Here is a 138,411-nt window from a genome sequence, read left to right as displayed (position 1 = left end):
TCACCCAAGCGCGCTCGTGACGCCGAGGAATTTGCCATTTTTGGATCTTTGCCAATAACTAACTCTTCGCCGCTCTCGTTCCCGAGAATATAATCGAGCTTATACGTATAACTATTAAATCGCAAAGCCCCTCGAATTCTCGCCCGATTCTTCCTCGCGCCTGGCTCTCTAATACGACGATCTTGATCAATATACATATTTGTATCGATACGCAGCACACCCGAAGTCCGAAAGATCCAAAACGCAAATGAAAATGTCGCAGCTTTTCTCGAGAAACATCATCGATCATTCAGTTACCAAAATAAACGTTTTTATTCAATGAAAAAATGAAAATTGTATTCACGATCGTAAACGAAATATGAAGATCTTCGTTTGAACTTGTTTATTAATTGATTTTCAAAAAAACGACAAAATGGGGCGGCCATTTTTCCAAAAACTACTAAAAAAAACACGTTTTTTTCATCGTTTTTTGCAAAAAAAAAATAGTTCCGCTCAAAATTTCAAAATTCGTATGACATTCGCTGTAGCTAGAATCGTAAAGAACATGTGGTCAAATTTTTGCTAAGGATCGGTTCAATACTTTTGGAGATTATATCAACGAGCCGTCGAAAAACGTAATTTTGAGAAAAACGCGTCAGACAGCCGAGTAAACGTCGCTCAAAAGTCCACTTGGACTGCTCGGATCTTTATAAAAATTAATAGTACGATACTTTTGAAATATGTATACTTTCGAAAAGTGCAATTGAAAAAAAATCGATTTTTTGAAAATTCTAATTAGGGTAGACTCCTTATTAATATATTTTTCTCATCTCAAGAGGTTTGGAAGCTTTTGGCGAAAGCGGAGATGTTTGAGTACACGCATCGTTGTCGTTGTAGCAGCTGAAAAGGTGTGCCAAAGCTCGTACGATAATTTTTCAGCCGCACGTTCGAGGAATTTCATGATTTTTGTTTTCTCTCCCGCCCTCTCTCTCTCTCTCTCTGTTTGTTGAAACGTGGAGTACAAGCTTTTTATTTTCGCATTCTTTAGCGTGCTGGCTCGAATATTGCGGATCCACTATTAGCGTGTGGCACTAATAGGTCGTCGAACCTTGGCCAAGACGCTTGAAAAGCGATCTCTCTTACGTGGCCCGTTTTGCCCCAGTTCTCGCTCTCGAGGAGAAGCCATTGAAAAAAAACCTCCGTACGTTGTTTCCTAATGCGTTTCGCAACGAGACCCGCGCGGTTAATAATTCCGAAGGTTTCATCGAAATTTCGTGCAGCTCAAGAGCTTCGTCGGGTAGACGAATCATTAACGTTTTCTTCTTCAATTTCAACTCTTTTTTCTCATTCCACAGAGTTTTTCGACTCCCAATTTTATGGTTTTTCGTCTCAACCCCTCCTCCTTACACACGCATAAATATTCTTCCTCCATTTGCATAATTTACGAGATAAGCGTGCGTATTTATGACTCTCTTTATCCGAATATACGCGTCCCGTGCGAAAAGAAGAGAAATTCTCGTTCGTCTCGTTTCTTTTTTATCGAATCGACATCGCGTATAGAGAAAGTATGTATTTCCGGATACATTTTTCCCGAGGCGTTCTATAGAGGGCGAAAAGCGCTGTGGAGGATCTATATCTCGATCGGGCAACGAAAATAAGCAGTTTCTCAAACTCGAGACTACGACGAAATTTCAAAGAAAATCTTTCGACCCCAAGTCCCGAGGGAAGAAATCGTTTTCTCGTTGTTCGACTAAATCGGAAGGGAAAATTCCTTAAAAAAGGGATGGGGGGGGGGGGGGGAAAGCAAGCAGGTTTTCGTTGTAGAATATTAAAAAATTATGAAAACAAACGACGAACGATCGTTGCAGAGTTTGATGACGGATTTATTTTCGTGGAGATCGAAGTTGGGTCATGGAAAATTGGCGAGACGAAAGAAACCTCATTTCTGATGCAGAAGGTCACTCGCCCGAGTGATTTTCATCCCTCGTTTTTTATCCCCGAATCATTAAAGTTGTTTTTTTGTTTTTAAAGATGGTCTCTTGTCTGATCTTTTACGAGTTTAAGGCGCGGATCAGCCGAGGAGATTGGCTCTCTTGTCCCGTCTCCGTCTTTCTGCCGGTAGCGTTGCCAAACCGCGCGATCATCATCGCCCCTGTATATATAAGAGACTCGGGCGCATATACGCGCGGTGTTTCGTCCGAGGCCGCCGCTTCTTCGCGTTATACATCCCACCTATTTATAAGTTCGAGGGTCGCGGGTTAACCTTGCCCGACGCGGACCGCAGCGGATTTCTGGGCGCCTCACCTCATCTTCACTCGTCACTCTTTCCTGTTTCTCCCACATTTTTTCTTCTCTTTCTCTCTCGCTCTCGCTCCTTTTCCACGTGTCTCTCCTGCTGCGAGCATTTCCTCGATCCAACGACGATTATTCCGAGTGTTTCTTTACCCGGGAATCGAGGAAACGAAAGATGACAATTTTTTGGCTTTTTTCCGCCTCGAAACTCGATTTTAACTAAAAATTCATTGGGTTTTACGTTTTTTCACGAGCTTCCAGAGACTCGAGCTCGAATCGGGTGAATATTTGCTTCTCGTATCGGGTTCAAAGATGTTTTTCGTTGAAAGAGAACGCAAGTTTTCTTCGAGCGATTTAAAATCGAGTACAAATTCACTCGCTCGGTGGAAAAGACCCGCGAGCCGCGCTCGCGGAGAGGATTGAAGGGTGGAAAAAGCCAAGGGGCGAGATGCGAATAAACATAAAAATAAAAAATAAATGAGAGGGTGGCAGATCGAGTCCTCGAAATTGTAAAGGTGAATGGGGCACGAAAAAAAATAATAAAAAGAGGAAGTAGGAGCTCGCGGAGGAAGAGTGAAAAGAGTCCCTGACCGCAGTCAAGAGTCGATGCGGCGCATCTTTTCATTCGCATATTACGAGTACAGCTTTTTGTTACAGTCTACACCGGCATGAGGCTTTCGAGTTGTTTTTTTACCCCTCAGCTTTCGTAAATATGAATTTTATAGGAAAGCTTTATCGGGGTTTGAACGCATGCGAGGCTTTTCAGGTGGAATTCTTCCTCCGAAACTCTCGTTTTTAAGGAACGAGGCGACTTTCCTCGTAGAATTTTTCAACCGAGGGAAAGTCGCTCCGGTTATGGCACTCTTTCAAACTTTATCTCTCTTCGAAGACAAGCAAAGTTCTTGAATTCCCCTCGAAATGGAGGAGATTCGGAAAACGACCTCGAAACATTTAGCGATTGATTTCCACCCTATTAAGAAGCTCGTTAACGTCGCAAAATCGAGGGAAAATCCGGCGTGGAACGCCTCATAGAAATTCATTTGCGGAGGCGAGTCTCTTCATCCTCCAGCATTGCGGGGAGATTCGAAATGTCTTTTGTATCCCCTTAACATAGCCTGAAAAAGCTGCCTCGTCATTCCTAGATGCGACGAAGATTCGAGAATGATGTACCGGGCCGGTGTGTCTCCGCAAGGGTAAAGCCGAACACGCGTGGAGCCGAAAGTGTGCTCTTTTATTTTCGTTCACAGATGGGTATTCCGGAGGGGTCTGAAAAAATGGGAGTAAATTTGGGCGAGGTCGTGAAAAATCGATGTTTTTATGAGGCTTGAAAAAACGCAATTTCGAGATAGAAAAAACGGATTTTTCGAACGAACCCGCATATTACTTTTGGACACAAAATCTGTGTGGCTCTGGAGCTCGAGTCGGAGACCTTCGAAATTCGGGGCTCGGAAGCCACAAGCCGAGAATTTAGTGCGAGGATTTAGTTGACGCGCTTTCTTTTAAAAGCACCGGTGGGAAAATAATTGACTGCTCGAATCGCGAAAAAAACGAGGCGCACCGCGTTCGATTTACGAGTCCGTGGGAGATTCGGAGTTTGGCTATATTAGAGGAGCGGCATGAATGAAACGCGGCCCATTGCTTGATAAACTGCGAATCGGCAATTTGTCGGTGGCAGTATTGCGTCGCGCAGTGGCTTAAAAAAAAAACGATAACAAAAGGAGCAGGGAAAAGCTGGAGAAAAGGGGGAAAGGTAAGAATCTGAGGAGAGTCTTAGTGCGGGCCGGGGAGCAACAAAGAAATGGCGAGAGGAAAAAGATTCGGGAAAAAGTGAGCGAGTGAATTAAGGGGTAGGAAAGGCTCGGATAAGGGGAGTGAGACGGAGGGCGGATTGACAAGGAAATGGAAAGGGATGGAAAGGAACTCGAGAGAAGCGAGTAAAAAATGAGAGTTAAAAGAGAGAAATGAGAGGCAAAGAAGGAGCGTTGGAGAATATGTTAAACGAGAGGGAAAGGAGTCCGAAAAGGAGGAAAGAAAAAAATGCAAAGGGATCGAGAGGAAAGGTGGAAAAGGGAGGAAACGAGAGGAACGAAGGACGGAGCAGGGAGAAATTGATGCGACGATTGATCGCTGATGATATGCCTCAAAGAGAGCGCAATACTAGAGGCTGAAATCGAATGACGTCAAATCTAATAAAAATAATGTTCGGCGAATCGAGACGGAGAAAGTGAGAAAGCGAGACAGCGATTGGAGTGATAGCGCCGTCCAAATGAGTAGCGACTCAAAAATACGTAGCGGTTTCGCGCGGTGCTGCGATATAGCGAAGGTAAAAGGTAGACACAGAGGACGGCGTATCCGTGGCGGATTGTAGAAGAGCGTTTGGGTAGAAGCGAGAGCGAGAGCGAGAGCTCAGGAGCCACGCCCTCGCGAGGAAAAGCTCCCCCCTCCAGAAGCGAGCGCATGCACCCCGGCGGGTGGCGGCGACGTTGAATATCGCTGGCTGGCGAAGCCACCCAGTGGCTGCCCACCCATACAGCGAGCATCCTCAACGGCAAACCGCGCGGACGCCGTCGCTGTCGCCGTTGCCGCCACCGCCGACGACGACACTCCGAGTAGGAAAACGAGAAGCGGAGAAAGAGAGACGGAGAGCGTAGAGAAGAGCACCGGATCGAGCGGCCTCAGTCGTCTCGACGAGCTCGGCGGTATTTGTACGTGCTGTCCAACGCGATACGCGAAATAACACGCGCCGTTCCCAGCCGCCGCTGGTACTTCAATTATCCTTCTGTTTCAAGAGAGAAACGAGACAGTCCGAATACAAATTTCATAAGATCGATTGAATAAAAAACAACAACAACAACAACAATAACAATAACAAAAGACAAAGAAAACAAGACGAAAATATATGAAAATGAAAATTTTTCATTAGATTGCCACTCTAATTCCAATCTCAACAATCGTTTTTCTATTTTTTTTCTTGCCTCTCTTTTACATTTTATTCGTTTCGCAGCATCCCTCGGCTATACCGTGAGAATTCAGCCTCGTGAGTCTCGATCTTCGGCGCGCGTGCTCTCTCCTTTCTCTCTCTGCCTCCGTCTCGCTCTCGGCCCAACCCCTTCTTCATCATTTTAGTAATTTTCATCCCCCATTGTCATGCCACATCCTCTCATTTCTTCTTATCGTCCCGTCCCCTCCCCTGCACGAGGCCTCACTTTCTGTTTCTTTCGGCGCCAGCCCCATCCTCGCGTGTAAGTGCAACGCTCAGCAAAGGATTTACGTCGTTCGTGAATTTGAAGCCTGATTAGGGAGTGAAATTAGCGGAGCCACCGACCTCCTGGTGCTCGTTTTTCCTTCTTCCTTCGCTCACTCTCACCCCCCCCCCCCCCCCCCCCATTCATATAACTCGTTTCCTCCATCCGCGAAGAAATCTCGATATTCAATCTCCAAAGAATCCTTCCGCACCCTCACACACTTTAATCAATTTATAGTCCTCCACCTTCGAGGAGTTTTACAGTGAAAAAGTGCCAATTTGTACGTACGCGTAGACACAGGTTAATAGACAAACAAATAATGCATCTTTATACACACGATAATAATCGTAGCTGATCGCGGCGGAGTGAAATAATATAAAGGCACGATCGAATTATTCGTGATTCAGTGACAGCGAATATTACACTTTTTTAAATCTTTTTTCACCCGATAAAACGACGAAAAATAGGATACTTTTGTCCGTGGAGGAAGTGCGAAATCCTCGAAGCTCGATGTTATTGCTTCTCGTTTGACTGATCGATTTCGCGCTCGTTGGATATCAATCCTCAACTTATGATCGTCCAGCCAGTGAATTATCTTTTTTTACTATTCAACGTTGATGCTGAGTGACCACGGTGGACCGCCGGGCCACTACAGCCCCCATTCACACTGGTAAGCCTATTTTTAAGCACTCTCCTTCTCCCTCTCGCTCTCTCGATTCATCGTTCGATTCGAATTGAGCTTCGATGTTGCGAACCTCCGAGGAATTCGCGACGAAAACACTCGCGATTCGCGTACCAAGTTCGTGGAAATCCGGCTCGGAGGGGGAACGAATCTTGGGATTACCGTGGCGTCGAAACCGAGTTATTCGAACGCTTTTCACATTTTCTGTGACACCTTTGCCAATGGTTCGCCAATGGACAGTTACGATTGTGGTTAAAATCGACGAAAATACTGAAGCCAACATTTCAACTTTCCGTAACTCTTTTACCAGGGAATTCCATCCGAACACGAATTTTCGCGACTCTTTGGTTCGGCTTCGCCGAAGATTGCGCCAAAGTTTAACCCCTTCGCAAATTTCTCACTGACCCGGTCATAAATAACGACGATCGGCCAGTAGAAGCCGAAATACTCCGTAAACGAGTTGCCCCCGAAGCTCGCCAAGCCGGAGAAGCCACCGCGAGGCAACGAATTCCCAAATTTTCCTGTGTCCAACCACAGCCTGAGAAAAGTGAGAAGAATCGAACGGCGAGTTGAAAAACAAAAATTCTTTTTCCACCAAAATGTGAGAAGCTTCCACCCGCGGATGTCTTCGAAGCTGGTTGAAACGGATCGCCGTAACGTGTCCTCGAATATCGTGTCAGTGACACGTGCTAAGCTGCGCCGTTTTACGGGGCCGTTGTCAAGAAAAGCACTGTCGATTTATATGAAGCGATTGTACGACTGTTTTGTCCAGCGTCGTTTTTGTTCAGCGAATATTCGGACCCGGTTAGATCCACGTTTATGTACATTTCCATGGCAGGTGGATGGATGGAAATAGAATTTTATGAAAAGTGAATATCCGTGGCGCGGAGAGAGAGAGAGAGAGAGCAGAGCGTTGGGTCCATTGTAAAACGAGAATATATTTAGTCGCGTTCTTGGGAAAGCGATTGGAAGCGCGTTCCTGCTATTTTTAATTTGTCTGAGCAGCCTCATTCACGAGCACCCTTTCAAGGTCGCTTTCATTGAATTGCCGATAGCTCATAGTCGATCATCGATCATTCGCGATCGAGGGCTGAATAATTCATGCCGAATTTCGACAGCTTTTCCGAACGAAGAAATTGAATTACGCTGAAGTTTCCAACGTTGGAGTCCAACGAAATGGTCTAAAAAAACTCTCAAATAATTCCAGTAAATCTCCAATTTTGTTCCCTGTCGAATTTCCAATTCGTCATATTTCAAGCCACATCAATAATTCGTGAAATGAAAAAATAATGAATTATAAATATTTTTTTCGTTCATTTCGTTGAACTCCAACGTTGCAAACTTCAGCGTCGTGAAATTGAAGGTTCGGTGGACCTGCGAGCGGGATGAAACGACGATTAGGATTCATCAGTTTCGTCAATTAATCCGTTATTTTGCTATTGAGAATCGAGCTGCGACGACTGAGGGATTCTCCGTCGAGTTATTCGTCGCTTTTCCACGAATTCACGAAGAATCGGGACTCCAATCGATAGCGCGCAGTTGGTCGAGCCGAGTAACGACCCGGACGCGGTTAATAACTTCCCACGAATTTCAATCGCGATAATCTCCCGCGTTGCACCGCGCTTTTAATCGCCGCACGCAAAGGAAACGGACTCGGAGGCGCGTGGGAGGAAGCCCGAGATACGGACTTCTGGCTCCGAATTCCGGAGAACTCCGCGAACGCGCTCGCGCCCGGTACGCTTCTATATTTATTTATACGCTATATCGACGTACATGCGTTTATATATCGCACTGGATTTACCCTAGATCTCTCTCTATACGGTACTTTCGATCAGTCCTCGCTCACACTCCAACACTTTTCTGTTTACTTGTATACCCGCACACTGTGCAAAGCTCTTGGAAACGAATACGCGGAGCCGAAAAGCTCTGGAAGCTCGCTCGGGATCTGAATTAATCGCAACTCGAATGAGAAACTGTTTTCATTTTCTCAATTCCGTTCACGTTTTCGGGTAACTGCATCAGAAATGGCATCCAATCGAGACAAAATCCGGTTACAAATTATTTTTTCGATCCAAATGATCGTCTCAATAATTTATGAATCACGAAACAGTGAGTCGTTTTTTTCTGTGCAATAAATTCAATGTTCGTTGGATTTTCGAAGCGATCGCTTACCCGTTCGTCAATCAACGCTGAAATTATTGATGAGGGTTGAATGTCTCTGTGACAGATTCTCGACAGAGTAGAAACGGGAGCAAAGCTTTTGATTGCGCTCGGGAATACAATGCTAGAGGAAGGATCGTAAGCACAGAAGGCCTCCGAGAAAGTTTAGAGTTCTGCGAAACGGAAGGGCGAATGCAACGACATCACCGCGAAGTTAAGTGTTACGTTCTGTACTCACTGACCAGCCAGCTGAATTTTAATTGAATTCTCATGCAACAGTCTAACTACTCGCTGCTGGGATACCTGTACGCGCATAACAATCGTGTTTGGTCTTCGTTATCCGGCTTATTTGTCAGATTAAGTCGGTAAATATTGACGGAAGAAAGATGCGGCTCAGTTGTCAGATGATACGATCAATTACGTTCCTCGACAGGAGCAGCTTCGACAGTTAACGTCAAAGTGACGTTAAGAGGGAAAAGAATGAATGAAAAAACTGGGGATTAAAAAATCAATGACGAAAAGTTGGTAATGAAAAAGACTGAAAAGTCCCGATTACGAAGGCTTTTAAATGTTTCTGGAGCGGGTAAAACTCGACCGATTAATCAGGCGTTGAATAACAATGAGAAACGTGCAATAAATTTGCCTCGAATTTCCCATAAACGTAATTTTTTTAGCCACGTTGTCCGCCGTCGGTGGGGTTTCTCCTCGAAATTCTCGGATGAGGGAACCACATTGGAAACGAGAATTCAGACGTTTTGAATAATCGTCCGGGGTCGCCGAACCCTCGGAACAAATCGCCGACAATGAGCTCCTCTGGGAAACACCCTGAGCCGAGAGGGTCTTCGGGCCAAGAATACGCAGTTTCGGACTTGACCCTCATAAATACTTGAGACTCGAGCGATTAATTATCCTTTTAAATATCGAATTAATCCTCGCTCCAGAGCTGAGCTTTTGATTACTTTTAATCTCACGGTATGAAATCAAAAATATTGTATGGAAAATTCACTAATTTCATGACCTCACAAAACGTGTGAAAAAACTAATTAAATTTGAAACTCCCAGCATCGCGACCAACTTCCCAATTGAATAATAATGAGCGTATAAAAACTCACTCCACCGGTGAGTGAGTGTTCGCGAAGCATACGCAAATCGATGGAGCTTGAGCGATCACTTTTCAAAAGCAGGCAGCCTCGTCGGTGATCGACTGAACGATTTGTTTTCGTGTACGAAACCAGAATCGCGGAGTGCTTTGTTTCGATAATCCCACCGTCGTAAATTCGTTCCAAGATCATTTCCCACCGCGGATCTTTCTCGAGGCGAGAAACAATTTAAGTCTGAAGAGGCTTGGGCGAAACAAGATAAATCGTATTTGTCTCATTGTCATTTTTCTCCTCCCGAAACCTCTCCATTGAATCTCTTCGTCGCGCGAATCCCTCGCCGCCGCGGAGTTTCCGGGCTTTCCTTAATTCGTTTCACTCCATTTTCGCCTCGTTGCACTCCCACTATTCAATTTATTTGCGATTCCGCCCTCCGCTTTCCCGGACGCCGAGCCGACGACTCTCTTCCGTCAAAAAACACAACTTCCGAGACGAGCAACCAATCGAAAAATCATTCCCGGTCGATTTCTAGCGTCCCCCTTAATTAATTCAGCCATTTTTTCGTTGTCGTCGTCGTCGTCGTTGTTGTTGTTGTTGTTGTTGTTGTTGTTGTTGTTGTTGTTGTTGTTGTTGTTGTTGTCGTTGCTGTAGGACACTCGAGAAAGAAAGAGGAGCTCGCGTTATTTGGGTCGAAACAAGAGGTTTTTCCCCTCGTGTGCCACTCCATGACGACATGATTCAACGACACAGGCCAACATACGTGAAAGATCCATATGTCGTTGACCGTAATGCACCTGTGCAATGCACTCTATACTCGCCCATTCCGAAGAATAATCACAATAATAAATCATTTCGATCGATCTCCGGCTTACGTACGCGGGATGATGTAAAAATAAAAATGATGGAAATTTCAGAATTCTTCAAACTCTGCTGTTTCAGGCACCAATTTCTGAATCTCAAATAAAAAAAAAACCTAAAAAATTGGAAGGTAAAAACGATTATTTATCGAGTCGACTAGAATCGAGACTCGCAAAAATTGGAAGTTCGATTGTAATTTTTGCGTAGTCAGTAAATAGTAAATGAAATGAAATTCGTTTTGGTTTGTACAGTAACGCAGAGCATTTGGTTGGATCGTTGTTTGGATAAGATGATTCGGAGCTGATGAATCGTCTTTGAGGAGAGTTTAATAGTTGCTCATTGTTTTGACGAAGCTGAATAGTCGAGTTTGAAATTGGATTTATTGTGCGTTACACGAGTCGGGTAAAGAGTTGGCTTAGCGGACGATGGAAACAAAACAAAAGTTTCCACTGGCGTGTATGAGGTATGAGGGAACAATAAAAAGAGGGGGAGGAGTTGAGGGCGGCGAGGGGGAGGGGGAAGAAGCATGACAAAGCTCGCCAAGTTGTCGATCGGCTTATTTCCATCGGTGTCTTATTGATCGCGAACGTGTTTGTCGTTTCGGGGAGAATAAAACGAGCAGCTTTTTCGTACAAGCGTCTCCGGGCGCTCAGACTGAAATCCTGAAAATTCAATTTTATGGGAACCACCATGAGCCCGTTTCATCGTCCCCTCGCAGCCCGCTTTCCGCAGGTTTTTCGTCACAGTCTTTCTCGAACACGAATATATCGAGCAGGGCCAATTCCACACGCGCTTTTTCAACGTCGCGGAGGGCGAGAAGAAACTTTGAGGCAAAACATCGCGCGAGAGTCTCGCGCGAATCGAAGCGCGTTGCCTGAATCTATTCACGAGCTCGAAAGCAGTCCCATCAGAGTTAAATCGGCCGAGGGGAGATGAAGTTATGCTCTCGTGAAAATTTAATGACTCCGGCCCGTGAATTATGGAGCGCGAGCTCGGCCAAAGTTGAGCGAATTTTAGCCACTTTTTCCTCCACAAATGACCATGACAAACGCGGCGTTATTTCTCGCAGACTTTTCATCGCTGAAACTCACTGATCGCTTGTTTATTAATTGCAGATAAAGAGCCGGAGGCAGAGGCCTGCAAAGAGGCGGAATGTCGTCTCTGCGGACGCAGTCGAGCGGGGCCGGCGGAGTCGTCGGCTTGAGCAGCGTCGGCTCGGACCGGACCGGCGGCGCTTCTACCGTCGCTGGTTCCCACACCCATTCACATCCTCACAGAAAACACCATCATCACAGAAGCAGAAGCGCGCCGAGGACGCCCGAAAAACCACCGAGAAAACGCCACTTGAATCCTGGACACAGCCTCGCCTCGATTCCCAGTCAGATCAAACTTTCCATGCTTAATAGCGGCCTCATATCTTTTGGTAAGTCACGCACATCCGTGTGTTTTTGAGCTCGTTTTACTGTTAAAAAATCGAACAATCGACGGCGTTCGATTTCCTCGAGTCTCCTCGGCTGCTCGAAAAACTTGAAAGCCCGCTAAATTTCTATGGAAAAACGCTTTTTACGTAGGGGCATGAAAAAAATCTTGATGCTGGTCTCAGCTTCTTGAAAATCCGTGGGACGTAAAAGCTGCCCACGTTTCAGGGCTCGGTGCTAATAGTTTTCGAAAACCCGGACTATATTTTCTCGTCGAGCACGAGCGCGAATAGTCGGCCACATAAAAAGTGCTCCCACACACAGAGGCACGTACGCGCAGCCTCGTTTTTATATCGATGTAGGACACGTTCTGGTACTTCTTCTCTCTGCGCGCCCTTCTCGCAAATCTCATTACGATAAGACCTTGTCTCCCGTATAGGTCGTTATGCCTCGAAACAAGCACATACGATGAAGGATAAACTGTGCGCTCGCGGTAGCGAGGAATAAAATAAAAATTTGAATGGCAAATTTGTCGTGTTCGCTGAGGCGTTCAAGTTCTAGGAGGAGGGAAACGAGGCTGGTGAATCGTCCGTTCTCGCAACTCTTGTGAATCTTCGTTTCCACTTGAAAAACAATCTCCATATTATTTACGAAAAAAACATTACTTAAACGGTGAGAATTCGAACTTTGATTAAACGTTGAAGCTCGGTGTTTCGAGTGAGAGTTCAGGTTTCAATGAAATCGATAAATAAGCACAAAACTAATCGGAATCGTGATCAAAATCGCGTATCTTTTTTTTCAACCACGAACAATTTTACTAGGCAAAAAAAGCGTGTTTGAGTATCAGCTCATCGAACATTGTTTACTAAACAGTTTTCAGTCTCATTCAATTCAGGGAGACTCTTCTCGAGTCCTCGACCGAGAGTTGGTTCGATACGTTGGTAGTTTGCCCGAGTGGGCGGAGGGAGTTGGTCTCGGAGGTTCACCCCTTCGCCGGGCTTATTTATCATCCGAAAATGATATTCACTTCCGTGGTTATTCCATTTGCAAAGTTGCTAATGCTTTTATGTACGCATACATGGAAAAATGTGGTTAAACGTGAGGAGCGTCGCGAGTCTCTGGCTGCGAGGCGTTTCGTTCATTGGCTCGATCGATTTCGGTACTTCTATTTCGACAGTTGGACGAGACCCAGAGTTATGGGGGAATAAAAGAATGGGCACACCAATCTTGTTTTCCCTGGCGATTTCTCCGGATCGAGGCCTCTCGCTTCCTCGGCTCATCGCGGAGAACTTCATCCCCTTATTCGCTTTTTTCTCCCCCCTCCAAAAGTATACCGATATTTATAGCGTTCTCACCCTTCCCGACACTTATCTTATTCCTCCCAACCATTCCCTATACCGAACTCCATTCCATTAACCCTTCAGCCCTTAAGAGGGGTGTTTTCGATCCGAGCAATATTCTTGGGGTTTGGATCCAACGACGGATTCTGGGAAGCTATTTTTCCTCAATTTTAAAACATTCGTCTCGACTTTCCTCAGTAGCGTCGAAAAGAAACGAGCCAATTTTTCCTCCGCAGGAGCCTCCGGGAACCTTGACATTGAATTTTGGGAGGCGCTGTACCCCCACCCCGGCGTTTGCCACTGATCGACGAAACGTCCAAGACGAAATTTCCATTACGGCGATTGAATTCTGGCATGATGTAGTTAGGCTCTCCACCCCGGGGGTAATAAACCCTCGGAAAGCCTCGAAAGAGATCTTTCGAACGAAAGCGGAGTTATTCATCCTGAGCCACATGCCCTCTTCCCACCCCCATCTCTACATCTCGACATCGATGTCCGTGTTCTATGTGCGTGTATGAATTTTTATCTACTTTATAGATATAGAGAGCCGGATATTTGGGTCAAGTCCTCTCCGTGGACGGTCCTCGACATTAGTGCTTTTCGCACGTGCCAACCTCCGCCGCCTTGCTGCGATATCATCGATAAAATAAAATCGACGATTCGAAGCTTTGACGAAAAGAAAACTGCGAGAGTCGTAGAACCGGGGCTTGTTGTCGGGTACGAGGAGTCGGGGTGCCTTCGAACAGTTTCGACGACGAGCTTCGTGCGTTCATCGAACAGTGTCGGAAAAGCCCGTGAGAAAATACTGAATAATTGAGTGAAAATGGCGATACACGAAGCGAGGGAGTTTACGAAACGGCCGAGTCATTATCAAAAATTGCGATCTTTCTCCAGGTTTCTTAAAATACATGCCCCGGTCGATATTACTAATAAAACCGTCTGCTCGCGGTGACCAGCTGAAGGACGTAAAGAAGATAGGAATCCAATGACCCGCCAAACACGTCATCTGCGGGGGTCCTTCGGTTTGGGACTTCCGCAAACGCCCTCCGGCGGACCAGTACATTTTTTTGTTCCATCGAACTTTCCGCGGCGACGTTTGCAGACTGAAAATTCCGGAGTTTCGAAACAACTTTTAGCTCCGTTCGTTCAAACTCCGATCACTCGTTTCCTCAATTTAAGGTTGTTCAACAGCAAAACTCGATTTATTACGAAAATTTTGAAAAAAATGTGTGTCGCGCGATGAAATTCTAACGAATCGATGAAAAACAAAAGTTTTTCCAGATATTTCAGACAATCGTCAAACATGAAATGTGTATCGAAATAACTCGAGAACGGTGTTTACGATTTTGATTTTAAAAAACCCACCGTTGGAGTAACTTCTGAGGAAGAAATTTTAAAAAAAGCCTGATCTACCGTCTAGTTTTTGAGAAAAAAATTGTTGTAATGAAAATCGTATGAGAATTTGAGTGGGAGAATTTCAAGGTTCGTGACGTGGCAACGCTGTCGCGCGAGACAACTCACGATTATCACTATAGTTTAGGACGATGCGCTCATCGTCTCATCAGGCAGCTGGCTGTGTACAGTGTTGTCACGATTCACGGGCTTCTGAGCGTTCATTCGTATGCTCGTGTGCATACGGCATGGAGATGTATTCTAGCAGGCGCGTACGCAAAAGAAAAATGTAAAAATTGCAAAATCCCACGAGCAATTATGAAATTTAAGTAAAACATCGTAAACATATATTTTTTACTGATCATTAAGGATAATTTGAATGACTTTTGGTACATATTTCACAACGAATAATGTTGTCACAAAAAGGGGGCTGCGCCCTATTTTCTATACGGCACTTGGCCATCGAACTACCTTAAAACAAACGAAAATAATTCGAATTTGAACGAAGCTGCAGTTATATCAGGGTTCGAGGATTTTCGGGGATTGAGCGACAGAAGGAGCCTCATTATCATGACAACTGTTTCGTGTTGAAGGGGCGCAACTTTCCCCCGGCAAATTGCAATTACTTTCTTATTGCTTTGCTGTTCGCTTCATTATTTCAAGCTCCTCGGAGTCCCCGAAAGAGGCGGGAAGCATTTCAAGAGAACTTGGGGTGTTTGTATTTGGTTTTTTTTCGCTCTCGCACGCAACTCGATAACAACGAACATCGCGAGAGCATGGACGAAAAGGCTTGAATCGAACGGCACGAGAATAAGAAAAATAAAACTTTTGCTTCGCAACTGGAAAGGTTCGCAAGCCGAGGATGGGAGGGAAGGCAGTGAAGTCATCAGCGAGTATTGTCGATCGTGATTCGGTGCTTTCTCATTATCGATAAAGTTCAACGAGGTCTCATATATGTCGTACGCACGTAGCAACTCTCTCTCTCTCATCTCGTCGCAGTGTTCCCATACAGCTGGAATCTTCGTGGCAACGTTCTAAAGTGCTCGCTCTATCGGCGAGTATCGATTACGTCAAGATGCCGCTCGCTCGCCCTCTCTCACTCTCCTCTTGCTCTCTCGTTGCCACCCCTCTAGGGTGCGAAAACCGAGGATGATACCGAGCACACACCGGTAGAACCAAAAGTCGATAACTCAAGCTATACACACGCTCTATTAAGCAGGTACAATGGATTGTTTGATATGATGGGCTCGATGTTTTCATGCGTCATTCACTCGAATGACGAAGAAATAAGTTCGAGGGATGCTCTCCTCCTAATGAGGTTGGCATTAATCGCGATTTCCCTTGTTTTCGTCCAAACAAAGCCGGATATCTGCGTCTCATTGTGCTTGGGAATAATGGAATTGATGAAAAATCAAAGTTCGAGGTTCGAAGGGTGCGAGGGGGTGGAAGGATTGTTTATGCAGATTGCCAAGCTCCCTTCGGTGTAACGAGTGGGTGAAAAGCGTTCGAATTTGCGGCTCCGTCATTCGCGAATCCGTAAAGCTCAAGAGTTTATCTCGAATCGGTTATGCGCGGTTGATCCGTGTGTGCGCACCGTTCGGATGATCGCTGATGCACTCACACGTGGGTTTCGCTCGGTTGGAAAGTGCCCAAGTAGTACAAGTGTGTCAAGGTGCGCCTTAAACGCTCCTCTTTCGAGGGTTCTTCCCTAACCCTCGGTTCAAAGTCACCGCGCTGCTGTTGCTGGTGCTCCTCCGCATGTGTGCGTGCATTATTTTCGTGTAGACGCTCTCTCTCGCGCGCGCGCGCGCGGACACCTGTGCATCGTGGCTCTTGGTTAAACGACCTGGCTCTGTCGTTTCGGCTTAGCGAGGGCTCCGGGGCCGGGATTTCTCGTCAGTCGAGCTCCGGCTCGGGAAAGAGTTACGAAATTCGTGCTGCTCTCGAGGGAAAAGCCTCCAGGAGTTTGGGTCCCGGGTGCAGCGCTCGGGGAATTTGAATTGAACGGTGCGACAGCGAATCCTGGGCTGGGAAGCGCCGAAGGGGGCGTGTCCCGCGGTAGTTCGCGGCGGCGCCGAGGCGACGCGCGCCTCCACCGTGCCGATTGAACGCTCGTTCCTCAACCGATATCTCCGGAGGAGTGCACCGAACAAAAAAAACACGGAAGACTGTTCCCTCAAGAATTTGACGATCCACGGACTCTCCGAAGTCTCGAAAACTAACTACGAGCGCACGCTGTACAAACCCATTACGTAATATCGGTTATTTTATTGGGACGCGCCAGGAGCGAAGATATAGGCGATGCGATGGCCGGCGCGAGATTAGTTATGTGGCCTCAGTTTATCGGATCAATGTCACACGTCGGCGCCCGGCTCTCCTGATTATATGGATTTTCACCTATCATCCATTTAGATATTATAACTACCGTCGGACATCAAGCGTTCCGGTTTCCTCGCCCAGGACAAATCCACCTCCCGCTCCCCCCGGCGTCGCCCCTCCCGTTCTATCTTCGGTCCTCCTTCTCCTCCCTGTCGCCCCGCAAGGAGAAGGCCATCCATGTATTCACCAAAAGATACAACAAACGCATATAAATTCATGGTTATATACGTACAACTGTCGCCCGGTGCATATCCCTGAGGAGGCACGTCCAATGCCAAGTAGGTCAGGGTGTCAACCAAACACTCGGGCTTTCTGCCTCCTCCGATCTCTCTCTCTCTCTCTCTCTCTCTCTCTGTTTCTCTTTCTCCCTCGTCTTCGCTCCTACTTAGCATCTATACAACGGACACGGGATCAGCGTGGCTGGGGGATTTCGATCGAATACTGCTCCAACACTGTAAACAACGACGCGTCAATGTTGTCATGGCTCTTACATCGTCGGCGAATATTTCGGCATCCGATTCGACCGCATCGTTTTCCAGCTAGCGTGCAGCATCCGGTTTCGACCTGGCGAATCTCGGAGCTGGATGAACCCGTTGGGGAAAACGGCCAAGACTCCTCCGCGTGCGGCGACGGAGAGCAATTCGCTTTTTCGCTGATTCAATGGAGCTAAGATTCCATCGATTCTTCTCTCAATCCCTCGACATTCCGATCTCTTACAGACGCGAATAAACGCCTATACGAGAGGAAATTTTGCGGCGGAGATGCTCAGCCTCGTATCTCCGAGCGTCCAACGCTATGATTAACCACCCGCACGGGGAGATCTCCAAGCTCCGAAATAAACACGACTCTAGTTCACATCCAAACGGCTAATAATCCCATCGCTCCCCAATTTCTCATCACTCTTTATCTCCCTTCTATATAAACGCTCGAATATTTCTAGATTCGTTTCTCTCGATGCTCGCTCCAAACGAGGATTTGTCTCACAAGTGAATCGAGCGTTTTTCACTCGTTTTCAAGATTATTCGAAGCTCGAGGAACCGCTTAATTCTATTGATTTTTAAATGTCGTTATTTTATTGAAATAAGAGAAAACGGGTGAATGATGAGAAAATAATTAATTATTCTTTATTAACTTGAAAATATAAAAGAATCGGAACACTTTTCTTTTTATAAAAACAACTCGTTCCTCGCACTCGACTAGAAACGTTCTACGGTTCACAGTGAAAATCAATTCAATTCAATGATATTTTCGACAGCGTGTGTCATCGCGTACTAAAAACGTGGAGGGTTAAAATTCGCTGTGGATGAAGTATGTGATAAAAAGTTCATGAGAAAACGAAACGAAAGGGAATCCAAGGAGAAAATAAAAAATCTTTCGCAAAACCATGAAAAATTAATATTCGTGTTTCGATTTTCAGCGTCCGAAGAGCTCGGAGGGATTGGGACGACGTTGCCATCAGCACCAACGGAGCTCGCCCAGTACCCGAAGCTCTGTGACCTCCGCAGGAAATTTCCGGTTCTCTACAGAGTGGAATTCCAGGTGAGAACTTGATTGATGATTGAGAGCAGCCTAAAAAGCAGCGCTTCCTAATATCCATCGTTAAACGTCGATAGAGAATCGAATTATCGGTTGTTCGAATAACGAAAATGGGAAAATATATTGCCGCGGATGCAGACGCACGCGGGGATAGATTTAGCGTTAGCGCACCAGCCAAGGCAGACAGAACTGAATAGGAAGTGAGAAATTCTCGTATCGTCTCGTGCCTCTTGGCACGTTGCTCTATTATTCCGAAGCGAGGTGGGGAGGTGGCGAGGGAAGTAAAACCCGTGGCGACTCGGTGACTGCAGGACAACCAAGTTTTCGGCGCCGTCGGCTGAGAATAACGTCTCGTCGTCGTTGCCGTTCTCTCTCTCTCCAACGTTTTTTTCACCTTTTTCCTTGTTAACGAGGGATGAGAAAGTCTCCCTTTTCCCCGGCTCAATATCCAATCAATCAGGCCTTCATGACTAAACCTTTTTTCTAGCTTCATCATTCGTCTGCCTTAGCGTATGATTTTTTTCCTCGCCCACTCCACGTGCCCTCTTCTTCTGCAGAATATCTTCTGCTCTCTGATTTATTTGTATCGCCGAGTGATTTTTCTCTTGTACGATAAACTCCATGGCACGATCGACACGTTTGCGCAATCACCGCGCGAGCACGTTTACAGTCTTTGACCACAAAACTCGGAAGAAGCTGAAGTGATCATCAACGAACGAGCCCAATTCACTGAGAGAAACCGAGTTGCAAGGATTGCACTCTCACGCCCCCTCCCTCATCCCCCTCGCATCCTATCGCAAGTTCGACACTCGAGTGACCCGCTCCTCCTCGAAAACTTGGATAAACCAGAGCAACACGCTCGATCGCTCTTGCGTGGCTAGTTGAAAATGAAATTCTATCGGCTGCTGGTACGCTGCCTCAACGTTTCCAGGCCTCTGCACGCGGCCTGCTCCCCTCCCATCTTCCGTCCCTTTGCACGACAATCTTTTTGCACAATATATTCACACTCGGCTTTTCAATTCTGTCACTTGATTTTTTATTCATCACACTCGATTGCGCTCGATTAACAGCGCTGGGCTTTCATCCTCTCGGACGACTCGCCGAGCCTCGGTTTTGTAAAAATGTGAAAACTCATTGCAATTTCAAAAGCGAAGAATAGTCGAAAATGCTTCTGCACCGATTCGAACGGTCTCCGCAACGATTCCAACGTCGCTTCCTACCTGGGACGAGGTAAATTCGTTTCATGCAATTCGTCGAGATATTTTTGTTTTTTTCTTTCGAGGAATTTTATATTCGCAGTGTGCTGAGACCTCGGGACTCTTTCAAAATATCGATGCTTTGACGATGTTGCATTTTGTCCGCTTCATTAATTTATCGACTGGAAAGCAGTTGGATCTTTGCTCCTTCAGCCGGTCCGCTGCGATCGATTGTAGTTTACTATTATGTTTGTGACAGCAAGAATGCTTGGCGGGAGGAGGCGAAGCGATGGCAAGAACTCTCGGCACTCGAAACTCTTTATTTTTTCGTCATCGCTGTCCTCGTATTTGTTTTTATTTTCCTCTCTCATATAGCTTCAAACGCGCCTTTGTATCGGCGCCGTGCGGAGCTCTCGTTCGGGCAAAGGAACCGCGAGGAGAGTCATTCAGAAGGTATGAACCGGAGGGAAGCTTGAAAAGGGACAGAGACAAAAGCGAGAGGGAAAGAGAGGAAAACGCTCTTTTTGATCACGTTGCATAATAATATCGGTTGCCACCGCGAGAGGGCAATTCTCGCACGAAAAGCCCTCGGTTAATGCTGACCGAGTATCCGCGACGACCCCGAAACTGCCTGGAATTCAGTTCCCTCCTTTTGTCCTCATTTTTTTCACAAAATTTATTTTTTTACAACCGTTTCAGCGTCCTTGCGAGCAGCACTTTTTCTGACCCCTTTTTAGCTCCCGCGCGTTTATATTCCTGATGCTTGATTTTTCTGGCTCGAAGAGTCGGGAGACGAGGGAGATTTACGATCTGCATTTACTTGCATGTACACCGAGATCGCGATAACACTTTTTTACGATCCGCAAAACGCTGCTTTCCGTTTAATTGAACGACTGGAAATAATCGTGCCTCGGAATGCGCGTTATTTTCATTGAAGATAAAACCCCCTCGTCATTGCTGTTGACACTTTTTTTTTATCGTGGACATGATCCTTTTACGATGAAATGAAACATTCAACCGCCGAAAAGCTTACGTTGATCGATGGAAATTGACAGCGAATGGAAATAAAGAGACTCAATTTTCACGTGTTACTTACAGACTGCGTGCAAAGTCGAAACGCACTCGTGCAGGCACGCACTGAAGTCCGCCAACAAAGAAAAGAATCAGAATCAACGTTGCATACCATGTGAGTTAATTTTTCGTTCTAATGCATGAAGCGTAAAAAAGCACAAAATTCAAATCACTCCGAAATACGAGGTTTCTTTTAGAAGCAAAAATTACTTCGCAAAAGTTAGACGAAAAAATATTCCGAATATTTTCGACCCTAAAATTATCATTCGGAAGGAAAAATGATGCGGGGATGAAAAGCAGAACGGTTCCTATTTCCGGAGTGGAATTAATGAGACATTGAAAATAGCAAGATGACGTGTAAAAGGACGTAACTGGGTCGTCCCGAGTTTTAAACTTTGTGCGGAAAATGTTAAATTATGGGAATGAGAGAGCCCGAAGAGACGCGGGGATTCCTCCCAAGTATATTATGTATTCAGGCTTTTCATTGATACATATAACTTGCTCGAGTTTAGTGCATCACTCCGAAAATTCCCACGTGGCGAAGTTCGCGCGACCATTTCCGTATATAAAGTCATTTATACGTGTAGCATATACAACTATGTACATAATACGAGGGAGACCGGGACCGAAGAGGGTACACCTAAGGAAATATTGCACTTTTCGGAAACTTGAGAAACTTGGTCGTTACTTGCTTCCCAACGCCAAGGAATAAACTGTCATTTTTTACAATTAAAACCAAAGAAACAAAAAAACAGTTTTTTGGGTCGAATCTTCTTGAAAATTTGCAAAGTTTACTGAAATTGCAATCCGACGCAGTTTGAATGCTTCTTTTAAGAAACAGTCAATTGCATTGTAAAACTATAAAAAGAAGCGATTGAAAAAAAGAAATTTTGAAAAAAAAAGCGTTAATTGAAAAAACTTAAAAAAAATTTGTCAACTTTTTATTATCTCTTTTGGTAAACTAAATTGAATATGGATAGAAATGAATTCGGCGATTTCAGAAGTAGCCCATTTTGCTTCGGTCTACCGTATGTACGCCACAGCGATTTCGGGGTTCTTGGGAGAAGGAAGCAAGATTGTTGGTAGAGATAGGAAGCGAGGCGGGAGGAAACAGCGATATACTCCGAACGAATAGACGAAATTGCGTCGTGTGACAGATTCGGGTCGAGCATTCCTTCTCTCCTTCTAATATTACGATATTACAAATCTCACCGGGAATAACAAATTGAATCTGGAGGAAAGTCGTGGATAAAAAAGTTGCTCACTCCATTACGCAGGGTCGCCAAATACTTTCCTGCGGCTCTTCCGTCCTCCTTTATCTCATAGACAAAAATATTCGATCAAATTTTATCACTGACACTTGACCGATTTCTGTGACAGCATCGGAAGGGGGCGAAGAAACGTAGTTTGCAAATTTTTTATATGAAAATTTGGACTGAGTAAAAACCGATGGATATACGTAATAATGAACTTGACCGAGAACTCCGAGATTCGAATAAAACGAAAAAATTGTTCACTTTTCTCGGTTCTAGATGACTATAACAGGGTCGTGCTGGACACGATAGAGGGACAACCGGACTCGGATTATATAAATGCATCTTACGTAGACGTGAGGAATTTTTCATACGAAGAATAAACGTCTGAGGCTTCGGAAGAACCTACAGATTTCAATGGGCTTTTCTGTCTTTTCACAGAGTATATTAAAACCCAACGCTTATATCGTAACTCAGGGACCCATCGAAACAACGGTTACGGAATTCTGGCGCATGGTTTGGCAGGAGAGAGCTTCGTGTATAGTCATGTTAACGAAAACCTTCGACTTTATTAAGGTCAGTGTCCGCGGTAATATCGTGAGAAACGACGATTCGTAGCTACAAAAATGGTTCGATCGTTGTTAAACACACAATTTCGATGATTGCTGTGACAAAAAGCAGGTTTATAAAAATGGATCGAATTTTTGAAAATTAGAAGAAAACGCAAAATCGAAATAATTGTAGCTTGAGTCTCGTTTCGGCCTGCGAGCACGATAAATATTTCATAACATTGGTCAACCGGAGGCTCAATTGAAAAGGAATTATTGAGCAAAGGCGCGGTGGTACAATTGCGATCTTTTCAAGCGAGAAGACATTGTGAAGCCTCTCTCGTTATTCCGTAACAGGTTATGTGTGTTCAATATTGGCCAGCGAACAAAGAAAAAGACGAGGAATATGGGGGCATCGGTGTGTCGGTGCTGAAAGAGGAGGAGCTTGCCAATTTTCATATACGTACGATAAGGCTGTACAAAAAGGACGACAAAGGGGTGAGGATTCGTTGGTATTGTAATTGAAAACAATAACTGCGTTGCACACCACTTTTTAGTGAAATATAACGAAGAACAAAGTCTCTCGGTACTAACAAGAATAATGATGATAAAGAAAGACAATTGGAAGGGTGTCATATCGATTTGCTGTCACCCCAGGAGGTCACCGAGGAACGAACTCTCATCCAGTTTCACTACACCGAGTGGCATTCCCACACGTGCCCCTTTGGAAATGCTGTCCTCGAATTTCGTAGGCGGGTCAGAGCAGTCGTTGGCTCGACCATCAAAAACGAGTCCGGTCCGATGGTCGTACACTGCAAGTGAGTGCGTTTCTTTACAGCTGTCCATGCTCCGCTTTCGTGTTATGCTTTGGGGAAGATTTCTCGCCCGTGGGTAAACACAAGGGAGGCCGAAACGGCTGGAACGAAGCCGTTCGGAGCTCCCCATTTCGCAATTATGCTGATTGTTGTTAATCGTTGTTGCCACACTGTTTTTTTTCTTGCTGAACTAATTGCTCGTTGTGTCAGCGATGGGGGTGGACGCTCGGGAGTGTACTTAGCGATCGACGCGAACATGGAACTGGCCGAGGAAGAGGATGCCTTTGACGTGTTCGGGTATCTGAAAAAACTGCGACAGAGTCGTCGCGGCCTTATAGAATCTTTGGTAACGAAAAATAGATTGAAATGCGAGAAGATGAATAATGAAAATATGGCCGATGAACTTCCGCTCTTTCGTCTCTCCAGGATCAGTACAAATTCGTGTACGACACCCTCGAGGAGTTCGTCATATGCGGTGCCTCGTGGTTTTCGGTCTCGGAACTTTCGCAGCGGCTCAAACAGAAGAGCGTGAAAAATCCGTTAACGAAGATGAACGAGTATCAACGGGAGTACCAACAGATTTGTAAACAAACGCCCCGCTTCACCATCGGCGATTGCGCCGGAGGGCACAGGGCCGATAACAGGGAAAAAAATCGTGACGTTCTGGTCGTTCCACGTGAGTCTACACTTGTTTCTTTTTTTTTTTTTTTCTAAAACCTCGTGAAAGCCCTTTTCCACGAATCCGACTCTGGTTTTTATGAATCGTAAACGGAATCTGTATTCGATTTTCCGGATGATCGTCCAGCCGACAACTTCCGGCCGTACCTGACGAGCTTTCAGGGCAACAGTTTCACCGATTACATAAACGCAGTTTTCGTAGACGTGAGTATCGCCAACAGCAGCCCGAATCACCGTCGCACCGGCGACCGGGAGACCGTTAAATAATAAACTCGGAATTATTGCTCATCAGGGCTACACCAAGCCGAGGGAATACATCGTAACCGAGTGGCCGTTGAAACACACCTGCGGTGAATTTTGGTCGCTGGTTTACGATTACGAGTGCGCTGCCGTCGTCGTCCTCTGCGTACCTCCCCCGATGTCGACCAACTTTCCGAGCTTCTGGCCCGAGGGTAGACACTCCAAAAAATACGGTCCAGTCTTCACGATAGATCACATCAGCCACAATCATTATACGAACATCAAGACGTGGGTGAGTCATGTTGCAGTTTCCCAGGTAAAAAGTTTCACTTGGTTCGAGCTACGACGCTAATCCCGTCTCTGTTTTTCTGCTTATCCGCTTAATCAGGTATTCAGGATAAACAAGAAAATCGTTTCACTGACGGAACTGATGGCCGGAGTGAAAGCCCCGCCGAAGACGGTCCAACTGTTCCAACTGACCTGCTGGCCGATGGGACACAAAGTGCCAACCTCGACCAACAGTCTCGTCGAATTGATGAACATGGTGGAAAGATGGCGTCAGAGAACCGACTACGGACCAGTTGCGGTCGTATCGCCGGACGGTAGAAGCAGGTGTGGAGTCTATTGCGCCGCAAATGCCTGCATTGAGCAGGTCATACAGCACGGTGAAGTGGATATTTTCCAGGCTGTTAAAACTGTCCGGAGGCACAGACCACAACTCGTCGAGAACATGGCAAGTGATATTGAACACTGAAAGAAAATCGAAGTCATACGTGGAAACACTAAGATTTGATAATCAATGTTTCGTAAAAGATATCGATGATAAAACACAATATGAAATCGCTATGATTTTGCTTCTTAGGTAAGTTGGGACTTTAAGCTCTCTCGTGCCGCAAATGAGCCTTTGATGGCTGCTTCGTGAAGATTTTATCATACTTGACAGCAATAATAATCCAGTTTAAAGCTTCTTCCGCACCCCTGCATGCGACTTTAAATCCTCGCGAATAGCTTAAAAATAGGGTTGTAGTTGGATTCGTCGGAGCGGTTCTCGCAGGTCGAGAGAGAAGCAAAGTTATGGCAATCAGCACACTCCTGTGGAAGGAACAGAAAAATGTTTGATTGAAATTTGTGAGGCTGTTGAATAGATTAAAGTTTTTGAGTCCTAGACGAGTTTGAAGTTTTGACGAAGCTTGCTGATCGGTCGGACGGTGGCACGATTTAACGCGATTGCTTCTGGGCTTTGATTTACAGACGGAGTACAAGTACTGCTACGACTTGGTATTGCACTACGTGCTACACTATTTGAACAAGGACATGAACGAGAAAAAGTGAGAAAGCGAGTTGAGGGACGAGCTGTGGTTCATTGAATTCGGACGTGGAGCGGCTCTGCCCCTGACGCCGGAGGAGGCGCCGGCGGACGGTGAGCCAGTCGTTCCGTGTGCCCAGGGTAGGATAATCGTCGAGTCAGCGAGAGAAGCGCCGCCGCATTTCGCCCAGTGTTCGGCGTACAAGCGGACGGGCTTGGACGAGCCGGATCAAGTGGCGGTCGGCGGGATGATCGGTGGGCTGCCCAACCGCGAGGTCAATCGAATGATCAAGTTCCCGCGGCTGGTATACAGTCGGCAATATTCGACGAGAGAGCAGCCGGGCAGTCCTGCCACGAGGCCGGAAGAGCTCGGCGTCAGGCCTTGGTACAACGAGCAATTCGCCACCACCGAGTCACCTTCGTCCTCGATCGGCGGTGGAATTTGTGATCGAAGCTCGTATCCCTCATCATCCTCGTCCAGCTATCCGTATCCCCAGAGAGACCCGAGATCTCTGATGGTTGGCAGGCCGAACTTGTCGCTGTACTCGGTCGCGGGGAGTCGGGAGAGAGAAAGCAGTTTGGATAGCAACGATACGGCGGCGCCGAGTCATCGATACGCCGCCCCCAGGAAGGCCTACATGGATCTAACGGACGCGATCGCTCTGCTCGACGAGACGTGCCCGAACCAAGAGGCGAGTCCCTCGTTAACGCCGAGAACCCCGAGGACGCCGCTCACGCCTTTTCCACGCAGCAAACGTGCGCGATCCAAGAGCAGCGACAACTCCTCGAACTACAGTAACGAAGTCACGGCCGCGACCGCCGCTGAACGTACCCTCGAAACGTCCAAGAGTCAGGAGAAATCATCACAGGAAACCAAACACCGCAGACCGTTCCTCCGGAAAATCGGCTCCTCGAAAACCGAGGACCGACCGTTCCTCGCTAAAATCGCACCGAAAGTAATTGGCAAACCATATCTGGAGAAAATCGGACCGAGCCGTGCGATCGAGAAGCCTTTCCTCGAGAAAATCGGCTCTTCCAAGACTCTCGACAGATTCACCTTCGACGTGTTACGAGAATTCCCCAAAGTCGTGGTCAAGAAGTGCCAGCCTGCCGAGCCCTCGCCCCTCGCCATCGAACCTTCCTCGCACCCGGAAAGAGAACAAGTACAAGAGCTCGAGGACGACGATGTCGACCACGATGATGTCTTGTGCATCATCGAAGACGAGAGAGCCGACGAGGACGACGAGAACGACGATCCCACCGACGATAAAACCGAGGATCAATCAAGTCTGAGTAGGTCAGCGGGCAGTGGGCGCCGATCGAATGGAAAAGGATATTTATTAAAAATGTACTCCTTCGAATCTGACTGCCTGAACGAGGCTGGCGATCCAGCAGTTTCCATGAAGGCTCACAGGGACCCGCTGCGAGGGGCTTCGCTCGACGACGTCCTGGACTCCGGTCCGAGCTCCTTCCCACCTTCGGAGGATTCCCACGAGCATCCGAGTTCCCGATCGGACGACAGATCGACGAGTGTCGCCGAGCTCGTCAAATGTCGGGTGACTACGAGCGAGGAGATTTTCTCAACGATGATGTCGCATCAGAGTTCACCGAGAGAAGCAGCAAGTTGGGGTAATTCGCCGAACAGATGGTCCAAGAGAAGATCGAGGAGGGTCGCGTCAGCGCCGAGGACGCGGGCGGACCGTGACCAGAGCGCGTCTCTGGTGTTTCCAAGCGACGACAGTACCCCGAACTCCCCGACGAAGCGTCGGATGTCGCCCGATCGCGATCAGATGGCGCGCGACCGACTCGTCATTTCGAGAACGAAAAATTCTTCTCTGCTGCGGGATTCTACGGGTTCTCCGTTGAAAACGAGGCGGCAGGCTTCCAACGAGGAAGCAGGATCATCCGACTCGAGACGCGACCTCGACACCTCCAAGTCGAGTCAGCCCTCGTCCGAGGAGAACGTCCAGAAGGAAGAGCAGATCAGCTTCGCCAGGTGCAAATCGAGACGGCAAACGTTCAAGGAGGCGATGGAGAAGTTCAGCGGTTCGGAGAATTCCTCCGGGAAAACCCGACGCCAGGTGTCCGAAGACATACTGGACAAGAATCGTAAGAACGGTGAACTACTGCGTTTCGAAGATCCGCCCGGTCGTTTGGAGCGACGAGGCATTTCGTCGGACAATCTGAAACTCTCTAGGGAAACGGTGGTAGCCTCAGTGCCCTCCACGTCTTCGTTGGGCTATCAGAGCGGTGACTCTTCTCTGGTGAGCCAGCGTTCGTCCTACCATAGCCAGGACTTCATCCGGGGCACTCTGAAGATCCTGCACGACAAGTTCGAGCTGCAAGAAGTTCCTTCAGAGAGTTACGCAGCCTTCAAGAGGCGTACGAGGGCGAACCATCAGTACAATCAGCAGAGGGACAAGCAGAGGACCAACGGGAATGATTCTCGAGGAAACGAGGAGACGACCACGAACAACAACCATAAAAATAACAATAACAATAACAACAGCAGCAACGACAACAACAACGGGGCCCCCAACACTGGAATGAATCCGCCTAAGGGGAGCAGCGAGTCGCGGCGAGACGCGAAGGACGCTTCTACGAGATCGGCCAGCGAGGACCTCAGCACCGAGTCCAAATCCTCGGTGACGATCAAGTCCGTCCTCCGAAAACAGGAAGGTGTCGATCACCAGAGCGATCAAGAAACGGAGAACGGAACATCGCTTCGCCGTCCAAAACGACGAATGGTCAACGAACCCTCCCAGGAGACGATGGACCTGTTGACCGAACTGCGCCGGGTCAAGAGCATGCTGAAAACGCCGTCGATCGAAACCGACCCGGCTAATGATTTCTCCAAGCCACCGACACGCTTCCCCAAGAAGATTCTTCTCACCGACAAAGAATTCTGTCTGTCGGTCGAACGCGAGAACAGCGTGCGGCGGAGACCGTCGATGATCGTCGGCGAAGAATCAATCGGGATCTCCGAGACCAGCAGAATCGAAAGAAACGAACAAGACGATAGCGAGAAAAAGAAGTCGTCTCCGGAAAAGATTCAGACCAGAAGCAGCCGCAGAGAGCGGGCCCTCCGCGGACCCGCGCTCTTCGAAAAACGCTGCTTGTCGCTGGACTACGCCGACGATGAAAAGCCACCGAAACCGGAAGCCAGAGCCATCTCTCTCGTAGCTCCCTCCAGGACTCCCCGCTCCGGAACAGCCGATTACGACAATTTGGACTCCTCCGATCCAGGCGGCCTGGCTTACGATGCCCGGAGCTACTCCTCGGACGTTTTTACTAGCCCGTCCGACGAGAACGACGAAACTCGTGTCAGCGAAACTGGAGCTCGAAATTCTGCGGAATCTCCGAACAACGAAACGACCACGGAGACCATGAACAATCACTGCGCCGAGGTCGACATCGCTATTCCCGTCGATCACGTCGGCTCAATCAGCCCCAAAAGGCGAATTCACGCACAGGGAAGAACCAGCGATTTTTATGAAATTATTTCACCAAGATCGACACCCTTCAGGGTGAAGAAAAGACTTGGGAGGATTTCCGTTGAGGAAGGCGTCAAACCCGAAAACTTTACACTCAACAAAGTCGATTGCAGATCCGTCGTTAACCAGAAAAGAACAAAGTGCTTTCCCTTGTAACCCTCGGCATTCGACCCGCGACTATTCGCCTTTTTCACATCTTCATTCACACTGTACACGTACATTCGTTCACAACTATCGGATGTTGTTCCTTTTATTAAGTGAATAGTACGCTATGTCATTAGCTATTCGAACAGAAATCCTCGCCAGTCGCTGGCGGAATCGTTTCTCGGACCATTTTTCTATTTTCCCAAACCCTTGAATTCTTTGTCTTTCGAATACAATTTTCAACACTTTATCTTCGCATAAGTTTGTAACGTTTTAATAATGCGTTTCCTCCGTGTATGCGTGTCACAATGTACTCTTCACTTATCGCGTGCAGCCTCACAGCTTTCTTCCGCATATGTTCATTGTCGCGACAAGATATGAAACATAAAACGATTCTAAACTAGATATTTTCGATGATCCAGAGCTCGCCCATACTTGGCCCGCCGATTCCTCAAACCGCGTACTCTCCTTAGGATAGGGTCACATTTTTCGACTTATTCGCCATGTAAGTTACTCTTACAGCGAGTAAATATATATGTATATATTTAAAAATATGTGAACGCGTCGGGAGATCGTTCTCCGGACGTTTCGCGAACGTTAATAGCTGATCGTCGATATCGATATCGTGTTCGTCGGTGTTTAAATTATAATGATGAAATATATCACTAAAATTTTCATGACTCTGAACCAAAGTCAAGGAACATTCGATCGTGAGCGTTCAGCAAACTTCGCAGCCTTTTTTTTCAACGTGAATTTTTACTTGAGTTGCTGAATTGTATTTTTAGGGGTAGTGAAAAGAAACGACCATGCAAGGGGGTGACCAATCGTCAATGAAATCAGTGAAGGTTCATTGAGAAAATATATATATATATATATATTTTTTTTTTTTTTAGTGGCCGTTTCGAAGAGTTTTCTACTAGCGAGGAAAATGCGAGTGGTAAATTTGGATTTTTTACAGATTTCGAAATCGTTTTACAGATTTTTACTTTCATTTTCGACTGTATCGAAATGACCAGTTTCAACGACTCTTTTATCCACCGTGAACCAGGACTTTTTCATTGAGAGATTATTGATCGAGTACTTCTTCGAGACGAGATCTGGCCCTGACCAGATAAGGAGAAAATAAATCGATCACCGGCTGGACTTTCGCTCGTATAAGAAGAACCTTAAAGTGTGTTCTGTACACAGCGAACGCATTAAAAAATGAGCCGGAAATCTCTCTCGAGATGTCAGCTTCGATTTAGTAGAAAGAAAAGTAGAAAGAGGGCGAATCGTGGCCCGAGTCAATAACGAATGAGCGTACTTATTAATCTGCGAGCATCAATTCGCGTTTACCGAATGAATAAAATGATAAAAGATAACATAAATAAAAGAGGAGTTTTGATGATGAGGATCTATGGAAAAATACGAAGAGACAGACTCTCTTCTGTCAAGCCAGTGCCTTGTCCACGAAAATATATATTCAAAGTAAAACTGGAAGGAGAGACTAGGAGAAGAACAAAATCTTACGAAAGGAGATACAAAAAGAATGTCATTTTTTAAAGGCAATAGAGAAAGCAGAATGATATACGATGGGGAAGAACAAAAAAATTGGATAACGAAATATACGTTACACGTTAATGAACTCCGACAGCGGGACGGATATTCTGAAAGGGTCCATGGAGTTGCTCCTTCGATGGTGGGGTTCGAATCCAATAACAAGGATTCCGATTATTGACGAAGAAAAAACTGCAATCCCTTGCCACGACGTTGCAATTCCCAACGCAGATGCGTCCACCTGCCAAGCCGTTTTTCCACTTGGATATAGGCGCGTGATGTTTTTAATTAGTCTAATAAATAACAACACACATATACATATATATGTGTGTATATAAATGTTATGTCTAACGTATACATACACATATACGTATATGCGTATTTAATGATAATACATGTACGACGTAATAGCTAATTAAAACACGATATAAACTTGTCATATTAATACTGATTGTTACATTGATTTATTGGATTTCTCTTTAGAGTAACGTGACAAGCGTCATTGATGAAACGGCGAATGAATATTATATGTAGATATATTTCAATGTTATATATATATGAAAAATAATATATTCATTATACGTTTAATATAAATGATATACGATACTTCAGATATTTGTATACAGATTGAGTATGCTGCTGCAGCCTACATTCGTTTAGGCGATTACAAAACGACTCGATAATTGTTTGGCCGAATTATCGAGACCAGGAGCTAGCTCGCGTCATTCTGAAGGGAAAAGTCCTTTGGGCTTTTCCTCTCCGGTGTACCGTTCGAGAGATGTCGAACGATGAGTGCAGTAGCCAATGCGCTGGGGTTACGCGGGACGTAGGACCCTTCTCCCACTCGGCGCTCTCGACCGTCCGCGCTGCTGATTGGCCACTGCTTGTATCGTCACACATCTCATGAACGGTACGCCGGATAACGAAACTTCTGAGGACTTTTTTCCTCAGAATTTCTCGATCTATACACCTGCTCAAGCTTGAGCACAAATCTTGAAACATTCTGTACGTAGATGCGATATTTACACGCAACTCCGCATTAAACTCAATGATGACACTATCGAAATACATGTTTTGCCAGTTATGCGCGAGTCAAAATGTGCCAAAGAGGATTTGTCGGATAAATCAGTCACCCAAAGTTACTTTTATATTTGCCTGTACACGTGTTCGCCCGTAATATAGAATGCGAGTTATAGACGCGGAAATGTGATTACGTGCGTGTGTTGGCACCGATATATACGACCTATTACTGTAACGAGTATGGTACGTTCATTTCATATTTGTAATATTATATCTACAAATACATAATATGTGTGTGTATATAACCTGGATTTATATATGCACATATACATACGTATGTTTGTACTTGTACGTAATTTGTTATTTAAGTACATGTTGCGATTTCGGGGCAATTGTGGAGTATAGGAAAAAACTTAGGGTGCTGGAAAATGAGAAGAAAATATGTAATTCGTACGTTTCTCCGCTTTTTTTCGATCCTTTCGCAACTTGATACCAAACCCCGTTCGTTAACATGCTTCGATGCACGCTTCCGTACGTTTCGAAGGTGAAAAGAAATGTTAAGCTAATTAAAAACGACGTTAAAACGAATGTAAAATTGGCAAGTCAGGGTTTTCATCGAGAGAACGTTAGAGCAAGATTTTCTTCATCCTCCAGCTTCACAATGTTACGATAAATGCTAAAAGAGACAAAAACAATCGCACCCATCGCAGCCATCCGTCCATCTTTTCGGCTGTTCTGGGTCCCGATTCTCCTCCATTTTCGTTCTCTCTCTCTCTCTCAATTATTCTCTTTATAAATAATAATAGAAAAAAACGACTTTAAAATGAAAAATTTATAAAGTGAAAACTAAATACGATATTTACGAACCTTGCGGAACGACCGAAGCGTGCAACGAGCCGCGACTCGTAGTTAGGCAAACAGCGAAGCATAATTACTGCAAGTGTATCATTGGTCCAGTGCTCCAGAACGGAAATTTATAGCAGACTTCCGTCGCTCGTAAGTCACATTTTTCTCCGTTCTCGAGCACGTTTCAATGATTCGTTGAATAAACAAATTAAAATACCACATATTTGCTTGGATATGCGAAAAAAAATTAAGCGACGGCTGGGAAGAGCGGAGGGGCGGGGGACGGGGAGATGCTGCAAGAAAAAGAAAGTCATTATCGCTTTTCCATTATTCTCGCTGGCGAGATGTTTCAATTCCTCCGTTCATGAAGGAGTTCCTAAAAGAGATTCAAATGAATTAGTTCGGAGCTGACATTGTTGAGGTTCTCGATGCCTTTCACTTCGTCACAAATTGTAAAATGAAAAGCCAAGAACTGAGAATAACGGAGGTCGAACTCAAAATTCAACTCGAACGAAGGAGATTTTTTTAAACGAACTAATTAATCTCAAAAATACACAGACACAGGGCTTTATTCTAAATGAACGATACGTACATGCGTGGAAAAGTTTAGATTTTCGAGTAAACGGATCTCGTTTATATATATATATATATAAATAGTAAATATTATACAAATATGAATGTATATGAATTATGATTGTCAAAGGTGTAAAGAATTAACGATCCGGACCTCGAAAAACGTTCAATGTCCTTTTTATCGTCGATCCAACAACGTTCGGTTGAGATTTGATTCGGATAAAACAATTGTGAATAACCGAAAAATTCACCCTACGTATTGATAGTTTATTGCAAGAATGGAGACAAGTGAGAATCTATATTATTGTTAAAACGATGTGCGAGCGTTTGGGAAGCTTCTCCGAAGCTCGTACGAAGCGGAACTCGTTCTCCTCGCCTATTTAATAAACATATTTAATAGTAGTCATATTTTCAAGCTTTTTTCCAAATCAGTCACCACAGTCACGCACTGTACTGATGCATTGGGTGTTTGAGTCGTCAATTCGAAGTACACTTTATTTCCATTTTGGCCAAAGTATGCAAATAATTGTTCTTTCTTCCAACATAGCTTGAGACTATTTTTTAATTTTGCTACCAAAAATGTATGTGGAGATTTCGCAAATGTATGACAAAAGTTATGAGAAATGGGACACAATATTTTCTTCGGAAATTGTTACATTTTGTTTTTTTTTTCATCTTTCGGAATTTTGATGCGAGAAAAGCACTGTTGCGTATAATGGAATCGGTTGATCAAAGTTCTAATTTTCCACACTTCAAGAACACCCTGCATTCGGTCATACGTGTGTATTTATGGGAAATTCCATGCCAAAATTGCCTATTATGATGAATTCGAATGTACAATTTTGTTACAATTAAGATATGTGTTGGTACTTTTTCGAAGACATATTTTAAAAAATAAAATAAAAAATGATAAAATTATTTGGCCTCGGCGGTACGGGGTTTGAAGCAAAGCTTCCTATGAAATTCAATAAAAAAATCAATGCGAATAATTTATCTTTATTTTTATTCTTTTTTTATAAAACTGCTTCCAAAACGAAAGAAACAACAAAACGAGAGCAATGAACGATTTTTCGAAAAGTCGATCTGAGGAAATATTAGTCACGAAAAATCGACAAAAAATTCACAACAAGTACCAAACTTTTTCCCAATTACAACGGAATCGTAGATACAAATTCATTTCATGAGTGAATTTGGCGTGGAGTATCCCATGTAAAAAAAAATATATATTATAAACGTATATCGATAAATCTGAATAAAATGACGCCTGTATAGCAATGACTGCAACCAAAAGCAGCCAGATCGACTGTAATATCCCAAATTTGTATACATATATATGTATATATGAATACACATGTATTAATATATATAGATATGCGTATATGTGTGTGTGTATATTGTATGTACGTAATTGTCCATCTCGTATCGACCTAACGCACCGACCGCACACTAACAGTACGGGGGGGACTGAGTTATACGTTTTCTAAACAGTGTGATAATCGATTATCGAAAGGAATATTGAAAGATGAATGAAATAAATAAATATAAATTATCAATAAAAAATCATATTAATATGAATAATAATATACTAAAAAAAACTCATTGATACACTTTGTTGTAAATAATAAATAGATTGTACGTTGTATCCTGGCATTCGACACCATTATTTCACGTCTTCGTTATTTCGTTTCTTCGTTATTCTCATCAGATATATCAATGACTGTTCTAGCATGACATTATTTTTTTATATTTTATAACCGATCGTGATTAGTGATTACAGACTGTCAACGGACGAACGGAAGATTTTCAAGAAGGAGTGGAAGAATCAGGGTTGCTCAGACGAGAATTCGATTGAATTTAACTCTATCAGCAACTTACCGACCGATGGCTGCAGAAATCGTGGTCGGTAATGTACCAACGTGATCTTTACCGTGACTGGATGAAATAATTGTCTGTAAGCTTTGAAAAATTGTTCAATCGAACACGAGGAACCCTGCTTGAAATTTAACAAATTTATTATCGTTTCATTCGTTTACTTAAACTGTTTGACTTATTATTTTGGCTTCTTTCAAATATTTCAGTTTAGATTCGTGTGCTAAGAATTCATTGCTCGTTCAACTTCGGGAAGACCGAGAATAAAAAAAAAGAGACGAGGGACCACCACCCACGTGTTAAGAAGACTCGATGGCGTGCTATTTCAGCATGCAAAAAATGGTACTTGTACTCCTACACACACATATACGTTCGTACGTATTTGTATAGATTCAGCTGTGAGCAAATCTCCCGAGGGTCCAACCTCCTCATTTATTATGCCTAATCTTCGCGTGCGTATACAAACTTCAAAAATAATATCGAGCAACGAAAAATACGAGAGACAAGAAAAAATCAACGTTCGCTCGCTCGTCGTCCAATCTTTACAGACTCGATAATCTCGAGCCCGAGACGTGCTGGAAAAATATCAGATTTTTCGTTATTGTAATCCCCTCTGTTTAGGTTTCGATCGAAAATTTCGATAATAACGATCATCCTTCACCTTTTGAAACTAATCGAGTTAACGCTCCATCTTTCCCAGATTAATAAAAAAAATTAATAATAATGGTAGAAATGAAAATTTGATTCTTTTTTTTAACTTGCCAACTCGTTATCGTCGGCCCTTCAACTGTCACGAAATATTCGAGCAATCAACACTTCGACAACTTTCGTGAGACCTTTATTGAGACTATTGTTTACTAGCTGCCGTATGAATCACTACGATTGACAATAGGATTTCAGAGGTTAAGTTTACCGTAGCCTCCGAAATAGATTTCCTACTGGTAAACACTTTACCTGCGAAGAAAGGAACCTTCGCTTTCATCTTATGCTGAATGATATTTGAAAAACATTTGACCTGCGCTAATCACAGTGTAATTCTCTCCGGTCTGCCCGATCGTTACTGACACGATTGTTTCTATTGTCATGTCGATACGATCTTCAAAACAACGTGGTAAATATTTTTTATTGCTACAATTTGCATGCTCGAAAATTCGTTTCCATTAAAGTAAGAGTTCGAGATGTATTATCCAATTACTTTCAAAGCAACGACAACTATCGATGATTCATTGGACGAGTAAACGATTGAAAGATCCAAATGATACGAGAAAAACATTTGGCCACAAGAAAATAATAATCTCACGAAGAACGCGTTGCTTGGCAAAAAGAACAGCGAGAACAGTAGGATAAGCGTGTTACATCGTCATTGTAAGTATTATTAAGGATTACGAATGGTTGAAGCGCACGCGGGAGTTTTAATTTATCGTAACGACAAGCGATGCAGTGAGGTGAGCGTCGAGTTCTTTAACATGTGAAAATACTGGTGCGCAACCCTTCACCAATGCTGCAATTCTTTGCCAATTCAGCCATGATTCATTTTTCGCCAATAAGAATCAAGCGTTTTTCCAAAATTATCTTTTTTTTTTCAATTATTACTATGATAACATAAGAATTTAAATTTATCAATTAATGAGCCGCAAATCATAAGATTTTCTGTTTGGACGAATCACCACAAAAAATTATAAAAATTTTGTAAATTCGAAAAAAGAAGTAATTTCAAAAATAGTTCTAGCGAATAATCAGACCATAGTTGTGGGAATTGCGATAAATTTGATAAATAATCGTATTTTTTGTAGATACATTTTTTTCCGTGAGGATTAAAAATTTATTTGAGAAAAAATGGGAGTTTTATGAGAGTAATTTAGAAAGTTTAAAAAATTCATGCGATAATGTCGGAAAACGGACTGAATAAAATAAGTGGTTGTATTGATACGGAGGTGCTGTACATGTGTGTCGAGTGTGAATAGTCATGAGAGAGACATAAAGCGGGGGGGCAAGTGGGAGAAGGAGGCGGAGGAAGAAAGAGATCGTAAAAGCCCGGGCGAGAGAGCGAGATAGTAATAACGATGGAGCGATGTTGAGAGGGGTGAAGAGTTGTAACCCATTGCCGCGTTTCAAACGCGCGCTCGTTCTCCCCTCTATCCGATGGCTAAGAGAGCGAGAGCGAGTGCGCATGAGCGTGAAATTTCCTAGTAGCGAGCGGCGCTCGTCCAATGATGTCCGAGCAGTGACGCCACCGATAGCCAATGAGCGAGCTTTCCGTTGACGACACGGTTATTTTTAGACTCTGTGAGTCACGGGATATAAGGCAGTACGTTTAGTTGGGTGTTCACAAGTTGTCGAGACACCGTGCCGTGCGGGCTTGCGTTACGTTCCAAGACAGAGAGCCAAGAGAGCTCGGTCTGGTTTATTTTTTTGTTTTCGTCGTACGTGTGCACCTCGATAGAGCCGAAAAAGTGCGTAGCGCCCCCCACTTTTTGACAGATAAATATATACGTATACATATACAAGTTTCATATAGGCGGAGAGAGGCGTGTTCGAACGTGTCTCGTGAGTCATTGTTGTGCCGACTTTCAAACGTGTCGGACCTCGTGCCACTAACTTGAAATATACTTGAGTGATTCGTAGCTCCAATTCGAGTCGCGAAAGTGATCGGTTATCGGAATAATATTGGATAACAGTTTTAGTACAAGTTGACCAGTGTGTTTTTCGCTTTTCATGAGTTTTTGTTTACGCGATAAAAACGGTGTTTTGTTCATCGCTTCGTGGTTCAGCGATAATTGTGTGGATAGGTCGATACCGAACAATAAATAAATATACAAAGCTCGCGCGAAACAAAGGGAAAAACGGACTTTGTCGTCGTGACAGTTTTGCTTCAGTGCTGCCACTTGGAACACGCGGCAAGTGATACGCGGACGATTGTTAATTCAACTTTTATACGGTTAGAAACTTTTTCGTTTAGTTTTTAACAACAGTTTTTTGATATCCAGTGCGCGGATATCGGAAGGGGGCGGAAAAGAATAAAATAAAAAGTAGGAGTGTCGGGAGAGAAGGTGCTTAGCTGCGTGTTTAAACTCGCGGCCTACGCAGTTCGGGCGAGGCCTTTCGCCGAGTTGGCCTCAAGTCACAGTGTTTCGCAAGAGCGAGTAAAAGAGAGAAAGAGAGGGGAACAGTACGAGAAGAGTGCGGTCCGCACGCGGTCGGCAGATAAACGTTGACGCGTGTATAGATAAACGGTGCCCGACAGAGCGAGAGGGGCTCTTGATATACGGAAATCCGTTTGGTGTTACGAGCATTCTATACCGATGGTTAAGAGCCTGAAGATGGAGCCGACGTTTTACGAAGATACCGGAATTTACGGTGGCGCGGGTAATCGCGAAAACGTTGGTCAGCTCAAGAGGAATTTGACGTTGGATTTGAACGTAGGACAGAGACAAGGACCACAAGCAAAGAGGCCTAGACTGGGACCACTGTCGCCGGCTCTGAACAACGGTGTACCGATTCTAAATTCACCGGACCTGAATATGTTGAAGCTGGGCTCACCGGAACTCGAAAAATTAATAATCGCCCAACAAGATGGTATGGTCACGACAATGCCAACTCCTACCAATCAAATATTATTCCCACGAACGGTAACCGAGGCTCAGGAGCTTTATGCCCGTGGATTTGTCGATGCTCTTAACGAACTCCATCACTCGGACAGTTCACAAGAACCCGGCAGTATTCATGGGGCAACATACACGAATCTCGAACCACCCGGTAGCGTCCAAAGCACCGAATCCACCATTTCTCAGAGCATGTTGTTGATCAAGGACGAGCCACAAACGGTACCGTCGGTCTCGAGTTCACCGCCAATGTCACCTATCGACATGGAAAGCCAAGAGCGAATAAAGCTCGAACGTAAGAGACAAAGAAATCGTGTCGCAGCATCCAAATGCAGACGGCGTAAACTCGAAAGAATCTCCAGACTCGAGGACAAGGTCAAATTGCTCAAGGGCGAAAACTCCGAGCTTAGTTCCGTTGTCCATAGGCTCAAGGAACATGTTTGCCGCCTCAAGGAACAGGTCATGGATCATGTACATTCGGGATGTCAGATAATGACCGTTCCGGGACAGTTTTGAAGGGCATCCGATATCGGTTGCTCGGCTCAACCAACTTCGCATTAACGATTGATCAACATGCGTTAACTCTGTTCATATGGCCCGTTCTACAAGGACGTTTAGAGGCCGTTGCTTCTATTTTTCCCGCCGACCAACCCTCCGGACGTTGCTTATTTCGATTCTCCTTGCAACGGCCTTTCAATCGAGCTGCTCGAAGGGCTCCCGGTGGATTGTTTTTCTACCATTATACCCCGATGATCGCGCAGGTCATGGACCACCTGCTGTGTGCTTCCAGACGCCTCGTCCTGGTCCCCCCCCCCCAAGGAGCAGCATTTCGTGACCTTATCCGAAGAAACCACGGCGGTCGCCATAAACACTCCCAATTTATTTGGGTATTGCTATTTTGCACCTTGGAGGTTGGGCAGAGTAGATATGGAACTCGGTGTTCATCTTCTCGAGTACGGCATCGATTTACCTTGTCTTTTATATTTTCTCCGGACCCTGACACCATTTCGAATGTAATGAAGAATCTGACAAGGCCACCGTGGAAGCAGCACATTCGTATGCCGATGAAGCTCACTTGTTGCTTCTCTGGTAATTCAACAACGAGTCCACAATGGGAAATTGGGGAACGAAAGGTTGAAATTGACAATTGCATGTGGGAAAAGAAATAAGGACGACAACTGAAAAATCAGAAGCAGAGAAAAATGAAGACGGAGCTGAAAAGTGGAAATTGGGCTATGGACCTTCAGTAACACAAGAGAAATATTCAAAAAACAAGAAGGAGATAGAAGGAAGAGAAAGAGAGCGAGAGAGATAGTTAGGGAAGGAGGAAACGCTTTCTGCAGAGTGCCTTTCAAGTGTAAGGAAAGAGAGAGGGAATGGCAACGGTGCCATGTAACCACCTCTCTCTCTCTCTCTCTCTCTCTCTCCCTCGCTCTCTATCTCTCCTTGTGTCTCGACATTCGCGCGATTGCCTCCCGGCGGCAAAAAGGCAGTGGGAGTTGCCGGGAACGCGGGGGCGAGGGGGACAGAGCATGTAAGAGAGAGAGAATGAAAAACGTGGAGCGCGCGGCCATTTTGGAGAACATTGCGAAATGCGCGGGATATTTAAAACCAGGAATGTCAAGTCGAAGTTATTTTCAACTTTCGGAACCGATTTCCTTGTTGCGTATATTCTGCATTGGACATTTTATGTAATATATAATTTAGTATTTTATGGAATCAGCAATCTTCATCGATTTCTCTTGTCTCTCTCACTTTCTCTCTTTTCTTCAATATTCATACAGTTTCGAATATCGGTTTACGCAAACTTTCTTGTTTTATATTGCTGCAACGCGTCAAATATTGTTTATATATATATATTTTTTTTTTACTACGTCATATGTGCATCTAGTCCATTGTGCCCTCGCAACGTGTTTGCAAACTCAGAGACTTGAGAGTGTCAGCATCGTCAATCAAAAATTTTTAAATGACCTATATATATTTAGCAATATATATATAGATATGTTTGAATATGTACTTTTATTCGAAAAAAAACACATTATTGCGGTGTTGGTTACCGTATGACGGTATGGCATCGAAAGGACAATGGCCATACAATACAATCGTATTTTATAGCGTATTTTATTTGGTCGCACAATGTTTTTTGTTATGTCCCTTGAAATCTATGATTTTTCTTATGTTCACGACTACTTTTCGTTACTTATTTATGCAATATGTGTAGCATTTTTAGTAAAATTGCCACCGGATTGTCCCCGCCACACAAGTCATCAATGTAATAAAAAAAAAAAACAGCATGCTGTTGTACTCATCGATATCTAACGCTGTTTGTATTTCAGACGATTCCTGTGGCAATCAAGCGGCAATAATCATTGTTTTTTCTTTTTCCAATTTTATTTTTTTGTCGTAGTGTTTCATCGTACGACAAAAATTGAGATTATTTGTATATTTGAAAATCGTCATACACCGGTTTGCAAACGCTATTGAAAAAGTACGAATTTGTGCCTTTTTTCTGTGGTGAATATTAGATGACGACGATGTTCACGGTTTTAAATGAAAAATAAAATTCGAAAAAATAAATAATTAATCGATTATCGATTGCCTCTGCTGATAATACTATTTTAAATATAATAATGAAGAAAAAATTTTATCGATTACGACGGTCAAGCCAATGGGGCAATACAACAGCGGGCTGCACAAAGAAAAAAAACGCATGAAAGTAAATGAAAATAAAACCACATGTGATTTAGTCATTTAAGTGAAAAAAGAATTAAATAATGAATAAATAAATGAATAAAACCCCATTAGATTGTATAGAGAATACGTATGGTGATACGATTACAAGAAGTATACACCGTCATATAGTTTTACATAACCTTATACATAACGAGAGTACATATTGCTATATATGAATATATATTGCAGCGTAAATATATATTATATATTGTACGTATATAAATATATATATACACATATTTATATGTTATATATATATATTGCGACAGAGAAAAAAAATCTTTTTTTACGAATAATTTTATTTTTGAATGAAATACGATGAAAATAAAATTAACTAAATATTATACTCATATTTCTCGTCTTAAATCCTTTCATTATTCTCTCCACTCAAAAATCCTTCTCCCGCCACTCTGACCGTTGTTTTTCAAACTTTCAATATAAATTTTATGTTTGATATTTTCGTTAATACGTTAGAAAACTTTTTTGAAAACTTGATCCATTTGAAAACTAAGCTGCTCAACGGTTCCACGTTATATCAACGCCCCAGACTCGGCACTGCAGTCGTGCCCTTTTGCTTAATTATTGCAATTGACTCATTGACTCAATTGAGAAAAGTTCTCGGCTGGAATTAAGAGAGATGGCATAACCGTAAAAATTTAATTGGCTGCACTGACCGAGAAGGAGCGAGGATGGAGACAGAACGAGCCTTCTCAAGGCATTTCTCCAGCCGACTCTTTTTTTCAATCAAGTCTTCATTTCGAGAACTTTGCTCCGGTTATAATCGATTGATTCGTTACTTTTGATCATTTTCTTAACAGTGTTAAATGATATTTTTTTAACGTATCACGGTAACAAATCTATATTTTTCATCTATGAAAATTATACTCGAGTTATAATTGATTGGCGTAAATTTGCTCCTACGTTTTGACCTCTTTTCCACTCTCATTGAAGTTCATTTTCAAAATTTTTTCAATAAAACATTCTGAAATTATGCGAAGCTGAACAATGCACGATTATCGACTAAAAATTCAATGACTAATCAGTTTGTCAATGAAGCTCGAGTTTCAAAAACCCTGCGAGAATCTCGAAGCGAAGGCAACAAGATCAAAGGTCTCCCGAACGATATTTATTTATTTATCTATTTATTTTTTTCTTTCCTGCCTTTCGCGTGAGTTCGAGACTCGCAACTAATGGGAGCTTCCGAAGGCCGTGGGCCTAGATCTCCTTAGAAGTCGCCATATTCCCATAAAAGTAGGAAAAAAAACCGTGAAAAAGTTTTCTACGAGGGCTAGCATCGCGACGACATATCTATTTTGCATCGATTTTCTTCTCTCGCAGGTCTTCAGACAGTCCACATTCGACAACATTTAATTCAATATTATCGCATTAATTTTGACACTTTTTCATTGAAATTCATCGACCGTTATCGTCATAGTAACAATTTTTATAAAACTGCAATAAAAACTGTTATTAATTATTGTAGAATATCGTAGGATGAGAGAAGGAATTTAAAGCCGGAAGATAAACGAAGCCTCGTTCCGAGGTACGCTCACAAAGTGTTCGGTTGTTTAATAGAGGATTTTGGTTTTGCAACATTGCCGAGTCGCGACAAAGAAATAACACGTCAAAGCCGAGTTTACGTTTAGATAAGGAGCGGTGGCGGCGGCGACGCGGCCACGGGATAAAGAAAGAGAGAGGTCGAAGAAAAAAGAGCGAGAGCTCGTGTGCGTGCTCGCTAAACCAAACAGAGATTTCGAACGTTCGGTCTATACACTCGCTTTGTTTAGAATCGCTGAGTAAGATTCAGATACTAGGCTCGCTCAGCTCGTACGAGATTCTCAAAGAGCGAGCGAGAGAGAGAGGGATACTGTCGCAATTGCCATCGCACAAATCTCATTCGTCCGAGCTCGACTTTGTTCTCTCCGAATAACTCGGACTGTAATGAAAAATATTTGAAACACATTTTTCCTACGAAAATTCCATTTTCCAAATTCGATTCTCCATACGTTTTTTCAAATCCAAATACTGTTGTAATGCATTATTGGATTTTCCATCCCAAACGAATTGTTTGAAGAAAACGATGACAATTCTCTTGACAAAGAGCCAAAGAAAATTCTAAAGAATCTTCATCATCAACGCAGCAACGAATTAATCGTTGTGACTAATTATTTAAATGAAGAAAATTTCTCACGATTTCGTTCTCAAACTAAGGAAAAAAATGTATTATACCCGAAAAAAAAAATAGTATTGAAAGCCAGTCGTGAATTCGTGTTATGCAACAGTTCCACACAAGTGCCAAGGTCAGACGTACGTGTGGGGAAGAGCGCGGAGGCAGAGGAGCGGGACGGAGAATTCGTCTTTCTTTTTCCATTAATAATATGCGGCGACATGGGCTACCGTGTGTCGAATCTGAATATGTGTGAGTGCCGTGTTTAAGCGCTCGATTCGACGCTGACGAAATTCTCATTGTTCGAAGCTCATTTTGTGCTGGCTCTTTGGTATAGTCGGTAAGAAATTTGGAGGCATAATAGTTATGAGAATTCGGGGTACTATAGAGCGAGTGAAGTGTGTGGAAGGACCGTAGAAAAATCCCATAACCATTCGGGCGAGTTAACAGCAATCTCTCTCTCTCTCTCTCTTTTCCTCTCTCCCTCGCTATCTTCAGCTGCAGAGATAAATAAGGATGGAAAGGGAGAGAGAGAGAGAGAGAGAGAGGAGATCTCGAACAAGGTCAGCCAGGCCCTATCGCGGAGAGCCCTGTTCGTGATGGCGCGCGTGGAATTTCCACCACTTGTGTGGCACTAAATATCCATGCATACATGCAAACGTACTCCCATGTACATATGAATACACAGATAAATACGCGTATAGAGTTATTCGACAGTTTTTTTTTGTTTCTATACTCTCTTGTCCTGAGTCCACAGTGTCCCAAAAATGAGGCCACGAATTTGAGATTTATGGGGATTTTTCGATTTTATAAAGCAAAATATGTTTCTATTTCAATAAAGTCAACAAATTCGTGCAAACACGTGTTCGGAAGGATGAAAGATTCGAATTTTCGGGTTTAAAATTTGGTATCTCGTATTAGAAAATCTACGATTTGGACACCCGGTAGAGAGTTTCGGAAAAAAAAGGAAAAAAAGCGCTGCCGAATATCTTTCCGCGAACCACTTCCTCGTTCTCGACAACGCCCGACTTCTTAACTCGTCCGTTTCGTTGAAATACTCCCCCCCTCACCCCTCAGAAGGCCCGCTCACTCGTGCCTTCTGAATTCGCTTCTGATTCTCGCCCTTTTCAAATTTTCTCATATTCGAGGCTAGACCGCAAAAATAAACTGGAAGAGCTGCGATTGTTGGGCAAATAAAAATTATATTGCCGGTGATAAGAGCTCGCCAGGCAACCGTCAGATTAAATCTTGGGTACAAGCAACGGCTGTAATGCTCGTGCCAAAAACTCGAGAAATATTTATATAGAAATCTTTCGCCGTTTACGGCCATATTTAACAATCCCATCTCGATAAATTTTTCGTTCGAATTTTCCGTTCAAATAATAATGGAACAATCGAGTTTATAATGATTTAAGTCTTGATGAAAAAGAAAGAATAATAAAAAACGAAACCTCGTCGACAGTTTCACTCCCGGACACGTTCGCAGTTGGGGATTACCCGACGTATTTTACTCTCGTGTACGAAACCGCAGTTTAAACTTCATTTGATCCGTTTCTCTTTCTCTTTTGTCCCCTTTTTCTCTCGCTCTCGCACAGCCTATTTTCTCCTCTCCGTTTTTTGTTTCGTTGATCGCAACAGCTTTACGGTTTCAGCCATAAGGCTATCATTAGTTTCGCAAGTTGTACGCTGCAGTTGTCCTAGGCACCACGTGTTCGAGCTCATCTTTGCCATATATTCTGTGCCTTCCCGCTTTGTCTTTCGCCTCCTCATCTCGGTTACCCTTTTTTACTCATCTTTTTATACCACTCATTTTTCTCTTTTTCTTTTTCATTCTTTTTTCTTTCTCATATTCACCCACATAGCCACGTGTTTCTGCGTCTTTCTTCGCAGTCGCGATGCTCTTATCATCGCGCCGTGATCGACAAAGAGAAAAGTAGAGAGCAGGGACAGGCACAGGGGGGAGGAAAAGTGAGATTAACTCACTGCGCAGTTTGCACGTAAGGAAAACTCGATTTGTCCCATTCGCCTTTTTTTTCTTTGTTACTTTTTACTTTAAACTTCGAGCAGCAAGCGTTTTCTCAAGTATACTCAATTCCATTGATGCAGGCCTGGTATTGCCTTTGGTTTCGAAGTATCAACGAAAATAATGAAAAATATTTCAACATAACCTCCAATTCAATTTTAATTCCGATTGTTTGGAACTCGAAAAAGACGAAACGCATTTTTCGCCGATTTTAACCTTCGTTCCGAGAGACTTGAAAGAAGAAAGCGGGGGGAGGAGAGCTTAGCTACGAAACGTCAACAACTTGACAATGGGACATGAAACTGGCTTAAGGGGCATTGTCTCGATCGCGGTGGACTACGTAATGTAAAATTCACGCACGGGATTGCGTCGACGTCTCAACCGCACACAAAAACGTCGCAAAGTACGTGACCCGCCTAACAATTTCGTACAATAACGCGTTTCGCTCTTCCCGGACACGAGTTCTTTTCTCTCCTTTATCAAACGCTTATTCTCTTACCTTTCATTTTGTCAACACACGGAATTACAAGAAAGGAGTCTGAGATCCGCTGGCCCCTTTTGTTTGTTCAAACCGGTTGAACAAAAAATTCAATAACAAATTACGAAACCAAGTTTCGTACGAATGATTTCGAATCGATCAATTATAATCGTAAGTGAAGAGCGATCGTTGACTACTCAACTGAATCTTCATTTGATGAAGAAGATCGAGATCTTAAATTCATGTCATTTGTAAGACGTAACACGATCTAGTTAGCAGTACGAGTCAAAAGTGAAACGTCAGAAACTCTCTCCTCTGCTACGGCTGTTTTTCGGTCTCAATTATTGCCGAGCATTTTCGGGGAGGACTTTATTAAAAACACGTGTCTCTCTGGTGCTCCGCACGTCACATTGGCAGAACTAGATCGTCATACGAAGAGGCATAACCTCATTATCACGAATGTGTTAAAAAGTCGTGAAACAAAGAAGAATTTTGGATTTTTCATAAATAACTTTCACTCCCGAAGAGATAAACCATCGACAAAAAATGTTGTGCAAGCAGAGAAAAAAGTGATACAAATTTTTTGACTCGTAGTTGCACAACCCGAAAGTTCCTTGTGCTTTAAACGTGATTTTCTCGACAGGCTGTGTTGATCATTGGCAGTATGGATAAAGGTTGTGTATTTTGACTCAACGATCGAGCGTAGAGCTCGGCAAGAGATCCGTGCTGGGTGTTGCCGAGGCAAAAGCTTGGCGGCGAGCCAAGTACCGTCGTAGCCCGAAGCTGTTGCTATATTATGTCTTCTTCTTCTTCTTCTTCGTCTTCTTCTCGCTTTCGCTGGACCAGTTTTCTTTATATCCGCGAGCGGGCCTCGCAAACGCGTATTATTTCGAAACAACCGGTTCGACCCAACCCCTGATCGTCGTCCATATATCCCCAGAGATCCTCGTGCAGAAAGCAACAACCGTATAGACACACGCATGCATGCACGCACGAATATACATATAGGTATAAATGATGAGTGTATCGTTCGGTGCTGCTATCCGAAAATAACGCGAGAATATAAGCGTGACTATAAGATTTCCAAGACGATGCGCCAGCACCCGTCCGTAAAGTTCCGTAACTCCAGCACTGTCAAATCACTCATTTTTCCCATCTGTCGAATCATGAGATTCACAAAATCTTAAACCTTTTTTATGGCAAGATCATTGCACGTATAACCAAAATATTCAATCTTTTCTTCCATTCGTTCCTGCGTGATCCGGCTTTTCTTTTTCACTCAGTGTCGACACATATCCCGTTATCGGTTTATGTTGCTCGTACTCCTCATGAATTTTTATAAGTTTTTAACCTCGAGCACACAATTGGAAGTTTGAGCTCAAGAATCTACCGCGCATATTATACAACTGTCGTGAAATCGATGGTGGGAGATGCTGGGATGAAAAAGTGTCACAGTCAAAAATGTCACATTTTCAAATGAGAAACGAATGAATAATTGAAAATAATTATCAACGATAACCGTTTTTATTGCTGATGACTGTTCACCGACTGTCATTTTCATGAATTTCAATATCGACGAGCATCGAACCTCGCTGCTACAATATTTGTTATAATCTCCATACCATTTGGTGTCTGAACACGCTCGTAGTTTTGATTAAGCCCCGCCGCTGGTGTTCTTATCTCATAACTCGAGCCGGATCAAAAATATTGTAGTTGGAAATGCGATAAGTTGATAAAATAAGCGAAAATTCCTCTCGAGTGATTGTGCCTCTGAAATGGCGACGAATTGTATTCGCGTATATTCACAGATGTCACAATAGAAACAGACACTCCTAGTAGGAAAAGATAGATCAGAGCTCTGGATTGGCGAACGACAAAGATCGCGCCAGGTGGTCAAAATCCCGAGTATGCTTTTTCATCGCACGTGCACGTGTGGCAGCACATCGATCCTGCATGTAACCGCGATAGCCTCGTGTTCGCGATCTGTATTGTATTTCTCTTCCCTCCCTCTCTCCCTCGCCCCTCTCCTCTCGGTCGATCTTAGCGATCGTCGTTTCTCGCTCGCTAATGGAAGCCGAACAAAGATAAGGAGAAGGGAAAGAAGAAAACAATTTTAAAAAGTAGCATATGCGCTGTTTTGTTCCCGGAGACCGTTGTTAGCTCAGGTGGTAAAGCTACGTTCGATTCTTACCTCCTTGTTTATAACGCGTATAATATTGTGTTCCCCTAAATATTCGCGCATAGAGAATTGTACACGATGGCATGAAAAGCGTATCCAAGTACGGGGAGAGTTAATTCCACGCCGGGTGTATGGGTGAATGTGAAAAACAATTTCATCAATTTTCCTTCTTCGTTCCTGCTCGTCGCCTCGTTCACAATATTTCCGGCAGTGTTATACGACGACGGCGCGAGTCTCTGTGTACGTGTGAATAACATCGATCACGTGAGCAAACGAACTTCGTACCGCAGCGAGGCTGACACAAAATTTTCTCGGGACAACTGCGCTCCGCGGGAAATAAACAAAATGCATTCAACAAATTTGATGAAAAATCGATTTCGATAATTATTCACTGCGGAAATCGAAATGCTGTCGATACGCGAGAATACGAATATTTCGCAGTTACGCGAAAAGTGCGCTGTTCTCCGACTTCCGTCTGTTGTGAAATGTTCCCACGTACGACCACGTTTTCCCCCTCGAGATGTCTCTTCCGTCGCTCTTCTGACGTTTCCATTTTTTATCTCTAGGTACATGCCTTGTTTTTTCTCCTCTCTTACTCTCTTTCTCGTTCCGTCTAAAATCCTTGACTGATAATCCTTGAATTATAATCGCGTTCGAGGAATCTTACGAAAGCGTAGCATACGTGTGTACGTGCACGCATCACTCGACGCTATTCTCACAACCTAGTTAAACGCGATCCATTCCCACAAGTAGCATTACCACTTATCACTTGTTTATTTTTTATCGTAAAGAAATGCATTTGTCTACGAAGCGTCCGGAAATTTCTGTGCGCGGTATACACGAGCATTGCTTTCGTTACATAATTCCCGAGGGAAAAGTGTTGTTGGCTACGCCTACCTCGTATCGGAGCATCGAGTTAGTCGTAACCGAATAATAATTAACTCGCGATCTCTGCGTCGCCCTGAAAAATGGACAAAAGCTTTCTCACCAGAATTTCGCGATCTGCTCGCTCCGAAAATCGTGGGCGTGTCTCGCGTCGCTTTCTTTATAAATACGCGGATAACGAGATTATCTCGCGTACACATCCGTATAGCTGGGAGATGCTACGTGTCCTCGCGCGTCTATAAAACGATAAAAGTCGGAGGGAACGAGCACGGAAGAGCCGACATAACGCGGAGGCAATAGTGTATCGCTGGATTAATCACTCTCTCGAGCTCTCGTTGTTGTGATGGATTTTTAATGGCTTCCAAGACCTTGGGCCAGCTCTCCTGCGCGACGAGACTTTTCTTTTTCTCTATTTACTGGCTGCTTAGAACTGCAAGCTGATGTTACGATGGGGGAGGGAGAGGGACAGCGGGAGATTCAAACTCCCACGATACAGTGAGAATTTCAGCGTCTTCGAAGGACGCCGCTGCTCGGTATCTCTCGCTCTCTTTGTCTCTCTACCGCACGCGCCCGCACCGTTTCAATGTTTTCCGACGGAAAGTGAGGAATAAAAAATGCGTACATCACGTCGTTTCCCGAGCGAATATTCGTACTCATATTTATGCAATGCTTTTCCTCGCGGATCCTCCGAAGAAAAAGAGCCGAGAATAAGAGAAACATATACAGACTTGGTCGCTTCACGCACACACGAGAATCGTCCGCTCTCCTCTCGGGCTCATCCCATTTGGCCAATTGCCAGTATACCAATCGCCCAACTTGCAAGAACCGACTGAAATAACGAACGAGCCGAAGTTTCTCGGGCGTAAGCTTTCCGTGGGATTATAAATAAGACCTCATATACTTTTGCATTGTTATTGCCACGCAGTGCGAGTGAATGAGAATAAATACGTATAAGAAGAAAGAACGAGATCCATAAATTTTTTTCTTATCGCTATCCGACCAACTTTTTTTCTTCCTACATCCGTTTTTATTACTTTTAATCTTACGTATTTATTCGCGATATTTTTACCCTCGATTTCAACATTATTTTTGAAGCTTATCATCTTTTTTTCGAATTCAAACGCTCCTGAGTTTTCAAATTTAATCGTAATTCCTCGGTGTTCACTCTTCCGCGAAGCGTCCATTGATTTTATCCCAAATTTACCATTTTATTATTGTTCATTACATTCCTCCAATTCGTACCACTTTTTCACCACTTTTTTGTCGACGTACGCAGTTTATTTTTTCATCTCCAACGCTACGAGGCCTCCCATAAAGCTACGAGAACAAAGTCCGAGGCTTTTAGTCGTTTCCTGTGCCATACTCGGCGAGACTCTCGTGTCGTACAAAAGTACGCGGAAACAATATTTCAAAGCGATGAAAAAAAACGTACGTGTCTATATACGTATAGGCAGATCCATTACTTTTCGACCGCAGGCCGCTGCAGCTTGGCACGATTATTTCGCTGCCAATTTGCCTCGACAAAGTAAATTATTAAACAAAACGATCCTCCGGATTTGGACTCGATATAGAGAATGTGATAACCGCAGAAATCATTTTAAATTCACATGCCGCTTCATCCGAATCTCAACTTGGCGGGGCTCGAGTATAAGAAAAACCGTAAAAATGACTCAAAATCGAAAGAAAAAATATTTTGAAAACTGGACAATTTTTCCCTTCGACTTGGTCGACAGATTTTATTTCAACATTGAGAATCCTCTTTCTACAAGGCTCGCAGCTTACCCTGGGTAAGATGTGGCCATATAAACGAAGAAAAATAATAAGAGGGATAAGTCTCTCGAGCGGAAAATCACGGGCCCGAATTCGCCTGTCCTCGGAATTCGTTTAATTCTTTTCGCCCATATACGACTCTTCGAAAAGTTTAATTAATGAGAATCCTTATCCCGAGGCCGGAAGAGGAGACGCCACGGATCCGTGCGCCGTCGCTCTTATCCTTCGTTATCGTCGAATTTCAACGTTCATTCGTTTTCATGAACTTTATTCATCGTGATTCTCGCGGCTTTTCATAATTCGTCGAAAACAAAGATCGGTTGGGATATTTTGGAATTTAGAACGGAACGAGCCGAGCCGTCGTGTCGTGCATCGCGTTTGGTAGCGAGTTCCAAGGTCAGCGGAGGCTCGTGCTCGCGGGCGATAATTTCGACCTCTGGAATGTCACGACGACTCGGTGATGGATCGTTACGAAGCTCGCGCGACGTGCCTGTGCGCCGGGGACGACTCGTGTGTACGTTTTTACCAGAGCGACCTTTACGATATCAATATTTTTTAGCGCCATTGATTTTCAGCGTTTTTTCCATTTTTTCCCCTTCATTGGGCGTCCTCTGAGAAACTTGTTTTCTGCGGTATTGACCTTCCAGAAAACCCAAGCACCTCGCGCACCGGACCATCTCTTGCACGAATAAATAAAAGTTCTTTGGAAACCGTAAGTCTCAGGCGCGCAGCACGCGACGTTTTATTTACTTGCACGGCCGTGCGCCCTCGAAACCGCGATTAAATTGTTCGAAAATGAATCGAAGCTCCTCCTCCCAAGTCCAAAAAGCGTGTTCCCGAATCGGAAGTGAATTTTGGCGCGAAAAAACCTGCCAGCACTGGCCTCTCGCCTCCGACGGGGACTTTCTGCCCACAAATAATCTTCGAACAGGCTTGAAGTTGCACAAAAAGCGTAAACACGCCGAACCTGCGTGCACGGTGTGTGGAATATCTATAAATACATTTACATGTGGTACACGCGAAGCAGGAGCGAATAATAAGAGAAAAAGGTTGTTCGGCGCTCATTTGGCGACACGAGTGATTCACTCGGTGGCGCCAAACTTGCAGCGCTTATCTTTTTGTGTCACTTCTCTTCTCCGCTTCCTTCACCGTTATTCTCGTATTTATCAGTTCTTCCCCAGCTTTTATTTCCAGCCTCGAGTTCGAAATCGACGTTTTTCACACGAGGACGAACGTGGCAGGCAGAAAAAACTTGGAAACGTCGATATTCTCGACGAAATTCGGATGAAATGCAATTTCGGAAACGGCAGAGGAGCGTGCATCGCTCGGACACTGAACCCCGGGCAAGGGCGGAACGACGATCCGGCCACGGAGAGAAGAAAAATTAAGATTGAGGGGAGATCCCGAGCGGAGAAAGAGAGAAGCAACGAACGTTGCTATCGAGGGCGTGCGAGGGTGGACGAAATATTAAATAACCCACGTGTGTATACCTATATATGATTGCAACTGCGCTATATCCGAGCCATAAATATTATACTTTAGTTCACCACACATTTGTGTGGATGTTGAGCAGCATGGGCGATTCCAGGCGAAGGAGCCGCAGGACGAGGGACCCGGACCTTCGAGCAGGATATTTTCGTCGAGGTCAAAAAAACTCGTTCCCCAAATTTATTTTTAGGATAAAAATATCATGAAACTCGCCAAAAATCAGTTGCGAGGTAAATTTAAGGATTTTTCCACCCAAGTGACAGCCGGGCGATTCCAGACCAAATGGACGGACCCGAGAAAATGTTATCAAAAACATCGCAACCGCAAGTTTTTCGTCAAATTAGTTCCTCGCCTGAAAAACTGATGAAAGTTTCGAAAACCTAGTCGCAAATGCCGAAAAAATGAAGAAAATTACAAAATGACAAAAAATAAAGAAAAAATGAAATTCACATGCAGCGCATAGGCGAAAAGTCGTAGGACTCGATGCCCGAGGTTGAGGGCCCCGGATCGATCGATTCGGTCTCGAAAGTCCCATATACACATGAATTTATAGGGTACGTCTGAGCACGGTAAACTCTCTCCCACGTAGGAATTCCTAATGCACGTATACACGGGGGTAGGGACGATGCAAAGGAGAGAAGAGAGAGAGAGTGTACGGGCGCAGCACGTGTTTATGTGAAAACGGGAGCCCCCTTCGGAGTTATCGATCTCTTTCGCGGAGAAACGGCATGTGCGAGGGCAACCTCCCCAAAAGTCTGTCTCTCCGAGCGACGCAAGCCAAAACCGGGGGCTCGCTCTTGTACTCGTAAATCCAATCTAACCAAATACTTTCAGTGAAATAATAATGGAAGGAGACAAGCCGAACGCCCAACGAGGCGGAAGTGCGCGCTTGGAACGATTTTCTTCGCTGGACTTTTTTGTAATCGAATTTTTGTGCGGTGATTTTTTATCTCAAAAAACCATCAACTCGCGACTCGATATTTGCCTGGCTCCTTGAAAGATCTCACTCGATTTTCCTCGAATTTGCACTGTTAGCAGAAACATATTAGAAAAGTCGTTAAGTTTAGTCGCTTACGATAATTCAGCTGCTAACGAACGACCGCAGTGAAAAATACATAAAAGAGCATTAAAGCGTGCGGAAGCGCGGTATACGAGCCCTGGAAATGACGTCGCTAATGTGGCTCGTTAATACCTGATTTTTTTCGCTCTCACGTGATTATTTCTTCATTAGTCTCAAAGCGAAGTGGTCGCAAAACGACTTATCGAAGTTTCAGGTTTTTCATCCCATTTCAATAGATTTTCATGAGTTTTTCGGAATAAAATTAAATCTCTGATATTCGATCGTCTTCTTCGTAAATTTTCGGTCGAAATTGTTTGATTTTTCTTGTTTCACAGCACCCTTAAGAAGTCTCGCTTTGCGAATAGCGATTCGAAGGTACGAAAAATCGAGGATTCTTCGCATCGATGCAGCCCAGAAGAAAAGTGGCGTTTTGTGCTTCTGGTTCACGGTCAACGTGCGTGCGGCCCCTGACAGTCTGGACGTCGTATCGCCCGCTCGGAGGCGAAGCAGTAAATGTTGGGAGGTTTCCTGGCGCCGTGTCTGCGGCCAGCCCTGCCCCCGACGCTCATCGCCGTTTTCACCCTTCTCGCCTCCGCTGTACTATCGCTGTCGTCGCGACTCAGCCGTGCGACAAGCGTCGCAGCGAAAAATCTCGATCGTTCCTCGTCCTCCGATCGTTCGATCAACTTTTTTCCTCCGCTGAGATGAGAAATTTGACGCTCCAACGAATAATTTTTCCGCGGTGGCCCGCGACGAACCGAAAAAATCTTTAAACTTGCAAACGAAAATTAGCCCGACTGCGAATCGGCTGCGATACTGGATTACGCTCACTTGGCAAAAGCGACAAAGATCGTCGGACTGGAGCCACGATGGCAATCGTACAGCATTAAAGGTTTAACCTACTGGCTCTTGGCCGTTTTCTCTCGCTCGCTCGTTAACGCGCGGAGTGCGAAGGCGGTTTGAGCGGAGGAGGAAGGAAGACGGTAAGACGAGGATTATTTTAGGAGGCGAGCGCGCCGTCGCATTGTCTCGTTGCTCGTTCGAACATTTTCTCCGTATTTTTATTTTTTTCATCATATTTGAAAAAGTGTACTCGCTCGAATGGCTCGTGAGAGCAAAACAATTTCAATAATGCCGGTGACTTTTCGTTATGTGACTTTTCCTGAATAATTTTCTGCGTGTCCTTGAATACGAAGAAGAAATTTAGTTAAATTAAAGCGCGAGAATGTCCGATAACTCGGCCGGTCTCTCCGGAATGCCCGACGAATTCGTGGTTGGTATTAAATTCCTTGGATCTCATGACGCAAAGCTATAATCCTCGAGTCGCGTCCCTCAGCCACGTACTTTCGGTACTTCAACATTGTTTATGGCTTGATTGCGATCGTTTTTGGCGAGCAGTAAAAAACGAACGGTTACTTTATTGTTTAATTTTGAATTTGATAGTCGAATGATGGAAGCAGTAAAAAAAGCCATTTTTAAAGTCGCCTGCTATAAAAATCGCGTACTTTGTTCGAGTCTTGAACGCTTTCGAGTCTCTGCTTTCGAACACTTAATTATTCAATCATCAAAACCATCATTTTCTCACTAATTTCGTAGACGCTGGTCAACGCGAATGCGAAGGCGACGAGGCGAAAGATTCGGGTGCGTGGCGGGGCCAGCGCTCGTGGAATTAGCCGGGGAAGGATCTGCCGAATTCCCTCGTGCCGATAATTCCGTACTGATAGGCCACGAATAAAAAGGCGAGCGTACGAGGGTCGATGAGCCAATTCGAATAATGAGGGAGAAGCCGGGTGAGGAAGAAACAATGGACCATTATTTTGGCTCTTCTATCGTCTGAATAACGTCGCAAGAGATTTTTTTCGTCCTCGAGACAAAACTTGCTACTTTTTCTCACTATTTCTCTCTCCTATAACAAAGAAAAATGGCGAAACGTCAGAAACGTTTGTTTCGAAGACTCCTGAAAATAAAAATGAGTCAGTTAGGCCTTTGCGAGGGCAGAGTGAAAACGAGGAAAATGAATAAATAATTAAAGTTCCTGCTGCCATCCGACGAATGACTCAGATCGATGAATTCATTGAGCAATATCACTTCTAGACGCTCTGTAATTACTCATCATGGGTGTGCGGATAACGACAGAATCTATTTCGGTTCGTAATGTCGTTCTGTGCGTGAAGCGATGGAAAAAAAAAGCAACTGCGATTCGAGTGCATGCGAGAAGAATTGAAATTATGCGCGTTTCTCGAGCATCTCGAGTCTCTTGCCAGGCTCCGCGGTTGCATCGAGAACGTTGCCTCTCGACAGGATTCCTTTTTTACCGCGACACACCCGCTCGGCTTAATGAAAATGAATGTAATTAAGCTCGATCTCTGCTCGACTCAATGAGAGGCCGGTGCGAGCCTTGAATTTTTATATTTGTCTGGGTGTGAGATAATTTGCTTGGAAATTGAAAAACGTAAGCGAATCAAGTCCTCTCGCTTTCTCTTTTATCTTTTTTCTCCCCAGCCTTGAAATCCAATGGAAAATCCATGAATTTCATAAATTCGTGCTCCTCGAGCAGCACTCAACGAGTCGCTATAAATCTCAGGACTTTCTGCCGGGGCGACCGGACATTTGAATCGAGAAAGGTGCAGCTGCTCCGCGTACCGGGAAACAATTGACACAAATATGTCCTCGCGAGCCTCGAGCTACATATTGTTCCAGCCTGTGATGCATTCAATTTGCAATTTACCGCGATTTAAAAAAGCCCCACGAGATTAAATCATTTCTATATTTCTCGACCTCGACTCGCCGTTTCACTGTGAAAATCAACGCGAAACAATGAGCCTCGCACCTATGCTGATTAACCACTCTCCCCTCCCGCCATTCTTCGTGCACGATCCGTGCTTTTTTCGCACTCCCCATTTCAGGGTTTTGCATATCCTTTTATCCTCCAATATATTTATCGATCATATTTTCATATTTACCATTCGCATCGCGTCCATTTCATACTCACGTTTATCCTCATCGAATAGGAATTCGATTGAATTCGGTGAATTCCTAGACGGATATCGAGCTACGAAACATTTTGTGATTCTTTGGCATGAGAATTTAGCATTTTTCATCGTTTTTTGAGAACAAGGAAAAACTAATGATGATCATTCCAATAAATAACGAAATAAAATAATCGCAATAGTAATAAAATTAGGAAAACGTTTGAGATGATTTGGAATTTTTTCTCAATCGATCGTTGTTTGGGACAAGAAAATCAGTGGCCAGTGGTGAGCGAAAAGACTGTGCGTCGTCGACGCACGTTTTTTGGCGAGGGAGAAAAATTCATTAAAATGTCTCTCGAAAGTCGTTTTCATATGCCCCTTGAAAATTCGTGCACGAATCGCGTGGAATTCTGATGTGCCACATCGGTCGTTGGGTAACCCATTGTGATGGGGTCGAAATTGATTAAAAAGAAAAGATGATCGTACGATCGATGCACTTTCGCGACGATACTTATTCTCGCACGAGGATCGATTCGCCAAAACGTTTGCGCAGCCACTTGCCAGCATGGCGAATGGCACTTTCTCGCTCTCTCTCTCTCTCTTTCTCCGTCACTTTCTCTTAGTCACCATTCCGGATTTGGAAGACTGGCTGTAAGCCAATTTTCGAAAACTCGTCGTTGGGCTTTAAGGGTCCGAAAGTCGTGGTCGAGAAAATGAAAAAACGGCTTTTTCGCCTTCGCCCCTGAACTTTGAGCTTCATCGATATCGCACAGCGAAACGCAGAAATCAAATCATTCTTCTTCGCGGGTCAAAAGAAAACGTTTTTTCAAATTTCATTACTTCAAGATCGAAGAATCGGTAAAATTGCAAAAAAAAATCGACTAAGCATCTCGATCCTTTTTTGAACTGAGAGAAAAAATATTCGTGAAAAACTAACTCAAATTTCAATGACGAAAAAATTCAAATATTTTGAGAAAAAAACACAAATTTTTAACCCAACAGCTTCATCATCGTGTTTGCGATAAATAATAAGCTTGAAGTATTACGAAAATAATGTACACATCTATATGCAGCGTACATAAAAAAGTAGGTGCGTACGTAATAGTCCGAGTGCATTTTTTATGGCGTCTACCATACGCAGCGGCGTTATTACGAGAGAGAGAGCGCGAGAGAGAGAGAGAGAGAGAGAGACCGAGCGAAGGTTCCGAGAGTTAAAAGGGTCAGTGAGCCAGGGCCGCACAATACGCCGGAGGATTCGAATTCAATCCAGCAGCGACGAGTACATTGAACAAGGTGAGAATATTGCACACGTCGATGGACGTGGAATAAAAGCCTGCAGTAAAAAAAGCGACTAATTATCAGGCGCGATCATAAATTTCGAATAATTTTTATCTCTTTTTAGTGCACAATCACGTCGAATTTTATTCTCCCTGGAATGACGATTCTCAATGAAATTATGAGAAAATTCGATCTGCTCCATCAGGCGATCCTGGACCCGGATCGGTGATCGCTTCGAGCGCTCCCGCGCGACTTTCCTCTCCGAGAGGTCCATCCGCAAATAAAAAAACGAAAGTCGATGAAAAAGGATCGAAAAGGGAGGAAATTTCGGGGCGGAGGAGCGAGAGCATTGACCCGATTCATTAGTACGCACGAATCAGTTGTTCTGTTAACGCCGCGCCCGGCTGCGTGCTACGCGCAGTACGTGCCGCGTTTTTTTCCATTTACGTACGTGCAGCCCGGCATCGTATATATTTTTGATGTGTGGACGGAGCATGGGGGCAGCTGGTCGCGTGCTGACCCCCATGGCGATGCACCGCGAGCGTGCTATCCCCGCTGGCTCGCTAGCACCGAGCCACGTACCCATTATCTCAACCGGGTGTTCGTTAATCAAATTGAAACAAGAGAAAATGCTGGGGGAACCACGCGTATTCGGCGTGAGCCGAACGAGCAAGAACAATGGGGCGGCGGCTCCGACGAGAAAAACGGCTTGGAAACGTGCTCGACGCGCTTCCGGTTCTCACTGCTACTTTTCCCCGTAAAACGGAACGCAAACGAGAACTTCTTCGGCAGCTTTTCTCGCTTTTTCACCAGCCTCCATCCCAGGCCCTGATCAGCGTCAACGAACATTATTAATCTCGCGCGGCGCGCATGTGATCAATTAATGGGACGGCCTGCGGGTACCGCAACTCTTTCATCGCAACCGCGCCCTGATCCTAGAACCTCGTGGGCATCCAACGATAAATAGAATAAGAGAAACCGGCCCGTGTGAAATGAAGAATTGAAATGACCCTCGCCGCCCGCCCGAACACCCGCACTTGACCCCGGCCAATCCTTCGTGCGCTTCCAGCCCCGGCTTCTTACCAACTTTCCCTCAATCTCGACTCCCGAACTCGCTGATTACCTTGAATCGTGGAATGCCGAGAGGCTCTTTCGCCCGGTGACCCTCCCCGACGGATTTTCCGAGCCTCTGAGAATCCCCCGGTTCGTCGAAACCTCCCGCGGAAAGTAAAAACCTCCAAGACATTTCTGGGAGATAGAAAAACCAAATAAAATCGATTTTTCGGGCTGAAAATTCTCGGCGGGTCCCTCCGCGCGTCGAAACAAATGAAGCAAAATCTTCCAATGAAATATTGGCTGAGCATCGATCTTTCGAAACTTCTGGGGAACTGAACTTGGAAAAAAAAATGTTCAAATACCGGTTTTGAAAGTTCTGGCGCATGCAGACACGAGGCGTAATTTTGAGGGTTAAAGTTGTATGCATAAGTGCTCATACACATGTATATCCGCTCATAAAATCGAAAATTCACCCTTCGAGGGCTTTTTTTCGCCATATATTTTTATGCTCGAGTCGTAAACACGTATACATAGCGGGGTACGCGCTTAAAACACATACTGCTTTACAATGGGGGAGTACACGGGTTGTTCGGTGCTCGCACTACGCTCGTATTGATTTTCTCCTCCTGCTCGTAGGAGCAGCTCGCTGTAGCTCTCACTTCTCTTTCTCTCCACACTTCTTCGCCCCCGACTACACTTTCCTTCGTATATAGGTTCCCATGTTGCTCACTTTACTGAATTACTCTCGGGGACCCCGAAATTCTTCGCTCCGCACAGCTCGTGTCGCACGAGAGTCTATAGTTGAATAAAACTTTTGAAAAAACTACGAGAATCTACAAAAAACATTCGTATTGAACGATCGGATAAAAACTTTCGATTTTCTTCCATTCGCTTCGGTTACTATGGGAATGATAAAAAAAAATATGATCAGAAAAATGGGAGATACAATTCCCTCGATATGAAAGCGACGCTGTTATCGATCGAGAAAATCGATTGAAATGGAAAACCTTGAGAAATCAAATTGAAGAAATAAATGACCAAGTAAATGAAAAAATAAATAAGTGCGAATAATTGAAAAAACTATGAAATATTAGAGGAAAAAAAGGGGAGAAAAAATAAATGATATTCAAAGATTTGCAGTCGAAAATATTTACGATAATATTGTTAAAATATTATTTATTTTTCCTTATGTAATATCAAGTTTGTCCTTCTCTCCTACACGTGTGTTTGGTAAGTTTAAAAAAAGATGTGAAATATTGGAAGATTTTCGAAATTTGGCGTCGATAAAAAATCCTACGCCCAGCAACTATACGCCTCATTTTTTTCTCTACTCGATAAAATAAATGGGAGAAAAAAAATCGAATATTTACGCGTGTTTTCTTCGACAATACCTTCGCGGTCGTGTATCGTAAATTGGGACAAAAAAAGAGGGGGAAAGAGAGAGAGGAAAATAGCGGGAGAATAAAACTCGAAGTTCGAGACGAGAAAGACCGCCGCACACCGCGCAAGGCTAATTTACGATTCTCGGTTAAAAGTCAAGGATTTCACGTCCATTCGCGATGATGAGAACTCTGCTCAACATCTTTTTTCTCATCTCGCACTTTTGGATGCTGCATATGCATAAATTCTCTCAAGCCACGAGCCATTTTTCGATCGAATAACAAACCTCTTTTCATCTTATTCCCTAAACCTTGTTTCTGAAACGGTTTACAGGAAAAACTATGCATGCAATAATTGCTATTTTTACTCAACTTTGTTGCATTTCCCAATAAATTGAGTTTTTCGAATTAGGGATCTCAGGAAGGCATTCGCTGGGGAGAGATTTTGATCGCAAAGTCGAGAGCGAGAGTGGTGTTTTGATTGAATCGTGACTTTGAGTTTGACGGAGTTACAAAGGTGACTGGAATATGCAAAATTGTAGATTTTGGGGCCTGAAATTGATTTTCATGAGAGGCTAAATGATGACTTTGTTCCATGCGATCCGGAGATGTATTTATTGATAAAAATGGCAGCTCGGAAGCATGCACCGAAAGCAAAAAACTGGGCCCGTCAAAACCTCAAGATCGATGAAGGATTGAAAGTGCGAAGTGAACATTTGACGGGTGATTTTGAGGCGAAGGGAGGAGATTTTTTTGGCACGGGAAGAATGTGGGTCGATTCGCGTTATGCGAACGAGCGGAGCCAACGTCTCTGAGAATCGATTTCGTCTCGTTGCCAAAGAGATCGCGTTCTCCGAACTGCAGATTTTCGTGGATGGACGAGCTTCAAAAAGAGTCAAATTGCGATAAAACATTGAGAGGCGATTATAGAATGGAAGGGGCGTAATAAAAATCGAACGCGCGGTCGAACGCGTAACTCAAAAGCGAGGCACAATCGTCTTAAAATCATCACCAAATAAAAGGGAGACAACAAATTTATTAACGATAAAGAAAAAACGTCAACGCAGGCTTTCGCACTGAAATTTGACATTTAAAAAAGTGGCCAATAAAAAATTTCCATGTGCAATAAAAAAAACGCGAGGATTTGAGTGCCAACATTTTTAATTGATGACTTTTAGTGCCAAGTTCATCGGTCATTAAAAACCTACTTTCGGCGTCACTGGGTCGGCGTTCTCGAAAATCGCAGATCCCTAACTATAGCGACACAAATTATGTCTCCTCCTCCCCCTCGCTCTCTCTCTCTCTCTCGCACGTTTTTCGTGACGCTCGTTATTGGCTTCGGTGCTAATGAGCGTGTAATTAGTCGATCGAGAGACTAATTGATCCTTGCGAGGAAACCTCGAGGTCTTACCGGGGGATCGCCGGGAAAATAATTCAAGAGCAAAATCCCCATTTTCATTATCAGCCAAAAGAATCGTTCGGGCCAAAATGTGGAGCTCGATATTCAACGATGCTGGATAATAATCAACCGAGTTTCAATCAGTTGAAAACTTAAAAAAATTGAAAATTCTAACTAAAATAATTTTTTAATTAAAAAACTTTTCTTTTGTCAATTTGTCAGTTTTTTTTTTTTTTTTCAATTTTCAATTTTTCCGTTTGTGTTATTTCTAATTCTGCCTTTTTCCATTTCTCGTCATCCGTTAACTCGGTATAATCGACGTAGGAATCTCGATGCAATGCGTGCAAGACTGGTTTGTCCGTTGGCGCATCGAGATAATAATCTGCAGCGATTCGATTGGCTCGTCTCTATCTCGCATCCGCGTATAATTATCGTAGCAGCTCGTCGCTGCGACGCGAAGACGAAACTCTGAGGAAAATACGCAATTACGTACGGCCAACGAATCCCACTGGAAACGACGTCTATTTATATATCAATAAGAAAACAAATATATGAATATAATAACGAAAAAAAAGTCATGTAAAATACAATGAAAATCGAATATGCACATAAATTATCGACACGCTTGGTTATAGCCATAAAACAACATTTAAAAGCGACGATTATTTATCAATAAGGTCTATTAATAAGCGACAGTGACAACGTGATTGTAGGAACGTTCACATTTATAAATATGCTCATTTCAAATCGAATAAAAGGCAGGATTTTAATCGGCTTTCCATCAACAAAAACCGTGCTGCTTCAATGAAATACGAATTTTTATAAATTCTCTTTTAAAGCGAAAAACATTCGAAGGCAAAAAAATTTGAATTTTATCTCCCCAATCGAGTGGAATGAAAATATTGATTCTTGTGTTTTTTTTTTTTTTTTTTTTTTTTTCCGAAATCGAATAAAAACTCGGGTTTCAATGAATTTTTCGTCCGAGCAGAAGTGAGCTTCAATGAAACTCGAATTTCGGTGAATTCAGAGGCGCAGCTCCGATGCGAGGCAATCTGGAAGCGTTTCGTTCTGGTAAAAGGAGGAAGTGTATGGGAGAAGAGAGGCGAGAAGGCTGGTGTGGGGAAAACCCACGTAAACTGTCGGACACACGGGCTCGCGAGATATACACGCGCGTAACACGATGACGCTCTCTCGTGATAGTCGTCGGTGCAGAAATTCAGTGTATATACGGGCTGGAGAAAAGCTGCGTGTGCGAGAACGGTGACGTTGCTGCCGGTGGTTTTTTGGACGTCACGGATGACGCGGACGAAACGAAAGACGCTTTTTCACCGCCGTTGCAGGAATCGGGCCTTCGGTGTTGCTCGCGTTCATCCAAAAACGAAAAGTCCAACGACGAATCGATTCGAGTAACAAAATCGTTGCTCGACGATCCCGTCAATTTTTCAAGTTTCAAGGAGAATCCTTCGAAACTCGCACGACAACCCAAAGCGAGCTCTTCTCATTTCGCTGCTCCGGAGACAGCCACGTGTTTTCTCGCTATCGGTGGCGAACCCGAGCAGTGACTCACCGCATTTTCGGCCCAAGTTTCGACCCGCGACATCCGAGCATCTCGAGGCATAAAATCGCATTTATATAACACGAGCGTTGTCATTCAAATGCAGCAGTAACGAAGATGAAATCGAGAAAAAAAAATGAATTTTCTAAAAAATCGGAAAAATCTGCGTGAAAATCGATTTTTCTTATTTTTTAACGAATCATTGAGAGTCTTCGGCGTAACCGCAGTCTCGAATCGGACACACGTCGATCGTATCAAGAGCCATTTGCGAGGGTGCACGAGAGCAAAAAAATGAATCAGATTTTCTTCGAAATTCGCTGAATTTCTTGAATCATTTAATATTCATGTATTCATCGAAAACATAATCGTACACGATACTCTTGCGTCCCTAATAACCGCCCCCCCCCCCCCCCCTCCGCATTCTTGCCCGTCCCTTGTTCCACGGCGGTTATGAATCGTGACTCACTCGAGCGAGTATCGAGATAAAAAATGTGTTTTCTTTCCAAGGCGTCCCCGTTATCGCACGCTTGAAAATACGTCACGCGTCTATTCAGTGGCCAATTTCTCATTTACCCAACCTTTCATCTGCTCCGAATGCGATAAACATGGTATTTGTCTTGGGCCCGGTGATAATAAAAATGTTTAGAAATCTCCTGAGATTTCGTCGATAGGGAGCCGTCCTTCAGAATCTTTCTGTCCCAAAATCTCGTATTTAGTGCTTCGCGAAGTTATTTCTCGCCTGGAAATCGTTTATCTTCTTTTCGCATGAGAGTCCATCGCGTTCGGAGACGACTTTTCAAAGGATTCGTCAATAAAACGAGTTTCCTAGAAAAGAGGAGCATCGAGGCAGCCGGAAGTGGTACGAAACTGCTTTTTCGACTGTTCTAATAAAACCGGATGCATCACGTGACTGGAGCTGAGCGAGGAACGTCGATAAGGTGAAAAATGGTAGTGAAAATTGGGCGAATCCGAAGCTGCGATGGAGTCTCTCCCCCCTGTCGATTAATCGAATACCGATACAAAAGATATAGCTGGCGAAAATCCGTTGGTAAAAGCCTGACCTCGAATTCCTGACGTGACTCATCTCTCTCAACACGAAACACACGGACACACCGATTCGCTGCATAGAGCGCGTGTAAAGCAACGATTTTACAGGCACGAATACACGCCCGAGAACTCGAACGAGTTCGACTTTTCTCACTCTACGTACACCCAAGCGACGTCAACTTTTCTGAATGAAATGATTCCTCGAAGTTTGCTCCCTCGTATATATGGACAATTACTACGAACTATAGACCGTCGTAGTATCGCCTCGGAGACGAAGAAAGATTGAGGAAGCGCTCGACGTCAAAGGTCTTTTTGAACAAACGTCGAATTAAAGTTCACACGATATTTCCTTCCATTATTTTTCCTCGTATTTTCGATTTACTTGTTCATTATTTTCGTCGTTTTTTCTTTATTTAACATTTCTGAATCTCCGTTCACCCTTAATCTGTGATGCTATGATTCACACTTATCGTTGCTTCAACGACAGTAAACACACCAGCACCCTTTTACTCGCTCGCTTCTAAGCCAGAATCCTTACAATTTTTCAGGGAAAAACCGAAGAAGCGTCCGCCAGTAAGCCAGGGGCTTGGGCCTTGTACCATAAAAAATAATTTATTTAAATCAGTCATTTCTCGCGTATCAAATCGAGTTAATTATTTAAGGGGTCTACCCTAATTAGACGGGTAAAAAAAAACTATTTTGACGATTTTTTTTTGCCGATATAAATTATGAATAATATAAAAAGTGTTAGGCCTAAAAAATACGCTCTTAAAATACACAAAAAAATTGTTTTTATATTTATTTCACTCGGTTTTCGTACAGAAAAATGGGAGAGAAGGCAGCTTCAAAAAAAATGTGTGCGCTGTTGGTTAAATCGCTGGAATGAACGATCGGAGAAAGGTTATAGCGCGTACCATTTTTCCAAAAAAACTACGAAAAAGCACGTTTATTTTCATCGTTTTTTGCAAAAAAAAAAAAATAGTTCCACTCAAAATTGAAAAATTCGTATGATATGCGCTATAGCTACAGTCATAAAAAACATGTGGCAAAATTTTGGTAAGGATCGGTTCAATTGTTTCGGAGATTTGATCAACGAGCCGTCGAAAAGCGTAATTTTGAGAAAAACGCGTTTAAAGAAAGGCAGGTACGCGGTGCCGTATTATAGCGCGCTCAGACAGCCGAGTAAACGTCGCTCAAAAGTCCACTTGGACTGCTCAGATCTCTGTGAAATTTTCGTACGATACTTTTAAATATGTATGCTTTCGAAAAGTGCAAAAAAAATGGATTTTTTGAAAATTCTCACTTGAGTGAAAATACTTTTTCTATAAATTATTTCTAAAAATGATAAATTTTTCAAGGTTTGCGTTGACGACGAATAATAATGAAAGATAAAAAAATCATTTTGTTTCGTAAATTGTTCCAGTGAAAAGAAATTTCCTCTGAAAGTTCATTCCTAAAGACGATCAATTTTGAAAATATTGACATTTGAGTAATAATTTTGAAAGATTCATGACGGATAATGATAAAAATCCAAAAATCATTTTATTCCTGTCAAATAAATTCGTTACTTTTCGCACCAAAGTCTATTGGGAATTTCTTTTGAGGGTACCTTTTCCACGTGGATTACGTTTGACCTCGGATCACGACGCGCTCATAAAGTTGTATCGCACACGCTTGCAGGAGCTTCGTTCTTGAGTGTGTACACCTACATTAGCGCGTTGCTGCGCGAATGCAACAGGTGGGAAACAGGTAGGGAAACACGGCGGGGGATGACGACCCGATGACTCATGGGGGTTGCTCCGAGAATGTTGATCGCTCTTGCGAACTGGCGCGCCCGCGCTTTCCACTCTTTTTGCTCGTTCTCTTTATTCTCGGTCAACCAGATCATTATTCATCGATCCAATTATTATTATTATTGAGAATATTTAATAATGACAATTTTTTAATTAAAAACAATGAAAATATTACTTTTGCTACTATGCTGCCATTTTTTCTTTACATTTTCATTTAGCTGCAGTTTTTGGCAGCATTTTTCGAAAAATTCATAATTTTTGCATCGTTATTACAATCTCTTGGTTGACTTCAACTCTCAGCGTTAACTTTATGCTTTTTTACACTTTTCAATTTATTATGATTATCCCTACCTGTTCGTGTACGAAGCCCGATGAGTCACGAGTCGCACGGGCTCGGGCGGTTTCTTACGCTCGAGAAAATACGAACGAGATCGTGCCCGGTTTCGAAGCGACACGCGCACGTGGCTCCGGAGGAAAGTTAAATCGAATAATATTTCAGAGATTTGGAATAAAGTTATAAATTGCGACGGAGGATCGTTCGTCGAAATAAAAATGGAAGCATTATACTCTGGAAACTCAGTTGCCAATTTTGATCGATCGATTATTATTATCACTTTCCCGCTGCGTTTCGAGAGTCTTTGGAGCTCCTCGCCGAAAGTACAAAACGAGTGGAATCGATCGAGAAGGGTTTTCGATAAATTTTATCGGAAAAAAAACACGACGATTATCCTCGTGGAAATCGGGGTCGAGGATTCGTGTGACGAATGATTTGGGACGTTGATAGATGACGAGGAATGCGAGGAAAAGAGGGTTCGCCGCGGTAAAACTCGCGCAGGTGTATTCTTCGCCGGACTCGAATCGAATTTCTCGAGCCGAAGCCCGCCGCCCTCCGTCTCACTCTCTTTCTTACTCCCCTAATGTATTCAAATGTATAACGTGAAGTGAATCGACAATTTCACGGGATTTTTAGTAGCTCTGTTCTATTCGTTGTATTCCGCTTCGACGCGGATAAGAGGACGACGAACTCGAAATTCGACGGACATAGATCATCTTTTACCTTTTATTTGTCGCTCTATAATTTGCTTCAATTATCTTCGGGAACGGGAAACTGGATGTTACTGAAAACGTGTCAGCGCCTTCGATAAAAATTTGGTCGAGCCTCCTAAAGAATCGAGTGAATGAACGAGTGAAACTGCACCAATTCAGGGATATTTCGGTTTTGGAGAGCGACGAGGGCGGATTCGGATTTGGGCATTTGGAGAGTATCGCGAATTGCAATGGGATCGAGTGCGTGGGTTTGAAAGGAGAGTGTTGACTCGACCTTGTACCACGGTGGCTGCGTGCCTCGGCTCCGTGACTCATCCTTGCGGTAGGTAAAAATTCTCGTTTCGAGAGATCCGCATCGGAGAGTAGATTTTCCGGGAAATATTTTTCCGGAAGTTTGTATCGATGTGCGTGGGATGATCGTTCAACGAGACCGCTACGTATCCGTGTAATAAGGCTCTCGAGTTCTTAGAATCGAGGATCCCGGAGCGTCGCTCGTAACTCTGCTCGCGCCCGGTGACTCACGCCGTTTCTCCGTCCCGCCCTCTCCGCTGGCTTTCCTCGCTCTCGTTCGTGTGTTTTCGTTTACCAGGAACTTCTGGGTCTAACGATATTTGGCACGAGATCGAAACAGGTGTTTTCCCAAATTCTAATCTTTCTCTTTCTTCTCTGTTTTCGGCTTTCCTCGGGCGGCTCGTGCTTTCGCCTTCTTTTTTCTCACGTCTCAGTCGCCCCCGTCTCTGTTTCGTCTTCCGCTCCGCGGATGATCCTTTCTCCTTGTCCGGCGTTGTCTTATTTTCCGAGGATCTTTTTCGCGAGCTTTTCATGGATCTCTTTGTTTCTTTTCTTGCCTCCCTCGGGCTCAATTTTCCATTGTTCCTTTCGCGACTCGATTTTCCACTTTCCGTATTGCCACGGAGGTGACCGTACCGCGTGTGCAGCGGGTGCCAGGGGAATTCGTGATTTATTGCCGGCTCAAAGTCAACCAGATGCGGAGCGAAGGAGCGAAGAAAGCAAACGCGAATGTGCTGCGTTCACCTGAAACTCGATCCGTCGCCCGGAATCTGGCAAGCCTCCGGTCTTACGCGCACGCTTTTCTGCTTCGTCTGCTCGATTCGATGCATCAAATGTGCGCAACATTTTATCGCGCGAACGGGGATTTCGCGAGGAGCGAGGCAGCGACGAAAAAATCGCGCGGAAACGCGCGAGTTATTGGCTCCTGCTCAATCGCGTTTTGCTAGCGATAAAATGTGGCTTTTTCACCTCGGGACGTGCCGCGAGGTGTCGAAAAAGTTGACGCCCTCGCGACGGAGGGTTAACGCCGTCGGGCTTGGTCGATGCTCCGCGAGGGTGGGCGCTCGCTCTCCCGACACGCGTAATATTCATCGTAAATGGTCTGCGATGTAAAAAGAGCCGAGAAGGGCTTATTTGTACATCGAGCATGTAATCCGAAAGGCGAGGGAAGAGACGAATAATAAACTCCCCGGAGGAATTTCGGAGCGCGCTCCGGGCGATTCGGCTTTTTTCTTTCCCCGCATCCCCCCCTTATAAAATGCACACGAAAAATTTACCGAGTGTCATAAAACTCGAGTTTTCGAACGGGCTCAAGTATCCTCGTCCTCCGCATCGAAAAAAGTCCCCGAAACCGTCTCTCTGCGACGCGCTCCGTTCCCGAGATATCCCCTACCGGCGTCGCCAAGAAGAAAGTTCTTCGGGACTTTTCTTTTCTTTTCCGGCTCCCCGACTCCCGAGCTCGCGACTCTGAGGACATCCTATGAAGACAGCGGGGGCGAAGGGTCGGCCCGCAGCGCGGAGCTCTTCCCTTCGCGACTAGACGACTTTTCTACCGTCACTTTGGAAAAGCTCACACCTCGAGTCTCCCAAAGGGTCCGACGGTGTGCGAGACCCTCCTCTGTTTACTCGACTATGTACACACACTATCGCTATATTAGATAACGATCGGAACATCCAACGGCAGCAGCAGCTCATCCAGCCCGAATATTTTCTTCCCCATTGTCTGCCTAGATACGCATATATTTTAAAACCATTCACCGACCGCAGCATCCCTTCCCCCGTTGGGCCATCAGGAATGTCATTGTCCTCGCGGGGCTCCGCGTTGTGTGCTCCGGCCCTCGGAGCTAGAGCGGGAATCGCTCGATCGATCCTCAGTCCTGAAAGGGCGGCGGCGCGCGTATCGATCAAATTTAGGGCGGGAGGATCAACTTTTATCGCGACTCAAGCGTGACGATAAATGGTCGGGATTAAATTCCGACGAGCATCGATCGTTCAACCGTATCGACGTTTGAGCTTAATAATTCCCGTGTAAAATTAAATTCTCAAGTTCACCGAGAGCTTTCACGCCCGTAATGAGGCGAAGAGCTTTTTTTCGCCTGTCGCCTCGCGAATAGTTTTTCTTCCTCGCTTTTTTCCCCCCCGAGTCTTTGCTCGCTCTGTGCGCGCTCCGCTCGATATTGTGTTACGGCAATACGCGTTTGCCAAACTCTCGGTTGAGGGGCTTCCGAGAATCGAGTCCGCGGCCCCGCCAAATCTTAACAATTTATTCCTGGTCGATTTGCGCGAACGAAGGCGCTAGCGAGCCTCGAATCTAACCTGCTCTCTCCGTGTGTGCGGATACATGCAGAGAAGATTATATTTTACGTCGATTCGCTCGGCGAGGCGTCAAAACACGGCAGATAAAAAATATTCGACTGGAAAGCGTCTCCGAGAAACGACGAAATCTTCGAAAGCTCCTTCAGATAAGAATTATCATCGATTCCGCGAAACGTCGACGGAAATCGATCGCAAACTCACGCGATAACCCGGCAGGCACCGCGGCGATCACGAATTACGAAAATATCGAAGCGATTCGATCCCGAGTTTATTTTCCAAGGCTTTCCATATTTCCCGACGCGTTGTTTGACATCAGCGAGTTTATTCGTCTACAGTTTTAACGGCTAACCAATCTTCGAACGAATTCCCAGCAGCTTCGAGATTACGTGCGACAACTGTCGACGAGTGGAGATCAGTCCTTGAAGACCACGAACCGGAGAGTACGAATGCGCGGCGGCGACGATTGGCAAAAAAGTTCTGCCTCGCAGCTGATGATTTGCATTGAGTTTGCTACTTTTTCATTTCAAAGTGTTCGAAAAATTGATTTTCCGTTGCAAAATCTTTCCTCATTTGTTGTCGCATTTGTTGTCGCATTTGATCGCGCATTTGTCCTGCGCGAATCTTCGAAAACAAGCCTGAGCCGGAACGAGTTTTCGTTCGTGAGACAGTTCGTCGATGCGATTCACCGGAGCTGCGAGCCCCATCTAGTGGATATTTCGGTGAAACAACAAGGGAACGCGATTTTGTTCCTCGATCGTGGACGTTTCGTTCCGCAAACGTCCGTACAACGACGAAAGCGAAATTCTAAATAAAAATTTCTTCGATACCGACCGTCGGTAACACCGACCGAGCCGCAAACTCGCCCGATTCCGGCTTTACCGACCGCCGATAACCGCGACAATTGCTGCCCGCTAATAAATTAATTAAACGACCACATAGTCATTCGTTTCCGTTATGAGAATCCAACGGAGACGCCAAATTTTTGTTTTCCCTCTCATGAAAATTACGCGAATAGCAACGCTCAAAGGGTCAAACGGAAACGGAAATTCACCGCTTCCGGAGTTACGCATTATTTGCGTTTCGTGCCCTGAAGCGCTACCGACAATAAATAAAAAAAATAAAAAAAAAAAGGTTCGAAAAAAGTACGCTCGAAAGGTACGCTCGACGTTGAGTACGTGATAGACGAGTATTTATCGGTCTGGAGATAGAAAGACGCATGGCGTGTACTTGCACGCGGGCGCAAATCGTTATGTAAATCGGGCGTGCGAGTCCCGCTAACCGCCGGGCTCAAGTTTAACTGTGTCGAATAGCTGTAACAGCACTCTTCTATATCCCAGCAGCAACGATACCTCTCGCAATTCCTACATTTGTCTGTATACACGTGTACGCTATATCTTATAAAAATGGTGCCTGTGCATCGCGAGATGGGGAAAATCTTGTGCCACAGTTATAACGACAGATGGGAGAAAACGGGTGCGCCGAACAGAGCGATCTTGTTCTTGAATCGAAGCAAAGATAGCAGCAGTCCAGTTGCATGAAAAAAAATGTTCATTTTTTTTTTTCAGTTATAATTCACTCAAATGAGAAAAAAATTCTTCGAACAGGTTTTATCTGTTCGAATGCAAATATTTTATTGGAAATTTATTGAATTTGAACAACTTTTTGTGCGGATTTGAATACGAACTTTGTGGATTCGTTTCGTTGTCCAACGAAATTGTCAAAAACGAGAAATTTTTAATTCCACTTTGACTTTGTTTGGATTTTCTTCTGATTTTTCTTTTTTTCGGTTTGAAATTCGATGCTCCCCGGGAGGGCTCTAAACTCGTAGGATAATCAGGGTCAGGCGCACGATTGCCGGTACTGAGGAGCTAGAACGAAAGGAAGACTTTTGTGTCCTCGAAAAATGACCTTGTTGTTGATTGTGATGACAGAGGGGCTCGACGACGCGCTTCGCTCGATGTGCAAGAATGCGTGGTTCGGTCAACCGGTCAAAAGGAATGCCCTTTCCGGCTTGGGATTCGTGCGGTATTTGTGTTTTGTGAATTTGCGGAACGTTCGACGAGATCGGCAGGGAGACTCGCTACAATTACGGAGAAAAAATCGCTCGAGCGTACTCCCTCGCATCGACGAGCCGCCGAATCGGTCCTCGAGACTCCCGCGAATCGACGTTTTAGGAAAGTAATTTCAAACCTAGAAACTTACTTGCCTACTGGCCAAATAGATACAGGTCGTACGTCATAGTACGATAATCTCGCGTGGTAAACAATCCCACTCGGACTGGCTTTTTTTTTTATTATATTTTAAATTACCGGTGAAGAATTTTTTCCAAGTTTTATGAAGCAAATTACAAATTTTTGGATTCTTTGGGCTTTTTCCCCGCCACGACCGATCGTTCATTTTCTTGATAATTCATATTTTTTAAAATTATTTCTTATTCTCATATTCCTATAATTATAGGTGCTAATTATTATTAATTAGCGATAAAAAAAAATCCGCTGCATCGCAGTTGGAACGGGATGCCCCGCCTCTCGTGCTGTTTCCGACGCGGCGGGTCATCAGTGCGGCCACGAATTAATTGACACTTCAACGAGGCGGTGGAATGAAAAATGTGTGAGGACTCACCTCTCCGCAGGATGCCGGGATTCGATTATCCTTCGGTGCCGAAACGCGGGTTTTTCGCTCCCCATTCGGTGCCGTCTCGGTTGAGCGATTTTCAAAGATTCACCGTCAAGCTCCCTCATCGCTGGGATCAAATTGTCTGCAAAACAATGCGAGTGGAAAAAAATTAGGCAAGAAAAAAAATCGCAGCATTTCTGCGGCGTGTTTGAATTCTGGTTGCACGTGTTTGACTAAAAGACAAATATTTGAGCTTCCGTAGCCAAAGATACGCGTTTATTTGGTTCCATCGGGAGTCAACAACGGCCAAACGATACCGTTACACATTTCAATCTCGAGTGACTATCTATTTTCTCGCATACACGCGGCATCTGGCGTTTATTAACCGCTGAGGAATCTCCGCGCACGTTTTTCGTGCGGGTAAATAAATTTGACCTTGCGAACGGTGAGGAAGCGTCGACGTATCGAAGCACGTCGACTTCCCAGGTTACCGCGGCGCCTGGGACCCCCTGAAAATGCAAAAAACTGCTCAGAATCATGCAAAATGTAGAAACATTGAAACGAACTGGAATGGCGAGGGGGATCGGGTCTCAAGGTCAAAGGAGCGAAGGTCACGGACAAGGGTCCGCGATTTAAAGGTCCAGGGAAAAAGCTAATGGCACGCGTGGACCGTTACGTATCTGCGAATCGATGTGAGAGCTCATTAATTCTCGAGCACGAGCACCGCCGGTGCGAGTGAACGGAATGCTTCCGCCTCTGCGGAGCATCGCAAGGTACATCCGCGACGTCGAATATTTCGTTTCTTTTGCCACTTTTTGTTGAAGCCGGCTTTTTTTAAACTCGGACTCGGAGGATGAAATGTTTATCTATTGGCCGTTTCCATTGGAGGAAGACAGCGGGGAACGATTAGCTGGATCCTCCTAATAAGAAGAACGCATACCGCATCCCGCTAGTGAAACAGTTATGATGAATCGCGCTCTTTTACTTGACCGAGGTCGTCCACCATGCCAGCCCATTCGCTAAGCCCCGCGTTATCCGATAATTATTCCGGATCCTTTTCCATTTTTTCCTTCGTCTTTTGTTCGTTGGGAAAAAGCCTCGTCGCGAATGTCGCAAGTTTTATGCTCCAGTTTTCTTCCTTTTATCCGAGAAAAAGGTGAGACGAACCGCGGGACACTTTTTACGCTGGAAATTTGGGATTTTTTTCTTGACAAATTGCACGGAGGTCAAGGAGAAACAGAGTGGACGGAAGTGGCGACAGAAATAAGCAATTACCGTCCACGGACTCGTGAATATCGTGCGTGTCGAAAAATACGAAGATCTTGACGAAATGCTTTTCAAGTCGAGGAGACTACGAGCTCGGTTTACGAAGCATGCGAACCAAGCGTCAATGAAAAAGAGCGCGGGCGAGAGAGCCAGCGGGAAAAAACACTCTAAGAATTTCGGTCAGCTTGACGAGGAGAGTATGAAATTGTGGGTTACCGGCCAGCCGCGCGTAGGCTCGTGCGCGGCACCAACGGCTCACGAGACCGAAACATTTGCCACCTCTATTTCTCGCTTCCTCGTTGTTTACCAATTGTTATTCCAATTTTCACTCCCGTCTAAAAAGAAAGTCCCATTTCGAGATTTTTTCATAAGCATGAATCTTCGCTTCGCGCACACATGCTCGTCGCAGAGAGTAAAAATGTCGTTGATTCATCCAACCGCGTGTCCGGTTGACGGATAAATTGTGGTGCAATCGTGGATCAATAATTGTGATGGAAATTCATTATTCGAAAAGACGGAAACTAATATTTTAGAACTGTCAAAAATCGAAAAATGGAGATGCTTGAGATTAATCCAGTTTTAGGAGACGAAATTCGAGATGTTTGGATTTCGAAAAACATGCCTAGTCATCGGACAAAATAACGAGAGGGAAGGACAGAGGAAGAGCAACAAATCCAAGGGTAACAAGACATCGTGGTTTGTTTTCAAAAATCACACGGTTCATAATTGGATCACGTCGATCGAGGACAGTCCAACGGGATTTTCATGGCGAAACGAACGTTGTTTTTTCGGTTTTATTTGTCTTTTGATTTTTATTTTGTTTTTATTTTCATTGCTACGCGCGATGCGAATAGTCGTACAAAATCCGCAATAAAATTGCATCCCGCGTTCCAAGGTCAATTTACCAGATGACGCGTAGGAATTTCATAACTGCAATAGCAGCGTTCTTCCATCAATCAGAACACATGCATAATGTGTAGGTAAATAACTCGACAAACGGTATGAATCTCATAATAATTGCACGGCGTTTATAAAACTGGTTGAAGTGGGCAATTGGCAATAAATTGTATCACGATAAAATCCAATTTTCGTCGGTTATTTTTCTTCTCCATCGTTCTTCCGCCGAATATTTATCCTCCAACATTTCGGATTCGTTGCTACGAACCCTTTTTTCGAAACAAAGTAGTCAAGTTTTTCCCAAAAATAATAATCGCAGCGGAGTTTCAGGATTGAAAAAATCATCGAGAGATTTATGAGCCAAAAAAATCGAATCGCATTCCTACCGTGCAGTTTTTAGTACAGGAAAATAATACGAAATAATGGATTATTATGGGACGGTGGAGGAAAAGCAGTAGAGTGGAGAAGGAAGAGAACGAAATTGCGGCATGGAGAACTGAAAAATGCTCGAAGCAGAGTGCTTCAGGTGCCTTGGCAAAGGTGAACGGAGAGCGGACGAGGGTGTAGGACGGGGAGAATGAGCGAGAGGGTACTGGCAAGTTTCAATGAAAATAGTGGCAAAGGACGACGGTCATTGGCCGTTAGGTTTACCCCCACAAAATCACCGGCAGGCTATATAGAAGACCCCGCAAGGAATTTCATCTTCAGAACTGAGAGTCAGTGTCGCGGAAGTCTACCTGGAAATAACCAAGTGAGTACGAAAGTTTTTCTTCACACGAGAACCTTCCAGAATATTCCCTTCGACCCCCGCCCCGCGTCCCAGGATAATTCACGTGATTGGTTACGATTTTTTACCTTAATACGTCAATCAAAGTATTTCCGTTGCGGCGAGTCGTCACGATCGCGATTTTTTCCGAGTGTCAAGGTCGAGATTCATCAAAATTTCTTTAATTATGATTTTTGTATCGTTCTAGAAACTTCCAATAGTTGAATATTTTTATCAATTCAATTTAGCTTTTGATCAAAATTAAGTGAATCGAAGCCAAGTGCAGCAGGTGGGTTCGAATCTGACGTTTTTTTGTTCGGTTTTACTCTTTGGGTTCGCAATTGGAAAATAAAATTTGTCAACGAAAGCTCTTTCCACGTGCTAAATACGCGTTGCTTTTGATTTTGCAAATTTTCTATGATAATTTCATCGACTGAATTGCGCGTGGATCAGTGTTCTTGGAAAATCAATGAAAAATCTTTCAACACGAAATTCAAATGGAATTGCACAAACGATTTTTCTTTTACGAATTTTTAAATCGCATTTTTTTCGCGAGTAAGTTTTTCGAAATTTCGCATTTAGTTTTTCTCGCCCATTGAAATGCACCAGTTGCAATGGACTCGGAGGAAAAGCAGAGGAACTTCGAGATAAAAGGATTCGAAAAATGGGGAAACACACGCGTGCAGAGATGCGATTTTGGATGTAGGGTATGCTGGCCGAGTTGAGCGAGTATTTTGTTGATTATTGAGTCGCGACAGTAGGCCGCGACCCCCTTAGTGAGTAACGGTATGGGCTCTCGGGTTCAATAAACCCCGGGAACCGATCTTGTAAGTGGGCTAACGATGCGATCGTGGTCTCACAATCACGTTGACCTACTTTCATGGTCAAGGCTCGCTCGGCATCCACGAGCACGCTGGTTATTCACTGGACGAAAATCCTTCGTCACGAATATCTCCGTCGAGTCGACTCGATTTTCGTTTCTCGCCTGAAGATGCCTCAAAATTTATATTTTTTTTGAATCTTGAAAATGGTCAGAAATTTCGAACGGCGGTTCAATTTATCAAAAGTGAATTTATTTTGACTGGATTTTCGGAAAATTCTTTTCCCAAGAGCCAATTCGATGGAAATCAGTCAAGTTCGTTTGGGGAGCAATTGATTCGTGAAAGGTGAAAAAAAAGCTGCTTAAGAAGCTCCGAGTTGTTCATATTTTTTCATTAAAACGAGGATGATTTCGAATTTTTTCAAAACCAAGCGAATCGACGTGAATATTCGAGGCTTCGATCGCGGACTTTCGCCATTTTTTTCCACCATCAAACGGCGGCCGCTTGAAAATGCATTTTTTCGAGTGAAAGTTTCTCGCGTCGCGATTGGCCACGACGCGTGTCTTTAAGTGAAGTACGGAGATGAGAAATGAATGAAGGTGTCGCGGTCTCTGTATACGTGACATTTTTCCGAAGCGAAAAGACGAATCTCGCCGCAGATGTGGGTCATTTTCACTTGTGCTCTTTCTCCCTCTGTTATTTTTTCCTCTCTCTCACTCTCTTTTTCTCTGAACGAGAGATATACTCGCGGACACGAAGGTACACCGAAGACCCGTTTAAAAATGGGAGAGTCATTAAATCCGCGATGAATCACAAGCATGCAAAAAACTAGAGAGTTCCTCTCTCGATCCTGGTGAATGCGAAGAGTGGAAATCTTTCGCTTTGACGCAACGTTTTCGGCGCTTAATCATCTCCTACGCGGACTTTCACATCCTGCTGTTCGATATTTCCGCGGGACGACGAACGGCCTCAAGGTCAAGTCGAATAATCGAATTTCGGTGTATTTTTATTTCCAGGAAATAACACAAAATGGAGTACAAAAAGTTCGTCTCCCTCTGTCTGGTATCGATGTGCCTGGCACAGGCCGCATCCTTGCCCCAGCCTCCGGAGTACTCGCCGCAGTACCGCCCGGAACAATTCTCACATCAGAGTGCTCGGGACGAGAGAAAATTCGCAGAAAAACCAAACGCCATGAAGAAAGTTGCCCTCGATGACATCGACGACATTGGAACGAATTCTATTCAGGTGAGAGGTTTGACCTTCGGTCAAAATAATCGAGCGAACCAACTTAAAAATATCAATTAATAACCCGTGAATGAATGTGTGAAAAACAGGAGGGAGGAGCGACGAGTTTTTCGTGGAGCAACATGCTGGGAATGCTGATGCAGATGATTTTGGGTCAGAGTGCATCGGGCATAGTGGGCCCGAGTAAGAACGACGTTGACGAGGGTGCGCCGGCGAGTCCATGGACGAACCTGTTGACGGTTGGTTTCCGAGTGCTGGGGGCGTTGCTCAGTGGCAATCAGCAGTCGGTCGACGGGATCGACAAGGTCGACAATCAGTCGAGCCCGATGCAGGTAAATTCTTTTCTTTCCGGGCTTTCTAACTCCGCGTCGTACGATTCGTACTTTTTATTATTTTTTTTCATCTTTCTCTCTCTCGCCAACGAAATATTGTACCATTAATTTAGTGCCTTTAACGACACTTTTTCTCGCCCTCGACATCGTGTTTTTGTGTAAATATATTTGTACGCAAAGGGACAAGGGACGAATCGACCAATCTCGTGGGCTGCTCGCAGCACGCGATCGGCAAACATAAAAAAGCTTTCACGCCGCTTTTTACACATTTATTAAGGAAGTTCATCTGGTAATCTGGAATTAACGAAGAAATTTTAATAAAAATAAGTTCGAGGCCTAAAATTTGAGAAATACTCAAATTGTTGAAGAGTTTTTTGGATCGTTTCGTTGGACCCCAACGTTGCAAACTTCAACATCATCGTCTCTCACGGGTTTCGGTGATTTGTGCCCGTCTTTACGTATGAAATTTGCAGACATTGGCAAGCAGTTCTTGCAGAAACTTCCATAATAATTATAAAGTTCGCATTTAATGATTTTTTTCTCTACTACGCACTAGGGACTTGCAATAAAATATGAAGGACGGATGAGAAAAACTTGTTCTGTTTAGACGTTTCTGTCATGTTTTAATAACGCCAAACTCGTTGCCAAAACTCGCTGGACCGGCTGCGCTAGTCCCAATAATTATTTATTCTTTTGACTAACTCGTTACCAGATGAACTTGCTTAAAGAAAAAGTCAAACAAATGAAAACAGAGACGAACGTAGTCTCTTCGTACACTGAAAAAATAACGAGTGTGTAAAAAACTAAGTGAATTGGTACGTGTACATAGAGCGAGTATTAATTGTATCATATAACAGCGTTGAGAGACAGTAGTGCGAAACGTAACGTCTTCGAATCACGTACACACGAAGGCTGAGAAACGCAACAACGGCCGATGCAAAAACTATACTTTCCACAGGCGCAGCCCCTTCATTATCGAGTTCATATTATTTTTCTAATTCGTACGAAATAATTGGCACTCTCTTTTCTGCTTCAAACCTAATTTTCTACTTTTTTTTTTTTTTTTTTTGCCTCGAATAAGTACAGTAGCTGCAACAAAATATTCCACTCTGCTCAATCGATGGTTTCAAAGTTTGGTGCTACAAAATTTTCACATTTTCTCGATCAGTCTCCTTCGAAGTGTTTTTGAAGAAGAAATTATTCGGTTTTTAAAGGATTCACCAATCACTTGGACGCACTTTTTGTTCCAAGTGCAATACGAAGCTCGGAAAAGTTTGTTTTTTAGCAAGTATTTTGTAGTGGTTCGAAATCACTCTGTAAATAACGATGTGAACGGAGGACTTAGAGAGCAATCCTGGTGTCGGTTGTTTAGGGCATATTGACTGCCGTGCTGGGTGCCTTTCTAGGACAGGGAAGAGATCCCAGTCGGGTTGCTGAAATGGCTGAGCAGGCTTCCCAGGTTAGTGTTTTCATTGCCTGCTGGATCCCAGCATCCAAAACTATCTCCGAACCATTGATCCATCTTATTTTAAGCGATTTAATGACTTTATCAATTTTTTGTACAAAACTGCAATTTTCGCTTCGGTTTCTCGCAGCGGCTCGATCTTTTGTAACATACTTTCAACTCGTTCGTTGCTGTTGCTATTTTCTACGAAGCTTTCGATTTTTAATCGCTTTAGAAATCATTCTCGACTGCATTCGAATGTCGTCAGTGTTTTGCTCCTCGTTCTGGAGTGATTTTTCGTTAATTAGTTTTTTTACTCATTAATGACAGTTCATCAACATCGTGATGAACCTTCTCGAGGCCCTGAAAACTTCCTTCTCTCATCGCTCGATCACCGCTCGATCCCTGGGAAGACGTGACACCATCGCTGAGGCCGCTGTCGCTTCGATCTCCATGCTCAAAGTACGTTTCAATAGCTTTTTTTCAATTGGCGATTTTGGAATGAAATTTTATTGAGCGAAAGGTCGAATTTCATACGAAATTTTAAATCGAATTGTTTCCGATCCAAATTCTTTCATCGACGAGATCCAAAGTTTTCGAATCTTAAAATCTGTGGTAAAAAAAAATTCCGAGAGTCTCATTGGATCAATGGGAAATGATGGTTTTTTTTTTTTTTTTACTGAAAAAGGGCTACGTACGTTCGATGAAATCGTTCAGTAACTTCGGCAAAGCCGAGGACGAGGGCCACCGGGGTTGCGCGGAGCGTGCGCTGTGCGAAGCGAGTGCGGAGTGCATCGCAGAAACGCAAGGGACTTCGTCGATATTCTGTCAGCTTGGCTCGTAAGTAGAGACGAATAAAAGGCTCGAAGCTGATTGAATTTTCGTTCGAAAAGTGTCTGATTCCCTGAAAATATCAATTCGCAGATACGCAACGAGTTTCGTCCTCCAAATGCAGAGCGGCGTGGGTTTCGAGGCGCTGTACGAGGCCGGAAGACGCGGACGTTCGGGCGAGGACTGCCGGACGCATTTTATGGACTGCAACGCGATTTGAGTCCGAGAATAAAACTCTCGAACGATTTGAAAATGTGATAAAACGAAGAAAAACAAACAAACAAAAGACAAAAATCATCCGCAGAGGAGAAGAAAACGAAAAATATTCATTGGTTTTGGCCCCTGCCGCTCTCTTTCTCTTTCTTTCTCGGGCCGATTACCTCCCGAGGACCGAGGACATTCAAGTCACGGCGCTTCGTGTTTACGAAAATGCGCGCACGCGCGCGCCCGGTGTCGCTCTTTGTTTCCCACTTTCTCCCCGGCAACGATAACAACGAGAAAGTCCGAAGGAGAACAAAGCCCGTAAAGACGAAATAATATTCGAGATAATAGTTTAAATAATGGAAAACGGAGCGACGGAGACTGACGCGGTGAGAAAGAAAGAGAGCGGCTCGAAACTCGCGAATTCTCAAGCATTTGAGTTTGAACTAGGCATTTCCGACGATGCCCCATCAATTATTTATTCGTTATGATATTTATTTATTGAAAGAGCGCAAATCCAATTGCGCGACATTTCGCAAGAGAAAACGCGAGTCTTACGTCCCTCTCAAGAGAGCCAATTTTTTTCGTAATTTGAGAAATCGAACAAAATTCGTCGAACACGAACTTACTGACTACGAAAAATAAATTAGATCAACCGACGAAAAAGATGCTGCCAAAAAATATTGCTCCTTTTCATTCGTTCAGCTTTAATCGAATTTTATCGAAATTTTGCTTATCGACGTTGTCTCCTGCGTAATTGCCCGCGCAATCTCATTTATTATAAATATATGAATATATAAATACGTGAATTTATATATTCATGTATTCTCATCGTTTAGTTGGCCTCGAGTCAGCCACTATTTATTTATATTGGGGGAAGATAACGAGCTTGACGATTTCGGTTTGATCGGAAATTCAAAAAAATTCGATAATTTTTGCCACGATTCGCAGATTCTTTTTTTTCAGTTCCGTAATAATTGGACCAAAAATTATCACGACCGTAAAGGTGTCCAAAAAAACTCGCTGTCCAATCCTATCGATGAAAATTAAGCCCGAATGACTCTCCCAAAAAGAATCAAGAGTTAGTTTCTCAGGATATTGTATTTTTTTTCATCTCCGAGATCGAAATTTTCCTTCTAATCTTCTTGTATATATAATAACGAAAAAAGGAAAGAAAAAATTACGAATCGCGATGGATCGACGAATCGGAAGATTCGCGCGGTCTTCGTCGAATTATTTGTCGTGGCTATTCTTTGCGTTTCACACACAGTGCGTTTATTGTTTTATCTAGTTTAGATGTATTTGTAATATGTAATATAACGAGAATCAGTACAATTGCATTTGATGATCGCTAAATAAACGACTGATTATTAAGATTTTGTCGTTTTTCTTATTTTTTCAAAGCCGATACCAACCTTTGATACTTAAAAATGATTTTCTTTTGAAACGGAAGAGGATAATTCAGTTTGAGGATAAAAGAAGGAAAAACTTTGTTTCGAGTAATTTTTACGGACTGATTTCAACGAAAAGTTGAAAAAATAAAAAGATTTTGCCGCGCATTTTATTTCGCTTAAACAAAATGAAAATATTTGAAATCACACAGTTCCGAGGCGGACTGTACCTCGTCCCCTCGCATCCTCTTGTCAACGTGTTCGCGACAGCGTGGCTTCCGAAAAATTAGAAGACCGTCCGAGCTGAGCGCCTACGGTAATTGTTGACGAAAAAATAAGAGATGAAGATTTCCTCGTGTGAAAAGAGCGTGAATAAAGTTCCATGCGTGACACACGCCGTGGAGCGTGGTCAACGACACGGGGGGACTCCGAGACACTTTTTGTTACGAAATAGTTTGCTCTCGAATCTCGGCGAGACTGGATTTCCTTATACGTGATTCAAGGACTTGGGTGAAAATTAATATTGCGGAATCGCGTTTAAATTCAGTGGTTATCGAGTCTTTTTGACCAAGTACGCGACAATTTTTGTGCACTTGTACAATCGTAAGCAGCGAAGCATCGGGGGAATAAAAAAGTATTGCGAAAGAATCAACAAAGAATCACGAACTAATGTAAGGTTTCATTTGATTTTTTTTTACTACAGTCTCTCCCAACTTAAAGAGTTAAAATCCCAATTTTTTTTTTTACTTTCGTCTGTCGCTATTACAAGAAATGTCAATTTTTTGAGAGGAAATAAATTACCTTGTATCGATTATCGGCGAAGATGACGTTTGGAAGTCTGATGAGCTGGGGGAGCAGCTTTGGCAAGGGACCTGCACCGTCTCCAATCGAGAGATACCATAGTGGATCGGGCGGTTACTGGGAGCACAAATCTCACGGACACGGGTAAATATTATTCCACACTTGTATCTTTTGATTATTCGGAAAAGGTAACGGTAAAGGATTTTGAAAAAAATTTTAAACTTGGAACGAACTCACGAAATGACACAAAAGAAAGTTTAAAACACTACACTTTGAGTTAAAAAATTCACTGTGTTGAAACGAAACGCGCACTTTTTTGCAAAATACATCAGGGGTTGGAAGAGCGGGGGAGGCAAAGGAGGCGGAAGCGGTGCAGCACTGAGCGCTCTCACACTCTTGGCGTTCCTTTTCCTTCTGAACGTAATGCAGGTAAACAGGCAATACGTTAAAATTAATTTTGAAAAAATTGTAGAATTAATTAACACTCAGTGATTGAGACGACCGAAACAAAAGATTAAAATGATTGTATTTTCAGCAATCTCTGCAAGAAAACAACTCAACGGCAGCAGCGGCGACCAGTGCGACGGCGTTACTGTTGCGCGAAGGTCAACAACCAGTGTCACTAAGCGGCCGAGCGGGATCGGTCCAATCGAAAAATCCTGAAAAGCGCGATAAATCTTCGAAGGAATCGAGAAAAGGCGATATATTTTTGCAAGATTTTAACGACCGTGAATATTCGTAAATATTTTCTATGAGAAGTTGAAATCGAAGCGTATTTTGGGACGTCAATGAAGTGAGTGAGGAAAAACAACACTCGCGCCGCGGACGGAACGCGATTGCAATCGCCTCGAAACGGTTGACAAAATGGCGGTCGAGTTTTTCAGTATCGATGCACCGCAGCGCCACCGCGCAGCTTTTTTGTGATGTAAACAAACCAGGGAAATAATTTATATAACAGAAAGATGGCAGGCATGAAAACACATAAACATTTTATTTCTTTCGAACCCTTCACGCGGTACGATTTTCTCCCCATCGTACGCACGATTTCAATTGTATTTTCTTTTTGTTTCATTTTGTTTTTTAGTATACTTGAAAATGTGACTTTTCTCTTGCATGCTCATTCTTTTGTTTCCTTCATCCTTCATAATTCTGTTCGATAAGTCTTATTTACATAACATTAGAAACATTCAAATATTCTTTGCTTATACTTGTACGCGTCTTTAATCGAGTCGTATGACTTTGGGTTGCTCTTTTTTTTTTATTTTTTTCCGAGTTTATTGCTATAGGGACTTTCCGCGACATATTAGGTTAATTATATCCAAATACTTTTTTTCATCATTTGGCTACGACGCTTCGCAAAAAATGATCGTGTGCGATTGTCATCAAGAGCAAATTCTTTTTCTACTTTTTCGGTTTCCACCCTTCGAATTTCCTCAGGATGCAAGAAAAACTGGAGTAAATTAATCATTTTTTTTTTTATTTATGCAACACGATAGGAGTGAAAATGGGTTTATCTTCGCGATTATTATTTTTTTTTTTTTTTTTTCGAGAACTCATACAAGTCAATACGCATAAGAGATAAATAACGAGGTTACATCTCGATTTGTTATTTTTCTACACATCGGAGTTCCGAAAAAAAACTGCTGCTTTTCTTTCATGTACACACCGCAGGCATTCCGTCTCTCTCTCTCTCTCTCTCTCGCTCTTTCTCGCGCGGGCAACGTAAAAGTTTTACAATATACAATAACTTTCCAATCAATATTTCGCATAATTTCGTAATCGTGTTAATTGTCTTTGTTTTTGTCTTCTTTTTTGGTACGAGGCGAGATTTTAATTGAATAATTGTTGCTTCCGGTTTTGTGTGTAAATCCGGTGTTTGTAAAATACATCATATTTATATATATATAGATATACATATCGTTATATAGTGTGACGCGGCATCTGATGCGGACGCTTCGGGAACTATCGTGTCAAGATCACGTGGTTTACGGGAAACAGAGTTTTCTAACCCTATTTTTGTTTTTTGTTTGTTTTTTTTTTTCAGTAAATTTATCAAATACAAGGGTTTCTTATATCAACAAACGATGAAAGTTTTGTCGGGAAATGAGAATAAAGATATTTACTACCGAGGCAGAAATTGAAAACGAGCATGATTGAGATTTTGGTTACAAATGTTCCGACCAACGACACGCTCAAACGAAACAATCTTGGAAAGATTTTTTTATTTGGCAGGGTGAAAACTCTGATTCGAACAGATTTTGAGGTTACTCGTATTCATCAATTCCATTACGCACTTTTGCTTGGAACGTCGAATAGTACTTTATTGTTTGTTTTTGTATGATTTGAAATTCTTTGTACCAGGCTGCGAAAAAAGTGGCGATAAACATGATAAATCGATAAAAATGTCAAGCTTCGTAAAAATCAAGTTGGTTTCGGGAAATATTTGAATACAGCTGGTACATCGATGTTCAAAGAGTCCGTGAACTCTTAATCGTATTTCGAATACGATACATATTCATACTAGCGCTATATTTATCATTTATTCATAATATGTAATCATTTAGTGAATTAGTTATTCGTTTGAACACAGTATAGTTTCTTTGTTCTCTTATCGCGTAGAAAATACGTTCAATGAATCTTCGGGAGAAAAGAGCTCGAGTCAATATTGGCATAGACGCGTCGAGAAGAATAATGGGCCAATGAATGAGAACCATGCGATGAGAAACATTGAGATTTTTCCATTAGCTTCTTTTGTTATTGTTGTTTCTTTAACGAAGAAGAAAATCAAACTCTGCTATCCTCATCGATAATTGTGAAAATGAAAATTTCATTTTGTTTTGATTTTGTCGTTTTCCAGCGAGTTTAAACTCAAACTTAAGATTTCAGTATAATGATAATGATAACCAAAGAACTTTGACGGAGAGATGAAAATGACGTGAATTTGCTTTCCTGTTGGAAAAAGTGCATGAATTCATTTCAATTCAAGACACTTTTCTTTTCGAATGCACGAAAGTCAAAATTTCAGATTCCACAAATCTCAGCCCGCAAGATTGTGTTTTAAAGCAATTTTCGATAATGTGATATTATCGACGAATTCGACGACTATGTGTTCGAGTATCGATTTTGGAACGCCCAATCAACCTTCTTACACACTCTATAAATCGTGATAAAATGACTTTTTCGTTTGTTTTTGTCGCTCGAAAACGATCGCGAGTTTGATTATGAATTTGAATTGATATATCTACGTGATTTGATAATACTAAAACACGAAAAGGAAAAGAGATTGGTGCGAGTAGAACCGTAATTTTGGTTTTTTTTACAACATCAACAAGGATTTCGGTTGAATCGCGGATGGTTTCCCTCCGCAATTCCTACATCGATAAATAACTTAATTAATATATGTATGTTTTCCCTTTTCTAGAAAAATCGATGATAATTTTGATGAGTTTTTCGAATGAACCGCTGATAAAATCTACAGTTTTTCATGATTTTATTCTTTATTTAGTAATAAGAATAATGATCAATAATAATTCGCTCCTCTATACAATTAACGTAATTCGGGAAGCAAAATTGGCGAAGCAACTTAATATCAAATTGAGATAGAATCAATGAAAAAATCTTAATAAGACCTAAGTGTAGTAGTTCATTAACAAAAATGTATAAGAGTAATAAAAAAAATTGACTTTAAATAGAAAACGAATGCAATTTATCGTGACCTTTTAATTGTTGCACTTGACGTCAACGAAGACTTTGTTTATAAATAAGTTTATATCTGGATCGTGGAATTTGAAAAATTTCACATTTCCTTGGTCTCATCTCCGATCCAATCAACTTTTCAATGTCCATCGGTCGAAAAATGTTTTTCTAACTAGTATACACATTTATATATACAGAACGTCCCGAAAATTGAATTCGAAATTGCGAGAAAAGATCATGAAATTCCGTGATCAAATGGTCTCGAGAAATATTTTCGTCTTTCACTATGGCTCACAGTTGATCGTTTTCCAACGTGGGTTTTTTCGAATGAATTTTTGTGAAATTCTGTACATCGTGAGCTGTTGATTGATAGTCGCAATATCAATCTGCGCGGAACAACGTAACAAATGTTTCAGGCCCGTGTTGTTCGAGCACTCGCAACAGGGTCAAACTCTCTCAACAGGCTCGGCACGGAGCTTTCGCAGATACAATTTCACGCTTTTCAATCTACCTAGCACATTCCAAACTTTCTCAGTACGAGGGAAAACGAAACTCCCAATTGTTCCGTTATATATTTTCATTTATCCTCCGAACAACAACAACAACTGTTCCGAAAAACTATTTGGTAGAGTTCATCCGACGATAGTGTACCGAGAAAATCACACGATTGCAAAGTTTTAACTCGGAGAATGACAAATTTCGTAATTACATTCATTATTCGCAGGAAAATTTGTAAAAAAGTCAGAAAAATTAAAATTAAAAAAGAGGTATTACGTTGATAATCGATTAAATTCACATTTAGAAAAGCGAAAATCAATACGAAATATAATAAATTGTTATACGAATGAACAGAGACAATCGAATAGAGCGTCCGATGTATGTAAAATTCTCATAGTTTGACTGAAAAGAATGAAGAAAAGACGACTTATAGAGCTCAATTGAAAAAGATAGTGTTGCGGTTGTTGGTATTAAGCGGGATGAGGATCATCGTTGTCCTCTTGAGAGATGAGGCTCGATCGATTCGATCCAACATCGAGATCCATGGAGAAGGGTGTCATGGATGGTAGCAGATTCGTTTGATTGTTGAGATGATCCTCGATGCTGAGGCTGTAGTCGAGGGAGCTGTCACTGAAAGTACAAAAAAAGGCTTCTACAAATAAACAGGTAAAAGGAGCATTGGCTGGATCGTACGGAGGTCGTGCGTCGATGGTTAAATCGTACCCCAATGCGTTTACCTGACGATGCTGGCACGATCACCGGACGATGGCGGCGGTAGTGGGGCTGGTACGTTGGAACAATTGTCACCGTTACAGGAACGTTCACCGTTCGTTCCACAGGTCGAAGATGTTCTTGCACCGGAGGTGTTTCCAGGGGTCACGTTGACGTTTGTGGGAAGATTCGAGGTGCTCGTTGAACTTGAGGCGGATGGATTTTTTCGCGATTCCTCGTGACACTCGCATCTGCACTCCTCCGGTTGTACGTAACTGTAACCGCCCTTCGAGTCCTCCTCCGTTCGTGGAATAGTTTGAATTCTCTTCGGAGCTTTCCGACGCTCTGGAATTTCTTCAAAATTAATCCAATTGGTGGGACGAACAGCTGGTGCTCTCGGCGGCAACGGCGGCGGTGGGCTCGGCGACTTTCCTGTCACTCGACGATTCCCGTCCAACACAACTCGACCTGCGAATTCTGTGAACGTATTTGTCTGATGCTTGCGCGGACTTTTCAACTTGAAACTGTCCTCACGTGGCAACGATATTTTCATTCTGTCTGTACGCTTCTCGTCGTGCGGCGTTTGCATCACAAACTCATCCAGAAGCGTTGGGTTTATCGGTGTCGTCGATCTCGGTCGTTCCGTTGGTATCGTCCTGCATCGAAGAATTTGTTTGTTGTTTTTATCGAAATTTCAAAATATCATTAACACATTAACGTCTTAGAATCTGTTTTTCGATACAAATTTTATTTCTGGCTCAAAACGTTCCTCAGGCCATTCTCTTCGAAGAAAATAAAGAACAATGAAATGACATTTGAGTAATATTTTACGATGAAAATTCTATTGAACGGGAATAGTTTTTGCAAAGATGATTCACAAAAAAAGTAAGTGGCTATTGACAATGTTTTACCTGACTTCCTGTACGCGTTGTTTAATCGGTAAAATGGGCACGGCGACGCTTTTTTCCATCGGCAATGTGGTCGGCACATATGGAAGATCTTCCTCGAAGCTTTCCTCGTAACACAAGCCTTTACGTTCATCAGGTAGTTCTTCGACAACCCTCTCAGCTTTGTTTCTTATAAAATCGATTTCCGAGTCCCTTTCAGATTCGGAGCTATTGTGATCAAGGTCGGAAATGATACTGGGCGTTTTTTCGAGACTGACTTGGGGAGGTTTGGCCAATAAATGTTCATCCGGCCTCGTATCGCTGTGTGTAGCTGATGGGAAAGGAAAATCAATAATTTCACTTTTTTGTGACTCTACTTTGGGCTCTCGGTCGATGAAATCATTTTCAATTTGTGTTGGAGAAGATTGACGAGTTTCTTTGCTCTTCCGTTTCGGTTTAGTGATTTCAGGGGATTTCTTCTCACCGGAATTTTTTCCAAAGCTCGTAGAGGTTCGGAGTTCGCCAATTTTCGATGAAAAATCGACGGAACCGGACCTCGAAACGACCGCTATTTCTCCCGGGCTCTGGACACTAATTTTTGAATCTCTCGAGCTACTTTTCGGAACTTGAGACTCGATCGTTACACTCGCCGGCCTCGAGGAGTTGGGGATACTGTCGCGACTCGACGACCACGTATTTTCAATCTTGGCTTCCGTTCTTATCCTCGATATCGAAGCTTGATGCTCGATCGAAACTTCCGTTACGATGCTGCTGCTCGGTGCTTCATTCTCATACTCGTCTAATAATTTAGTCGGGGTTTCCAGAGGGATTGAAACACTCTCCGAAGGCAAAGCGACCTCGTAGTTTCGCGAATCTGCATGAAGACTTATAAAAATGGAATCCTCGTTCTTACGGCTTGCTCGATCGGTGTCGAACGTAAATTCTACGTTTCCGATACTTTCTAACGAGGGATTATCCCCCGTCGCTATTTCCATTTCCGGCGTGCTCGTTCCATCGTCCGTGCTCTTCTTTCTCTCCCGTTTTTTAAACAAACTCAACGTAGACGTAAAGACGTTTTTGTTTTTCGAGTCACGCTTCAACGATGAGCCCTTGTCGATCGACACACGCTCACGCGATTTCGATCTACTCCTCAAACTCTCCGTCGTGTCTTTTATTTTGGTCGTCAAACTCCGACGGGGCTTTGTACTCGGACTCGGCGATTCCGGGCTTATCACGCTTCCCTCCGTTTTACCCTGCAAATTTCACACCCACGACGAGTTGCCAAGGTTTTATTGTCAATTGGAAAAGAAGCTTTTTACAAAATGTGCGAACACACATTCAAAGCGTATTGTGTGAATAAAAAAGTTTTATATTTACGAACGAAATACATGCCTGAGATAAATTGCAAAATATACTTAAGAATGTACTCGTCGTACAGTCCTGTTCAAAAAATGGTACACTTCAAAAAATCTTATTCTCAACCGTTCTACACGTTGGTGGACAATATTTTTTTACTTTGGGAATTCCTAATAATATTCATTTCGTTACACCGAAAAAATCACGACTTCAAGATCGAACTGTCGGACTCTTTCGACTCGCAAACTGGAACCGAGAATCATTACATTTCTCGAAATTCGATATTTCACTGAATCATTTGGAGTACAATATTTTTTCGATGCAATGAAATCGATAATGAAAAATATTGAATTTTATCCGCACCTTGAACAACGAAGCGAAGCTGCTTTTCCTCGAGACCGAGGAAGGGCTCGGGGTCCTGGAGCCCTCGAGATCTCGAATTTTCTGATGCCTCGGTAATTTAGGGCTTCCCCCGAGGCTGGCAATATTGGTCGGTGTTGTCGGTGGGATTTCCTTAAAATTTGGAGCCTTTTTCCTCTTTTCGTTCAAATTCAGAGTCGCAGGTTTTTGAACATCTTGAACAACCATGGTATTTTCAATTTTATCAGGATCGGCCTGATGGCTTTCAGGTTTTTTTATCACAATGGGAACCTGCGGAAGTGAGGATGCCATGAAAATAAAGAAAATAGCACAGTTTAACGTTTTCATTCATACACTCTTCGAAACATGAGCAATAATCATTGATCCTACTGAGGAATTTTCGAACTAGGGGAACGGAGATTCGAAACTCGATTTCACTTCGAAATATTGAAAAACTTCAACACGCGTTTCATGAATTATGGACAAAAGATACTGAAGAAACATGAATTTCCAATTATTTCAAAGGAACTCGGAGTCTTCACGAATCTCTCTTAGGTTTATCACAAACATGGAGGTCACGCTCATATTGTGTCACGTTTAAACGCGAGGGAAACGATTTATCCAACGCTATGAGTTATCAATCATGAAAATCATACTATTAACAATATATTCGAATGAATGCTGTGATTATATTAATTCATGATGATAATATTACCATTGAAAGTTGATACGATTCTCATGATATCAATATATGTATGTACGTCAATGTTGTACGCGCACGTCGGCGACAAAGAGATTCATACAACAAGAGCAACAATAAGCAGCACTGTTTTACGAAAACACACACAGACATTTGTATTGACAATGATTTTTATTGTTTGTCGTGTATGAGGAACGGATGACACGAGGCTTTGTGTGTTCTACGAACCTCGAATTTTAACGAAGACGGAAGAATACTCCCTCACATCTACAAATACAAAGACTCGTGTGATTCTCAATTAAATTTAATCCTCTTGTTTTTTTCGTTCAACGGCTCACAATGTTTATCTACCCAAATGTCAGCCTCGATGGGCCGATTGACTCGATACCTCGATTGGCTTGATATCTCGGACGATTTATTTAATAAATGAAAACTCTATTGGCGCTTTATTATTTACTATTCGAAGTAGATTTTTTTTTTCATTTGTTTATTAATAAAAAATACTTCGATGTTTGAAGCTTATGGAAAATAATTCAACTGAAAAGCCATGAATTGTAATAATCGTATTGACTAATTTATGCAGAAATTTCATTTTAACGCGGAGCATTGATTCATGGTTTTTTTATTTATTCAAATAATTCTGTTCATGGGTGAAAAAAAAACTCCGAGAATCGGAATATTCAACAACTGTGTGAATCACTTTTCAATTGACCACTGATAAATTTGGTATTCAATTGAAGCAAATTCGAACATTGAATTCGGAATTTTTTAATAAATTTGTAGTTTGTTTTTTTTTTTGTTGCAAATTCTGCATCATCAATGGAAATTGAATTTTTCCTGGGGTCGGGGATCGTGGTGATTGAGGTAAAAAGAAAAAGAAAGGATACGCACTTCTATGTTGACTCTTTCGAGGACTTTCTTCGTGATTTCGACTTCGCGCTTGAATATTTCTTTCCTTTCTTCGCGACCGCGTCGTCTCGGTTTATCCAGAGGATCAGGCTTGATGTTGCCACCGACAATCGGCACTTTTATATTGTCAGGGATGAGAGCCTTCGTCGTGTCAGCCTCTCGCTTCAAAAGTATTTTTTCCAAATCGTCAGTCTCCGGCTTCGATGGCTCTATCAAATTATCAGCCAACGTTGGTTTGCTCCCGCAAAACGAAGTCTCCAAAAGACATTTGTGAGGACTCGGTGACCTAAGCGATTTATTTGTTTGTTAAATAAAATGAGTAAATTTTGAGAGGCTTCTTTGAACTCATTGATTATGGGAAATGGTGGGAAATAAATACCTGGAAGACGTGGCCGAGAGAACCGACAATTTACCGGAAACTCCGGAGCCCTGACTGCCAACCGAGGATAATCTCGACGTTCTGCCACTGATATTGAGCAAAATGATTTCCGAGCAATTGCTATCTTTGCGCTCGCGTTCCTGCAGCCTCGAGCTCGTGCCCCCGCACTCCGATTGCGTTCCGCCCTCTCTTCTCCTCCGCGCTTTCTTCGCCTCCCTTTTGAGATCTTGCTCGTGAATTGGGTCCTGAAGATCCAATTCCTCCGTCGATGATCGCAGGTCTTGAACATCTTCCTTGTACCCGAGTGATAGCTTGCATCCGACCGGAGGCTCGCCTCCTGCATTAAATTCAATCAGATTATTCGCTCAATGATGGGAAATCGGAGAAATTGGAAAAATTTCAAAAAATAGTCGAAAAACCAAAAAAAAAAAAAAAAAAACAAGTCAAGCTATGAAGAAATCAATTAAATGTTCACAGTCCCAAAAACATTGGAAAAAATATTTTTCAGAATTACCAAACGCGAGCAATAAAACGAAGAACTAAAAAATATTAAAGCGTATTAAAAAGTGATGCGAAGCCAGCACAAAAATTCAACTCGATCGAATTCATGAATCGACGATCATCAAAATTATATTCACAACACGATTATTGATTTTTTTAAACTTCAATAAGATTCATTGAAAAATGAGTTTGCGGTTGAACAAAGTACCGGCAAGAAGCTCGCGTTCGGGTGACGATTCCCGTGAGTTGTTGCTGTCCTCATGATGGGACGAGCTGCTTGCGCGACTGATGTCGATTCTAGGAGTGCTGGGTGTTTTGAGAGAGCTTCCCGGAATAACGGGTGTGGTGACCTCGACGATTCCCGGCATTCGTACCACGCTCGCTTCAGCCTGCATTACAATTTAAATGATAATTCCTCGGCGATGTTTTTCGGGGCCTCTTGGATTTGAACGTTATGATGGTGGTGGTGGTGGTAGGTGATGGAGTTGGGTGGTAGTGGTGGTGGTGGTGGTTGAGGCAGACAGGCAGCTAGTACATCCGCTTCCTAGGGGATTTTCGTGGATCAATTAAATTCGCTAATATGGATTACCGTAACGAAAGGGTTTTCGCCCTCGCAACAACCCCCTTTGACGAGTATATATTTTCTCGGGGAAAAAAAAAATCAGATTTAAAAATGCATAAATATGATTGAAAATAAAAAATCAGCGTCGATTCGATCGTCGTTGATTCCCTCGTTTGACAATATTTATTTATGCATTTATCGATCTTTCAAAGTATATCATCGTTCGCGATTTGACGCCCTTGCTAATTCGCCAGGATTTTTCAATCATTCATATCGCCATTGAGGGTCTATGATATCGGGCAGTAATTGAAAAAACTTTGGATTTTGATCGGTCGTCGGTTGGAATTTTGGTGATTAAGAGTTAAACGGTCCTTTGTTTTCGTTATTTCGATTCGCACACACTGGGGGAGGCTCTCTCAACTCACGTTTTCCAACTCGTCCGAAAGATCCTCGAACGATGCTATTGGCGCCGGACCGAGTTTCCTCCGATGACTGCCCGGCAATCCCGAAGCCATTTCTTTCTCAACTCCAACGTCGTGTTTTCTGTTTTGTTATTTTCTAACTTTCCAATCTTTCAATTTAGCTCTTTTTTTCTCTCTCTCTCTCTCTCCCCCGAGGACTTTAAATTTGATTTTCTTTTTTAATCATCTAATTCGAGTCTCGCGCCCCGTTTCCTCGTATAGCAATCCGTCTGCAAGAAAGAAAGACATTTCCAGCACCACGTTCATTCAAAGTCGCTACAATTCGCTTCATTTCTTTTTATTTTTTCCTCCAACGTGTATTTTCATTCAAACAAAATCATGCCAACTTTCGTGTTCTCACTTTTCTCTCCCTCCTTTTTTTAACAAAATCATTCGAACGATCGATCGGCTCTCGCTTCTTGTATATTATTTCGTCCTCAAACTCATCGCCAACTTTTGTTCGACGCTCCCCAATGCGAGAGACCCCGCTCGCGTTAATCAACGCTCGGCATTAGTGGTACGCTTTAGAAACGAAGGACGGATTGATTAGAATTCCGCTCGTGTTAAGTGACCACCGCTATGAAAAGATACGAGGAGCTCCCGTATACGCGAATGACATTCTACCTCATCCGTGCACTTTCCTATTCGCCGAACGCCCAACAACGCAATAACTAATCTTTCTTTATCTATGCATTTCTAACTCGGCGTCGAATGCCCCTATTTCGAAGCGACTCTGGCCCCAAAGGGGGAAAACAGGGGCAAGACGAGCTGCTACGAAAACTAGACGAATAAAAAAAAATTGGGCAAATTGTTCTTTTAATTTTTTCATATTATCTCAGAAATGAAAGAAATAAAACGGAAAATGTAATTTTTCACATTTTTGTACTTTTTTAATGTTCGTTTTGTTGAAATGTTTTTTATTCTCTTTTCCTTTTTTTTTTTATACTTTAGTACAATATACCATATTTTTATTAACCCTTCGATAGTCGCGTGACGAGTTTGCGTATTCTCACCAACCGATTTTAGTCGCGCACTGAAAGAAAGTCTCACTCTACCCGGCGAGATACGGAAGGAAATAATGTTTTTTTTCTTTCAATTTTTTAATCACTGTTCCAAAGTGTATTAATTGTTTGACAAGTGGAAAAAAAATTTAGTTCATTCTCCCATTTTTCAAGGGAGCTCCTCGTACCTTGAAAAAAAAAAGTGTGAGAGAAAGTCTCACAGCGCGACCATCGAAGGGTTAAATGCACTTTGACTGTCGCTTAAAGTAACGACTGAACATTGTAAAACTGAAAAATTGTGACGAGTCTCATCTCTGAGGGTTTTTTCTCGATGCTTCGAATTCTCGATTAATCTTTCGTGCGGTGAATCAACTCGGAAGCAAATGAAAAAAAACGGTGAGAAAAAGACTCGATTGATTGGGGAAGAGCGATGGAAAAATAATGAGCGATCAACGGAGATATTCCGTCGGTAATAGAAGCTCGTGAATTCGTGATTTTTCAAAGTAAAAATAAAGCTGGATCGAGATTGGAAAGGAAGGAGGAGAAAAGATGGATAAAAAAGCCTGCACAAAACGCCTATTAAAAGACTGCGAATGAGTCGTCTAACGACGCAACTTTTCATCCTCATTATTATCAGGGGCTTGTTACCGGACGAGAAGAGCGCCAGAAATAGAGCGAAACACGCTCGAGCTCGAGGAACGGGATAGAGTTCGAATCCGAGTGTTTCCAGCTTTAAAAACCTGCTGCACTTCCATTCCCGAGGATCGACAATGAGAATTGGTGCAAAAAGGTCGACGTTGTTTGAGAATAAAAAAATGTGATGTGCAAAGTGGAACGAAATATGGGAATTTGGCGTTTGCAGCTGTCGAAAAGAGTCGCTCGGACAAAAAAGCTCGCTCGCTCCTTTCAATGAGGAGTTTTTTAATTTTTTAATTTTTAGTCCCCTTTCATTGGTGCAGTATTGTGAGAACTATAATGGGAGGAGAAAAAAAGAGGCTCAGAAAAATGGTGAAGATGAAGACGCCTCGAGTGTGTGTACGTTCGTGTGTGAAACGCACACGCGCGCGAGCTCACCACCGAGCGTATTCAGGAGCTCTCTTTGTTTACGTTTTTTCTCCTCCTTTTTGTTTGTCTTTGAAAACGCGTACGCGCTCAAAAGCCATGGGACGGTGGCCTCCTCCGTGAATCTTTTCATCGCTAAAGTCTTAACTGCGAGCGGTGACAGGGCTCTTATTCTTAAACTCGAAATAAAGAGAACGAGAGAAGGAGCGCTAGTTTCACAGTTTGAGAGAAGAAGCCACACGGAGGGGGTAAATAATCGTGGGAGAGACGAGCGCACTTTGGCGCGGTTCTCTCGCGGAGAGCTTTTTCCTTCGAACGGACTCGCAGAAAAGTCGCTCTCCGAATTGAAACCACCCTCGGAAATGGATATAAACCGCGAGATTCCGAGGCGAAAGTCCTCGGGCATTTTTTCCGGCGACTAACCGTCGACGAGATGGCAGCCGGGCGCGCTCCGGCTTACCCGAGAGTGGGGGAGACGCGCGCTCATTGGCCCTCGCCGATTAGCTGATACCTCGGCTGCGGATGGGCCATGGGCCGTGGAAAAAAGTCTCGAAGGACTTTTCGTTGCAGAATCGCGTGTGCTTCGTCTTCCGAGGAAGTTTGAAAAACGATTTTTTCGAATCTGACGAACCCACGGGGGCTCGTACGTGCCCATTCGTCTTGGCAATGCGACGCCACGAGTCGGGAAGCTTCTGCATCGTTTGACAGCTTCCCCGCGCATCTTTTGTCTTCCTCCGACGTTCGTGCGAACGAAAAAAAAACAGCAATTAACGGCCGCGCTTCTCCGGGAGATTGTAATGGAAAATGCACTTTTTTGTTTCGAATCCAGCATTCCCTCTGGTTCGTTGAAACACTACCCCGGAAGAACGAGGTTCCGCCAACGATTCAAACGCTCTTCGGATTTCCGTTGATGCGTGGGAATGCTTCGCTTTTTAAAACATGTATAAACGTATGGACTCGTGCCAGTATCTGGATAATGTCTATTCCCGTCGAGAAATCGAAACTCTCCTTCGCTATCTATAACGAAAGGTCTGCATCTCGCAAGCTCAGTCGCCGGCTAAGTAAATACTTGCGGAGGATAAAAAAAAAGGCCGATCAACCTCGCTCGCGTCTCGTCTGTTGACCCGAATTCTTTTTTTTATTATTTTCCCCATACTCCAAGCCAGATCGGATCGCCGGATTTCCTCATCGATTTTAAGCCACTGCGACAAGATTAAGCTGACTTTTTACATTTATAGCTAAATTGTGAAACAGAGTTGAGAGTGCAGGGGCTAAAACAATGGGAAGAACCAAACGATTATGAAAAAACAATTATTTCTCGGGCGAACAATGTGACACGAGCTAAAATTTGGCTACTAGAACACCTTAAAGATCGATCTCAACTGCTCTAATTAGAGGAAAAAGTATTAAAATATTCACAACGAAACAGTTAACGAAACTGGTTTATCTAATCCAATTATTTTCATGTCAAAACTACCAATCCAATGGATTCGATCTACCGCGAGGGGGGCGCGTCGATTTTCCAGTTTCTGGGCCACAGCCAGCGACTCCGGAGCCGAGTGTGACGACTTGATTGGACTCGAATAAATCTTCTCGAGAGTGTGTCTCTGGATATACGAGAAATCGATGCTCCGCACCAACACGTATTTTTTAGTTAATAAAAATAAATAAATAGTGAAGTTACGTCGTGGAACTAAAAGCACGGTTTTTTCCGAGAATTTTCGAGATAAATAATGAGTTTCAATGAAAAATTAGGATAATTCAATTACCTCGAATTAACGAGAAGAGGCGTGTGGTAATCCCAACGAGGCGAGCGTGTCGCGAGGGTGAAATTCGATACGGTAAATCTTTGGGGACTACTACTTTACTCGTTCATCAACATTACCTTTCTCTATATTTATGTAGTACATATTTATATACAAAGTGTATATAATACGTGCAGGTAAATAAATAGCGCGGTTATTAAGGCTGGAGGCTTGACGCGTGTTTGGCGAATCACGAAGGTTTGACCTCTCGGCTGCTCGGCGTGCATGGGGGCCAGGTGAAAAGGAGACTTGCAGGTGCGCGATCCAAGGAAAGCTCTTTCTATTTACATTTATTATATTATTATACTAGTTTACATCGATCTACGATCTAACGAGCACTAAACGCTTTGCTAATCTCCAATTGTTGCATGCTACAGATCTAGCTGTCATACCATTTCGAACGACACGAGAAAAACTGGTGAACGTTGAAAAAAGTCGAATTTAGTGATGGATCAAGTGGGATTAAAGAATTTTTATTCGAGACTGTTGGAATTTAGAAATTTTTTATTCATTATTTATCGATAGGCTATTTTCATTGAAAGATTTACGAATTTGGGACAGTTTTATTTGGAATTGACGAAATTGAGGAATTTTTAGTATCAAAGTGTTCGAAAATTTGATTAGAAATTTTCGAAGGTTGTGAAAATTCCATCAAATGTATCATAAATAATGGAAAAGCCCGTTTTCTCGTCGCAGCTTTTTTCGGTTGCTAAAACATGCTATGACTCGGTGAATAATTGATTTTTTATATTTTTTATGACGATGTATAAATAACGACGCTGAAGTTTCCAACGTTGGAGTCCAACGAAATGAACGAAAAAAAACGTTTGTAATTCATCAATTTTTTATTTCACGAATCGTTAGTGCAGCTTGAATAACTACGAATCGCAAATTTGGCAGGGAACAAAATAGGAGAATTACTGGAATTATTGGAGAGTTTTTTTCCATCATTTCGTTGGACTCCAACGTTGGAAACTTCAGCGTCATGTATAAATACGTGAAATTGGGAAAGAATAGAAATGAGGCAAGATCGAGGAGATAATCGATTTGCCGTAAATCGGCCCATTTTTGTGCTCGAAAATGATATACACACCGGGGCGAGCACTCTCTCTTGTAACACGTAAGTATTGTAGTGCTACTACTATTAATACTGTAGCCAACATAAAATATGCATATGAAGTCGTATGGCACACGATAATAGAGTTCGTCGACTCCCCCGTTATTATGGTACACGCATGCCGACGCACGCACAATTTTCGCTATATTTATTACCACATCTGTCAAGTTTTCAACTCTTTTTTCACTTTCGACACTTTTAACGTCACTTTATTCCCTTTTTCGTATAATTTGATTTTGTAATGAAAAATAAAAAGAGAATCGTCGATATTTTTCCAATATTTCGTTTACTTTCGTTCGAATATTCGTTTAATTTTATTCATTCGGATGTGAAGCTCGGAAAATTGAGTCAAAGGGACTAATTAAAAGTTCACGTGTCAAAACTTTCGATTAAACGTCGCCCCCCGGCCCCTTCCCCGCGCCACCCTCGCTCCTCCCGTTTTTTGCCTTCGCAGCGTTTCGCGATATAAACTCTATGCTTATGAAGTATCAATAAAAGTGGCGGAAAGAGCCGAAAAAATGTGTATATCCGATCGAAGCTCGACCTGAATTCAACCTCCTCCGGCCATGCGTCGATCGTCGGGCGACCTGACCGCGAGGTGTAAACGAGGTCAGTCACCATGACGTCGATCCTCAACGATACACACATATACTTAGGAAAAGCTTTGGAACAATTGATCCTACCAAAAAGGACCGAGGAACTGATCATAAAGAAACTTTTTTCTCGAACAATATGAAAGTAGCATCAAATTTTCACTGGGAGTCTTCGGTTCTGAGGAAAAACACTACTAAAAATTGTCCACGGTGGAACGTCTTTTGAAATAATCGATAAAAAGTCCTCCGAGGTTGTTGATAATTCGAAAAACAACGAAAAAAAATCCTGACGATCAACTATTTCTGAAGAGGATTAAAATCACCAACGAAAATATCATCGGTGGATCATTTGAGAGACACAAAAAAGTGCAAAATCACATATATATTGCAGCCAAACTTCTTGGTAACGATTTTTTTGGTTTTTGACACCATTCTAGATTGGAATCTCTCCTCAGATTTTTCCTTAAACCTGCATTACGTTGCGTACAAATTTTCTGAGCTTTTCATAGAGGATTATCCTGTCGTTACGAAAAAGAACGAAAACATGAAGATTAATGAATGAAATTTGATATTTAATTTATTAAAGAATTGCAGGATCGATATTTCTAGGCTAGATTTTTTTTCTGTTTCCGTTTCAATTTTAAATTATACTGTTAAATTGTCATTAAAAACGGATTGAATTATTTAACGCGATGATTGAATCCGTTATGGGGGACTGTCTTTGGCGTGAGGAGAACGAAATAATAATGATAGCGACATGACAGAGATGATAGATAATGGGTAAAAAAAAATGCGTGCAATAAAAGACTCACCCCGTCGATGAGTCGAGGCGTGCACTCTGCTGAGGCGAGCGAACCGTGTGTACGGTTTGACATGCGAAGATAGGACGTTTAGTCGCAGGAGCACGAGAAGTAAAAGAGAGCTGCCCTGCTGTAGCGAGAGGGAGAGAGAGAGAGAGAGAGCGACGAGAAAGAAAGAAAAGAGAGAGAGAGAAACTATTACAAAAATTTTGTCCTCTCGTAGCCCGCGCTCTCTCCTTCGCTATATAGCGATCGATCTTTCGCTCATGCTCGTTCCATCCTCGCCTCTTTCGCGTCGAAGCACTTTTTTCCTCTTTCTCTCTTTTACACACGAAAAAAATTCCTTTTACACTTTCGCCGTTATTTATTAATCGCACGAAAAAACGAATTATGCCAAGAATGACAAGCCTGCAAGAAATATTAAAGATGAAATCATCTCACAGGCTTTTCCAGTAATCACTTCCGGACTCCATAACTTTCAGCACGCACTGTACTCGCTCTAATTGGCCAAACAGTAGTGCCCGTAAACACACTTCTCGTAGATAGAATTGAGCTTTTTTTAAACGTTTAGTTCTCTGCCTCCCTTTAGTTAACTAGATACACGAATGCCCAGCCTCGCGATTGTGATTATTTCAAAATACATTTCGAACTCGACGTCAACCTGATAATTCCTATTTTCAGTTAATGAGAACTTTGCTCATGCATTTAATTTCTTCTGTTTTTAAAATCAACCCTATTCATTACTCTTCCGTTGATAACGAGCCGGCTTGATCGGAAGTAACGAAAAAATAACACGATGTCGATTTTCCCGTTTTCACACTCGATTCACGTCCTCTTCATACTCAAAAACTTGTAATTTTTATTCTACTATCCCCTTATTCTCAAAATCACACCTCAACTCGTTCCATATACTGTTCTCTACCGCTGCTGTTTCCCTACTGTTTCGCCTGTACGCTTATACGATTTTCGCTCTGGTCATGCGCTCGCCTCGTTAGGGGGGAAAAAAATAAATATACACGGTTTTGTATATATGTGAAGCAGCATGGCGAGCGAGGGCGTCAAAGCGCAGTCGCGCACCCGTTTATATATGGTACGCGGGCCCTCTCTCTCGTTCCGTACAAAAATAAAGAAAAATAATACACAATACAGCGTAGAGAGAAAGAGGGTGGCTCGAGAATCTCCAGTACTCGGAGAAAGGACATCTGGCGTCAAATCTCCCCTCGTTACCTCCAAACTAAAAAGCGCCAATGAGACGCGTGACCAAATTCTATGTCCCGCCATATTTGTTATTGCATCACACGTTTTCATCCCTCGAACACCATCGTCGTTGCTGCGCGACAGCGCCATCTACTTGCATTTCATCACAAATTTTTTTTACGAACTTGAACGGGGAATCGAGGAAATTTATGAAATTACGTCAACGTTACGCTCATTTTCGAATATTCTTTTACAAATTCTTGCCCTTTTTTTCCGAATTTTCGACATACTTCACAGCTTCGCATTTTTCTCGAACATTTTTTCAGACCTACATATTTCATCAGACTTAGATACACGTTCATAAATCGTTACAGTCATTTACGTATAAAAGTTTGGTTATGTAATTTTTTCATTGCTTTTACAATTCGTTCATGGATTTGTCCGTTTATTCATAGGATAAGTGCCTACTTTACTGTTATATATTTAGATATAAGTTTACGTATAATCCATCACACATATCAGGCTGTTGCGCGAGTGTATTCGCGTTCCGACACGTTCAATCGATCATCGGTAAACAAATATGGCCGCGAATGCATATTGTTTTGCTCCTCTCGCAGCGGCAAAGCAGCCCCGTTGCAGGCTCGCCAACTATACGTTCCTCTCACTTCAGGGAGATTCGTCGTCGACCCCCCTCAAGGGTGCAAACTACGACGACGAATCGATGAGATTTTGAAAGCGATTCTATCCGAGGGTGAAACGTAAGTAACTTTCTCGTTTGCACTGAATTTCACAAAAACCGTACGCAGAGGGTCGATTCGAAATTTGTCGAAACTCTCTAACGAGTGATTGGGGAAAAATGGTAATGGATTAAGGAAAAAATCGAATAAATTCTACTCTCTTAACCTTTACATTGAAAATTTAATTAAAATAGCTATATATATAGGTGATTAATGAAAATTTCTACACTAATTTCTATTCTCTAATCCATGTTACGTACAAATCACGTTTATATTATGTATCGAAATGATTTATTTTACGTTAGTTCGTTTACATTTGCGCCAGCACAAAAAAAAATTCAAGGAAACGATTTGGTGGAGGGTGACAGTCAAAGAGAATGAGAATTTTGAGAAAATTCGAAGGTTTAAGCAGTTCTGAAATTATCCCCATCAGTTATATTCCACGCTTTAACACGAGACTAGACATTTTTCAGTATCAATTACAGAACGGGGATTCCCCCAGAGGCTCGTTTTTACTCCTTCGAATGTTCAAGCTCACACTTTCCAGACTATTTTTTTACCCTCAAAGTACAATAATTTTTCGTTTTGTTTTCTTTTCCCACATACACACACACACGCGCGCGTGTACGTGCACGCCGAAATTGTTGAAAATTTTCGAATTTCATAAACACTCTTGCCACAATAAAGTTGAATCGTCAACGTTTTAATGTCAGTATTGAGAACTTTTCATTTCGGAATCACCAAAAATGTACGCTGATGAAAAAACAAAAATCGATTACACTAAATTTTCGTTTCATTGCATCTCAATAAATGGCGACCCATCATTTATTACTCAATTTTAACAAAATTTCCTTCACTCGGAGTTCTCCAAATCTCAATTCTCGTCAATTGTTTTCATTAGTTACTGTATATTCGTATATATAACAAGATATTTTCTATGTCGCAATAAATTTCCTCTATTTCAGACTCGGTTTAATAATGTCGGTCGCGTTTATTTACACATTTTGCGAGAAATAGGCTAGGGCGGAGAGCGAAGGGCAGGGCGAGGGGAAGGACTTTCGTATTTTAGTTAAATATTTACAAGGGCAGTGTTAGACGCGTCCAAATTACGCTCAGGCAGGCACTAAAAGTTTTTTTTCTCTCAATCTCTTCACACTCATACTCTTCGTTACACATTCGTTTTTCGATAAATTCCTCAACCAAAACCGTACGACTTTCATCCAACGAAGTATTTCGATACTTTATATTTCATTATTTTAATAACTCTGTACGAAATTTCACGAATCATTCCATCTAAAATTCTTTTAAATTACGTTTTAGGATGAAAATGAAATTTTTGAAAACGTGGCAATGATAGTTCATGTTCTTCAACGATATTTTTATTATTTTTTTGTTTTCATTATGAAATAAAAACTGAAATGTTGAGCTCGGTGGATGAAGAAGTGTACATTTTTAAATCGTCGTCGGAATCTACGAACGTAACAATCGACGGTTTCGCGGAGCAATTATGCATGGCCTTTTTTGTTTTTCTTTCTTTCTCTTTCTCTCGCTATTCATTATTTAAATCCTACTACGGACGTACAATTCGGTGACGCGCAGTACCATTTTTCCTCTGCACTCTGTAATCACAGTTTTTTAATGGTTTTTTATTTTTTCCATGAATCCGGACGTCGTTGTTCGTGCAGCGACTTTTATTACTTTTGTTTTTGACACGGTTTATAAAAATACTTCCGTGCAACAGTGCTTATGAGAAATATAATTATTATTCGTGGCCTGCAGACTCTGCGATGCGAGAACGATCCCTTACTCTCGATTCGAAAGAATTGAAAAATAAAATAAAATTACCAAATATTTATCGCACAAGATGAGAGATATTAAAAAACAATAGGGGGAAAAGCGACGATTCGATTGAACATTGGCAAAAACTGAGGTCCCCAATTGTTTTTTCTTTCTTTTAAACGCACGGAAAACAATTGCATCAAGAAAATATTCCATGGAGAAAGTCTCTAATGAATAACTTACGAATAAGATGAATAGAAAAAGCTCTGGCTAATGAAATCGCTCAATGTCTTCGTTCAATCGATTTCAACGATAAGTAAACGTTTCGTTTTTTCTCTATGTTTTACTTTTATTGCGAGATAAAGAAAGACTTTTGGCCAATTGACGCGACTTCGCGACTCCGCGCGGCTGTCACGAAATTTCGTCAGGAACAATCTCTCTTTCTCTCTCTTCTTCGATGATTTCTGAATAATTTTGATGGTCTCTTCAAGATCGAATTGACGACGTGCTCGACGAGCTTGACACGAGACGATTCAATTTGCTGTCGATTATTATTTCGTCCCCGTTTCTTATGTTGTATCGGTAAAGCTGCTTGTTCGGGTACAGCATTTCCTCTGGACCATACTGGGCTTTCATCACCTTGAAACAAAAAATGTAAAATTCAGTATTCGATTGATTCTGATAATTCTGACGAATTTAAGAGGATGGATCAGTCGGTTTTACTCGATCGACTGACAGAGTCAGTCGATTTTTGTAATCGTTCTGCGTAGGCTGACAGAGCCTTTTTTTAATCAGTCAAACCGTGTCAAAGAATTTCGATTTCGATAATTCCAAGTGAGGTTAGTCGATGAGATCCATACTCTTAATGGATGAAAAGCAAAGTATTTTCAGGGACTTTGAAATTGGATTGATTTTTATTTTGCATGCTCAACAAGCAATAAAAAATCAAATAAAAAATGGGATAAAACGGGGAAACCGGAGTTTTTCGGTGAATGAAAATCTACAAACACCACTTTTTACCTTCGATCATCGAAGACTAGAGGATTTTGGAATGAATATTGAGGAGGATCGAGCGACTGGGAAGGTTGGATTTTTATCGAAATTGTTAATTTTTCTTTAAACCTTGATCTCTTTACTGGGAAGCCAATTTTCGAGATATCGAAAGTTCTGAAAGAGAAAAATGGGAAAAGGGGGCCATTAAAAATGGTGCAAATTTCGAATCAACAAACCTGATCAACGTAGAAAAGTCTCATTCGATTCGCTGGAATTTTAACCATCGATTCCAGTTTTGTTTTCAACTCGAAAACCGTTCTGTAAACGTCCACTGAACGTACCTGAAAAAATAAATGTTCGCATGCCATGAAATCAGAGTAAACAAAAAAAACATCATTCAAATTTTTATTTCCATTCCAAGATTTTTCGTTCCATCATTCCAGGTCGAAAGATGCTTTTTCTCATTTTAATTCAATGAATTTTTAATCAACTGCTCGATTCGTTAAACCCAATATCAAAAGGAAATCTGAGTAATTGAACGGTTATCCGCAAAACTTACCTCAACTAGATCGCCGTAAGTGAACGTGACCTTGACTCTTTTCTCCGGTGTCAGATCCACGTGTACCAGAGGATCCAATTTTCCATGAATACCCACGAGCTCCGAATATCTGATTTAATATAAATATCGCGAGAATATAATTCGTTTTATCGAACGTTTCGTCGGGGGCTTTCAAAACTCTCTCGAGTCAGCGAATGATGTCGATTTTTGGGTGTCGAAGTTTTCAAAAATGTTGCTCAATATTCCCGAAAAATGGTCTCACATTGGGAAAACATGGTGAATTCGTGAAAAAAAAGTGGTTGGTTGCTCACCTTTCGGGTCTATCGGCCTCCGGTTTGTCCATGTAATAACGAATGAAAGCTCGCTCGGCATCTTCCCTCTCCTGGGAAGAAATCACTCCGCCACCGTTCAAAGTTTCAACGTTGGGGAGTCGCGCGATTAGCAATTGTCGTCTTTCGTGCTCGGTGTATTCTCTCGGGCTCTAAAAATAAGTCGAGCGAATTTGGTTTATATGAAAAATCAGTAAATAATTTAAGTTGAAAAATGAATTTGGGGCTGGTATTCTCGGTGGGGTGATTCGACTTGAATGCCACGATCGTTGGATTGGAAAGAGAAATTTTTTAAACGTCCTGTTTTAAACTCACTTCGAAGAGAGGGCAGCCCTGCATTCTGAGGGATTTGAGGGCCGGGAATCTCGCGAGTCTTTCGACGTCGTCCCAAGTGGAGAGGAGAGTGCCGTTGACGTTGAGAAATCGTAGCATTCTGAAGGGATCGTGGGACGAAGGAATTTTATTGGCGCTGCTCTCGCACTCGCTCTCCGTCCGGTTATAAGTTTTTTCTTTGTCCTCGTCACATCCGTTCTGCTGGCCGGTAGAGGCGCTGCTATCTCTCCGAGTGTTTTCATTCTCGTCGTCGTCCTTCGTGTTCGGATTTTGTTGTTGTTGTTGCTGTTGCTGTTTGGGGGCAGTGTCGTTGAGGTTTTCTTCGTGACAGGCGAGCGAGCGAATGGGACATTCGGCGAGGACGAGGCTCTCGAGTCGAGGAAAAACGTAGCCCAACTTGGATATTTCGGACCAAGTTTCAATGGGGTTTCCGGTGAAGTGGAGCTTCTTCAGGGACTCGTTTCGCACTTCCGGTTTCGTATGGGCGAGCTCGACGGTTCTGTATTCGTTCAACGACAGATGAAGCTCCTCGAGGTTTTCGAGGATTATCGCGAGGTCTTGAACCGTCGACCACGTCACGCGGGTACCGTTCAGAACCAAATTTTTCAAAGACTTGTAATTGCCATCCTTGATCATCAAAGTATCGGCCAAACAGTTGAAACTCAAATTGACAAATTTGATCTTTGGCATGTGACGTAAAATCCCGAAAACTTCGTCCCACTGGGACAGTTTGTTCTGCGCCAAATCGAGCTCCTCGACGTTACGACATTTCGTCCGCAACTTCTCGCAGTCGTTTCCCGCGCACTCGATGTCACAGTCCTGCAATATGAGCAACGCCGGAACCGTGTGACGCGGCGACTTCTTCGGTATGAAAATGCTTATCGACAGTGCCGACGACTTCGGGGAACCCGATTCCGTCTCCTCGTCCGTCAACGAACAATCCGTCGTTGAACTTCCGTACTTCAGCTCCAGTGCTTCCAACAGCGACGGCATCTTTACACCATTCTGCAAAATTTCACATTTTATTCCTCAGGACAATATTTCACTCTTTTTTTCACCTCAAATCTCAACATTTTTTGCACATTTTCAATCGTTTACAATATTCTCTCAAAAGTCTTATAAAATCGCGTTTCAATTTTCGTTCCCATAGAATTTCCACTTATTTATAACCTCAAATTTAAAAGTAAATCATTCGAGTCTGCGACGAAGGGAAGCAGCTTCATCTCCGCAAACGTTACTCCCGTGGCATGTCCTTCGTGTACACACAGATCCGACCTCTATATACGTATATTTATGCGCGCGTATACATCACAAGGAAAAAGGAGGAGAGAACCGACTCTAGCAGTCGCCATTCTCGAGAGCAAAACCGGGATGTACAGAATCTTGTCTGACCATATTCGCTAAGGTCGTAGCATTGTCTTTTATTTATTTTTCTTATTTATTTTCCTTTCGTTCTTGAGCTGAACGCTGCTCGAGCTCTCGTAGACTGGAAACGCTCAAACGTTCGAGCCAGTATACCGGTTCCGTACGTTTCTAACTTCGAAAGACGAGCATTGTGCTGCTGCTCCTCCGTAACATTCCTTTTTCAACGAATGACAATTCCGTATTAATTTCATACGGTTTTCAACGTCCGCGACGAGCGTTTCCAACCTCCACCTATACGAAACTGTCACACTTCTCGGGCCGATTGTCGACTCGAGTTTTTCTCCGATTTTATCAATTTCACTCACAATAACTATTATAGAATACGAGCGAAAGCAATTATGCGAAAAAGGTTCATGAATTTCTTCATAAAATGATAAATCACTTTATAAAAACTTCTCACAGACGAATTTGAAAGTGTTAAAACTTTCGTCGAACGGAATTTTACTACTAATGATTCACGCTGAATTCAATGACGGCTGGTGGATGAGTTACGACACAAAATCTAGGCGAACAAAAGAAAATGGTTGTTGGAGAGAGAGAGAGAAAAAAGGGAACGGGTATGAACTAATGCTCGAAGGTCGTCGGAGGTTTCTCGGCATCGACAACCTCTTCGTGTCTTCGTTACATACTAATTGTTCTCACCGTATAATAATACTATATTTAGCTAGAGTGAAAAGAAACTTGTCGCGAGAAAAAATCAACGGCTGGTAACGAGATTTTAATAATTTTACTTTCGCGCAAGAGCCACGTCGGGAGAACGGAAGGTTTTGATTAGCGAGAAAGTAAAAAATCGCGGAAAGAAATTTTTTTTTTCCAAGTAATTGATGATTTTGCCCTCTCGGTCTTGCATGGGATTGCACGTCGAGTTGACAGCTCCAACGAAGTTACATGGCACAAACGTCATGTTGCGTATTTACCCCGGAGAAATTGGAGCGCACGTAATTTCATTTAGTCCTCGTACACGCTTGTGTCTCGTCTCGATCTACGAGGGACAAAGACACGTATGTAATCGTAGCACGAACGGGTGTAATTCAATCGTGCAGGGAGACGTGTAAACGTCTGTGTATAATTGCTGCAGTTGGAGGCTTCTACAAACTAGATCGTAATATCGGCTTGATTTTCGATAAATAACACGTTCGATGAGTCGAAAATCGTTCAGAATAACCCAGACACGAAATCTCAACCGCGATCGATTGAATTTGAATGCGAAACTGTGAGAAAATCGGTTTGAGAAAGCGGACAAAGCGCGAAGCCAGAAAAAAGCTGTGGCGAAAGAAAACAATGGCAGTAGCTCGACAGCGCCAATCAAATAACCGTTGTTTCTCCGGCAGAGCGGAGTGGGGGAAGGACTGTGGCTCGAAGTCCTCGGAACCGGAGAGTGGGGGAGAGCGCTACGGCCGAACAGCGCGAAGTCGGCGAAGTTCGTAAAAAAATAGCGATTTCATTGGAAACAGTGGGGAAAGGATGGCGCTGGCGCTACAACACGGCAGCGCGCAGCGGAGAATTCGGTCGTTGTTCGCATTTCGGATCTCTAGTCGGCGGAAGTTCGTTCGAAAACCGTGGCTCGTTGACAGCTCCCAGTAGAAGCCTCGAAGTTTAGGGAAGCGGTGTTCGCACAGCGCGCTAAAAAGCAGGGGTAAAAAAGTAATTTTCCAAACGTTTGCTGGTTCGCTCGTACGTAACTGCAGCCACGAGCAAGCCGACGGCGAACGGTTCAACGGCCATGCGAAATTAACTTTCTCCAGGCCTGCTTCTAGCCGTATCGCAAATGCATACATAGTATAATATAAAGCTGGTATTAAGTGCAGTCGGTCGTGTTCTTCGTAGCAGGGCCGTTTGAGATCGTCGTCGAGTCGAGCAGTCGTGGCTAGTATAGTAAACCTACTAGAAACTCCCTGCGCCCTCCGCTCCTGCTCTCTTCCCTGTATCGCGGTGCATTGCTCCGAGTTACGGGCGCATTAGAATCGTGACAGTGGCTCGTTGGCCACGAGATCGCTGAGCAACGGAGTAGCCACTCGTGTTCGAGCTGCAGATTCATCGCGCTCCGAGTGACGCGAAAGTGCGTCTTCGTTTAACGAACCGGACGAAAGCATTCGAAATTGGACGAAGATGTAAATTTAAAAAATATTCTACTTTGGCAATATAAATTATTCAATATTACCAACGTCAAATTCCATTTATTTTCGTACTCTGTTCAGACGTTTAAACTCGGTGCTGTCAACGTTGTTGTTATTATTAGTGAACGTATACAAAAATCGTAGTATAATACGAAAGTAGGAGAGAGAAAAAAAAGTAATAATTGAAAGTAGCGTTGTACCTCCCAACAATAGAAAATCCTCAAAGCTTTTTTGCCATGTTTACACACAAATATATGTGTATAAATACCGGAAGTGACTAAGCGAGCTATAAACTCACTCCAGTTTTATATGCCCACTACTATCGAAGAGCGCCTTTCACCGCTATACAAATTGCACGACCTTTCGCGACTGTTCCCAACGTTCTTTTGCACGCGCTCGCTCTCCCATATCATTTTCACCATTCCCTTATTCGCTCGCACCTCGTTTTGCCGTTTTTTTTTCTTTCAATTCTTTCTACTCGCAATCCGAGCTAATCGCTCGTGAAAGATCCTTTCGAGTTGTAAAGATTTTTGTTTGAATCCACGAATCGAACGATCGTCGCTCGGCCATCTTTACTTCGACCAGAGCCGGAGAAGCATCGTTCAACGCTGTTGACAGGTGCGCCACGAGCGCCCTTCGATTGGACCCGAACGGCGCACTTCCGAAACGCTTCAACGGGCAAAATATTCCCCCTCGTTTCCGGTCTGCGTTCATATTTTTCATCGCTTTTATTATAACAGGCAAATGTTTGTTCGATAAGAAAATAACTCTCGAAACACTTCGTTGAGTCCGGCAGAACGTTCAGCCTCTGTGAAAACAGATCGAACCTGTTTTGCATCACTCAAAACGAGCCTACGTAAATATGCGGTTACTCGGACTCGCTACGCGTAAACCATCATTTTTTGGGCCATCTATTTGTGGCGGTCGAAGGAAGGGAGGAGGCAACGCGTGTCCAAACTCTGACTGCATCGTTTTTCATCTTTCCAATGGCGAATGCACATCGATCGCGCGAATAATCGTTGGAACATTCGGAACCGAACAATCGAGTTTTTCCGTCGTGTGATTTTCCTACTAATTTTCGTTTTCTTTTTTTTTTTGTATTCATTCATTTTTAGACAGTCGCTACTTTCGTTATTATTATTATTAACTCGATTTAGTTAATCCGAATCTTCCCTCGCCTTGCTTCCGCGATAACATCGAAATGCAAACTCACAGGCCCCTTTTTCCTCGCTTTTCCCTCGCGCAAAAATTGCATCATTCCTCAAATGCATTAATGCTACAACGCTGACGCAACGCACTCATACGGATTGCGAAATTGTGCCAATTTTCTAACGTTATCGGTGCTCACGAGACGTGAATCGCGATGAAAAAGAAACGAACGTTTTGAATAATACGAAAAGTAGTTGCGACTGAAAAACGATCGTTTTTCTTCGACCATCGGACCGATTTGCTGCCGCCTTTTTTTCACAAGTCATTTATTCCCCGAATTCGATCGAACAAAATCCAATTTTCGTAGCTTCAACGCTTTTTCAAGGAGAATCATTTTCACTTCTGTTTCGACTCCTCTGAGCCGCTAATTCCGATCAGCTGACGTTCTCCGCGTCAGAGGGGAGCGACGACGAATAAGCGCAAAATAAATAATAAAATCCGCACTCACGATAAACGCTTACTCGAGTTCTCGTGGCGCGTTGCTAAATATACGATGCAACGTGAGAGAAGTGGAGCTTTTCGCTCTCTCGTAACTTACGAAATGCTCGAGATACACGCAGCGAAATACGTCGTTACTCTCAGTCTAATGCCTCCGAGTGGGTCAGCCGCGCGTAAAACCGAGTTTCCGCTAAATTAATGCATATTTATACATTTCAACGAAAAAAGGGAACACCCAGTCGAGAAATCGGTAGCTTTTGTACGAGAAAACAAAAGTTTTGCGAAACTATGAATAAATATCGTTAACTTAAATTCCGTTTCGACGGAGGAACTCGTCAATTATTCGAGCCGAAAGTTCGAGCATAAATTGGACAAAAATTCGAGGATTTTGCGAAAAAAAAAAAAAAATCACCAAAACCTGAAGTCAAACGAGCCTTCCCTTCGCGTCAAGTTTCGATTGAATTGTGACTCGACAGGAACGTACTGGGAGAGCCTGAAGCAGCCGAATGCCCGCATAGTAAATTGAATCGAGGCCATTGCTTCGAGTTTTCAGGAATTTCGGTTGTTTTCATTCCATTTTTATTTCTAATGGGCTCGTCGTGGACGAAGGCCATGCTCTATTTTTACGGAAATAGAACGTTCGCATGGCGCCGTGTCGCGCCTTTCTCCCTCGTCCTCTTTGCTCTTTCTTTCTCCTCCTTCTGCTTCGTATACCCTGATTCTTCCGGCCCAGTGGCGACGCGATAGCGAGGACGAGGCTCGCGCGAACTGATCGTTCTCGGACCGCTCGGATTACGAGTTGCGACACGACTTGAAAAAAAGTCGAAACATTGCACACTTTTCGTTCATTTTTCCCGCGCGTTTCTTAATAATCAACCGAGTCCGTCGTACTATTACGTTCGTCGTTGTGTAATGAAAAAAAGTGTATGGATGGATCCTCGCATTTGGAAATTTGTAAAGCACTCGATCAACAAAGTTCTTTTCATCCTAACTCCAATCACTTACGAAAATCATTAGAGGCAGAAAAAAAAATAACACGCAATACGGAGAGACTAAAAATATGTCATGATGCGAAGCCTCAATTAATTCTTCGGCATCATCGATGATGTTCCAACGCCCGACGAATCCGAGTACAAAGAAAAGTATTGTGAGCTCGAAAACACACATGCGAGCAGAGTAGATGCGAAACGAGGCAATAAAATGTACAGATTTTCTTTTGTTTGCGTTCTATTTTTGTCGAGAAGAAGAACTGAAATGAAAAATTTCGTTTGAGCTTCCAATTGAATGAATTTTCAATCAAATTTTCCAGTCGTCATTCTCGTCAATATTGTTGTTAATCGGCAAAAGTTCATTCCATAATAATTCTTGAATAAATCACGAAAACAATGTTTCCGTGTGAAATTCTCACCACGAACGCGGAATCGGTTTGACGGTCGCACGTGTTTTGTAAAGACGGTTCACGCGATCCGATACATCGATAAGAAACGTGTACACAAAAGCGCGAGGTAAGACGTCGACGATGACGGGGCAGAGCGAGAGAGAAATGAAAAAAGACACGATCTTTATCCAACAGATGGAAAACGCGTCATTTGCGCTCAACTGCGCACTATTTTCTTCGTCGAACTTGGGGGGGGGGGGAGGAGGGAAGTATTATTTACCGTGCACTTATATATTTATCGATATACAAGTATGTATTATTTTCAATATATAATTGTATTTAGCCGTTCGTAAAACGTGGGGAAGCCAAGGTTATTCTGTCCTTGTTATCTCGCTTTCACGCTCGTTTAGTTCGTATAACTTTTTCCCGCGCGCTTGCATCAGCTCACGAAACCAATAAAACTGTACAATAGTAATTTCCCAATGGTTTTGTGGCTCGCGGAGCCTAAACGAGGGTCGAAACTAGTTGGAATGAAAAAAACGAGCGAAATTCGTGTTGACACACGGTCGGGATTTGAATCCGTAGTTTCTAAATATTTTGAGGTTAAGTCGACCTGTCAATTTCAGCTTCCCGCTGCTGTTCCGTGCTACAAAGAATCGAGACGACGCAGCGAAAGTGTTGCTTTTTTTTATTTTTATTATACTTTTAACAATAGATCCTCGTATTTTCAACGCGCCGAATGCTCGTGTCTGACCTGAAAAAAAAAAAAAAAAAAAACAAACAAACAAACAATCAACCGTCTCCGATACGCTCGAGCGCGATTTCGACGCATTACACAGTTTTTTAACGAGATAATTACACGACGACAGTCTGAAGAATCGATTCACCGAAATGACGGGGAAATAATAGAGTGGTCCCTGACACGAAATGGTTCAATCCTCGTTGATGACATGAAAACGTTTTGGAAAAAAATCAAGCACCGCGCGTCTACTCGCTCTCGCACCGTTTTTTTTCTCGACGAATAAGAGACAACGTTCTATAATGGCCTTGGACCTTCTCTCATGCTTGGCAAAGCGAGCCTCAACCGGGAAAACGTGCATACGTGTATTTATATGCGAATATATATAACTACTATACGAAAGAGCACGTGAGAGTCCGAGACCGATTGCACACACAGATAACGAGAGATCGACCCGTGACCAAACGTACACGCTCCATTGTAGCCAACCGCAGTGGAAAATTCATTCGCTCGTTTCAAGCTTTACCTTTTATTTTTCGCCCATTTAGAGAGCGTTTCAACATAATTGTTCGTTTTTTTTCCCCATTTCCCGACACCAGTTTTCTCAATTTTTTACAGGTTAGAAATTGATATTATTTTTATGGAATATCATTAAAACATTCGCCAGGGAAAAAAAGGCTGGGATAAGTACATTGATGGTCCCTTGTTTCTGGATGACAGAAAAAAAATTCAAAAGCAGGAAAAAATTCTATTAAAATATGAAAAAAAAAACGTATAAATCAGGAAAAAAATTGTATTAAGAAAAATATAAAAAAATTTGAAAAATTCATAAATATTCAACGAATTGAAAAATTAACTATCCAATTTACGTGCAGTATAAAAATGTATGATATCGATTGGAAGCCAAGTTTTGTATTGATTATTTGGAATATTTGCCGAACAAATGGGAAAATAAATTAGCGATAAAATGATTTTACAAATTTTCTTGAATTTTGAAATTTGCATCGAAAAAGCCTGAACTGGGGCACGTTGTTTTCGACACTTTAATTTGGGTTGTCAGGATTTGGATTAGCGTTTAATCGAAGCCCAAATGACATTGAGAATTGGCCATTGTTGGCCTATTCCACACGACGTAATTGCGAATTAAATTGAGGAAACAGGTGCGGTAATGAAAGAGATGAGGAGAAAATAACGCGAGAACGGAATAAAAGAGCGAGTTTCCCGTTGTACACGATATGCGGACAATCCCGCAACGAGCTCCCATCTACCGTCATTTAGTCACTGAAAAAACAACGACGTCTTCGTTTTATCGATTTTTATATCAAGTGAGAATGATTTCTGTGCTGTCGGTGTTTAGTTGAATTTGAGAAAATTCAAAAGTGGCAGAAAAACGAAGGTGAAGGGCCTGCTGGGATATAAAAAATACGATTCAACGTGAAGAAGCCAGTGTATATATAAACACAACACGAATCTCCCGTGCACTCGAGAGTCGCCAGCTTCTCCGCCTCTCCCCACTCTTTTCCGAGAATCGATCGTAGAAATGGCGGAGAGGGGTGGGCGCGGGGAAGACGGGAATTCGCGGCGAGAGAGATGCGGGGTCAAGCGAATTTTCGCAGAGTTCGTAACTCTGGCGTTCGCGTTTTCCTCCCCCTCATTCGCCCTCCCTCGCCTGCCTCCTTCCCTGAAGCTCGCAGCGAATACGCAACTTCTTTATCTAATCGGAATTTATTACGTGCGCGCATACACTTGTGCGTATGCGTTGACGACGATTTCAACGGGTAAGACCGAAAGTCGCAGGTGTCGGGAAACCTGAGACGAGCTGCCAACGTTCGCTTTTTTCTCAGTATTTGACAGTTCAATTAACAATATAACGAGGTTTTTTACTCACTGTTTTCCCGACTTGTGTTTAACTTGAACACAACACATAGACACTCACGAATGTTGTTCTGGCGAACACTGCCCTGCGGAAAATTTTCCCCGAGAACCCGCGAGTCCCACCGATTTTACGCGACTCCGATCGCGACAGGAAAGCAAAAGACCGCGCACACGATTTTTTTTCTTCTCGTAAATAACGGAGAGTTTCCTACGAATGTCTCCTTCAATATTTTCCGTCTGCTGAAATTTCTTGGATTTTTATGTCGACGTGGAAATACGGATGTAAGAATGCAAAAATATAGAACTTGGACGTAGGTGACAGCGCTCGCGTTCTCACCACCGCGAACGAGAACGCTTCGCTCGCTGTCTACCGTTCGACTGACTCCTTTGTTTGGTAAACAGAAACAGCTGAGCTCGGGAACGCTCAGTGTGCATCGCTCGGAGTGGTGTGGAAAAGAAAATTCTCCGCGCGGTTGTTGGCAACGGTTCCGAGGCTCCGCCGAGAACAAGTGGCGGCGCTACGTGCTTTACGAAGCTACGCCATCAGAGAAAGCGAGAGAAAGAGAAATAGTCGTAACTACGTTACCGACTGTGCCCGCGTCAGTTTAGATTTTTATCGTCGAATACAAAAGCCAGAAACGTTAAGGATATATTGCACAGGCGATACAATGTTGCCATGCTAAACCATGCTAAAAACATAAAAAAATTCAAAATGATCAGAATTTTATAAAATTTGGTGAACATATTCTTTAGTGCCAAATTTGACAATACAAATTTTTTAAGATTTTTCTTCTGTACAGTTATCGAGTAATTGATCACTAAAGTTCACGTGTATAAGCATAGCGTTTCCATATATATAGGTATACATTCCGGGCATAAGAAATCTGCTTTAATCCGTAATTACTCGATAACTAAGTAGAAGAAAATTTTGAAAAAATTTGTGTTTTCGCACTTGATGTTGAAGAACATTATCACCAAATTTGATCAATTTCTAATTATTTCGACTTTTGTATCATTCACCCTTAAATTGAAATATATTTTCAACGAAAATTAGCCAAATGTTAGAAAATACTTGCTGACAGTACAGCTGGCTACATATTTACCGCTTTTATCGTTGATAGATTAGAGGTAGCTTCGTCGACTAACTGCTGCTCGCGCCTTCGTTTCAAATAAGGTGAAGAATACACGTTTTTCAGTGGAAAATTCAATAGAACTACAATTCCAGTACTTCGCTATTGGACAAACAATTTTGAAGTGTTATTGACATTACTCTCCAATGAAAATGTTCTTCGACAGATATTCGGCATTTTTGATTATTTCGATAATTTTTTCTTTTTAAAATATTGCTTGTTTTTTTTTTTTTTTCATTTTTAAAATAACTTCAAAATTGTTTCTGTTCGCGCTAGTTCGAGGGAAGAGGCGCTTGGGAGTAGTCTGCGTTCATCATATCGCTGAGACGAAAAATTCGATGACGCGATCCTAATTCGTGAATAAAACGAAAGATTATGGAAAGTCGACATTTTTTGAATCCCCGTCGAGGACGCCATTTTGGCAACTCTAAAAAAGCAAAAAAAGTTGTACGTCTTTGCGGTTGGCTTGATCTGTTTCAGTGCGTCAAGGCTTCCTCGTCTGGTGTAGCGAAGGCAAGAAAAAGGCCTCGGACCACGCGTCTCGAGCACTAAAAAGGCGCTCTTTTATTTATATCTCGATCGGGTAGTATTTATAATTACGTATATACGTAATTTCGGACTCGTGTATCGCGCGTGACCTTGAAATATCGTGCGCTCCAACCGCCATTCCGAGCTTTTATTTCCTCATGACGAAAAACGAGGTTTTTTATTCTCGATAAACGATCATTTCCTCTCGAAGGACATTGCGAAGCGAGATATTTCAGTGACTGTCGTTGTCACTTGATCACAAGCCATTCCTGCGACTTTTAAACGATAAAATGCGAATAAAACTTACAACTTTGGCTCGGCAAATCGACGGTGGTCCCGGATCTCGAAATGATCGGAAATCCGGTAAATTTTTTGTACTTTTTTCACGAATATGAAAATGTCGATCCTCGAAAAGCCTTAATTGCGGGGGCTTGTGGCTCTAGGTTACGAATACAAATACGAGAAATTTGGAGGAGTCCGAAAAGAAATGAAAATTCATCCAACTGACGATCGTGTCACCGACAAAATCTTTTGTCTTTCCTTCGATCGACTTTGCCAATCGATAATTAAGATAAAAAAAAAAAAATCATTTTTTCAGCTAGTTTCACTATTTAGTCGATTAAACTATCCAAACCTCGAAGTAAAAGGGCAAACGAATTCAAAGCAGATTTTGACGAAATGAGCTGTGTTCTACGATTAAAACGTTGACTCGGAACTTTGAGAAAAATTCCCACATCAATTTTCCCTTGCTTCGCGAGGCAAACGAGATAAAAGTCGTCGCGCGGCCGTAACGACTTCTACGATGATCCATTATCTGAATTAAAATTCAAACACAGTTGTTCCGATAAACACTCTTTCCGTCGCCGATGAAAATTGTGACGAAAAACATTGAAAATTCAAGGTTCCGTTCCTCCAGCTCAAGGTTGACCTTCGACCAATAAAATTCGACAATTTTTTCCGTCTCGTCTCGGCTGATCATTTGATTTGAACTTTTGAAAAAGGGATGAAAAAATGGTCTCCGGAGGCTCAACCACCTTCCGAATTTGGCCTAACGATAAGCTCCCGAAATTTCGAGTTCGACGAAAAAACAGGCCGAAACATTTTTTCCATCCCTCACTTGCGTGAACGAATGTTGTGTGAAAAGGACTTTTGGCGGATGTTCCAAAAAACTCAAGTTTCTCCCTCCATCGTAATTCGACCGCGTTTCACCTTCACCTTGTTTTTTGACATCTGTGTGTACATCAAATATGAGGAAAAATATAATTGATATACAAACAGCAACGAATTGCGACGCGATGAAAATATTGAGAGGAAACTTGACGGAGACACGTGGATGCTTCTGATCGACAAACCCAAAATATTTTATCTACTTGGTAAACGAATGCCCACGTGACTCCAATAATTCATATTTTTCAAAATTAGTTACTTTATTACCGAATATTATCGAATTCTCGAATATTCTTCTTATTTGTTCAGCTTTACACGCCTGCTTCGAGTTTCGATAAATCGTGTACTCATGTAGCATAGACCATTTTGGAATAAAAACATTTCACTTTTTCTCCAAATTCGAATGTCAAAACACCTCGATCATTAAAAATTTTGTGCTTCTCGCTATCCACTTCTCTCGCTCATGCGAGTTTGGCTCCACCTGTGCGACGTATTTTAATTAACACTTTAACGAGTTTCGGTACACGAGTCTAAATATTAAGAAATTGATGAAATTTGGTGATAATGTTCGTCAACATCGAGTGCGAAAACACAAATTTTTTCAAAATTTTCTTCTACTCAGTTATCGAGTAATTACGCATTAAAGCAGATTTCTTATGCCCGGAATGTATACCTATACATAGGGTAATATGGGGCAAAATGGACACTCGAGGCTTTAAGCAAGTTTCATTGATGAGCATATGGTCGTTCAACTATTTTTGAGTCCTAAAATTCATGCCCAGTCCTTGTTTCCCGACTATCGTAAAAAACAAAATTTCGAGGCAAAACGGACACGGCCCCTTAGAGGCATAAAAATCGAAAAACCGACATTTTTCGAAATACAGCCGTTCCAAGCGACTGTTCCCGAATAGAGTATCACTCAGACTCCATTCCTTTGCTGTCATGTTTTTGAGGAATGCAAAAAATCAACTTTGGGTCCATCGTGTTGGGGTATATTTGGTGTTGGCACTGTACCGGAGTCCCACCATTGAATCATGACCCTAGTTTCCGGAATGTCTTCAAAAAAAATTCCCGGGGCACAACGGACGCAGCCTCCGAGAGTCATAAAAATCGAAATATCGACATTTTTCGAAATTTAGCAGTTTAGCGGACAGAAAAAAGTTCACCAAGACAGCCAAGTCCTCGTCTTTTGAAGACGTTTGTTGCATTTTTGCGAAGGGTTACATTCGTTGGCCTCCGAAGATTGGATTTACCGTGTAACATGCAAAAAATGGGCACACGCCTTGTGTACAAGTGTTGAAGACGAAGATGTCAGCAATGAGTGCGATTTTTGTAAAAAATGAATAAAAAACCTTTTTTTTTCATTATTCGTACTTTGATTACTATTGTGGTTTGGGATCTATTTTGCTCTGAGACTTGAATCTTTTGGGGATGTCACCGTGAAATTCAACAATTTACCATGATTTGGAACCGAGAAAAAAATTTTATGCATTTTATGAAATTTCAGTTTCGGGAAAGTCCATTTTGCCCCGGAATTCAACTTTTATGGAAACGCAATGCTTATACACGTGAACTTTAGTGATCGATTACTCGATAACTGTGTAGAAGAAAAATCTTTAAAAATATGTATTGTCAAATTTGCCACTAAAGAATATGTTCACCAAATTTTATAAAATTCTAAACTTTTGCAAATTTTTTATATTTTTGCGCATGATTTAGCATGGCAACATTGTATCGCCTGTACCCGGATTTCTTCGAAATTTTGTGCGATGCCCCAGAAGCCTTTCTCTTCATCGGGGAGAGAGAGAGAGAAAAAAACGTTGTCTCTGTCTCCGAGGGGCTCTACCGGGGCGTATGAGCGAAAAAAGTGATGAAAATTACGATATCGAGGGGCGAGCATTCGATATCGTAACTCGAGTAATCGTAAGTCACCTTTCAAGTGAATGTCGCGAGTAAAACGTTGGGTTTAGGGAAAAGTCGGCGAAATGTTGGAACTGTGTTTTTGACGGGGAGTCGAAATAAATATGAGAGCAAGCAGAAGCTCATTATCGAGGGTAAATACGATCGGTATGCGTGAGAGATGAAACATTCCAAGTGCTACGGGCGTCTGCTTTCGTTCGTTACACCATTTTTTCCTGGGTTATCTATTTTATCAATAATTCTATTAACTTTTCGTTTACTTATGGTCACGTAATCGACTGATGCTCGCGTGTAATTCGCCCCGATCCATGCCCCTATAAAAACCCAAGTGCCGCGCAACCGAATTATTCTGTTATCAACTACGATCAACTCAGGATCGACATCATGACGAAGATCATTCTCGTTCTGTTCGCTGCCGCTTTTCTCGCCTCGGTAATAAATTTCAATACTTTTGTTCACTCCTTCCAAGCTGAACTATTCGATCGCGAGTATAATAAGCAAGATTAAATGAAAATTTGGTCAGCAAGGACAAAAGTCGAACGAAATTCCTCAAATGATTTTCATCGAATCGATTTAACTGCTTTTTCAACGTTCGAATACCAGAATCTCCTTAAATTACTGGTTCAATGAATTTGTTGAATTAAATTTAATCAATTGGACTACAAATTGTATTCACGCAGGCAACAGCGACCTCTTTTGATAAGTTGGACAACAATCCAATCAGCCGTAAGATCGACGAAGCGATAGAAAAGATCACGAATCGGCACACAGTATTGCACCACCAAACTATCAGTCTGGGTCCGGAACCGAGTGACGCGAACCGAGCACTCATCCATTCGTTTGAAGCGAATGTAACAGAAAGCATCGAAAAGGTACGAGAGCTTCGGAGATCGAAATTCTATCGAAACTTCGTTAAGGAGTTTCGGTACAGAAGTCTAAATATTAAGAAATTGATGAAATTTGGTGATAATGTTCTTCAACATCAAGTGCGAAGACACAAATTTTTTCAAAGTTTTCTTCTACTTAGTTATCGAGTAATTACGCATTATATGGAAACGCTGTGCTTATACACGTCAACTTCAGTGATCAATTACTCGATAACTGTGTGAAAGAAAAATCTTTAAATACTTGTATTGTCAAATTTGGCACTAAAGAATATGTTCACCAAATTTTTATAAAATTCTGAACTTTTTGAAATTTTTTAAGTTTTTGCGCATAGCTTAGCATGGTAACATTGTATCGCCAGGTCGCCTGTACCGAAACTCCTTAATCCCTAGCGAATTTTTCACGCGCAGGCTCGTAACTCAATTGATGAAATTATTAAACACGCGAAACTCGGTAACGTCGACGAACGCCGGTGCAGACGCTACTTCGATGATCTCGAACAGACCGGAAACGGGGTAGTGGACAATCTGGATATCACGATGCTCCTTATAGACGCGATCATGGCGCTTAGTGAAGTCTATTCTGCATCCACTTCAGCGCAAAATGAGCTAGAGGCCCTGAAAGAAAGGGCGAATCGGTGCAGCGGAGACGAATGTGTTGAAGTAAGTAATAAAAATTCGTCTAAAGGCCTCACGTGGACTTTAATGAGGAAAAACGATATTTGAGGGTTGAGAAAACGAGGTTTGAGTGATTTATTTGGAAAAATGTATTTTTCGGAATTTCGAAAGGCGTGCAAACCCTCAAAATTACGACGATCCATTGAACCAACTCCAGAAAGTTCGAGCTTTGCGTGAAATTATTTCTCAGCTTCATCTATTTTTATTTATTTTTTCAGATCGAGCAAACCGCGAAGAATATTTTGACCAATTACTACGAACAATCTGAGAGGAAATATGACATTTACATGGCTTTCAAGAGCGGCTCAAGTATCGTTCAGTTCGTGAACAAGGAAACCGATTATTTAGCATTTCTCTACAAGAATCTTCACGTTGTCGAACTAACTCGTTTCTGTGTCCATACCGTTCGGTTCTCTTAACGTTTGTTCGCTGTCGCTCAAACGCATCACATCGATTGTACTGTCAAATAAATTTTCAATTAAATCAGTTAAAAAAACACTAAAATTATGGAGTCCGTGAATTCATTTGCGACTGCGGTTTGTGTGTGATTTTCCACAAGTCCTTTGAAGAAAACTTTTGGTTAGAAATGCCATTAGAACGATCGATGAGAAAAAAAAGTGTGGAGAAGAATTTTTTTTAAAGTCACATCGCATTATTTGATATGAAAGATGTAAAAAAAAAAAACTGAAAAAATCCAACAAATTCTTCGTTCGAGACTCAAGAGAGTCTTCTCAATATACACTGTACAACGGTAAAAAATTCGATGAAATGGGAAAGGAGTGATTCTGGATCGTAGAATTGAGGTCTGCTCGAAAGTAATTGCTTAAACAATTTCATGTTATTCTCCGATACATAGAATCTGTTTCGTTTCATAAGCTAAACAGTATTACAGATTTTCATAATTCATTTTCAAATTTTATTCTCTCTTTTTTTCCCTTCCTTTCTTTCGTTTGCTCCCGAATATTCACGTTTCTATATTTTCCACACAATTCTCTACAGTGCTCCCCAGGAATTATAATACACACACATGATCATTGATATTCTCGTTCTTTCACATTTTCTTTTTGTTTCCCATTATCGTAGCATACACTCTATATTTATATGTGTATATATAGATTTATATATATTTATGTATATTTACGTGCGCCTTAAGCCTATTTTACATACGTTTTTGTTTTCTAGAGGTGTTTATGTCGATTCCTTTTTTCACTGCTTGCACACACGCACTCTACGCGTGCTGATGTTCAGTACTTTTTTTTCATTATTTATAATATGTTTAATATATTTGTAGTATACTTGTTACACAGAATTTTGCCAATACCAAGCTCGTGAGTTCACAGACTCGAAGATCGTGAAATTCTGAAGAGAAAAGTCCTTTGTCGTTTTCACCTCGGACGTGCCGTTCGAGATTTTTGTCAACTGATGAGCGATAGCCAATCCCTGGCCTCGACAGTTGCGAGAGCTGTCGTCGCACCGGATTGGCTGGTCGCCCTTCCACATCGATATCCCGCTACACGCCGAGTCCGCCGAGTGGTAGAGAAAAAAAATACCCGAAAACTTTTCTCTTCGGAATAACGCGGTCTGCGATCAGTCTACAAAAATTCGGCCAACGCTCGGAGCATTCTGTACGTATGATTAATGGAAATGATCATTTTTCGATTGGAAATCGACGGGATTCGGGTTTCTCAGGTATTTTGCGACTTTTGAACCCCGTCGACGCGTCTATCCTCGGAATGTTTTTCTAACCAAACAAAGCTACAACTGTTCGCGCAAGGAATGTTCGAGGTTACGTTTCTCACTAAAGTGAATTCGAGTCTCAACTAATAACAACGGAAACATTCGTGGATCTACAATTTAAAAAATGCTTCGTTCTGTCATCGAATTTTCTCTTCGTATGACACTTTTTTTTTCATTATCATCACTCAACTTTGCCGACGTTTTTCGTAAGTTCGCGCGTGCGTGCGTGTGTGTGTATGTGTATACGTGGTATCTGGACAATCCACCGTTGGTTTCGCCAAGTCTCGCGAAACAAAAATCTGCCGACCTTCAGTCTCAAAACTTTATGCCATTATCACTCTTATTTATTTTTTACATTAACTTATTGTGAATTTTGTTAATTATTTTTTGCCTTTACCAACGGAATGCAGCCAAAATTCGGACCCACAATCGTCTTTTCTTTGCTCATTACGCGATTCAACAATTCTTGTCACTTTTATTTATTGCGATCGTTGATATAATCGATTTTTCAAAAAGAAAAAAAGAATAATTGGATAAGCTTTTCTTTGTTTTGAGGATTTTCCCCTTTCCTATCGAGCTCTGACTTTTTGTCACGAATCCTCGGGAGCTCGGAGTCTCCTCCTCCGAAGCACACGCGACGACGGCTGACCGAGCCACGGTAGTCGCAATAAAATGTACAAGACATTCATCAAATACTTAAAATAAAACGACTAGAGTTTCGACCTCGATTTTCTGGCCTGTTGCACAACGAATTTCATCGTTTTTTTTCTTTCTTTCTTTTGGGCGCAAGTGACTGAAACAAAACACCGAAAGATCGGAGACCTAAAAAGCTCGTCGAAACGAAGTTCCGAACGAGCTTCGAAACACCCTTTGATTGACCTAATTAATCGTTCAGTCAATGAACTCGCATATATTCGAAATTTCGTCGTTTAATTTTTAATTTTTATTTAACCCTCTATACATGCACCTTACATCAATATTTCGGGTGTTTATTTGTGGAATATGAGATCACGAGCTGCGAACATCGAACTTTCAAGCTTGCAATTATTCGATCTAGTGAAGAATGAAGATGTTTCGAATACAATTGGATTTTTCGGATAACAAAATTTCGAAGCTACAGAAATTACAAAAAAATCGTTTTTTTCACAAATTCCATGAGTTTTGTAACACGAAGAGAAATGTTTAGTTCGAGCATCGATCGAATTTCTTGCCCCTCAAGTTCGATGAATTAATAATTCATTTATTTCTCCTCCCATCGTCAGAAAAAAAAAAAAAATTGTCCATCCGACCTTGGATCCGTTTCAAAGACCGACATTTTCGTTCAACCAACGACGAATTGCTTACAGCTAATTCCACACTCCTCGCGAACGAATGAAAGCTCGTTCATCAACGTTTTGCTTGTCACTGTCCTCAAACGCATAAAAATGATAATATAACTCGTGGCAGAATGTCGAACAGAACGATCTTTTACGAAAAGAAGACATTGAAGAGCGAAAACATTCTCACGTGAAAACGAGCACACGTTTACAGCACACTGACATTATTACACGATTTTCAACAGCAGCGTCGCATTCATCGGTGAACGACGTTTCTTCATTTCCTTACAAACTAGGGACTAGTACCTCACTCCTCGTGTCCTTCGCAGGACGATCAAATGTTTAAAATAAAAAATAAATAACAAAAATGAAACTTACCACTAGATCGAGATTGACTCGACTTAGATGACTAGATTATTACGACTAATTTACACACTATTTTTAATGCTTTCTACAGTAGTAATCTCTCCCTCGAACGATATTTACCCTAATTTTTCAACATTCGATAAACCATTAAAACTGTCATGTTTTCATTGAATTATGAGGCCAGAGCCCATCGACGAAACGGTTACAATGTTTTTCAACTGATTTTGAAAAAAATAATATTTGCAAAATCTGATAAATCAATGAATCAAAACTTCCCGAATGCAAACGAATCGTTATTTTGTTTTTAAGAATAATCATCGTCTGACGTGTGACAATATTTTTCATAACGACAAACAAATTGTATATTATCATGTTTCGATTTTATTTTTTCTTATACTAATTAAGACTAGACGTGACTCAAGAATATTCGTTCATATACACGTATTTTTAAACCAGGACGCGATCATCCTTTTATTTTTCAATAGCTGTATATCTTTGGCCTTTGCTGGGGTTCTTTTCAGAATCTCGATAAACGTGACATGTTTTGTCAACTAAAAAGCTCAATATTTAAATGAAACTTATTTACTTTCTTCCTTAACTAATTATTCATTTGTTCAATTACTTTACGATCGTATCGCAAATTCTTACCTCACCGTAATTATTATTGTTGTTACAATTATTAGTATTTATATTTCTTTCAATATTAGTATGTCAACGAATCGTGTCAATTCGTCGTTATTCATTATTTCATTATTATTATTACCAGTAATGATTATTATCATCATCATCATCATCATCATCATTATTATTATTATTATTATTATTATTATTATGCACACAACTTTTCAAATTTCTGTTTATTGTTAATGTAATCGTGTATTCATCCGTATACTTAGTACTGGAACTTGGAATAATTACATTTTCATATCTCCTTTTAGTCACGTACGTCGCTAATTATTGTTTCAATCATAACAACAATAATCTATGATAAAAATCGACTAGATAACATGGCGTAAAACATCTGCAGCTCTTCAAACGATAAGATATGCACGAGTTTTGTCTGAATTTATATATTTTTTCACACTCATTCACACACCGACTAGCTTAAAGTCATGAGATCAATAATTATGATTTGGCAAGCCATAAGAAAATTAGTCGTCAGGGATGAACGGAGGGACTTTTTTTTTGATCGTGAAAAAAAATGGACTAAAATTCAGAGCATTTTTCTACCGACGGTGGTGCGTGTGTGCTGACTCTTGGTTATGGAGAACACTCCGGAGAAGTGCTCCCAGCAGGAACGGGGACAGCGAGCAGCGAAGCGGTGGGATTCAAATGATGGAATTCAAGGAAAGTTAAAAGTTTGAAAATATTGAGAATTTGATAAACTAAATTTTTGGAACATTGCACTATTTTGGTCAAATAAATTGGAGCGCCGATTGAAGAAAAAGAAGGCATCGGCGTGGCAAAAAAATCTCGAAGTCAACGGAGTTAAATGCGAAGGGTTGTTTCGCGATGGAAACGAATCGTCGGTCGGCCTTTGAAACGTGTTTGAAAAAAAATCTCGACACGGACAATCCGTTAGTATTTTCTGCTTTGCAACAATATATTCTTACTTGGTTAGTTTATATCTAAGACTATCGTGTACGGAAAATCGAACGAAATAAAATTCGTATTGTCCTTCCTTAAAAATAAATCCTCCGGCTTATAATACGGCTCCCTTATTCGCATAATTCCTCCAGCATTTACACGTTGCATCATAACAGTTTTTGTAACGCTATTTTGAAACTTTTGAAATCCGTGACTCGGTCGTTCGGTACTTTTTCTCTTGTTTTTTCGTGTCTGATTTATCATGGAACGTCTGACGGCGCAACTTTCCTCGCAAAAGGTTCACCTCTTACTTTTCGTTGGTTTTTATTCTTTTACTCCGAAGAGTCCGAGTCCGATTCCGCGTGCCCCGGCTCCGGCACTTCTTCGTGCACTTCCGGTGTCGCCTCGGGTATCTTCTTGGTCGCGGCGACGTACGCACCCGGACCCTCGCCCTGCGTGTGCTCGATTCCGACCCTTCACCGGATCCAATTAAAAATTGAGTGTTATTTGTTTTTTTTTTTCACCAGAAGAAAGGAAAAATCGATTTTTCATTGATTTTTTGAATTTTTCTCGAAATTTAAATCTCCGTAGTACGGAATCGATTTAGCGCGTACCTGTATTCGTGTCTCGAAAGGTTTCTCACGTATTTTTCGGGCGGAGCGTCACTGTCACTGTTCTGGAGACTGACGCTCCTCGCAGTCGTATGGGAAACTTGCGTCGCTGGCATCGTGAACTCCACGTACGCGTATTCGGCGAGGTTTTCCGGTATTTGGTCGTAGGACGTTAGCGCCATTCTACATACCAATCCGTGCGTCGTGTAGGCACCTTTCAACCAACATTAATATTTTATTATTTCTTTTGACATTATTTATTTACCCATTTCGAATAATTACCTTGGCCTTCTTTGGGCAATCTTGGCATCCTCCAAACGATGGCGCGATGCTGATGCTCGTATTTCGCCTGACCGGAAGTCACTTCCATCAGCTGGGGCTCCAGAGTGTCAACGGCTCCGAGGAATCTCTCGATTCCTTTTATTTTGCCGGTTCTCCGATGCGCCGACTTGACTGAACCGTATCTGAAGTGCTTCTCCACCCGGAATAAATATATCCAACACTCTGGAATTGGAAATCTTACGACCACGTCCTCGCACGGTACTTGACCGAGTTTCCGCGAGGCGAAACCCGGCACCAGAATATCGGCCCTGAGCTCCACCTGCCGGCAGAGTCCAAAATTATTATTTCTAATACCATTGAAAATTTATTTTTGAAACGGTGTCAAATGATTCTTAGAAAAATTTGATTTTTATTTGGCTGTCAAACGCTTTGACAAACGTCGAAAGGATGGATGAAAAAAAAGTAATGGAGAAACGCGCGTCAAGTGGACGCACGTCAAGATGCTGAAAAAGGCAGGGGCCTTGAAGAACTTACCTTGTTTCCGGTGACGCACATGACAGCCTTGAGCTGAAGCGGAAGTTCCCGATTCTTGGGTGGCCTGACCCGGAACCTCATTAGTTCGATGTAGCATGCATCGGGTGGCTTGAACCTTTGCGCGTGTTAAGAGCGAACAAGTATAAATGAAAGTCGAACGAGGAGGATTAAACGTGGCAGTAATTCAAAGAATTCGTCATTCAAATATTAGCTGTTAAACTTTTCGAAAGGATTGAAACAGGCAGAAGGAAGACACTCGATTTTAATTCCCACTAATTTATCAGTGCATTCGATGCAAAAGTCATTTGATGAAAAAATATTAGTGAAAAACCAAAACTGACAAGATGAGGAATCATGGTTTCTGGCTGCATAAACTCACTTGATAATCCTCGATTTTTCGTACTCGTCTTGCTGCACGCACGAGTGGAATTCCACGTTCTCCAGTCTGATCCATTCTTCCGTAACTACTGGAATTATGTCGTGTCTTCCAACGACCTCTTTGCCCTGGCGCCACATGTCATTGATGCCCAACTCGACGTCGGGCATTCCTTTCGTCAAAATGAAATAGAGTTGCATCAATTTTTTAAAATAACAAACTCAAATTATACTTAAAAATCGTATTCGATTGCCAAGACTTTGAAGAAACTTTAAACGTTTTGTGTTTAAACTTTATTTAAAAAGTGACTTAAAAGGCGATGGCAAGCGAGTCGGTCGGTAATTCACCTGTCAAAAAGCCTAAGAAAAATAGTCGAACTCGCGCAATCTGTTTCTCTACGAATCCCTCGGCGTTCTGCTCGACGTAAACTTCGTCGACGACGCTTATCTGAACTTCTTCCATTTTGTAAGTCAAGGCCCGGTCTCTGTGAGCCGACAGTCTGAAGAGAGCTTCCTCTATGGCGCACGAAAATTGTTTCATGTCCTCGTACTGTTGCGAGCCCAGTTTGAAGAGTTGCGAGATCTGCGACGAGTTTATTATCACGGTAATGAATGAATAATTATTGAAAGGAGAGAGACCTCCTCTCGGCGATGGGAAGTTTGCAAGTATTTGGAAGAACGCGCGGTACCTGCGGTGCGTGCTCAACCGGAAGTCCAAGTTTCTTGAGATCGCTGCCGAATTCCTTGACACCCTGGTAATCCCCTTGAATCGCGTAGGCAGCGAATTGACTCAATTTGTTGGTGAGTCTCTCGGCCTTGGTGACCTGACCCGGTCTGACGCCGGGTCGTTCTTTGTAGAAAATGTATTGGAGTTTGACCGTGAAGATTTTGCCGTATTGGTCGAATTGTTGGGCAGCGATTTCGGAGACGGAATAGCAAGCGAGGAGAGGCAATTCCTGGAAGGGATCTTTGTCGTCTTTGTTGTTGAAGAGCTGGAGAACGGGGCTGTCGGCCTGGTAGACCAAACGGATGAAAATCTTCTTCCAGAATCTCTGGCCGGTTATTTTTTTCTTGTTCGGCTGTCTCAGTTGCATCTCCCAACCGTCGCCGGTGTAAGTAACTCGGGGAAAGTCCTCCAGAGGCTGACTGACGTCTTCGTCGAAGAGAGGGGTCGGCGGAGTTTCCTGAAATTCGCAATTGACGTTATCGGCTCACCGATTCGAGGTTGATTCGCGGATATTCGGGCTCGAAAGTCACCTGCGAATCGGTTCTCGCGAGCTCGCCGGTCTGCGCGCTTTCCGCAGGCAGAACAGCTTCCTGCGCGAATCCGGCCGATTTGTCGAAGGGATTGAAACGCGGCGAGGAATCGTTGTAAGCCGAATTCTGAGGGCTTTTCGGCGGCGGCGCCAAAACCGGAACTGGACCACCTTCCAACACTGCTCCGTGATCACCTTCCTTCGGCCTGGAGAAGAAAAAGGGGAATTTCAATCGTTTCGCGTTTCTTCTTCGTAATTTCCCGGTTAAATTACTCGTGAAATTGAAAAATTCGTGAAAAATCGTCACTGGACTTGCTTGATAAAAACGGTGAAGTCCGGCGCGTCGTCCGAATCGCCGGAATCGGTTCTCCGGATTTTGTGTTCCTGTTGGGGTGGCGCCGTCATGCTTAAGAACGAATCGAAGCCTTCGTTTTCTCCGAATCCGGCTGCGGCGGTTTCGGATCCAGCCGCCGACGAGTCGCCCCAAACTGCAAGGTAAAAACAATTGAAAATTGGTAATTGCTTCGAGAAAGTTCGGAGCTCGCGATCCGGGCGAACGAATCGAGAGAAAATTTTACCGTCGCTCGAAGTGTCCATGGCGACTTGGCCGCCCCCAAAAGCGTCGAAAAAGGGATCACCGGAGGCTTCGGGTTCGGCGGCCTGCTCGAATTTCGAGGCAAAAGCGTCGAAAGCGTCGTCCGTACTCACGGCGTTTCTCGTCGTGGCTGCAAAATTCTCGAGTTCTTCGTTCCGGTAGGCATCGCCGATTGGGAATTCGGCCCCGGTTACCGGGCTCGTGGAAGCGAGTCCGTCCACGATTTCGTCAGGTTTCGAAAAGTCGGCCAGCAAATCGGAGGCGAAAACGTTGCTCGGCTCGCCCGGTACGATCGGGTTCGTCGTCTCGGCACCGTTGAATATGGAATCGGGCCCGAAAATCCCGGCCGGAGCGGTCGACGCGAACGGAGCTTCGGTGCTCGGCAATTCTATGGAACTCTGGGCCGTCACGGTCGTGGCAACGGTGCTCGTATCCGGAACCGAAAACAAATGCTGGGACTCGGAGGCGGTCGTTACGTAACCGGAAGATACCGGCGGCACAGTCGCTCCGATCGTTTCGGCGACTGAAACAAGCGAGAAAAACAATGTGAAGAGAATTCGGGAGTGCGCTGGTCCAACGGGGAGTCCCGGCTTACCCGAAAACGACGCTGCGACCTCGGCATCGAGCGAAAGCCTCTTCTCATCGGGCCCGGGTACGAGATCGCTGTCGACGGAGACCGAAGCCTCAGCGTAATCCTGAGTGTCCGTAACGATCTGCGGTTCTTCGGCGCCAAGGTCGAAGGGGTTTTCCTCAACGGGGGCGGTCGCGTCGACAAAACCGGTAGCGGAAGTGGTTTCGGTGCTGGAAACGAGTTGTGTGGTGGTATCGAGGCCGATACCGGCGGCGGAAAACATGCCCGAAGTTTGGCTGTTGGATACGTCGAAGAGGTCCATGATGTCCTGGTTTTTGGAGGTGAGGACTTGTCCGGTGTCGTCGGGGATGAGATCGGGGACGTTGGAGTCGACGTCGAGGAGATCGGCGAAGCTGTGCTCCGGGGTCGGCGACGGGGAGTGCATGAGGGTCGGGCTCGGTGTCCGGGTGGCCTGGAGACGATCCAGCAGGTGGTTGGAGGTCGCGTCGAGAGCGCCGGTCACCGAGAGGATGAGATCTTTCGTGTTCTTCGGCGGCAGAGGCGGATGCGGTCTCGGGGGCGGTGGCGGTCGCGCCGGTGTCGGTTTGTTCTTGTTGGCGACGGCAGGTGCAACCGGTGCCGCGGGTTTTTCGGCCTCGAGGGGCTCACCGAAGATGCCGGGGGCTTCGGATTTCGGGGAGTCCTCGGTTACGAAGAGATCCTGGTGGACGACGACGACGGGTTCCGGTGCCGCCGGGGTTTCTTCGAGGCCGAAGAAATTGGTCGTCGGAGGGGGGGCTCCTCCGGCCTCCGAAAACGGTTTCTCCTCGGGTGGTTCGACTCCGAAAAAGGCGAATGGGTTTGTCGAGTCGCCGCCCGTTGGGGGGGGCTCGTACGCCGTCGCTTCCCCGGAGAAATTGAGAAACGGATTTTCTCCTCCGGCCGTCGAGCCGGTAGTGTCGACCAAGTCCTGGAGGAACGGATTCGAAGCCTGCTGAGCCGGATCAGGCTCAGCCGGGTAGTCGTCCACGAGGAACGGGTTTCCTCCTCCCTTGGACGCCATCTTTTGGAACGTTCTCGTTGGCGAGCCTCGTCTCGTTGAGCCGCCCAAGCGAAACTGTTTATAACGTCTTCCTCGCGGACTCGGCCTACTCGTCCATCAGTTCGGACTCCAAAAGCTTCAGCTCGGTTTTGCCGGGCCCGATACTCGCGAAGCTCGTGTCAAACGGGTCGGCGTTATCGTCGACGGGGAAGCCGAGTCGATTATTGTGCAGAGGCGTGAGCACCTTGTCACCGGGGCCCTGTTGCTCGTCGAGCGACAAGATGTCGGCGGTCAATTTGGTCTCGGTCTCTCCGGCTCGGGGGTCGAAGTCGTCCTCGTCCTCGAGGCTGGTGACCGGCTTCGCGGAGACTCGCTCAAGGTCGATCCTGTTGAACCTGATCGGTTGGGGCTCCGAGGGCAATTCGCTCAATTCGCTCTCCAGCAACTTGAGCTCGGCTTTCCCCGGCAAAATGTTCGTCGCTATGGAAGTGTCGAAGGGATCGACGTAGGAGATGTCCTCGAGAGTCCTCGTCTCGACCCGGGGCGTCAGAGGTTTCGCGTCTACTTCGACCTCCGCGTCGAGGATGCTCTCTTGTCTCTTGATTTCGGTGGTTTTTCTATGAGCGGCTTCGTTGACCTCGTAAACGGAGGGCGGCTTCGCCGAGACTTCGTATTCCTCGATGAGAGAAGCTCCCGGTTCTTTGATGCTGTTCGGCCTGTTGGCGAGGCCGGTTCCAAAGTCGCTTCGCCTTCTGCCTTTCCGGGGCTCCGCCTTTGCGGCCTCGAGGCCTGACCTCGGGTCGAATTTGTGGTCGCTCAAACTGTGCTTCAACTTGGAAGGTTCCTGCTTCGTCAGGAGCTCCGACTCGATGAGCCTCAGCTCGGTTTTGCCTGGAGCTACTTTGCCGACGAAACTCGTGTCGAACGGATCGACGTCGCGCTCCTCCTCGGCCTCCCGATCTTCGGGTAACGCCTCCTCCAACGACTTTTGCGAGTAATAAGGAGTCAGAGGCTTCGTCGAAGCCACTGACTTCTCTTCGTCGCTCGTCTGCAGCAGATCGGGACGTTTCGAGGGCGTGGGTAACTCGAAGTTCACGGTTTTGCCGGCCACAAGTCCAAGGACTTCGGGTCTCGATGGTTTCCTGCCGCGGGGCCCGCTCGGCGGAGCCTCTTCTCCCTCGGCGACGACTCGCTCGGGCTCGAAAATCACTTGGAAGCTCGGCTTCGGTTGGCTCGTTGGTCTCGGGGGTGGGGCAGCCTTCGTCTCTTCCTTTCTCGGATCAAAATCGTCGTCGTCGAGAGTCTCGGAAGCCTCGCGGAGGAGCTTACCGGTATCGCCGCCGAGGAGCTCCCGCTCGAGGAACTTGAGCTCCGTCTGACCCGGCGGCAGCTCAGAAACGGCCGAAGTATCGAAGGGATCGACGTAGGAAAGCTCCTCAGCGGGCTTTATCGGTTGGTCGCTCAATTGCGCGAGATCGGAACAAGAGCCGCCCAACAAGTCTTGGCTGCTCTCGGCAGGGCCGGAGGCGACCAGCTGCTTTTCGATGTTGGATTTGCTCGAGGGATCCGAGCTTAGGAGGCCGGTTTCGTAGTCCCTCTTCAATCCGGCTGGATCGGTGAGGGAGATGGAGACCTCGGTGGAGGCCGGTAATTCCTCGAGCTCTTTCTCGATGAACTTGAGCTCGGTTTTGCCCGGTAAAATGTTTTCGGCGAAGGTGGTATCGAAGGGATCCTCTTCGTTGACGAAACTGGCGGCTTCGAAGCTCGCCTCGATTATCTCAGCTTCGAAGTTGAGCTCGTCGGTGTCTTTGGTCCCGAAGGGATCGTCGGCTTCCTCGAGGCGCGGGGGCTCATCGGCGGGGCCGTTAAAGTCGAACTCGGCCTCGTCCAAGTCCGGTATTTCTTCGAGGATCGTTTTTTCCTTGAGGATCTCGAATTCGGAGATGTCCAAGTCGCTCCGAGCGCTCGTTTCTCCGTGAGGCTCGTCGTTGCTCGAGGGCGTCGCGGAGGCTTGGGCGAGGGGAGGTAGCTTGGCGAGGTCGATCGCCGGTATGTCGGGAAGATCGGAGTCGTCGTCGAGTAGAGTTTTCTCAACGTCGAGCGCCTCGCCGGCGGTCAGGTTGTTTTCCCCTTGGGTATCGGTCTCTTCCAAGTTTTCGTCGAGCAGGAGGTCTTGAGTGCGCGGCGGTTTCCGGGCTCTCGAGATTTTGCAGGTGCTGACGTGCTCGATACGCCCGGAGAGGACTTCGACCGCGTTTCCGAGGCTGACGAGCTTGTTGCCCTTTTTGTCGACGGTCTTGAGGACCTTGTCGGCGTTGCTCGTGTCGAAGGGATCGTCCCCGATCTCCTCCTGGGTCGGGCTTTCCGGTATGTATGCTAATTGTACGTCGATATTCTGGAGCACGTCGACGTAAGTCGTATCGAAAATGTCCTCCTCGGCGGAGTCATCGTCCTCCTCCTCGTCCTCCGGGACATCGACGAAGCCCCCCTCTCCGAGTCCGAGCGGATGTTTATCCCTGCTGTTCCCCTTGGCTCGTTCCTCCTCGTCGCCGCTTCCACCGGCTTCCTTTTCAATGGGATTACCGTCCTTGTCGAAACCGACCCACCGCTTCGCCTTGTTCCGCGCTTCCTCCTCGACCGCCTCGGCGACTTTTTGTTGCTTGTGTTTCTCGTCCTCGACCGGGGCCTTCCTTTGGAAAAACGAAGTCGATTTAATCCGGTCCAAATCCCCCTGAGTCTTCTTCAATATCGAATCTACTCCGGCCGTTAACGCTTGGAACTTTTGCCACTCGTCCGAACCCGCACCGCCCGATGATCCTCCGCCGGTCTTCGCCTCTCCCTCCCCCTCCTCCCCGGCGCCCTCTAAGACTGCTGCTGCCGCTGCTGCTGCTGCTTTCTCTTGGGCCTCCGCCCGCTCTCGCCTGTAACGCTCGAGCTCTTCCGGATCGAACTCGTCCTCCTCCGCTCCTTTCTTTCCCTTCTTCGACTTTTTCTTCTTCTTCAGGCCCTTGGCTAGCTTGTGCATCCTCTAACGGCTACCTTGGTGTGGGGGAGGCCTCTGTGCACGCGTCACAATTCAAATCGCATTAATCGCTTCATCCTCGAACGCGCACGTGCCTCGCCAAATCTTCCTTCGAGTCAAACGAAATAATTATATAAAAAATTCTCCAATCATTCTATTGTAATTATTCAATTTCGAATTCGCGACTCGTTGTTTTTCAATCTGCACCGATGCTTCGGGAAATGAAACATTGGTCGATCAAAAGTGTTTTATTTTTCGGTTATTCCGCCGGACTTGAACGCTATTCGAATCATCGTATCGTAACTATTGAGAAAAAAATCACGCGCAAAAACCACAAGAATATGCTTTCGTAGAAAATTAATTTCCCTACGAACACAATTAGGTCGGAGCAGTCGTTTTGGTGCTATTATACCGTTTGAAGTTGAATCGATAGAAAAGAATTTTTCATAAAACCATCGAAATCAAATTTTTCGCGTTTCACGAAGAAACTTCTCGGCAGTTTTTCGTGGATAATTGCTTCCTCCGTTAGAATTTTACCTGGCAATCGCGCGTTCGACGAAAACAACCTTCAAGTTTGCCCTTTGAAATTAATCGGTCGACAAATAATTCTGGTTTCCCGGAGACTAAAATTTTCGATAAAAATGCAAATTTCGGTTGATCGGAGCTCAAGGAAATGATGTTTAGGGAAAACGCTGATTTTCCTTTCCGGATATAATGCCATGCAAAGCGACGAAAGCACACGAGGATCTTTGCCAGGAGAAAAGCAACGAGATCGATTTCCCTTGGCGCGTTCTCTTTCTTTTCTTTTCTCTTTTTTCAACCTCGTCTCATCATATCCCCCACTTGCCATAACTCCCCCGCCTCCTGCCCCTTTTCTAGCTCTCTTCTCTCAGGCCCGTTTCCAACCACCGTTTCGAATGGGATCATTCTAATGAGAATTCCAAAACTGATAGCACGCACCGCGAGCTTATGCTAATTCGAGCCTCGTCTTCTCTCTCTCTCTCTCTTAATTCCTCATATCTCGACTACTAATTCGAGTGCCGGATCATGATCCGATGGGTCGTCGGGCGTTTTTCATAACTTCGCAACGATGAAAAATCATTTTAAAAATACAATCAGGCGTTTCTTATCGGCATCAACGATTCGGCAAGATGCATTCAACTTTCAAGAGTTTTTCAATTCATCGTCGAATAATAATTTAACGGGTTTTCACCTTGCTGCTGCCCTTGAAAGGGGTGAAAATCGAGGCTTGAGGGGGTGAAATTGTTAAATTTTTCAATTAAAAGTTTTTATACTGTATTACATAAAAAATGTACGTTTTTTAGAGCACGGACCGCGGACGCTCTTTTATCGAAGTACTAAAACAAACTCGCTACCTGCCAAGGGGCGAATGATACGAGTTGGGGGGTCAACTTTTCAGATTTTTCACTTGCAAGCTTTTATATGCCACGTGAAAATTTCAGCCTCAACCCTTGTTTTTCATCCCTTTGGAAATAATGAATTTTGTTTTATTTCGATAAAAGAGTCATTACGCTGAAGTTTCCAACGTTGGAGTCCAACGAAATGGTCTAAAAAAACTCTCAAATAATTCCAGTAAATCTCCAATTTTGTTCCCTGTCGAATTTCCAATTCATCATATTTCAAGCCACATCAATAATTCGTGAAATAAAAAAATAATGAATTATAAGTATTTTTTTCGTTCATTTCGTTGAACTCCAACGTTGCAAACTTCAGCGTCGTAAAGAGTCCAGTATCCCGTAAAGCTTGGAATTTTCATGTAATGAAAGAAACTTTCGTGTATTTTGGTAACTTATTGACTCGTACCAGTTTTGGCACGAAAAATGAAAAGAGGCTTACCAATCAACCGGTCAACATATTTCTTATTTACAATATATTTTATTTTTCATCGCGCCAGTTGAGATGGTACGAATCGAAAATTTGTACTCTTCGATACAACAATTTCAATATAATTGTTTAATTAAATTTTTTTAAAATAACGCGAATATTTAAAAATTCAATTGAAAAATATTTGAATATTTGAGTTTGATGAAATTTTTGAAGAATACGCGTTTGAAGAGGTATCCAAAAGAAATAAGCAGTCGAAGAGTGATTGTTGAAAAAGGGGGTGACGAGTAAACGGAATAAAAATGGTGAGTTTCGTCTCAATTTCTCGACTCGCATTCGCTGCAGTGTTTTCGATTTTATTGAGAAATTTATCAGCTCGAAATAAGGGCGGGGAGGAAGGCAAGTATTAGTTTTTCAGTGGCGCGGATAATCGAATTTGACCCAGTTCGTCATTCGGCGAAACAGGCGCTCTCGGAGCTCGCTACGAGCACGCTGTTTCGAGATTATCGATCGTTACTAGCCGCCACTCGTTCTCCGTCCACCAACCCCCGCACATCCTCCCGAGTATCCAACGAACAAATCGAACGAGAGAATTCACTTTTTGGGAGAAAAACCGAAAAAATTTTGACCGAAAGCTACCGCGAAGCTTCAATTATCCAGACATTCTTTGTCCGCTCCGATTTTCACTCGTCGCTTCGAGATTGAAAAAAAAAGGGAAACCGCAACTTCCGTTCTCAACTTCGGAAATGACAAAACTCGCGCTCGCGAAAAACCATTAAAAATGCTAATTCCGAGGGAGGAAATTCGTTCGAGCGCGTTGCCGCTCGAATCCTCGGATCGATCGATTCCACCGCGCCGAGTCCCAAACCCTTGTCCCTACGATCTTCGTCTCCCACGCTCAAATTAATATTACATCACCGTAGTCGTAACACTGTACGAGTTTATCTGCCATTCGGCTGATCAATAAAACAATTTTTTTGCCCAGTTTCCTCGTCCCTGAGAGACGAAGATTTTCATGATAATTTTAAAGATTTTATTTCCTGTCGCTCCGCGTCGAATGACGAAATCTTTGATACTTTTTGCAGTGAATTTAGCCTCCTCGGATGAATCCAAAGATGAAAATAAAAATTCGTCAAACTCGGAGAAACTCGACGTTCTCGGAAGCGCTTGAGAAACAGGGGCGACGGAGTGACAGTTCAAAGTAAAAAGAAAAAATAATTTCATATTTTCATTCATCATTTCAAATGTTCGATGAAGTTACGTTATTTCATGCTTTTCACAATTCCACGTTAAAAGCGGACGAGCGTGACGAACACACAATGATCCAATGACCTTGATATTCTGAGAAAAGTCATAGCTGTCAAAACGACTCGAGAAGAATTGAGAGTCGAATGAAAAAGTGTTGGACGACGAGCCCGAAAAAGAAGCTCCGGAATGGCGAGGCTGACAGACATTTTCGTAGAAGCTTCAATCGCGATTTTTCATCCACCCTGCACCGAGAGCTGACAGGAGAGAGAGAGAGAGAGAGAGAGAGCGCGAGGGAGGGAGGAGAAAAAGTGTAAAAAATATCGAAACCGGAAGCCGAGAGCGGAGGGTTTTGAGAGGTGAAAAGGGGTGAAAAGAAAGGGAGGTGAAAAGTCGAGTCTGTGGGGAGAAGCAAAGTTGGAGGTAGGTGTGAGCAAAAGTTTTTTTTCCCCCGCAGAGAAAAAGTCCTGAGAGTATAGCGACGAGGGGCAATAGAGCAGTGTGAAATCGGTAGAGAGAAGAAAAAATATAAACTTACGAATGGAGCCTCATCAGCCACATTGATGCGGTGCACATTTTATTTGCGTCATCATCCCGTTGAATTCGCCACGACCATTTGGGCATAAAAAAACGCTTTGATTTTGCGTATTTCGACGAGGAGATAAATCGAAGGGAAAACTCTTTCAACTCGGCGAATCCGAGAGAGCAATTTTTTATTTACGGATGCCGGCACGGGGACAGAATTAATCAACGTTCAATAAATAATCTCTCTTGTTGCCCGTTTCATCTTTTTTATCGAACACTTGTTTTCTTGCTTTTTTTTCAACCCGAACGAACCGGAGAGCCAGGAAGACACTCTGGTCTCGTAGATGAAGGCGACTCACCTCGTACTCCTCCGGCGACACGGCCTGAGCTATTTCCAGCATCGATCCGTTCGCGGGGAATGCTGCGCGCACACCCCACCTCATACATATATATATATATATGTATAACAAATTAAGTATAAGCCTATACTTTGTAGACATGTAGATATGTGTTGGCAGATCAAGCACAAAGGCTCGGTAACGAAAGGTTAACTTCCAAAAAATTCTCACCCCCGTCTATATTAGGCACATTAT

At 43.3% G+C, this 138,411-nt stretch overlaps 8 protein-coding genes across 18 annotated transcripts; 5 read left to right on the top strand and 3 right to left on the bottom strand.

Annotated features, from left to right (window-relative positions):
- Positions 1-4,799: 4,799 nt before the first annotated feature.
- Ptp36E (protein tyrosine phosphatase 36E) lies at positions 4,800-25,560 on the top strand. The gene is made up of 15 exons (XM_043428352.1): positions 4,800-5,033; positions 5,754-6,186; positions 11,429-11,736; positions 18,260-18,381; positions 20,673-20,760; positions 22,178-22,254; positions 22,340-22,474; positions 22,804-22,944; positions 23,104-23,264; positions 23,472-23,607; positions 23,688-23,937; positions 24,067-24,143; positions 24,232-24,471; positions 24,568-24,912; positions 25,431-25,560. The coding sequence occupies exons 3-15, from the start codon at positions 11,466-11,468 to the stop codon at positions 25,509-25,511; spliced, it is 2,124 nt and encodes a 707-aa protein (XP_043284287.1). The 5' UTR covers positions 4,800-5,033; positions 5,754-6,186; positions 11,429-11,465; the 3' UTR covers positions 25,512-25,560.
- LOC122416619 (uncharacterized protein DDB_G0284459-like) lies at positions 25,524-34,476 on the top strand (the record flags this gene model as incomplete). The annotated part of the gene is made up of 1 exon (XM_043429688.1): positions 25,524-34,476. A coding segment is annotated over one exon (3,612 nt), but the record flags the coding sequence as incomplete, so codon positions are not given.
- A 2,810-nt stretch (positions 34,477-37,286) lies between these two features.
- Jra (Jun-related antigen) lies at positions 37,287-41,370 on the top strand. Its single transcript, XM_043428562.1, has one exon. The coding sequence runs from the start codon at positions 38,270-38,272 to the stop codon at positions 39,083-39,085; it is 816 nt and encodes a 271-aa protein (XP_043284497.1). The 5' UTR covers positions 37,287-38,269; the 3' UTR covers positions 39,086-41,370.
- A 33,497-nt stretch (positions 41,371-74,867) lies between these two features.
- Positions 74,868-81,274, top strand: LOC122416329 (uncharacterized). 2 transcript variants are annotated; one of them, XM_043429152.1, is made up of 7 exons: positions 74,868-75,015; positions 76,868-77,096; positions 77,186-77,428; positions 78,801-78,887; positions 79,203-79,334; positions 79,561-79,712; positions 79,797-81,274. In XM_043429152.1, exons 2-7 carry the CDS (start codon positions 76,881-76,883, stop codon positions 79,921-79,923), a joined length of 957 nt encoding a protein of 318 aa, XP_043285087.1. In that variant the 5' UTR covers positions 74,868-75,015; positions 76,868-76,880; the 3' UTR covers positions 79,924-81,274. The 2 variants fall into 2 exon arrangements, with proteins under 2 accessions (XP_043285087.1, XP_043285090.1); XM_043429155.1 differs by lacking the exon at positions 78,801-78,887.
- A 1,794-nt stretch (positions 81,275-83,068) lies between these two features.
- LOC122416317 (uncharacterized) lies at positions 83,069-101,441 on the bottom strand. Of its 7 annotated transcripts, none has more exons than XM_043429130.1 (10): positions 99,507-101,441; positions 93,081-93,346; positions 92,302-92,637; positions 91,593-91,929; positions 91,196-91,499; positions 89,608-89,895; positions 89,281-89,328; positions 87,913-89,141; positions 87,028-87,657; positions 83,069-86,920 (listed from the first exon to the last, which is right to left on the bottom strand). In XM_043429130.1, the coding sequence occupies exons 3-10, from the start codon at positions 92,486-92,488 to the stop codon at positions 86,761-86,763; spliced, it is 3,183 nt and encodes a 1,060-aa protein (XP_043285065.1). In that variant the 5' UTR covers positions 92,489-92,637; positions 93,081-93,346; positions 99,507-101,441; the 3' UTR covers positions 83,069-86,760. The 7 variants fall into 7 exon arrangements, with proteins under 7 accessions (XP_043285065.1, XP_043285062.1, XP_043285064.1 ...); XM_043429127.1 differs by having other exon boundaries at positions 92,302-92,482; XM_043429131.1 differs by having other exon boundaries at positions 86,784-86,942; positions 92,302-92,482.
- Positions 101,442-101,696: 255 nt separating this feature from the next.
- Positions 101,697-115,021, bottom strand: mlt (tubulin folding cofactor E like protein mlt). 2 transcript variants are annotated; one of them, XM_043429143.1, is made up of 6 exons: positions 114,616-115,021; positions 105,404-106,426; positions 105,071-105,240; positions 104,760-104,868; positions 104,437-104,541; positions 101,697-103,846 (listed from the first exon to the last, which is right to left on the bottom strand). In XM_043429143.1, exons 2-6 carry the CDS (start codon positions 106,412-106,414, stop codon positions 103,694-103,696), a joined length of 1,548 nt encoding a protein of 515 aa, XP_043285078.1. In that variant the 5' UTR covers positions 106,415-106,426; positions 114,616-115,021; the 3' UTR covers positions 101,697-103,693. The 2 variants fall into 2 exon arrangements, with proteins under 2 accessions (XP_043285078.1, XP_043285080.1); XM_043429145.1 differs by lacking the exon at positions 114,616-115,021 and adding an exon at positions 106,592-106,610.
- Positions 110,793-121,413, top strand: LOC122416333 (uncharacterized). 3 transcript variants are annotated; one of them, XM_043429164.1, is made up of 5 exons: positions 110,793-110,860; positions 119,398-119,779; positions 120,028-120,219; positions 120,643-120,894; positions 121,128-121,413. In XM_043429164.1, the coding sequence occupies exons 2-5, from the start codon at positions 119,732-119,734 to the stop codon at positions 121,326-121,328; spliced, it is 693 nt and encodes a 230-aa protein (XP_043285099.1). In that variant the 5' UTR covers positions 110,793-110,860; positions 119,398-119,731; the 3' UTR covers positions 121,329-121,413. The 3 variants fall into 3 exon arrangements, with proteins under 3 accessions (XP_043285099.1, XP_043285097.1, XP_043285096.1); XM_043429162.1 differs by lacking the exon at positions 110,793-110,860 and adding an exon at positions 111,351-112,115; XM_043429161.1 differs by lacking the exon at positions 110,793-110,860 and having other exon boundaries at positions 119,206-119,779.
- Positions 121,414-121,725: 312 nt separating this feature from the next.
- LOC122416334 (protein stoned-B-like) lies at positions 121,726-138,206 on the bottom strand. The gene is given in 13 exon segments (XM_043429165.1): positions 121,726-126,389; positions 126,530-126,740; positions 126,809-127,127; positions 127,343-127,457; positions 127,722-127,890; positions 128,066-128,300; positions 128,407-128,901; positions 128,975-129,179; positions 129,290-129,461; positions 129,552-130,091; positions 130,164-131,294; positions 131,296-134,239; positions 137,832-138,206. Coding segments are annotated over 12 exon segments (6,645 nt in total). The 5' UTR covers positions 134,207-134,239; positions 137,832-138,206; the 3' UTR covers positions 121,726-126,247.
- Positions 138,207-138,411: the final 205 nt, after the last annotated feature.

The sequence above is a fragment of the Venturia canescens genome, chromosome 9 (assembly GCF_019457755.1).
Source record: "Venturia canescens isolate UGA chromosome 9, ASM1945775v1, whole genome shotgun sequence".
NCBI classification, from domain to species: domain Eukaryota; kingdom Metazoa; phylum Arthropoda; class Insecta; order Hymenoptera; family Ichneumonidae; genus Venturia; species Venturia canescens.
The sequence above is the reverse complement of the archived record's forward strand: the minus strand, read 5'-3'. Positions and strand labels throughout refer to the sequence as shown.

Coding starts and splice junctions, on each gene's coding strand:
- Ptp36E (XM_043428352.1), top strand. CDS start 11,466: ATGTCGTCTCTGCGGACGCAGTCGAGCGGGGCCGGCGGAGTCGTCGGC. Junction 11,737..18,259: donor TAGCGGCCTCATATCTTTTG/GTAAGTCACGCA, acceptor TTCGATTTTCAG/CGTCCGAAGAGCTCGGAGGG. Junction 24,472..24,567: donor ATACGAACATCAAGACGTGG/GTGAGTCATGTT, acceptor CCGCTTAATCAG/GTATTCAGGATAAACAAGAA.
- Jra (XM_043428562.1), top strand. CDS start 38,270: ATGGTTAAGAGCCTGAAGATGGAGCCGACGTTTTACGAAGATACCGGA.
- LOC122416329 (XM_043429152.1), top strand. CDS start 76,881: ATGGAGTACAAAAAGTTCGTCTCCCTCTGTCTGGTATCGATGTGCCTG. Junction 77,429..78,800: donor ATCAGTCGAGCCCGATGCAG/GTAAATTCTTTT, acceptor TCGGTTGTTTAG/GGCATATTGACTGCCGTGCT. Junction 79,713..79,796: donor ATATTCTGTCAGCTTGGCTC/GTAAGTAGAGAC, acceptor ATCAATTCGCAG/ATACGCAACGAGTTTCGTCC.
- LOC122416317 (XM_043429127.1), bottom strand. CDS start 93,170: ATGGCTTCGGGATTGCCGGGCAGTCATCGGAGGAAACTCGGTCCGGCG. Junction 91,500..91,592: donor CTCTCGGCCACGTCTTCCAG/GTATTTATTTCC, acceptor TAAATCGCTTAG/GTCACCGAGTCCTCACAAAT. Junction 89,896..91,195: donor TCGAAAGAGTCAACATAGAA/GTGCGTATCCTT, acceptor TCACTTCCGCAG/GTTCCCATTGTGATAAAAAA.
- mlt (XM_043429143.1), bottom strand. CDS start 106,414: ATGCCGTCGCTGTTGGAAGCACTGGAGCTGAAGTACGGAAGTTCAACG. Junction 105,241..105,403: donor AGGGCTGCCCTCTCTTCGAA/GTGAGTTTAAAA, acceptor ACTTATTTTTAG/AGCCCGAGAGAATACACCGA. Junction 104,542..104,759: donor CTTACGGCGATCTAGTTGAG/GTAAGTTTTGCG, acceptor TTATTTTTTCAG/GTACGTTCAGTGGACGTTTA.
- LOC122416333 (XM_043429164.1), top strand. CDS start 119,732: ATGACGAAGATCATTCTCGTTCTGTTCGCTGCCGCTTTTCTCGCCTCG. Junction 119,780..120,027: donor CTGCCGCTTTTCTCGCCTCG/GTAATAAATTTC, acceptor GTATTCACGCAG/GCAACAGCGACCTCTTTTGA. Junction 120,895..121,127: donor GCGGAGACGAATGTGTTGAA/GTAAGTAATAAA, acceptor TTATTTTTTCAG/ATCGAGCAAACCGCGAAGAA.